This window comes from Suncus etruscus, chromosome 1 (assembly GCF_024139225.1).
Source record: "Suncus etruscus isolate mSunEtr1 chromosome 1, mSunEtr1.pri.cur, whole genome shotgun sequence".
Taxonomy (NCBI): domain Eukaryota; kingdom Metazoa; phylum Chordata; class Mammalia; order Eulipotyphla; family Soricidae; genus Suncus; species Suncus etruscus.
The window spans coordinates 195,659,901-195,804,079 of NC_064848.1; the positions used below are offsets into that span (position 1 = coordinate 195,659,901).

General features: G+C 42.3%; 1 protein-coding gene, 1 long non-coding RNA gene, 1 other non-coding gene and 1 pseudogene across 3 annotated transcripts; 1 reads left to right on the forward strand and 3 right to left on the reverse strand.

The window, feature by feature from the left end:
* Positions 1-12,630: 12,630 nt before the first annotated feature.
* Positions 12,631-13,388, reverse strand: LOC126020491 (uncharacterized). Its single transcript, XR_007499599.1, has 2 exons — positions 13,164-13,388; positions 12,631-13,101 (listed from the first exon to the last, which is right to left on the reverse strand). It is a non-coding gene; the product is annotated as an uncharacterized LOC126020491 (long non-coding RNA).
* Positions 13,389-14,370: 982 nt separating this feature from the next.
* Positions 14,371-115,760, reverse strand: SMURF2 (SMAD specific E3 ubiquitin protein ligase 2). Its single transcript, XM_049779093.1, has 19 exons — positions 115,679-115,760; positions 80,124-80,162; positions 76,330-76,438; positions 62,455-62,588; positions 61,118-61,183; positions 59,374-59,458; positions 55,112-55,195; positions 50,196-50,398; positions 44,112-44,196; positions 41,225-41,383; positions 36,424-36,619; positions 33,541-33,644; positions 27,710-27,824; positions 25,031-25,209; positions 23,439-23,576; positions 21,187-21,307; positions 17,216-17,417; positions 15,273-15,348; positions 14,371-14,984 (listed from the first exon to the last, which is right to left on the reverse strand). The coding sequence occupies exons 1-19, from the start codon at positions 115,728-115,730 to the stop codon at positions 14,885-14,887; spliced, it is 2,247 nt and encodes a 748-aa protein (XP_049635050.1). The 5' UTR covers positions 115,731-115,760; the 3' UTR covers positions 14,371-14,884.
* On the reverse strand, positions 46,164-46,283 carry LOC125995767 (uncharacterized; annotated as a pseudogene).
* LOC126027707 (U6 spliceosomal RNA) lies at positions 94,181-94,287 on the forward strand. The gene has a single exon (XR_007502314.1). It is a non-coding gene; the product is annotated as a U6 spliceosomal RNA (small nuclear RNA).
* Positions 115,761-144,179: the final 28,419 nt, after the last annotated feature.

Genomic DNA, 144,179 nt, shown 5'->3' on the forward strand with positions numbered 1-144,179 from the left:
GAAGGTACAGGTGGGAAGGAAATATCTGAATTTGACATGCTTTGACACACTAACCCAGCACAGGGACATAGAGCATTTAAGTACATGCTGGGCATGCAGCCAACCCAAGTTCCATCCCTGGCACCACAGGGACCAAGTAGCATTATATCCTTCGTTCTTGGATTGAATTGCTGGCCTGGTTGGTTAGTCAGGTATTAAAGGGCAAGGCTTCAGGACATTCTGAGCACTACTTGGGCTTCCTTAACAGGGTGGAATACATGCAACTATTTCTGGTATGCGTGAAATGTGAGAAACCCACATGGGGATAATGACTACCATGGAGAGAAAGGTTTGGTGAAGGCCAAGAGTTGTTGCGCCAGAGCAGTTCAGGATATGTGGACTGACTGACAACAGGGAACTAGGGAAGGAGTAGGAGGGAGGAGAGTGGCATGGGGAGTAATATGGAGGCGAATGTATGAATATCATCAGAGGCCCAGGGAAGAAAGGAAGCATGATGGGGTGGGAGCTTATTGTACTGGAGAAGAGCAGTTGACTGCTGGCTCTGGCAGTGGTCCAGTGCCACACAGCAGTTTCCTGGGGGAAGGATTTGCTGGATAGCCAGGTTTGGAGCATGATGGGGACAGGCATTCTCCTGCAACATACTGTAACAACGAGTAGCACAGGTGAATGGAAATATACAAGGCTAAATGTCTACGAGCCGAAACATTCTGAAAAATAATAAATCTAGATGGAAAGACTTCCACAATCTAGTCTTGAATAAAATGAACAAAGTGTACTATAAAGTGCAATGCTATTTTAGTCTCTATACATACAAGTGGGTATCTGAATGCAATATAATACAGAAAAGGTTTGGAAAAATTGATCAGAAACACAATCGGTATTACCATGAATAAGAATAGATTTAAAATTTCGGGCCCGGAGAGATAGCATAGCGGTGTTTGCCTTGCAAGCAGCCGATCCAGGACCAAAGGTGGTTGGTTCAAATCCCGGTGTCCCATATGGTCCCCCGTGCCTGCCAGGAGCTATTTCTGAGCAGACAGCCAGGAGTAACCCCTGAGCATTGCTGGGTGTGGCCCAAAAACCAAAAAAAAAAATAAATAAAAATAAAAAAATAAAATAAAATTTCATTTTATGCTTAAATGAACTGTTCAAAATGATGCTTTAGTGACTGAAGATTTATATTGGTGGGAGAGCAATTACTACCTTACATATGTGAGGCCCTGAGTTCAATTCTGTTCTCTCCAACACATAAAATGGTTTATAATCTTTCAAAAAGTCTTGTTTTATGAAGCCGAGAAGGTAGCTCAGTGGACAGGAGCACACATGCTTTGCACATGGGAATCCTGGATTCAGTCCCCAGCATATGAGGGGTTCCTCCTGGCTCCGTGCTCAGAAATCATTCCTGGCAGGCACGGAGGACCATATGGGATGCCGGGATTTGAACCACCATTGATCCTGGGTTGGCTGCTTGCGAGGCAAACGCCCTACCATAGTGCTATCTCTTCAGCCCTAATGTTTATTTCTTGTCAGCTTTTTTCCATACTAAAAAAGTAACTAGGAATAATCAAAAAAGAATGAATTTGTCATGGAGAGAATAGAACTAACTTAGCCAGGGTCAAGGAAAAATTATTTTAAAATAATTCAAAATGGGTCAGAGATAGACAAAGTTCTTGTATACAACCATCCTGGGTTTAAGGAGCAAGCCACTGGCTGTGGGACTAAAACAGAAAGAGAACCAGAGGCTGAATCGATAGCACAGCAGATAGGGTATTTGCCTTGCACATGGCCTATCCAGGTTTGAACTCCAGTATCCCATATGGTCTCCCAAGTACAGTCGGGAGTAATTTCTGAGTGCAAAGCCAGGCATAACCCTTGACCACCACTGGGTGTTGCCCCTAAACCAAAATTAAATAAAAATAAATTTGTTTTTAAAAGTAGAACCAGGGGGCTGGAACAGTGATGCAAGTGGTACTTGCACGCACTGATCTAGGATGTACCACAGTTGATCCCCTGGCGTCCCATATGGTCCCCCAAGCCAGGAGCAATTTCTGAGCGCATAGCCAGAAATAATCCCTGAGAATCATGGGTGTGGCCAAAAAAAAAAAAAAAAAACAATGGCCAGAGTGAGCACAGCAGTAGGGTGTTTGCCTTGCATGCTGCCACCCGGGATGGACCCAGGCATCCCATATGATCCCCCAAGCCTGCCAGTAGCGATTTCTGAGCACAGCCAGGAATAACCCCTGAGTAACCAGTGTGGCCTAAAAACAAAATAAAGATAGAACCATAAGTTTGGCCCCAGATGATACAGCAACTAAGGTGCTTACTTATCCTGTACATGGCTGAGTTGGCCTAAGTCCTGCTGAGGGTGGCAAAAAGCTGAGGGCTGACGGGTGGCACAATGGTCTGACCAGACTGAATCCCTGACATTCCACAAGGTTCCACAACCTTGCCAGGATTGTAATATCAAAGTGCAGAGCCAGGAGTACTAACCCCTGAGCGCCTCTAGGTGTGGTCCAAAAATCCGAAGGAAAAAAAAGATACTTATTTCTGAGAAGTAGAAACATAAATGAAGTAACTAAGCCAATGGGGGTTGGGGCATTTGTTACAAAAGTATCTAGAAAGGGATCAGTGGTGCTGGGGAAGCAAACAGTGACTGAGATGTTCCAGAGTACAAAACATTAAGCCTTTGAGGTATCTGCTGGCCCAGAGCAGACACCTCAGATGTTAATACACGTTTGAAAGCTACTTAGAACTAAAATAACATGTGAGGAGGTGGGGTAGTATTACATAATGAGGTGCTGAGCTAAATCTTTCTTGTTTTGGGACCACACCTAACGAGCTCTGTACTCAGCAATCACTCCTGGTGGTGCTCAGGGACCATAGAAGATATTAGGGATTGAACCCAGGTTGGCTGCATACAGGGCAAGCATTTTACCAGCTGTACTCTCTCCAACATAATGTGAGCTAACAAAACAAAGTAGGAAAACTGCCTATATTAATATTTAGAAATGTGGAAGGTAAATCTTAGATTTAGCTAATAGGTTTGAGAGCAGTGGCCTCTTAAAGACAAAATTGAAAGGGGCAGAAGAGGGGGAGCACATATTCTTTTTCTATGCCCTTAAGTTCACATGTCAAATAATGCACCAGGTATAAGGTATGCATTACTTGTCATGTGGGACACTGGCGTATCCTCTGAGAAACACGAATGGGATGAATTAGAGTTAAGAAACAGCCCTAGGGGTTCGCACCCTGAGTGGTGGTGTGAACCAGTAAGGCTCTGCCTTGCCCAAGCTAGCCTAGGATGGACCACGGTTTGATCCCCTGCCGTTCCATATGACCCCCCCAAGCCAAGAACGATTTCTGAGTGCATAGCCAGGAGTAACCCGGAACATCACCGGGTGTGCCCCCCACCCCAAAAAAAAGAAAAAAAGAAACAGCCCTGGGCCAGAAAGAGAGCACATTTGCCTTGCACACAGCAGATTCAGGGCAGATGGTGGTTCGAATCCTGGCATCCCATATGGTCTCCCGTGCCTGCCAGGAGTGACTTTTGAGCGCAGAGCCACGTGCTACCCAAAAAACAAACAGCCCTTAGTGAAGGCGCTATCTGTATATAGAAATTTATTTGCATTAGGAAGAGACTTCACAATGGAAAATGAAAACAGCAGAGCATACACGATTGTGTCTTAAGGGAGTATAGCACTTGTTTTCATGCTATCTACCCGAGTTCGATCCCCAGCCCCCCATATAATCCCGAGCACCACCATGAGTGATTCCTGAGGGCGGAACCAGGAGTAACTCTTGGGCAGTGGTGGGAAGGAGTATGTGGGGGGAGCTTAACTAGAGTTTATTAAAGAATCTACTAGCCAAGTCCAAATTTAGACAAGCTGGGCCCGGAGAGATAGCACAGCGGCGTTTGCCTTGCAAGCAGCCAATCCAGGACCTAAGGTGGTTGGTTCGAATCCCGGTGTCCCATATGGTCCCCCGTGCCTGCCAGGAGCTAATTCTGAGCAGACAGCCAGGAGTAACCCCTGAGCACCGCCGGGTGTGGCCCAAAAACCAAAACAAACAAATCTATTTTTTTTTTTTGGTTTTTCGGGCCACACCCATTTGATGCTCAGGGGTTACTCCTGGCTAGGTGCTCAGAAATTGCCCCTGGCTTGGGGGGACCATATGGGACACTGGGGGATCGAACAGTGGTCCTTCCTTGGCTAGTGCTTGCAAGGCAGACACCTTACCTCTAGCGCCACCTCACCAGCCCCAAAACAAATCTAGACAAGCTAAACCATGTTTAAATTGTCATTTAAAGCCATTAGAATCATCCAGTGAATCTGAATGATGTGATTTATTTATTTATTTTTTTGGTTTTTGGTTTTTGGGCCACACCCGGCGGTGCTCAGAGGTTACTCCTGGCGATCTGCTCAGAAATAGCTCCTGGCAGGCACGGGGGACCATATGGGACGCCAGGATTCGAACCAACCACCTTGGGTCCTGGGTCGGCTGCTTGTAAGGCAAACACCGCTGTGCTATCTCTCCGGCCCCAGATGTGATGTTTTAAAATACATAAAGCTCAAATTACCTGTAAAAACTTCCATCTCCCAGGTTAGAAACGTATGTCAGTGGTAGAGTACTTGCCTGTTTGAAATTTGATTTTAATTTTAATTCCTAGTGTGAGGGGGAAACTTGGGAAGACAGGAAGAGAAGGCTGGGGAGAAAACAGAAGGTTCAGAGCACATGCATGTCATATGAAGGTGTCCAAACATCCTATGACCTCAGGCATGTGACCCAGGACTTGGAAAGCACCCTCACACCATCACCAAACAAATCCAACATGGCTATCTGATAAATGGTGTTGGGAGATCTTGATAGCCACATGAACAAAAACCAACCCTGACCATAATCTTCTACCATACTCAAAAAAAGAATGGATTAAAGATTTGGATCTGTTATTAGTGGATTAAAATGGCTTAAGGATCTGATCATAAGGCATATCTTGAAAAGAAAACAAGTAGTAAGCTTTTTTTTTCCTTATGCTCAGCTTTTTGACATCAGTTATTTTTCTGGATTTAATACTAAAAGAGCAACTAAAGCAAATGGAAACAAACGAACGTATATCAAAATCTATGCACAAAGAAATGAAAGGTCATCTATGGGATAAAATACTTCCAAATGCATAATAAAATTTTGTTCTTGTTTTTTTTTTTTGTTTTTGGGTCACAGCATGCAGTGTTCGTGTTACTCCTGGCTCCATGCTCAGAAATTGCTCCTGGCAGGCTCGGGGGACCATATGGGATGCCAGGATTCGAACCAATGACCTACATGAAAGGCAAACGCCTTACCTCCATGCTATCTCTCTGGCACCGAAATGCATAATTTTAAATGAGATAATATTTTCAAAGAAATAAACAGCCAACAGATACAAGATATTCAATATCACTATTTTTTGTTTGTTTTGGTTTTTGGGTCACACCTGGCAGTGCTCAGGGGTTACTCTTGGCAGGCACAGCGGACCATATAGAATGCCGGGATTTGAACCACTATCATCAATCCTGGATCAGCTGCGTGCAAGACAAACGCCTTACCACTGAATATCACTAATTTTAAAAAATGAAAAGTAAATACCATTAATGAGAAATTACCTTGTACCTTAAGACAGCAATCATCAAAATAGCATGCAGATGAGACGAAGAGATAGCTGATAGCCTTGAATGTGGCTGACTCAGATTTGATCCCCAGCATCCCACATGGTGTCCCAAACCCCATCAAGAGTAATTCTTGAACACAGAGCCAAGAGCATCATCAGGTAGTCCCATAAAACAAAATCAATTAAAATCCAGAAAACATGGGGCCAGAGAGAGAGAGCACAGCGGTAAGGCGTTTGCCTTTAGACGAAGAAGGATGGTGGTTCGAATCCTGGTATCCCGTAAGGTTCCTCGAGCCTGCCAGGAGCGATTCCTTAGCGTAGAGTCAGGACTAACTCCTAAGCATTGCCGGGTATGACCCAAAAACAAACACGAAAATCCAGAAAACATATTGGTAAGGTTGCAAAGCAAAGCAAATCACAGTGTTCTGAAGGGACTGGATCTAGTGCAGCCATGAGGGTAGCCAGTAAAAGTAAACTATATAAGCTAGCAGTTTCACATCTGGGTATTTTTGCAAAGAGAAAAAAACAACTCACTTGATGAGATAACAATCTCACGTTTTGGGGCCGGGGCGGTGGCGCTAAAGGTAAGGTGCCTGCCTTGCCTGCGCTAGCCTTGGATGGACCGCGGTTCGATCCCCTGGTGTCCCATATGGTCCCCCAAGCCAGGAGCAACTTCTGAGCACATAGCCAGGAGTAACCCCTGAGCATTACCGGGTGTGGCCCAAAAATAAAAAAAAAAAAAAAACAATCTCACGTTTTGCCTTCAGGAAACCTTAAGGTTCAATCCCTAGCACTGCATGGCATGTGGAACAGAGCCAAAAGTAGCCCTCACACACTGATAGATGTAACCCCCCAAAAACCACAAAAACTAAATACTAAAATAATAAAATAGATTACTTCAGCACTACTTGTAAGAGCCAGTATCGCTAAGGTTCCAAAAGTGGACGGATAAGTGTATATGTGCCAGAGCAATAGCACAGTGGGTAGGGCATGTGCCTTGCTTGCATGTGGCTGACCTGGGTTCAATCCCTGGTATCCCATTTGGTCTTCATGCTTGCCAAGAGAAATTTCTGAGCGCAGAGCCAGGGGGTGACCCCTGAGTGCCACCAGGTGTGGCCCAGAAACCAAAGAAAAAAAATACCTTTGGGGGGCCGGAGTGATAGCACAGCAGTAAGGCATTTGCCTTGCTTGCAGCCAACACAGGATGGACCCCAGTTCGAATCCTGGTATCTCATATGGTCCCGAGCCTGCCAGGAGCAACTTGTGAGCAGAGCCAGGAGTAATAGCTGAGCACCACCAGGAGTGACCCCAAAGCAAAAAAAAATTTAAAAAAAAATACCTTCTGGGCATTTTCCTTTCATGATGCCAACCCAGGATGGATCTGGGTTTTATCCTCAGCATCCCTTATGGTCCCCCAAACCTGAAAGGAGCGATTTCTAAGCACAGAGCCAGAAGTAACCTGAGTGCTGCTGGGTGTGACCCAAAAACCAAAAAAGGGTGGTTATGTGTAATGGAATATTGTACATGTGATGGAATGTGGCTGGAATATTGTGCTTGATGGAATATTAGCCATAAAAAGGAAATCTTGTGATTTGGAAAACCACACACATCAGTGCTTAGGTTTCGTGGTCAGGGATCACTCCTGAAGGGCTCAGGGATCAAAACCCGGCCAATGCTCTTACCCGAATGCAAGATAAGTGGCCTGCCTGCTGTACTATCTGAGCCTTACAGGTGTTAATTCTAAGTAGAAATCAAAAAGGATTGTGGATGATCTCGCTTATATGTCAAATCTACACTAAAACACCCATAAAGAAAGGTTATAAATAGAGGATAGATGGAGGGAAGAATGGGAAAAGGGGTCAAAGACATTAAATGCCAAATACAAATTGTCACGCCTTGACATAAGGCACCTCCATTTAGGGGATTTCAGCAGGTCCACTAGATACAATCCTCAGATTTTCCTAGAGCAGATGGCTAGAATCACCCCACAGGTTCCCTCAAAAGGCCCGCTGAGAGCTCTTGCTCTACGTGGATAGTTGAGGAATTCCCAAAGAGATATTTCTGAAATTCATGTTTTGGTACTAACATCACATGTCCCTTCATTTATTTGGCTTTCATATTATTTCTCCCTTGTAAATTGACAGGCCGGAAATAGGGCCTCTATCAAATTCCCTTTCCCAGAGAAATTTCCTCACCAAATAATAAGACAAGCAAGTTCTCTTTCTGTCAGCCTATTTACATCTAAAGGCCAAGTCAAAGTAGCATCTTAAAGACAGTCTTCTCTCCTTGTCTTAGTACACAATAGCAGGATGGCTTTGCCTCAGGGGCTTTCCCTGTCATTTTGAATACCTGCTAACAAACAGGTTTGGCCAGTGTAGAATTAGGCTACTGAATTTACTAGGTATGACTCTATAATTTATCTTTTTTTAATATATATTTTTATTATAATTTATAGTTTATCTATAATTCTGTAAGTTTATCTCTTTCTATAACCAGACCTTTGGAAGTTGGCGTGAGTCCCCATACACAATATTTGGGCGGTTTTTTTTGCTATTATTTTGGTTTTTGGATCACACGCGGCAGCGCTCAGGGGTTACTCCTGGCTATACGCTCAGAAATCGCTCCAGGCAGGCTCGGGGAACCATATGGGATGCCAGGAATCAAACCACCATCCTCCTGCATACAAGGCAAATGCCTTACCTCCATGCTCTCTCTCCAGCCTCCCCATAATGCAATATTTGTATGTGGTTATCATTTATTTCATATTTCACCGCCCGTATAACCCACTCTCCCTGAAGTGGATTCATTGGAATCTCACTGGCGCTGTAGAAAGCCACCTACAGCAATAAATAAATCAGCAAGGCATATGATACTATTGATACTACTGCAGAGGCTAAAATATAGTACAGGGTAAGGTTCTGTCTTGTAGGTGGCCAACCCCACTTTGACTCCATAAATGGTCTCCTGAGCCTGCATCCCAATAAAATACAACTGCATATTTGAAAGTTGCTCAGAAGAGATCCTACAAGAGAAATTTATAGTACTTGTTTATTATATTTGTGATATGAACACAATAAATCAAATTGATATTTGTCAAACTGTTTTAGCCAGTCTGAACCTTTGGGGGGGGGGGGGTTGGATCACGCCCGGCTGTGTTCAGGGGACCATATGGGATGCCAGGATTCCAACCACTGACATTCTGAATGCAAGGCAAATGTACCTCCATGCTATCTCTCTGCCCCCAGTCTGAAACTTTTCTAGCAACCATCCAAATCAAAATACCTACTAACTAGTAGATAATCTGACTAGGAGTGCAAGAGACATTTGTTGAAAGAAAGAAAAGGTCACACTTAAGTTTTTGTTGTTTAGTTTCTGGGTCACATCCAGTGGTGCTCAGGGCTTACTCCTGGTGGGATTTTGGGACCACATCAGGTGCTAGAGATCAAATTGGGGTTAGCCATGTGCAAGGCAACTGCCCTATCTGCTGTACTATTGCTTCAGCCCCTTATCTCCAGCCCAATTATCTTTCAACAACTTTAAATCTGATTAGGTTTGGGCCAGAGTGATAGTACAGTGGGGAGGGCATTTGCCTTGCATGCTCACATTACCCTAAATTACTATCTTTTACTGGATTTGACTATTTAGCTCTCAGATCCTTTGCTTTCAGTTTTGGTCACTTAAAGATAATAAGAACTAGATACTTTTGGCAAAAGCCAGTCAGTTTACATCTTCATCACCAGGCTGATTCAGTTTCAGTCTTTCTCTCAATCCTTTCTCTCTCCCTCCAGCCTTCCAGTGTGTACAGCAAGCAGCAGCAGCTGCTCATCCTGGGCGAACCTACCACACTGGCCATCTGCTCTCATCAGCTGGCCACTTGTCTGGGAGCAGTGATAAAGTGATAAAGATGGGGGCCAGAGAACCAAGAATCTTAATCTTGCCCAAGGCAACACTTGGGGAGATCTGAAGCTCCCTCTGTCTCTATGCCCCATCTGGGGAGCTTACTAACAAGAAGGATCTGAGAACGTTATTTCTCTGCATCTTCCATCAGGTTCCTAAAAGGGCAATTGAAGGGTGCTGAGAGGACTTCCTCAGGCTCCCTGGGGTACTCTGAAAAAAAAACTGAGCCCAGGGTGTGTAGAGACTATATGTGGTCTCCCTCTTTCTTCAGCCAGTTACCATCTGACCTCTAGGTCTGTCTGGTTACTCAGTAACTACTTGGAGAGCTGGCCCCCAACTTTCCCTCTTTCCCACTATACTGCTTTCAGGCTATATTTTATAGCAGTCATCCCTGTGTGCTAAAATTGGGTCCCCACAAAATACCAGCCATTCATCAGCAAAATAAGAACCGTAACAGTGGCTGCCAGTCTCGAGACACAAATGTCAGGCTTGGCAGAATAACACCTTGTGGAGCCTTGCTGTCCTGACACTGTCCTTTCTTTTGCCTTCTGCATTAGGCAGAGGCACAATAGCCCAGGTGAGAGGCATTCTGATCTTTGTGCTACATCAATGACAGGAATAGAAGAGGGGAAGACATGGTGGGGAAGATTCTCAGGAAAGTCAACAGCACAGTTGCGGAAAGGAGGCGAAGCAGGGTCCAGCAGAACGATCCCACACCAACTTCGGACAACCCCTCAAGAACTCTGTCAGAGCTTCCTGGGAAGGCCTGGTTCCACAGGCAAGTGCCAAAGAGAGCACACCCAAGCAGGACTCATGAGGGGGGTCCTACAGGAGAGAACTTCCCCCTCAGACTAGACTTCGGTGGTCACCTCAAGATAAGGTTTACCTCAAAGTCCTGTGAAACTCAATTTCCATCTCTACCAAGCCTCTGAAGTCACTCTTCCTGCTTTGCCCTGCCTCTGTCATATTTCCCACTGCTATTCCAATGCTAATGATTAGGCTATCGGGTGTCCCTTAATGGCTAAAGAAAAGGAACTTCTGCTCCCTGAACCCAAGGATTTGGCTAACCTTCCTCTCAGGCCTAGGCAAATGCACTCCATTCCACTCACGGTATGCTTTTGTTGTCCTAGAAGCCTGTCCTGCCCTCTCTATACAAGAGCTGACATCTCTGAGAAGTCGTCCCGAGGAGACAAGTAATCCTAGAAGCAGCCTCCCAGGGACTCCTTAAAGAGTCCCTAATGTGGAGGTTTCTCAGACAGCTGGTTTAGTCTATTTTTCTTAAAAAACACCTAACCCAAGGGGTGAAGGGATCTTACTGGCAGGTGAAGGATCTTGTCCTTAGTTACAAACTACAAATTTTAATAAATGGGGCCAGAGCAATAGCATGGTGCTAGACCAGGGGTCTCAAATGCCCTCCGTACAACATTTTGTGGCCCTGCCCTAGAGGAATCTTTAATTGTTTGGGTCACACACCCCCAATGTTCAAGGCTTACTACTGACTTTGCACTCAAGGATCACCCCGACTTTGCCTCCTGCGGCCCCCAGGTAAACTGAGTTTGAGACCCCTGTGCTAGGGCATTTGCCTTGCATGTGGCTGACCCAGGACGAACCTGGGTTTGATCCCTGGTGTCCCATATGGTCCCCCAAGTCTACCAGGAGTGATTTCTGAGCGCAGAGCCAGGAGGAACCTCTGAGCGTCACTGTGGCTAGTGTAGGCATTTTTCTTTTTCTTTTCTTTCCTTCCTTCTTTCCTTCCTTTTCTCCCTTTCTTCCTAATGTAGGCATTTTTCTTTTTCTTTTCTTTTCTTCCTTCCTTCCTTTTTTGGTTTTTGGGCCACACCCAGTGACACAGATAGCCAGGAGTAATCCCTGAGTGCAGCCAAGTGTAGCCCAAAACAAACAAACAAACAAAAACAAAAACACTCCAAATGCTCATTTTCTGGCTCACCTACTGCCGACTTCACAGTCTCTCGTTCATTATCAACTCAGTATTCTTTAAAAACTTTGATGCTGCAACAGTGCAAACAGCATTCATTTATTGCTCAACTTCGGCACGGGCACATACACAGCTCATTTCTTAAAACCATTTATACAGATGTTATTGATAAAGCTCATGTAACGACAGAGTGAAATACAAAGAATATCAAAGCTAAAACACTCTGTAATAAATACAAATACAATGAAAATGATAAATTTTTTCTTTAAAAGTCAGTTGAGGGAAGGAAGAATATTACATCAAATGAACTAATTACATCTAGAAACAAAACAACTCAGCATTTGGTACAATCATCCTCCGGCCATGTTAAATATCACACAGGCTACATGTGGACGCAGGCTGCGGCTTCCAAAACTGCAGCACAGGAGCTGTTCCGTTCCACTGCAGAGATGGCCAGGACGATCTCATTTGCATCGCACAGTCAGTTCAATGCACCAGAAGTTCAAAGCAGACGTAGTATTGTAAAATAAAGTAAATTACATTGTATTTAAAAGGAAACTTGTGCTCTGGACTGTAAATAGAAGAAAAATACATGATAAAAATAAATCCACTTGGGGCAACAAACTATGTGCAAAAGAAGATGGACACTATCCACAGCACTGTTTTGACACCAAGTAAAAAGACCCTCCGAAACAAAACTCACCTCGGAACTGCAGATGGGCTCTACAAAGTAACCTCTGGTTCATATGTAAGCGTGGGTGATGGAAAGGCAAGTATAGAAACAACAAAATCATGTATGTGAATTAACACAACTAGAGGAAGAATTAGAAAAAAAATCAGATAAGAGGAACATGCGGAAATAAATATTCACATTAAATATGAAGTGCAAGTCCAAGGCTGAATGACACATGGGGAAAGGATATGTTTAGCACCTATACAGAAATAAGCAGGTAACATTGTAAAACTGAAATCTAAGCCATACTGTCTTTATAAATTATGTTGATATCGAAGACTGTTAGGGCAGTTTGTTTAAAGCTCTATTAAATATATCTTTATTATAAAGTTAAAAAGGCACTAAAAGCGATGGTATTTGCCTGCTTCCTATTGTTCATAACGTTAGTATTCATCATTTCTGTCAATTACGACTTCACTCACTTCATCACGAACTGAAAGATTATAAGAGTAGGCACAATTGTACTGCACTAGTGCTTTAATATAAGAAAGATGGACCTGCAACCAGTAAGGGTGCAACCATGAAAGCTGAAAACAGATCACCAAATACTATATAGAAACCTCTGTACAGATCAAGATGTGCTTCAGAACATCAGAAAGCCGCAGGAAAACAAACTGGGAAGAAATAGGTCAGCATAAATACATTACCACTGCACAGTTGTGATGAGACTAGCTTGCCTGTAGCAGTTAAATTTGGCTGAATGCTGCCCAAGTAGCTCTTAATATATTTTATAAGCAGCAAAATTCAAATTGCTACCCCACCCATCTTCCCCACACCCCCTGACTGCTTTGTGGATACTAATATCTAAATGGAAAACTGCAGCTGCTCTGGGTAAAGGGGCTGGGAAGTCAGAGGACCCCTGTTTTAATGCCAACAAGGCCTTTCTTCATCTCACTCTGTCCCACTCTCTTAAACCAGTATTCCTTTAAGAGAACTCCATGCTTCAGTTTTCAAACTAAAAACAAATCCATCAAATAAAAGAATAGTTATAACTTGATAACTAAGCTGCAAAATTTAAACAAAAGCTCTCTCATCAAAATGTGATATTCTATTTCATATCAGTGTTAAAACGAAATAGCACTTATTCTAATTGACTTTTAATCTCCACCCTTGAGTTCAGATTTTCTCTCCCAACCCCTCATTCCAAGATTTAGGCTGGCTTCTGGATTGTGCATCATCCCTCGAGTGTTTTTGTTTTTTTTTTTAATCCCTCAAGTCTTGAGAGTGAAATCTGTACAGTTCAAAATCAAATGTTGGGGCCGGTGTGGTGGCGCTAGAGGTAAGGTGTCTGCCTTGCCAGCGCTAGCCTAGGATGAACAGCGGTTCGATCCACCGGCATCCCATACGGTCCCCCAAGCCAGGAGCGACTTCTGAGCGCATAGCCAGGAGTAACCCCTGAGCGTCATCGGGTGTGGCCCAAAAAACAAAATAAATAAAAATAAGAAAACAAAATCAAATGTTGATCTTCACAACCAAGAGAACTGGGATTTCCTTATACTTCCAAAATTAATCTTTAATTTTTTTTAAGTTATAGAGCCAGAATCAGTTTCTTTAGTAATCCCATCCCTTGCCCCACTACCCACCCACCACCTTACTTTTTAGGTAAGCAGGGTATTCTATTTGCTACCATAATCTTTAATATGAATTTTTCCACCCTCATAACTTTGATTAAAATGTCATAAGATTCTGAAGAATAAGATGGCTTTTACTTGACAGAAACTTACACTCTACTTTTAAGGTCAGGTGCATTTGTCCTCGGAGACTTTGGTTTAAGAAACTGTTTATGTAGTACAGATAAACTAATTCAGCAAAAGAAGAAAAGTCCATCCCTTCACCATGATCTGGGTTTCTATACAAATGCAGTGTTTCTATTTAAGATAAAAAGTAAATCCAATATACCTGGTCATACTGACTTGACATAAAAAATATTGTTTTTAAAACTCCGCCTCTGAGGGCATAATAATGTAGCCATGAAGCTACTAAATTAGACTAAAGGGTTGCATTAAGAATTAAGAATGTGACAACTAAAATCATAGCACAGGAAAACTCATGCTTGAAAAATATAAAAAGAACGCACTTTAAGTTGAAATATATGCTTTTAAAATATGTTTTGCTGTACAAAATATAACTAAACATGTAAATGGCTTAAATATTTAAGGATGATTCTTTTAGTCAGTTGTTTATAAAGGTAGAATAATTCAAAATAATTTTATTTTACTTTATTTTTACAAAGAGCAAGTACAGGAGCTGTTCAAAATTATGTATTCAATCAAAAAGAAATGTGACTTGTACCGACTGCTGAAGTTGTCTTGATGTTGGAGACTTGAAATCTGCAGAGTGATCTGAATAGATTTTACCTTTTATAAAAATAGTAGTAGTCTTTAGGTGTAGAATCCTGCCTAACTCTGAAAATGTAGGAAAAGTCAGCATTCTTTAGGTTCAAGATACTAATTTAAATAGCAGCTGAATGTGACCTCATGGCAAAACATGAGGACCTCTTATTTTCCCTTGAAAAGGAATTTCAAAATTGTCTTTCCCCTCACAGTGTCCTAAACTTCTTTTTTAAAAAGGGAGGGGGAAGGGATATTTTCTGTTTTTCAGCATCCTTGAAACTGCTGAAAGGAGGCAGTCAGTCAGGGGTATAAATATAGAGTCCTGGGCAAACCCTTGAAGTCTGTCATTCCACAGCGAATCCACATGTTTCTTCAATGGCCGTTAGCAGCTTTTCATACAACTTTTCATAGCTTTCATAGGGTGGAATGTCTATTCGATTGAAGCTGTGAATAAGCAAATCAGATTTCACATAGTTTATTAAAAATTAGTCACAATTGGCCTAGCAAGGGTATTCTAATGCATCCCACTTCCTATATCACATGGAAAATTAAAGGAAAAAGGTCCCATTTCCCTCAAGATTACCACTCTGAGGAATTCTACAAACTTCTGAATAATCTTAAATCATAAAAAATTCCTTTTAAACTTTCATTTAGTAGTAGGAACAATAAATAAAAAGCCAAATCCATCAGAAACAACACGGTACCCAGTGTTGTTAATTGAAAATAACTTACCAAGTGTGGGCTTTTGGCAGGTTGTTGGTGCAGGCATCAATCTGGTGAATGGTAAAGAGCCGGGGACCTGCAGCACCTACAGAAGTAAATGTGGGTCACATCACTCAAGGTGCATGTGCATTACGCTTTGTAAGAATAAAACTGGGGGCCGGAGAGATAGCATGGAGGTAAGGCGTTTGCCTTTCATGCAGAAGGTCATTGGTTCGAATCTCGGCATCTCATATGGTCCCCCGAGCCTGCCAGGGTCGATTTCTGAGCATAGAGCCAGGAGTAACCCCTGAGCACTGCCAGGTGTGACCCCCCCCAAAAAAAAAAAAAAACAATAAAACTGGTAAAGAAACCACAGGGTTTAAAAATAAGGGGAATAGTAAATTACCTCACAAGCCACCAAAAGGCTGCAGAAAAAGAATCCAGATTTTGAAAACTGAGAGTGGCTTCGTAAAGGGTTAGATTACCTTAAGAGGCCAGCATTTCAATTCAAGGGCAAAGTTCAGGATTGAAATCCTTTATTTGGGGGTAAAATTTGAGGGGTTTTTTTTTTGGGGGGGGCACCCTTGACTGTGTGTAGGACTTAATTCTGGCTCAGCATTCAGAAATTATTGCTTGTAAATATGAGGGGCCATTTAGGGTGCTGGGGAGCGGACCCAGGAGTTGCCCCTGTGCAAGGCAAGCAATCTACCTACTCTCAACATCTCTACAGCCCTCAGAATTGAAATCTTTTGCCAACTTCTTTTTATCGTCTATAGGAAATCCAAGGCTCAAAATTATAAGATAAAATCCAAGATAAAACTATACATGCCTACAAAACCATAACCGAATTCAAATTTAGGTTTCGTGGTTTAAACTTGGCTGAAAGAGAAAGATAAACAGTCTATAAAAGAAATTTCTTTCTTTCTTTCTTTCTTTCTTTCTTTTTTTTTTTGGTTTTTGGGCCACACCCGGTAACGCTCAGGGGTTACTCCTGGCTATGTGCTCAGAAGTTGCTCCTGGCTTGGGGGACCATATGGGATACCGGGGGATCGAACCGCAGTCCGTCCAAGGCTAGCGCAGGCAAGGCAGGCACCTTACCTCTAGCGCCACCGCCCGGCCCCTATAAAAGAAATTTCAGTTAACATAAGACACATATGTGTGGACATGCAATGTTACTCCAGGTAAGTAGGTGGTGTAATAATGAGTAAAATATGTAAATGCAACTTCAAGGGACACTTTTTCCACAGGTATTATAGGCAATGCTGATGAATTATACACAGCCAATTTTGCTACGCATATCCCTAGTTATCACAAGCAGCAGCAGCTTTGAAAATGAGATGGCAAACACACTAACCGACGATGGCTTTCATAATTCATGCTGCCTCTCTCTGTTAAAAGGATCAATAATGTAGAGGGAAAAAATCCAACGGGAAAATGCTCTGCCAGACCAAAATGTGACCATGGAGGTAGAAAAGACTTTTCCTCGAAGAATGTGCAACTATTTAAAGCAAGTGATGAAAAAAATCAAACCAGAGAACACATGCTCTCTAGCACATGGTACTCAGTCCGCTAATAGAGAACCCAGCGGAAAAGGCTCTTGGAGGGGAACAACAGAAGGAAGGATAAGAAAGCATCAAGAGGGCCCGGAGAGATAGCACAGCGGCGTTTGCCTTGCAAGCAGCTGATCCAGAACCAAAGGTGGTTGGTTCGAATCCCGGTGTCCCATATGGTCCCCCGTGCCTGCCAGGAGCTATTTCTGAGCAGACAGCCAGGAGTAACCCCTGAGCACTGCCGGGTGTGGCCCAAAAACCAAAAAAAAAAAAAAAAAAAAAAAAAAAGAAAGCATCAAGATACTAAAATGTCATGGAGTGAAAAGAGAACCTGTTTAGAACACATGGTTTGTAAACTACGTTAAGACCAAAACAACTCTCCTCCCACAGTTATTAGCCACCACAGCCCTCTGGGTTTTTCACCTTGTAAAGCTTTGAAGCCCTGCAAAGGCACTCTGGAGGACCCTGTCACAAACTGAAGGAGCCGTGCTCGTCGTTCTTCATCGAAAAACTCCACAGCTTTCCAGAACCACTTGACAACGTTGCTGTCGGGCGTACAATGTTTTAACCGAGTGTTGACTTTCCAGTCATTGACGTCTATCTTTCCAAGTCCACAAATAATCAGCTGTTAAAATATTGCACAAATAATTAAACCCATGTAAGTCAAAAATTTCTCAAAACAGGGGCCAGAGAGATAGCATGGAGGTAGGGTGTTTGCCTTGCATGCAGAAGGACGGTGGTTGGAATTCCAGCATCCCATATGGTCCCCCGAGCCTGCCAGGAGCAATTTCTGAGCGTAGAGCCAGGAGGATTCCTGAGCGCTGCCAGGTGTGACCCAAAAACCAAAAAAGAAAAAAAATATCTCGAAACAAAACATGTTTGCAATTGTCTTGCCTGGTTGTTTTTCCTTTTCTTCCCCACCCCTTCCCATGTTTTTCCTATTCTAACATTACTTAAGAATACAAATTGAATTCATCTGCTATACTTTTCAAATTTTTCAGGCTCTATGCTGAGAAATTTAAACTCAGGCAGTCTAGATTCTATATTTTAAATGTTACATGGGTATTTACTATCTCCACAAATGGCAAGATCAAGTTCCAAAAGTTTTGTTTTTTTTTTTTGGTAATACCCGGCAGCGCTCAGGGGTTACTCCTGGCTCTACGCTCAGAAATTGCTCCTGGCATGCTCTGGTGACCATATGGAATGCTGGGATTCAACCACCATCCTTCTGCAGGCAAGGCAAACGCCTACCTCCATGCTATCTCTCCGGCCCCCAAAAGAAATTTTTTTCTTGCGCTTCCAAAAGTATATTTTTAATGAACAAAAATTAAACTAAAGGAGTAAACTTTTATTCATATAAGCCTTAAATATTCATCGGGTTATTTCATTTTGTTTTAGAATTTTATCAACTTTGAAATTTGTGGAAATTTAGTTCTACTGTTCTGCATGGCAGTCATCTATTTCACTGTCTCCTACAGAAAGCAACAGAATGGTCAGTTAAAGGTGACTAAATTCGGGGCTGGAGAGATAGCACGGAGGTAAGTAAGGCTTTGCAGAAGGACAGTGGTTCGAATCCCAGCATCCCATCTGGTCCCCCGAGCCTGCCAGGAGTGATTTCTGAGCGTAGAGCCAGGAGGAACCCCTGAACGCTGCCGGGTGTGACCCAAAAACAAACAAAAAAAGTGACTAAATTCAAGGAATGTGTGAATTTAATAGGTGAAACATTCTATGTGTATTTATCTTGAAAACTGCATGTAAGTATCAATAACATAAACACAGAGTTCTGTTTGGAATCTATGAACTACATCAAAGTTGATTTATAACCATTTTTACTTTAATATTCCTCCTTATGATTCAAGACTAACTTTTTTTTTGTCACACCTGGCAGCACTCAGGGGTTCCTCCTGGCTCTACGCTCAGAAATCGCTCCTGGCAGGCTCAGGGGACCATATGAGATGCCGGGAATCCAACCTCCGTCCTCTGCATGCAAGGCAAATGCCCTACCTCCATGCTATTTCTCTGGCCCAACACTAACTTTTCTATAAAATATAAATTATTCAGGAATGATTTCTGATAGTACTCAGGAACCATATGCATTGCTGGGTATCAAACCAGGGTCAGGTTAAGGAAAGCACTTAACCTCGTACTATCTCTCTAGCAGTTTTTTACAAATAACAGTCTTTGGTGGTGGTACGATTAGGGCCACACCTGGTAATGCTCAGGGATTACTCCTGGCTCTGAGCTCAAAAATTACTCCTGGCAGTGCTTGAGGAGACCATATAAGAGACCATGATGGAACCCAAATCAACCACATGCAAGACAAGAGCTGTACCTACAGTATTATTCCTATAAATCACACACAAAAAAATGGGGGGGTGGGGGGTTTGGGACCACATCCGGAAGCACTCGGGTTACCTTTGGCTCTGCACTCAGAAATCACTACTGACTGGCTACAGGGACCATCCACATGGGATGCCAGGGATCAAACCAGGGTTGGCCACATGCAAGGCAAACGCCCTACCGCTGAGCTATCACTCCGGCCCCGAACCACAAATATTTTAACAATGAAGTATGATCTATAGTTTAAACTATAACATAACCTGCAAAGTCTGTAGTTTATATAATCCTATTAACCCAGTACATTATATTCATGTTATCTTTGTAAAAGTTTAATTTCAGGGGCTGGAGAGATAGCATGGAGGCCTTGCATGCAGAAGGACGATGGTTCGACTCTCGGCATCCCATATGGTCTCCCGAGCCTACCAGGTGTGGTTTCTGAGCATAGAGCCAGGAGTGCTGTGGGGTGTGAGCCCCACCCCAAAAAAAAAGAACAACAAAAAAGTTTTAATTTCATTAGCAGTTGAAACATAAACCTTAACCCAAGGGAAAAAAAGAACAAAAGTAATACAGAGCTCTAAAGAGATTACTGAATCAGTCATACTCATTAGGATTTACCTATCTAAATAAGATTACAGAAATATCTATATATTTATAAAATGAAATTTATAACTTCTTTAGAGGAGTGATAATTTAGTGCCTAGTTCCTATTCATCGTGCAAACAGATGAAAATAAACTGCATTTCAACTCTAGTCATTGCTGCTAACTTTGCCTCTCCTTGGCTATGTTTGCTAACAGATCGGTTAACCAATTTAGTTGGAAAGAACATAGTAGTCTGTGAATAATGTTCCATGAATAAATTTTTAGTTTATTTGTAGACTTAAAATATATATACTTGCTTTTGCTTTTGGGGCCACATTTGACAGTAGTAGTAGCTAGTCCTAACTTGGTGCTCAGAAGACTATGCTATTACAGGGATCAAATCTGGCTCCCTCATGCAAAGCATGTGCTCCTTTGAGCTGTCTCCCTGGCCTCATATTGTCAAATATTTATACTATCGCTAGCCACTAATTAAATTTAAGTCCTCTGATAAAAAAAAAATATATATAATGACCCTCAGTGTTTTTCAAAGGTTAGTGGAAATTCAGCTACAGTGATTAAAGGTCTTACTTATAAAAACAGGCCTAAGGTGTTTATGAACCAGTTTTATAAGAAAACAGTGAGTAATTGTTCACTAGAATCAGTAATGAATGTTTCTAAAGAGAATAAGGATGTTTAGATACAGTTTATACAAACTATTTTAATTATTTCCTCTATGATTCCATCTAACACAAGCTTTTTTTGCAATTTGATTAAAGTAAGACTGGATTGTTATCCAGATTAATTTCAATATGGTAGAAACTAATTAGTGAAGTTTCATATAACTAAATAGCCACTTAAATAACTTAAGACATGAAATGTAAGCCATGAAATCTGTGAAAACAAAAAAAGATGATACTAAAGTTTCTACATTATGAGAGAATTCCTTTTTTGTTGTTGTTTTTGGTTTTTGGGTCACACCCGGCAATGCTCAGGGGTTACTCCTGGCTCTACACTAAGAAATCGCCCTTGGCAGGCATGGGGGACCATATGAGATGCCGGGATTTGAACCACCGTCCTTCTGCATGGAAGGCAAACACCTTACCTCCATGCTATCTCGCCAGTCCCGTCAGAGAATTATTACTTGAAGCAATTCCAAAACTTTTCAAAGAGTTTCCCATAATTACTAATTCTTACAGCACCACAAAAGAAGATTTCAATGGCATCAGAAATACAGCAAAACTAAACAAATTACTGTAGTAGAATGCCGGTCTCGAATACAGGCAGGGGATGGGAAGTGGGGAGGGGTAATGTTGCACTGGTGAAGGGGGGTGTTCTGGTTATGACTGTAACCCAAATATGATCATGTTACTTAAATAAAAAATATATTAAAAAAATAAATACAGCAAAACTAAATAACTTAAAATAAAGCTTTTCCTTGTTACACTAAGTGATAACATGACATTCAGATACTAACCTCTAACTCCTTCTCATCAAATGTCTTCAGCAGATGCTGTGGAATAACTTCATTAAATCCTTTCTGCAGAGCCAGGAACTGTGCCTCAATGCCTCGTAAAAATCTCCAGTTCACATAGAGCCTATAAACAATGGGGAGTTTGCAAATGATCAAATATATTCAGATTTGTTCACTGAATCTCTACTTTAAAAATACTGTATTTTGGGGCCCGGAGAGATAGCACAGCGGCGTTTGCCTTGCAAGCAGCCGATCCAGGACCAAAGGTGGTTGGTTCGAATCCCGGTGTCCCATATGGTCTCCCGTGCCTGCCAGGAGCTATTTCTGAGCAGACAGCCAGGAGTAACCCCTGAGCACTGCCGGGTGTGACCCAAAACCAAAAATATAAAATAAGGAGCCGGTGTGGTGGCGCTAGAGTTAAGGTGTCTGCCTTGCCAGCGCTAGCCTAGGATGGACGGCGGTTCGATCCCCTGGTGTCCCATATGGTCCCCCAAGCCAGGAGCAACTTCTGAGCGCATAGCCAGGAGTAACCTCTGAGCATCACCGGGTGTGGCCCAAAAACCAAATAAATAAATAAATAAATAAATAAATAAATAAATAAATAAAATATAAAGTGCTAGGGGCCCAAGTGATAGTAGAATAGGGCACTTGCCTTACACACAGCCAACCAGAGTTCAATCTTTGGCACCATATACCACATACTGGCACCAAATATGGACAACCCAGAAGGTCCCAGAGGTATCAGCTCAAGCCAGTCTACTAGGTAATCGCTTTCTTTTGCAGCTTAATAGGGGAGATGAGCCACTTTTCTGTCAAAAAAGATGGTCTGGTCGAGGGCTGCTAGGTTTTCTGGTGGGATGAAGGTTGAGGGACTTTGCATGCTCCCATCTTACTCATAGCTTTAATTACATATGGTTGTATAGGTTTCTAAAAATGAAGCTGCTAGTTAAAAAGCATGTGCAGTTTCATTTATTTTAATGGCTGTTATCAAGTTGTTTGGGGGGAAATAAAAGCTGGTACAGAGAAGGTGGCTTGGCTTGCATGCATCCGAAACGGGTTGGATTCCCAGTACTTCAGGCGGTCCTCAAAGCCTGTCAGAATTTGTTTCTAAATACAGAGCTAGGATTAAGCCTTGAACACTTCTAGGTATGGCGCATAAACAAAAAGCAAACAAAGAAGCCAAACTATGCCTATGATGGCCTTTCATTCAACATAACATGTGGCTGATGATCCTCATAAACTAGGAAAACTGGTAACATTTCAGATGGGTTCACTTCCTGACTCTGAAGCAGGGAGTGAGTGGGTGGATGGGGAGGGAGATGAGGATATTGGGGGACATTGTTTCATGGTAAAAAATAAAAATAAAATCTTTATGTACTCAGGACCAAAGAGATAGTACAACAGGTAGCAAGCACACTGCTTTGCACACAGATGACGTGGGTTTTATCTTTAACATCCTATATGGTCCCCTGAACACTGCCAGTAGTTATTCCTGAGTGTAGAGTTAGAAGCAATCCATGAACACTGCTAGATGTGGCCCAACCCCCTCCAAAAAAATATTTTATGTATATATGAAATCCAAACTCCTAAATTTAATTACCATAGCTTTAGTTACTATAAGTCAAATGATAAAGTATTTCTAAGTTCAAGAGTACTAAGGAATTACTCCTGGATGACTCAGGGGACCAGATAAAATGGAAGGGATTAAACCTGGGTTGGTCATGTGCAAGGTAAACACCTCAGCTGCTGTAATATCACTCCGGCACTCCCCCCCCCAAAGAAAAAGTAAAGCAATTATCTTGATTTTTCTTTTTTCTTTTCTTTTCTTTTTCTTTCTTTTTTTTTTTTGTTTTTGTTTTTGGTTTTGGTTTTGGTTTTTGGGCCACACCCGGCAGTGCTCAGGGGTTACTCCTGGCTGTCTGCTCAGAAATAGCTCCTGGCAGGCACGGGGGACCATATGGGACACCGGGATTCGAACCAACCACCTTTGGTCCTGGATCGGCTGCTTGCAAGGCAAACACCGCTGTGCTATCTCTCTGGGCCCTTATCTTGATTTTTCAATTCCACCTGCTGATACCACATGAAGGTTTGGGGTGCAATCCTTTCTCTGCCTCATTACTGACCTACAGACTTGTAGGAAATAAAATACAGTTACTTTAAAGTTATTTCATTTTACAGCAATAAATACTTATATGGTTTTGCAAACTGCAAAACATCAAAATTATTTTCAAGTTTCAGGACACAAAAGTGTTTACCTGACATATTCTTTTTTATTTTCTTCAGTAACAGGGATACTTTTGCCATTTGGTTTAAGTTCATGTTGAATAATTTCACCATATGCATTATGTTCAACACAGAAGGTATGGTCCAAAACACCAGTAATATCATTCTCACTGGAAAGGAAAAGAGGAAAAGATAGAGGAAAATTTAAATTGATGTACTGATTAGTGAGATCAAGGTACTTTTATGACAAATATCGGGTAAAATTTCCTTATATTTGTTTTTATGCTACTAACACCCCAACTGTTGGGCATAAAAGTCAAGAGTTTTAAATCTCTATAAACATAAGAACATTTTACTTCTATCTAATGAGAAAGAGCCCTGAATAAAGCAGGCCACAAGGATTCTTCAAATAAAGGTATGGCACTCAAGAAAGATGCTCCTACTTGAATCTGGGTATACCAAAATGACCAAAAACTAAGTATAACTAGTGAGAAAGCTACTTGTATATTTGACAAGATAAATATTGTCCCTGCATCTTCATCTTCTAATGATCTACAAACAAAACTGGTTCTTATACACTGCCTTTAAAAATAGTGTCTGGTCAGGGATGTGATTTTGTAGTAGAGCATATGACTTGCATGTATGAAGCACCAAAGAGTTCATAATGATGACAACTATAAAAACATGGTCTCAAAAGAACCACTTCAGTAGAAACCTGTCATTCTATTACAAATAGATCTGTATGTAGCAGTACTTCCTTTTTATTAATTTGTTTTTGAGTCACACCAGGCTTACTCCTTTTTCTAATCAAAAACCACTCCTGGTCATGCTTGGGGTGGGGGTGGGTTATCACACCCTGAGGTGCCAGGGCTCAAACTGGGATCAAGGCAAATACTACCTGTGCATTATCTCACCAGCCTCTAGATCAGGGGTCCTCAAACTTTTTAAACAGGGGGCCAGTTCACTGTCCCTCAGACCATTGGAGGGTCTGACTATAGTAAAAACAAAACTTATGAACGAATTCTTATGCACACTGCATATATCTTATCTTGCAATGAAGAAACAAAACAGATACAAATACAATATGTGGCCTGCGAGCCATAGTTTGAGGACCACTGCAGATTTTTTTCATCACTCAGATATGTAATCAATATTTTCTATTCATTTTTTAATTTAAAAAAAGTCCCTTTAGGAGTCAGATAATATAGGGAGAGTAAAGTGCTTGTCTTACATCTCACTGGCGTCAGTTTGAATCCTCCACACTGCATAAAGAGGAAAAGAAAGAGAGCACTTCCACTTTTTTTTTTCAGTTTTGTTTATTGGGTCATATCCAGTGGCACTCGGGGTTACTCCTGGCTTTGCACTCAAAAATCGTTCTTGGCAGGTTAAGGGGACCATATGGGATGCCAGAAATCAAACCCGGGTATGTTCCTGGTTATTTGCATGCTATTATTCCTGTCCAAACACTGCACTCTTAGGCACAAAACTGGGAATAATCAGTCCCTGAGTACTGCTTAGGTATGATTCAAAACAAACCCCCCCCCCAAAAAAAAACCTTAAAACATGTATGTTTTAGAAGTTCAGATTCTAATTATAATGAACAGAGAGAAAACTCAATACATACAGTATCCAAACTAAGCTGTTATGAAGATCTGGATCAACTAATTCCATGTCATCCAAAGTAATTGACTTTCCAAGCAACTGTTTGTAAAAAGGCAATGTGAAACCACCATCAATATAATGTCCATGAAATACAGCCATTCCCATTATTCGTCCAACAAAGTGGAAATATGAGAGATGTTCCTAAAATTAAAAAGAGTTTATATATTCAAGTTAGATACCATCCAGAGAATTTTTAATGAAAACTAAATATTTAAACATGAAACTTTTCTGGTGACAAGTATCAACTTATCCTCTAATTTGCAACTATTTGAATGGATTAGACAGATTATGAACAAAAAATAAGTCCAGGAATGCATTGCCAACATATACAGCTGATGCTTTCCATCTGTATCTGGTATCACAAAAAACTAAAAATCAAAAAAAGAAAAAAAAAAAAAAAAGAACCTGACAAAGCTCAAAAAGTATTAGTTTCTGTAGGTCATGCTTATAAACTGCTAGGCTACTATAAAATATTGTTCCTGAATCAATGCCTTCCTCAATTATATTTAGAAATTCCATTGAATTTAAGATTGAGTCCCAATCAGAGACCTTTCAGCAGCTACAATACACTACTTGGTAGATGTCATCTCCTCCTTAGTTTTCACCTCCTGCTGAGTCCTATCCAATTCCGGTTCTGTCATGAGAAAAAACCCTTTTAACGCTAACTTTTCTATTTTCTTGACAAGAGATGAACTTTAAGACACAGATTTAACAGCACAAGTATGATATCTAAAATGGACTATATAGTCCTTATACTATTCATCAATTGCTATGCAAAAATGAAATTACTAGTACCTAAATGGAGCCTCTGTAAAGGGCCTGAGAAATGGCTCAGGTGGTATGGTGGGTGCATGTCTAGTATGTGTGAAGCCTTACATTTAGTCTCTAGTAACGCTTGGCCCCTGAGCACCATCATATAAGCTATCCACTCCCATCACCATCTAAAAGAGTCTTGTGAAAAGTAAAATCAAATAAAAAGCCCTGGGCAATGAACCTGGCAAATGGAAAATATTTAACAAATGGATACCATTTTTTACGACAGCTGTAGTAATGTACTTCCCAAGTGGAACTGTCATCTAAAAATCTCCTCTTTATAAAAATTCCCGATAATGAATTTGATTTTTGTTTTTTGTGTTTTTTTTTTGGGGGGGGGGTTGGGGGGCCACACCCGGCGATGTTCAAGGGTTACGCCTGGCTCTGCACTCAAAAACCGCTCCTGGTAGGCTCAGGGGACCATTTAGGTCTTTAGGATGTCAGAAATCAAACCTAGGTCTGTCCTGGGTTGGCTGCATGCAAAGCAAACAAACACCCTACCACTGAGTTATCTCTCTGGCCCCCGATGTTTCGATAGATGATCTTTCATGATAATATTTCATTGGCTGGATGTTTGTACTTTAAATTTCTTATTAGAAAAGAAATGTTATGAATTCTGGTGTCCCATATGGTCCCCCGTGCCTGCCAGGAGCTATTTCTGAGCAGACAGCCAGGAGTAAACCCCTGAGCATCGCCGGGTGTGGCCCAAAAATCCAAAAAAAAAAGAAATGTTAAAGCTCAACTTTAAAAAAAAAAAATCAATGTTTCTATTTAAATAATACATGGTCACTACAAAATATTTTTAAGTTATTGATAAGAAAAAAACATAGATAAGTTAAGATTCAGAGGTAACTTCCAATAATATCATACTGTAAAACTTTAAATATTTACATAACTTAAAAAATAGTATCATACTATTTTGTAACTATGTCCACACCATCTCTTTTGAGAAGGGACTGATATTGTTACAGGGGTCATATTAGTGTAGGGAGGGTGCAGCAGAAGTATGTATCTGATGCCAGGGATCAAACCTAGGACTTCTCACAAGGTGTATGCACTACCACTGGAACCATATCCCTGTTCCACAAACACTATTCCACAATGTCATTCTGATGACTACATTGCCCTTGTATGAAAAAAGTAGAAAAAAAGCAACTAATAACAGTTCACTGAGGAGGCTAATATTTAATGTTAATACTGTTAATATTTAATATAGTTAGGTTACTATTTAATGTTCAGGGTACCATTTTAGCACAACTCTTTTCTGGGAACAAACCTTATTAGCCATGATAAAACTGAGGCTTACGTTAACGAACCTGCCCAATGTCACAAAGTAATAGGATGAGGATATGATCTTATGCCTAACTCCAAAAAGGAGGCTCATAATCATTATGTCAGTCTGCTTCAAGTTTTCAATAAATCACCCTTCTTCTAGGGGCAATATTGGTTCCAGTTGGAATTTCTAGAGGCAATTATGCAGGAAACATTCCTATGCCCAAGAATTGCACATAGCCATTTTTTGTTTGTCTGTTTCTTTGTTGTGCCATACTCAGCAAGCACAGGGTTTACTCCTGGCTCTTCTCTCAGGTCATGCTCAGAGATGCCAGGGTTAGAACTCAAGTGAATTGCATACGAGGCCAACACTACTCGAGGAACTAGAGCTCCAGCCCCAAATAGTCAAAATTATTAGCTTAAGAAAATTTACTGGAAGATTAACTGCAGAAACTAAGAGTAAGACTAGTAATACTGTATCACAAGCTATGTCAACATTTGTAGACAAAAAGCATTACAGGTCATCATTAATTGACATGATCATAACCAGTCGTACCGGATTAACTGCAGAATCGGGATTGATCTGCAACGTATAGATATCATCTCTTGAATACTGGAAGAGGCCATAGTATGGATTCAACATTTCATGTGACAAAAGATACAGCCACTCTCTGAAAAACAAGATATGAGAAAAGTAAGTTTATATTAATAGGCATACTTCTATTAAGATACAGTACACATTTTAGCAAAGTATTTTTTAGTAAAAAAAAAACATTAATTGTAGATATGTAAGAAAAATCTACCATGCTAATCTTTTTTTTTTTTTTTTTTGGTTTTTAGGTCACACCTGGCAGCACTCAGGGGTTACTACTCCTGGATTTACACTCAGAAATCACTCCTGGCAGGTTAAGTGGACCATATGGGATGCCAGAATTCGAACCACCGTCCTTCTGCATGCAGGGCAAATGCCCTACCTCCATGCTATCTCTCCGGCCCTTGCCATGCTAAATTTTTTTAAAATTATCTTTGTTGTAGTGAAGTCACTTCTTACTCAATACAATTTTTGTTTGTTTTTGGGTTACACCTGGCAGCGCTCAGGGGTTACTCCTGGCTCTGTGCTCAGAAATCATGCCTGACAGGTTTGGGGACCATCTGGGGTACCGGGGATCAAATCCGGGTCCATCCCAGGTTGGCAGCATGCAAGGCAAATGCCCTACTGCTGTGCTATCACTCCTGCCCCATCACTCAATACAATTATAACATTTCACCTAAATATCAATCCGATGGTCTGCTGGCTTTAATTACTAAGTCATGTAGTAATTTATTACAAAGGAAAGAATACAAATGTATTTCGGATGTCCATGTGGAGGGGCATAGGATATGACTCTGGGGCAGATCACTTGCTTTGCATCTGCGAGATCGTGGGTTCAATCCCTGCCACCACAAAAATGAAATTTAAATATCCATATGATTTATATGGTCTGCTATCATTATGGTAAGTTAATATGGATAAAGCACTAAATTACTTTCATTTTTGTATGAGGATGTGTTTTCTTGGGATTATGTCCATAAATTTCATTATCCATTTTAACATTCTTTTTTGTGTAAATCCTACATATCGCAACTCATTTGGTAGAGCTAATAAAGTAGGAGCGGGCCAAAGAGAACAGAGGGTACGGTGCTTAACCTGCATGCAGCTGACCTGGGTTTAATGCACAGCACCTCATATAGGCTCCCTAAGCACCACCAATAATGAACCCTGAGCAGAGCCAAGACTAAGCCCTGAACAAGGCCAGGGGAAGGCCAACCCCAAAAAATAACATATAGGACAAGCCATTTCATATTACTGTTTGGTTTCAAACGTACATCAGTTCATTTTAAAGCTTCATGACATATTACCTTAAATTACTGGACTCCTTAAGTATGAAAGAATCTGTTATTCATCTTGGTGAAAATGAAGTAAAATCATCAGTTAGGATTTATGTTCTACTCTCAATTCTTGTTATTGCTCAACTAGGAAAGGAATTTAAATGACAAGTTCTAATATTATGGAGTAAATACATTGAGAAATACAATATTTAAAATTTTAGAGCCAATCCCAGAGGTGCTCAGTCAGGGGCTTCTCCCAGCATGGATGACTTCCAGCAGTATCAAAGAACCATGAGGTGTCAAAAATAAAACCTGGCCCTCCCACCTGCAAAGCATGCATTATGAACTACCCTTATGGTCCCTGGATGATATAAATTTGACAATAAATTAAAATAGCATCAACAGGTAAAGAAAAATTTTTCCAAAATTCCATATAATAATGAACTCCTAATGAGTACCTTTTATATAATACTGGGGAAAACCATAAAGACTAGGGACCAGGGATGCAGACTCAAGAATCGTGATGGTGCTCAGGGGACTATATGGGATACCAAGGACTGAACTCAGGCCAGCTGAGCACAAGACCAAAAAAACCTATCTACTGTTCTACTGCTCCATCCCCTATTATTTAATTTTGGGGTGGAGAGGTCTTTGGGTCACACCCAGCGGCACTTGGGTTACTCCTGGCTCTGTGCTCAGAATTTACTCCTGGCAGGCTCAGGGGACCATATGGGATGCTGTGATACAAACCAAGGTCAGTCATGTATTGGCTACTTACCAGATGCCTTACCACTGTGCTATCGCTCTGGCCCCAGACCCTGCGTCTTTTAAAAATAGTTAATGCTTCACTCTTTTTTTGTGTTTGTTTTGTTTTGTTTTTGGGTCACACCCAGCAGCACTCAGGGGTTACTCCTGGCTCTACGCTCAGAAATCGCGCCTGGCAGGTTCAGGGGACCATATGGGATGCTGGGATTCGAACCACCATCTTTAGGCATGCAAGGCAAACGCCCTACCTCCACGCTATCTCTCCAGCCCCCACCCAACTTCACTCATTTTGAATCTTCTTTTAAGTCTATTCAAGAGATTTTTTTTTTTACATTTACAATTGTTTTTTAACTTATTAAGACCTAATATAAAATCAACATTACCCTTTTAGGATCAAACATCTTTTTATAAACCTATTCAGATTTTCTTTTAAATACAATTTCTTTCATTTCCTCTTATCTCACTAAATTTGTATAACTGTAGGCTTTTTCTAGCTCAAGTAAAATTTAAAATGTACTACAGAATTATTTATGTGATTACTTTTTAAATTTTACAGGTAAAAATATAGTTTTAAATTTTTATGAAATTATCATTGGTTTATAATTTTTCAGAATTTCAGTTTGGCATTATTCATCTATATGCATGTATTTATCACCTCCTAATCAAAACCTCTCTTAGATGTGGAATAAAAAGAAATATATGTAAAGAACAATCAAATGCATCATAACCAGAGATTCTGTCTACAGAACTGAGCGTATCTGGAAGGTGTCCTGAATGGGAGGGGTCCTTGGGACATTGGTGGAGGGAGGAGGTCACTCGGATGGTGGGTGTGCTTTGGAATGATATCAGTAACAATAATTAATAGTACTGTAAACCAAGACATTTCAATAAAAATACAAAAGGAAAAATATGTCCAGGGAGAGGTCAAATATGTAGCTCAGCAGCAGAGCACTTGCCTTGTATGTGTGAGGCCCTAGGTTTGATTCCTGGCATCACCAAGAAACAAAAAGGGGGATGTGCAGAGAGAGAAACTGAAGAACTGAGCATATGTGTGGTATTTGAGAGGCCTACGTTCAACTCCCAGCATGACATGATGCCCTGCACCATGACCTGAGTACAGAGCAAGAAAAATGTCATGGGCTGGAAGATGGTTTAAAAGGCTGGAGTGAGTTCAATCTTCATTCTGCTCTACAGGGTTCCTCAAGTAACACACCAAGAGTAGCTCCTGAGTACCTCTGGATGTGATCCAAAAATAATACCACCACAACCACATTCACCACAAGGATTTCACAGAAGAATGTATAAATGACCAATTTTTAAAATCTCAACTAAAGAAACTTCCATTTGCAGGTTAAAAGGCTATAGAATGAAAATAAGTCTACATAATTATTAACAGCAATTATAGGACTTAGCAGAAACAAATTTTATTTAGGATAGATTTAAGTAAAGAACAATTATGATGTGCCTTAGAAGCTTTCAATACAGAAACTAATATTTTTGCTACATTTACATAGATTTTTTTTTTTTTTTTTTGGTCTTTTGGGTCACACCTGGCAGTGCTCAGGGTTACTCCTGGCTCTATGTTCAGAAATCACTCTGGGAAGGCTCAGGGGACCATATGGGATGCCAGGATTTGAACCACCGACCTTCTGCATGAAAGGCAAATGCCTTACCTTCATGCTCTCTCCAATTTACATAGGATTTTTATGCTTGAAACAAAAATGTTTGATGTACAAATGTAACAAACTTTGTACCTCGTTAAAAACATTAAGAATGGGCCCAGAGAGTTAGCACAGCGGTGTTTGCCTTGCAAGCAGCCGATCCAGGACCTAAGGTGCCTGGTTCGAATCCCGGTGTCCCATATGGTCCCCCGTGCCTGCCAGGAGTTATTTCTGAGCAGACAGCCAGGAGTAACCCGAGCACCGCCGGGTGTGGCCCAAAAAACAAAAAAATAAAAAATAAAAAATAAGAATATTTATAGGGGCCAGAGAGATAGCATGACCTTTCATGCAGAAGGTCATCGGTTCGAATCCCGGCGTCCCATATGGTCCTCCGTGCCTGCCAGGAGCAATTTCTGAGCATGGAGCCAGAAATAACCCCTGAGCACTGCCGGGTGTGCCCCAAAAGCCACACACAAATAAAAAGAATATTTATAATTACACATATACAATATAACTCATCGAAACATTAATGGCTAAAAAGCACAGCAGGAGCTGAAAAGATAGTACCAGAGTTAAGGTACATGTCTTATAAGCAGCCAGCCCCAGTTTGATCCCTGGTACATGGTATCCCAAGCACTGCTAGGGTGGTCCTGGTGGTTCCCAGTATCACAGGACCCGAACTGCATCATCCTTGTGCCTTAACAATGAACTGTCAGTTCGTTTAGTCTATCAGAGTGGTCCCCAGATACCTGAGCACCACCTGGGAGGCTCCCAAACACAAACCAAAAAGAAAACTCAGCAATAAAAGGAAAAAGAAACGGCACTCTTGTAATATTAAATGCATGTTATTAAAGCTTCAAGAGGAAGGAAGGTAATGAAATGAGTGATGATAAAAAAATAAAATAGAACCTATAGGTCCTAACAAAAATGTATGCACACTAGGGGCTGGAGCAGTGGTGCAAAGGGTTAGGCGTCTGCCTTGCCCTAGCTAGCCTAGGACGAACCATGATTACATCCCCTGGTGTCCCATATGGTTTCCCATGCCAGGAGCGATTTCTGAGCACATAGCCATGAGTAACCCCTGAGCATCACCGAATGTGGCTGCAAACAAACAAAAACTTATGTAAGGGCCAGAGAGATAACATGGAGGTAGGGGATTTGCCTTGCATGCAGAAGGACAGTGGTTCGATCCCAGCATCCCATACAGTCCCCCGAGCCACCAGGAGCAATTTCTGAGTGTAGAGCCAGGAGTAACCCCGAGCGCTGCCGGGTGTGACCCAAAAACAAAAACAAAAACAAAAAGTATGTAAATGAAGGGCCGGAGTGATAGTACAGTGTGAAGGGAGTTTCCTTGCATGTGGCCAACCCATGTTTGACCTTCAGCATCCCATATGGTCCCCTGAGCTCACAGGGAGTTTATTCCTAAGCACAGAGCCATAACCAGGTGTGGCCCCAATATAGGAAAAAAAAAGTGTATGTGGGGAGCTGGAGCCATATCGCATTAGTAGGGTATTTTTGCCTTGCTGACCCAGGACAGACCTGGGATCAATCTCCGGCATCCCATATGGTCCCCCAAGCCAGGAGCGATTTCTAAGCACATAGCCAGGAGTAAACCCCTGAGCATCACCAGGTGTGGCCTCCCCAATAAAAAACAAAATCCAAAAAAAAGTGTAAATAAACTTACAAATAGTTGTCAGATCAAGTCTCACTAGGCTCTAGCTAACCCATTAGTTCTCCAGTATTTTTTATTTATTTACTTTTTTTGGTTTTTGGGTCACACTCGGCAGCGCTCAGAAATCACTCCTGGCAGGCTTGGGGGACCATATGGGATGCTGGGATTCAAACCGTCTTTCTGCATAAAAGGCAAACACCCTACTTCCATGCTATCTCTCCAGCCCCAGTTCTCCAGTATTCTTCAGCTAGCAGTAATATACTGTTTTCATTATGAATATATCTGTTAGGATAGCTTCTCTATTACTGCCAATAGGATATATTATACTACAAAATATGAGCACGAGAAGGATATGTTATAGAAGTGTTTTCATCTTCTAAGTATAATAGAGCTATATTATTTACTGATGAGCAAGTCTACCTGGCAACTCCTCCATAGTCAAGGCCTTCTTCTCCACGAAATTTTATCATTAATCGCTTCCACAGATCTTTTGGTCTCATCTTCATGACCTGTCGATATGATTCCTGAAAAAAAAATTTAATGAACTATTATTGCTAGATGCTTTCAGCCCGATATTAAACTCTCCCTCCCATTAAATGTACAGACATCTTTAAGATCAAATTTGTTCAATAAATCAGTGAGTGAATTCCAAATGCTTGAAATTCAGCAAAACTTCTGGAAATAGAAGATACAGTAATTCCATATATAAGTTCTATGAACTATACCAATGATTCCACTCACAATAAAAAAATTTGTGACTATTTAGCTCAACAGACTAGAACACATGCTTTGCATGCAGGCAGGCTGGAATCAATCTCTGGCACAACAGGGTGTGACCTCTGAGCAGAATTAGAGAGTAACCCCAAAGCACTGCCCGGTATAACCAAACACAAAAAGAATTTGATAAAAGCAGCAGGAATTTTTGTTGTTCTATTTTTTTTTTTTTTTTGGCTACACCTGACTATGCCCAAGGCTTGCTCCTGGCAGTGCTTGGATGTCGGGACTTGAATGTAGTTCACTACATGCAAAGTAAATACCTTACCCCATTGAACTATCTTCTCCAGCCCAAGCTGCAAGTTTTTAAAATTTGATTTACTAACCAGGTCATATGAAATAGCAGAAAATAAATGTTAAAAAACACGAAATTTGGGGCTGGCGAGGTGGCACTAGAGGTAAGGTGTCAGCCTTGCAAGCGCTAGCCAAGGAAGGACCGCGGTTCAATCCCCCTGCGTCCCATATGGTTCCCCCAAGTCAGGGGCAATTTCTGAGCGCTTAGCCAGGAGTAACCCCTGAGCATCAAACGGGTGTGGCCCAAAAAACAAAAACAAACAAACAAACAAACAAAAAAAAAACCCCACAAAATTGGATGAGAAGTGAAAGCTAGAGAATACAGGAGGTAAGGCACATGCCTTTCATGGTACAGACCTCAGTCTGGATCTCTAGCTGTGCACAAGGTCTCCCAAGTATCACAAAGAATGACCCTAAACATAGAGCCAGGTGCAAGCCCTGTGCATAGACAAGATATGATACACATAAAAAAAGTTTCAGCAGGAAGGGCACTTGCCTTACATAAGACCAACCCAGGTTTAAACCCTGACACTCTATCCCCTAGAACCAAGAGGAGTGATTTCTAAGCCCACAGCTAGAAGTAACCCCTGAGCATCATTGGGTGTGGCCCAAAAACAAAAAAAAAAAAAAACGTTTGGGAGCAGGGAAGACAGCTCCAAAGGGCTGGAGTATATTATTTGCGTGCCAGGGGTTCAGATTTAATCCCCAGCCCCACCAGCTACCCCGAACATCACCGGAGACAACCAAGCACAGAGCACCTGAATACTGCCAGGTGTCACCCCAAAATTACTCCATATATACATATATATATAGTTATGCATAACAAGTGCCCTACAGGGGGCCGGAGAGGTAGGGCATGGAGGTAGTGCGTTTGCCTTGCATGAAGAAGGATGATCGTTCAAATCCCGGCATCCCATATGATTTCCCGAGCCTGCCAGGAGCGATTTCTGAGCATAGAGCCAGGAGTAACCCCTGAGTGCGATTTCTGAGCATAGAGCCAGGAGTAACCCCTGAGTGCTGCCGGGTATAATCCAAAAACCAACAACCACAACAACAACAATAAAAACAAGTGCCCTATATACATACTTGTACTATATCTTCGGGTCCCTTATTATTTATTTTAGTGTAATTGTATTTAATATCATTTATCTTCTTATGAACAGAGTACTTTGCATATTTTCATCAAAGAACAATATCTTATTACGAGAATATATCAATACTTGTTTATCTGCTGAAAGGCTTATGAATTATTTCCAGTTTTTGTTAAAGATAAACATCTTTTTAAAGAAGATAAATAACTATAAAAGCAATCCTCATTAGATTAACTACAAGCCTGGAGAGAGAATACAACAGGGAGGGTGCTTGTCTTACATGTGGCTAACATGGGTTTGATCCCAAGTACCACATGAAGTCCCCATTACCCACCAAGAGTAATCTTTGAGCATTGCCAGATGTGGCCCTAAAACAAAAAACTGACTTGATGTTAATTTAAAATACTGACAAATCCTAACAGTTCTAAAGGAAAAAGTTTTGTCTTTGGGAAAAGTATTATCAAGTTCCTGAACAGCTTTTATCCAGGAATAGGAAAGTCTTGCCTTTGGACCTCTACAAGTAATTAAGAATCTGAAGCAGGGGGCCAGAGAGATGGCATGGAGGCGGGGTGTTTGCCTTGCATGCGGAAGAACAGTGGTTCGAATCCCCGCATCCCATATGGTCCCCCATGCCTGCCAGGAGCGCTGCCGGGTGTGACCCAAAAACAAAAAACAACAACAACAACAACAAAGAATCTGAAGTTGATATTGGGATTCTGACGTCCAATGATAAAAGTATGTGTTAGGGGGCCGGGCGGTTGGCGCTAAAGGTAAGGTGCCTGCCTTGCCTGCGCTAGCCTTGGATGGACCGCGGTTCGATCCCCTGGTGTCCCATATGGTCCCCCAAGCCAGGAGCAACTTCTGAGCACATAGCCAGGATTAACCCCTGAGCGTTACCGGGTGTGGCCCAAAAACCAAAAAAAAAAAGTATGTGTTAGGAATACTTTCAGTAAATCAAGAAAGTAACCTAGCAGTAATAACACAAAATTATCTTTTCAATTTAAGAATTTATTCCCCTTTTGGAAGAATTAGAAAAAGACGGTATATGTGTGGTAATTATGAAAAAGCATTTGCAGTGCAGAGACCAAGCTGAATCAATCAGAACATAACTGCTATCCTATTTTAAAATAAGATTTACACATACCTCAAAAATCTCTTCCCTAGAAACCTCAATCCGGCAATGGCCAGCCTGAGGTTGTTGCTGAGAAAGCTCTTGGCGCAAAATTTTAAGTTTCTGGACCAGATCTCGTTTGTACCGTGGAACTGTCAGACACTCTGTGTCCTCAGGACATAAGGATACCACTTGCTGTTGCTGTTGATCTTTCAATTGGTTCTGTCGACTAAAAGTAAATAGAAATAGAATTAAAGCATTTTAAATAAACACACTGCAACTTATATATTTATATAGCATCTTACTATGAAACGAGTCAAGCTCTAACAGCTTCAGACCTTAAAATAGTTTTAGTTTGGGGGCTTTAGAGATACAGGGGATAGGGTGTTTGCCTTGAATGAAGCTGACCCAGGTTCAATTCCTGGCATCCCATATAGTTCCCTTCAAGACTGATTCCTGAGTGCAGAGTCAGCGGTCACCCCCAAAAATAACAAGATTTGACCCTTCCCAACTCCCCAAAAATGGTTTTGGTTTGACACTTTTTCAACAAACTAGTTCCAAAGCTTATTTCTCAGAATGCATATACATTTATAGAATTGAGTTAAGTGTTTTATCCACAGGACTTAATACAGCAACTGAAAACAAATTTCTCAAATACCAATTTCATTTTCTTCTGCACATATTACCATCATCCATTATAAAATTTATGCATTCGCCAAACCTTGAGCCTGTTATCTACAGCCTCTCTAGAAGAGACTGTATGAATGGCAGATTGGCAAGGAGCCTTCTCCTCTACAGACTGTTGTCTAGACCACAAGAATGTGGGAAGTCACATATACATTCTGGCACAGAGAAACACTTTATAAACATGTCTAAAGGCTTTAAAAGGTAACATTTAAATTTTATTATTATATAAAACATGTTATTGTACCATATAGTAAATGGCAAGAAGCACATTCACATTGTTGTGTTAGTTTCTGTTGTTGATTCCCCATGTTTGGAATCCATGCAGTGCCAGGAATTGAACCCAGGCCTCTTGAAAGCAAAACATGCAATCAGCACTGAGATTATCTTTCCCCAGTCCTAAAGTGACTTCTAGCTACACATAATTTATCACAAAGCTTAAAAAAAAAAAAGGACCAAGAGCAGCAGATGTCATTCCTTTTGTTTTGCTCTGTTTGGAGAAAGTAGAGGTCACTGAGGTTAGGGGAAACTGAGGGTGGAGGCCACAGGGGTGGGGGAGTGGGGGTGGAGTTTAAGCTGTGCTTGGAAGCAACTCCTCGTTCAGTGCTTGAGGATCAGTGTTCATGTGGTACCAGGAATCAGGCCTCAAACATACAAAGTAAGTGCTCAACCAGTGAAACATATTCCTAGCCCCAGAAACAATTTCTTTGTTTTAGGGTCATATCCAGAGTTGCTCAGAAGCTACTCCTAGCTGGGTATTCAGGAATCACTGTCAGCAGTTCTAGGATAACCATGTGGTGCCAGGGATCAAAACCAGGCCTGCCGCAAAATACTCACTCCAGCCTGTTGAGCTCTCTCTCTAGCCCCTGTCATCACACTTTTCTTCAAGCACCATCAAGAGCAATCCTTTAGCACCGAGCCAGAAGCAGACCCTGAGTGCTGCTGGTATGGCCCTAACTCTTCCTCTTCTGAATAATAAATGAAAGCATGTTAACTAAAAATGTCTTTATTCCCAGGGTCAGCACAGCTAGGCTGTTTGTACAAGGGCTTCTGCCTTGTACAAAGCCACTCTGCGTTCAATCCTCGGAATCCCATATGATCCCCTGAGCCTGCCAGAAGTAATTTTTGAGCTCAGAGCCAGAAGTAACCCTGAGCGCACCTGAATGTGACTAAAACAAAACAAAATGTATCTATTAACCTTAGTAAAAATATTAAAAGCTAAGTCTAAGACTTTTTGTTTTGGCCTCATGCCCAATGAGTCTCAGGACTTATTCCTGGCTCTGTACTCAAGAATAACCTCTTGGGCCGGAGAGGTAGCACACAGCGTAAGGCTTTTGCCTTACATGCGGAAGGCCGCTGGTTCAAATCCTGACATCCCATATGGTCCCCCTAGCCTGCCGGGGGTGATTTCTGAGTGTAAAGCCAGGAATAACCCCTGAGCATTGCCGGGTGTTACCCAAAAACCAAAAACCAAAAAAAAAAAAAAAAAAAAGAAGAATGACCTCTTGGGGTACTCGAGTGACTATATGGAGTGCCAGGGATTGAACCCAGGTCAGCCACGTGCAAGACACTACCCACTAAAAAAAACTATTGTTACAGCTCTCTAAGAATTTTTAAAGAGACATATATATGAAACAGTTAAATCCAACAAACTGTTAACAAATTAAAAATCAGCTAAATACTGATTATCTAAAGCAGGGGTCCTCAAACTTTTTCAACAGGGGGGCAGTTCACTGTCCTTCAGACTGTTGGAGGGCCAGATTATAGTAAAAACAAAAATATGAACAAATTTCTATGCACACTGCATATATCTTATTTAGAAGTGGGAATAAATACAATATGTGGCCCGCAGGCCGTAGTTTGAAGACCCCTGATCTAAAGTTATAGCTTAATTTTCCACACAAAAGAGCACAACCACCTAACCCAAAGTACAGTGATAAAATAAAAAAATAATAACTTTGTCCTCTAACAAATGATCCAATCACTTTTTTTGGTTTGATTTTAGTTTGGGGCCACACCTATCTGTTATTTGGACTTTCTCCTGACCCTGTACTCAGAGATCATTCATGGTGGGTGCAGAGCTCAAACCCAGGTTTGCTGCATACAAGGCAAGAGCCTTACCCACTATACTGTCTCTCCAGCCCCATGTAATCACTTTTATATACAGTGATTCTTTGTTTGGTTGGGTTTGATTTGATTTTTGGGTCACACCCGGCGACGCTCAGGGGTTACTCCTGGCTCTATGCTCAGAAATCGCTCCTGGCAGGCTCGGAGGACCATATGGGATGCCAGGATTTGAACCAATGACCTTCTTCATGCAAGGCAAACACCTTACCTCCATGCTATCTCTCCGGCCCCTATACAGTGATTCTTAAATTCCATGCTAAATATAGAAAAATAACAGTTTGAATCGACTTCTAGAACCAGGTATCACAAATTAAACCTGGATCAACTGTGTATAGAGCAAGTGCCCTACCAGCTATATGATCTACCTTGCCCCAAGAGATTATATTATTTTAATACCCCTAAATTTTTCTGCTTGAAGAACCTGGAAATACTCTTTTAGGTTTTTTTTTTTTTTTAATAATATCTTTATTTAAGCACCAGGTTTCAGTTTAAAAAAAAACAACCTGGGTATATCTAAACAGTAGACACAAAATATTAACTAAAAATTGAGGGCCAGAGAGATAACATGGAGGTAAGGCGTTTGCCTTTCATGCAGAAGATCATTGGTTCAAATTCCGGCATCCCATACGGTCCCCCTGTGCCTGCCAGGAGCGATATCTGAACGTGGAGCCAGGAGTAACCCCTGAGCACTGGCGGGTGTGACCCAAAAACCAAAAACCAAAAAAAAAAATAACTAAAAATATATCTGACTTGGTGCTGGAGAGATAGCACAGCAGTAGGGCATTTGCCTTGCAAGCAGCCGATCCAGAATGGATAGTGGTTCGAATCCCAGTGTCCCATATGGTCCCCCGTACCTGCCAGGAGCAATTTCTGAGTTCAGAGCCAGGAGTAACCCCTGACCACCACCAAAAAAAAAAAAAAAAAAAAAAATATATATATATATATATATATATATATATATATACACACACACACACACACACCACAACACACACAACACACACACACACTGTATCTCTTAATTTTATTTTTATTTTTATTTATTTATTTTTTTGGTTTTTGGGCCACACCCGGCATTGCTCAGGGGTTACTCCTGGCTGTCTGCTCAGAAATGGCTCCTGGCAGGCATGGGGGACCATACGGGACACTGGGATTCGAACCAACCACCTTTGGTCCTGGATCAGCTGCTTGCAAGGCAAACGCCACTGTGCTATCTCTCTGGGCCCTCTCAATTTTTTTTTAAAAACATATACCTTTAAAGCTAGGAATATAACTCAGTGGTCAAACATCTTGTGTATATATATATGTTCCTGGTAGTATTCAGGGGACCATGTATTGAGGGATGGGATATCGGAATAATGTGCATAGGAAACTTCCATTAACATATTAAGGGGCCAGAGAGATAGCACAGCGGTAAGGCGTTTGCCTTAGATGCAGAAGGATGATGGTTTGAATCCCGGCATGCCATATGGTCCCCTGAGCCTGCCAGGATCGATTTCTGAGCACAGAACCAGGAGTAACCCGAATGCTGCCGGGTGTGACCCAAAAACAAAACAAAACAAAAGAATACTTTATATCACAAAACCTCAATTTTAAAAGTTTAAAAAGGGGACCGATAACACAGCAGGTAGTGAGCTTGCCCTGCATGTGCTGACCTGGGTTCGAGCTCCAGCATCCCATATGGTCCCCCAAGCACTGCTAGGAGTGACCTCTGAGTGTAGATCGAGGAATAACCCTGAGCACTTCCAGGTGTGGCAGCAAAACAAAAACAAAATCAAAGTTTAAAAATAAACTTTTGTATGTTTGATACATGCACTTTTCTCAGCATTTCAAAACAAATTCTTACTAAGCTCAAGGGGGGGGGGGGGGCATGAAAATGCAACTAAAACTTTCACAGACCTAGGTAAAATTTTGATCAATTTAATAACTAAAGAAAGCAGACATTCTATCATATTTATTACAAAAAGCATCTATTAGTCTTGTTCAGACTTGCAATTTAAATTGTACTGCTTCAAAAACTTACTTTAAAACTAAATGCAAGTTAGCAGAGAGCCGAGGATCTGTAAATTGTGTTGTTCTGTTGTTATGGTCAACGAAATAAACTCTGCCTGTTGCTGTATTACGGATCTCCCATCCAGGAGGCAATGGACCAAGCTCTTCACAATTGATGTTGCTAAGATCCCTGAAAAAACAAATAAAAAATACAAAATACCTCATTGCTGGGGCTGCTAAGCCAAGTAAGTGTAAATGACACAGAACAATTCCATGAAGTCTGAGAAAATGTATTGTTTCAGAAATCTGAGATGTTCAGTTGGAGTCTTTAATTCCCAATGGTTTAACAAACTCAGTCAAACCCAATGCGTAGATGGCTCAGAAACTTATTGCACAACTTACATTTTAGTAAACTAATTCCTAGGCTTCAATGTAATACAGATTTTAAATTTTAAAGCAATCGTAATACTTGCCAACATAGACTAAAATATTGTTTTACAAATGTCAGTGGTTAGAATTAAGTTTTCTAAAATTCCCCTTCAATTAATATTCCGTAAAATTTATCTAAGTAAATAGTCACTTCATTATTAATTTTAAGCTAGCCAACAAAGCAAAACAGAATCAATACTGAAATTATAATTCTGAAAATAATTATAGTACATTTTAAGGGATAACTGCTCTGTTTCAAATGTTGATATATGTAAAATCATACTGAATGAGAAACACCTAAGGAATATCTGAAGGCTTAGTGCTACAAGAAAAAAAGAAATAGGGGAAAAATAAACTTTTAATGAGCCAAAGACCATTGCTATTACACTGCATATTCCTAAAACACTACTAAACATAGACAAAGTTTTTTTTTAAACATAGACAAAGATTATGGGGCTGGAGAGACAGCATGGAGGTAGGGCATTTGTTTTGCATGCAGAAGGACAGTGGTTAGAATCCCGACACCCCATATGGTCCCCCGTGCCTGCCAGGAGCGATTTCTGAGCATAGTCAGGAGGAACCCAAGTGCTGCCAGGTGTGACCCCCCGCACCCCCCCCCCAAAAAAAAACATAGACAAAGATTTAAAAGATCTTAAAGAACGAAAAAAAAAGCAGCATGGTCAAAGGAAATTTAAATTATAATATAGTTACAATGATAAATCTTAATTAAATCAGGTTTCAAAGTTAAACTAATATTCCTGAAGTAACTTCTTATTAATAAGCACAAAGGTAGGCACATATACTTACTCATAACATTGTAGATATAGTTATTTGAACTTCTGCTTATAGGTATTTCAAGAGATCCTTCAGCTACGGAACAAATAAAGCTTGGAAAAGAACATGCTATTTGGAACACAAGAAGCAAGGAAATGTTCCAAGAATCCTCATCAGATTTAAATTACGAAAAAAAAGACACTGGACCAAAAAGTGAAGAAAAGTCGCAAGGAAAGCAGTGGGACCGCTGAAGAAGGGTGTTAACAGGGAACTCAACCTGAGAACAGCTGCAAGATTGAGAAAGGAAATCTGCAGTTTCAATAAGCTGAGAACTCAGACAATGAACTTACGCCAGGAAAATTTCCTGATTCTCCCTTAAATACATAAAATTGTCAATGGATAATACAGCGTGTAAGGCGCTTGTCTTGCACGAGGTCAACACAGGTTCGATCCCCAGCATTCCATACGATGGTACTGTGAACTGCTAGGAGTGATTCCTGAGAGCAGAGCCAGGAGTAACCCCTGAACATCACTGAGTATGCCCCCCCCCCCCAAAAAAAGAAACAACCAGAGCTGGCCTTGATATAGGAAAAAAGAAACCCTATTCACAGCTAGTGGTAATGTCAGTGGATCAACTTCATTGAAAATTGCTGGACCAGGAGAGATAGTACAGCGGCGTTTGCCTTGCAAGCAGCCGATCCAGGACCAAAGGTGGTTGGTTCGAATCCTTGTGTCCCATATGGTCCCCCATGCCTGCCAGGAGCTATTTCTGAGCAGACAGCCAGGAGTAACCCCTGAGCAATGCCGGGTGTGGCCCAAAAACCAAAAAAAAAAAAAAAAAAAAAAAAATCGCTAAGACTACTTCTCAAAAAACTCAAGAGTAAGGCCAGCAATCCCATTTCTAGGCACCTACCCCACAACAACCACAACACTCAATTCCAAGAAGACATCAACATGCCTATGTTCATTGCAGCACTATTCACAATGGTCAAAATCTGGGAGGAAAAAAAACCAGTATCCAAAAACAGATCACTTGATAAAGAAACTATCTGGAGAGTATCATGCTAAACGTTGTTAGTAAGGAGAAGAACATACAGAATGATCTCTTTCAGATGTGGGAAGTAGTAAAGAAGTAGTAAGGAAACAATTAAATTGAAGGGGGAAACAAAAGAAAATCACAGAAAGGGAATAATAAATAGCCAAAGGCAACAGAGCCAACAACTGATCTGAGCTTACCAGGGCAGGGAGAAGCAGGTGGAATAGAGATTCAAGATGTTGAAGGGCAGAGGGAGAGAACACACTAAAACAATGGTGGAGGGAAGCAGTAATTCTGGTAGGTGTATAGTATTGATGGTAGAGTACTGAAAGAAATCCTATCATTAACAGTACTGTAAATCAAAGTGACTACTGTTTTTCAGTTTTAAGTAAAAAAAGTTTTTAGTTTACCTAAATATTCAATTAAGAATGTTAAAAAAGGGGCCGGGCGGTGGCGCTGGAGGTAAGGTGCCTGCCTTGCTGCGCTAGCCTAGGACGGACCGCGGTTCGATCCCCCGGCATCCCATATGGTCCCCCAAGAAGCCAGGAGCAACTTCTGAGCGCATAGCCAGGAGTAACCCCTGAGCGTCACAGGGTGTGGCCCAAAAACCAAAAAAAAAAAAAAAAAAAAAAAAAAAGAATGTTAAAAAAACAAAAAAATGTTTAGAAAATGAACTTACCTAGGGACCCTTGGATCGTGCCATGTGCTCACACCAGTCTGAGTATGTAAGAAATAAACCTGACCTTGCTGTGTTGTCCTCTGTTCTATAAAATAAAGAAAAACAGTACGTATTCAAAATGCTCAAATCAAGGATAGCCAGAAACAATAAGACTCTCCAATTACTAATCAACTTTATCACTAAATAGTGCTTCACAAACAATTTGTTTTGTTTGAATATATCTTTTTCTGGAAACAATCTTACACACGTGAAGGTCACCAATCCCTATCTAAATACCATCTTTTGTAATGTGGCTTAAATATTAAACATATCTGCAATGAAAAACCGAAAGCAAAATTGTTCCAATACCAATAATTAAAACAGCCATAAAGATATAATCTTTTTTTTTTTTTTTTTTTTTTTGGTTTTTGGTTTTTGGGTCACACCCGACGGTGCTCAGAAATTACTCCTGGCTGTCTGCTCAGAAATAGCTCCTGGCAGGCACGGGGGACCATATGGGACACCGGGATTTGAACCAACCACCTTTGGTCCTGGATTGGCTGCTTGCAAGGCAAACACCGCTGTGCTATCTCTCCGGGCCCAAGATATAATCTTATATATGTCTTAAATATGGAATCCAAGGGTACAAAGATGGGGGAGGGAGAGTCAACTTTGGGCAGCTTCTAAAGTTCTGTTTCAGGAGCTTTAAGAATAGTTTACAAGCAGATAATATTTACTATTTGCCTTTTTTCTTTTTTCTTTTGTTTTTGGGGTTTTTTGGGGGGGGGCACACCCAGAGGCGCTCAAAAATCATTCCTAGAAGGCTTGGGAGATCATATGGGATGTCAGGGATTGAAGATGAGTCAACCAAGTGCAAAGCAAATGCCCTCCCTGCTGTGCTAATTGCTCCAGACTCCAACATGCCTAATTTTATTCTAAAACTTGGGCTTTCCTTTTCCCTATATATTCTCAAGATTACCTTTAAACTTTAACAGAAGCAAAAAAGATGGAATATGGGAAGGCAGAATAGGCAAAGATGGAAAGAGTCAAATCAGGAAGAGAACTAAAAGCAAATGTGCATACTGGCGGAAAAAAGAGAGAGGTGAAATTAACTCAAAGTCCTTGAGAAAGGACCAAAAAAAAAAAAAATCTGTGAAAGTTTCTTCAATGGAGTTTCATTTGGGGGTGGGAGGTCACACCCGGCAGCACTCAGGGGTTACTCCTGGCTCTAGCTCAGAAATCACTCCTGGCAGGCTCGGGGGACCATATGAGTTGCCAGGATTCGAACTACCATCTTTCTGCATGCAAGGCAAACACCCTACCTCCATGCTATTTCTCTGGCCTTCAATGGAGTTTCTTTATTTTTAAAAGTTAACTATAAAAAAAGTAAAAATTCTAATATAAAATCAAAATTTGGGTGTTCTGGTCCACACCTGTCTGGGTACTCGGGACCAACCAAGTGATACTATACTGTACTGGGCAATGAGCCCAGGCATGAAATGCAAAACATGTGCTCCAGCCCTTTCTTCTATCTCACATGACTAGTGCTGATATTTATTTGTATAAATATTGTACTAATATTTTATTTACAAAACTACAAGGCTGAAGAGAGAATGCTCAATGGACTCACTGAGCTTATTCTTATGCTCAAAAGGAGCTTATGCATGCAGGAGGCCTAGGTTCAAGTCCTAGAACCATATGGACCAGCAAGCACTTGAAGGAACCCCTGCACAGAGTAAGGAGGAACTCCTGTGTATGTGGCAAAACTAAAAATTAACTGGCACTTAAAACGTTTTAAAATTATAGGCAGAGCGATAGCACAGCAGTAGGGTGTTTGCCTTGCATGTGGCAGACCCGGAAAAACCCGGGTTTGATTCCTAGCATCCCATCCGTTTCCCCGAGCCTGCAGGGAGCGATTTCTGAGCACAGAGCCAGGAGTAATCCCTGAGCACCGCTGCCGGGTGTGGCACCAACAACAAAGAGGTTAAATTATGTGCCCAGTATTACAACTAAGATGTGGCAAAACCAGGATAGACACCCAGCTATCTCCCAAAAACATTTTTTAATAATAAACTTATTTTGCACCCGGTATTCCCAGGCAGTCTCCCATCCCAGGTACTAGCCAGGCCCGACCCTGCTGAGCTTCCAAGATCAGATGAGATCAGGCGTGTTCAGGGTGGTATGGCCATAGACTGTCTCCCAAATTGATGCTTTAATCACAATACTTTTAATTCATCTGTATGACATGGTTCAGTTAATAAATTGGTTTTAAGAATTAGGCTGGGGGCCAGCAAGGTAGCATGAAGGTAAAGTGTTTGCCTTGCATGCAGAAGGACAGTGGTTCAAAACCCAGCATCCCATATGATCCCCCAAGCCTGCCAGAAATGATTTCTGAGAGTAGAGGCAGAAGTAACCCTTGAGCGCTGTTGGGTGTGACCCCCCAAAAAAAACAAAAAACAAACAAACAAACAAAAAAAAGAATTAAAATATTTGGGGTGGGGATTCAGAAAAATATCTCAATGAGCTAGTGCACATGTTGCATGCCAGAGCTCAAATTCAAACCCTCAAATCACATGGTGTCTTGAGACCTAAGTCAGGAGTAGCTACAAAGTACTAGGTGTGGCCCAAAAATAAAGAAATAGACAAATGGGGCCAGGGTGATAGTACAGTGGGTAGGATGTTTTTTTTTGCATGTAGTCGGCTTGGAATCGATCCCCAATACCCCCACATAAGGTCCCCTGAGCACAATCAGGAGTAATTCCTGGGTACAGAGCTAGTAACAACCACTGATACTGCTGAGTGTATCTCTCCCAAAAAATAGATATATTTTTATATAAGGGCCAAAGAAATAGTACAGCAGGTAAGGTACCTGCCTTGCATGAGGCCAACATGGGTTCCATCTCTAATGCTACATATAGTTCCCTAAGCAGTACCAGGAACAATCCTTTAGCATGAAGCAAGGAGTAAACCATTAACATTGCCAGTATTGCCTCCAAATATAAAAAAATAAATTTTTTGGGGGGTGAGGGAAGAAGAAATGGGAGGTAGGACAAAAACGGAGGTGTAGGGAGGACAATTTAGGGATGGGAATCCCCCCTGATTTTATGTAAATATGTACCTATAATATTATTGTCAACAATATGTAAGCCACTATGATCAAAATAAAAATTAAAAAAAAAAAATAAATTTAGAATCCTGGGGGCTGGAGCAATAGTATATAATGGGTAGGGCGTTTGCTTTGCATGTGGCTGACCTGGATTCAATCTTCAGCATCCCATATGCTCCCCAAAGACTGCCAGGAGTAATTTCTGAGCACAGAGCCAGGAGTGACTCCAAAGCACTACTGGGTGTGGCCCAAAACATGAATGAATGAATGAATGAATGAATGTAGAATCCATTTACACAAAAATTTTCAAAATAAAGAAAAATTAAACACAAAGTACATCAGGTAATTCCCCATGTTGGTCATTAGGTGTCACCATCATTCCAGCATAATTATAAATTCAGAAGACAATGTAAGTAAACTTGATTAATGGTTAAGTGAGGAAAGAGCACCAAGTTTATAATATCTAGAAATATTTACAATTTGTGTAAAAAGAGTCAATCAGTCGGAAGCTTCAGCAGGCAAATCAGGGACGATATGGCTCCATAAGGTAGGTTTTTTGGCTAAGTAAAGGGGAAGATGCAGCCTCAGCTGTCCCCCACAGCCTTCTCTCTCCTTCCTCCCAGTCTCCAGGGTTACTCCTGGCCGCCTGCTCAGGGTCCCAGAAAGTGGGTTCCAGCGAGGAGCAGTTTAAAGGAGACCCCAGGCTTCACCGTTCCTGCAGGGGGCGGGGAGGGGACTGGTGAACTTCCTGCTTCCAGCAATTAGGAAGCAAACGCCTCTGGGGAGCTGGAAGCAACAGGCAGGCAACACAGGGATAACATGGCTCCATACGCTCTTCGCTTGGCAAAATTACAGACCAAAGTGGTGTCTCAGAAACAACACCCTCCCTCTTGACTATTTCTAAAACATAAAAGGGACAGGTGTATCTCCTTTGTATATCTCAGATGTATTCCCTTAACATCTTTAACTCTTTTTGAATATCCTCATATGGTGATAAATTGTCCACTGGTTTTGTTATTTGATTGTTTGCTTTTCCCCCTATGAGATCTGTTTTATAAGCAATACTGGTAGAAGAATATCTCTGTATAGAATGCATGTTTGAACCAAATTTCAGGGAATGTTGGACTTCATTCGTTGGCCCCCAGATGCACCAACAATATCTTGTAGCATTGTTTCTATTTTGCATAGGGGCATTAAAATGGGAAAATAATACATATGCAAACAAGTTCTTATCTAACAGAGATGGGAACACAAATTTGGTAATGCAGTTAGGCCTTATACTCTGAACATTGGCATAATGATTTGGCTTAGGCCTCAGAAGAATGGGCATCACCCTCACACACCTGAACAATGGAAACCATCTATGGAAACAACCACAATTGTCTATAACATTACCAGGATCCAAACCCCTACCAGGGAACACCTACCACTGCTCTGGCATTGACTTACTCCAAAGAGTGCTCCCAACACCCAGACGACTCAGCAAGAGCCTGCTTGCAGGGCAGATTGCCCCGAATCTAATGGTATGCTGATGCTCCACATCAGCCTGACTTCAATGAAAGAAATGCATAGAATCAGAATCTTTAAATATAGGAACCTGATACCAACAACAGCTAAAGTGTGGAAAAGTTTCACCAGGACCACGGAGAATGACTCGGGTTGGACAGACTGGTATACCTGGAGCCCAGAGTCGGTCTTATGCCAATAAACTTCAGGGGTGAGGCCTTCTTGTAATCAGGCCAAGGATTTTTTCCCCGTTTTCCCATATTTTTCTGGGCCTATGCAAACAACGGTAATTGGTACTGTCACACCTTTACTACGTTTTCTTTAACACTTACCCTTTAAGAAAAAAAAAAACAAAAAAACAATTTACTGAACTTAAAAACAAATAATTGTAGTAGAATGCCTGTCTCGAATACAGGCAGGGGATGGGAGGGGGGCACTGGGAGGGGGGAATGTTACACTGGTGAAGGGGGGGGTGTTCTTTCTTTTGTGACTGTATCCCAACTATAATCATGTTACTTAAATAAAAAATACATATTTAGGGCCCGGAGAGATAGCACAGCGGCGTTTGCCTTGCAAGCAGCCCATCCAGGACCAAAGGTGGTTGGTTCGAATCCCGGTGTCCTATATGTTCCCCCGTGCCTGCCAGGAGCTATTTCTGAGCAGACAGCTAGGAGTAACCCCTGAGCACCGCCGGGTGTGGCCCAAAAACCAAAAAAAAAACAACAAAAAAGAAAAAATACATATTTATAAAAAAAAGAAAAAGAAAATATTCAATTTAAAGAAAAAAGATTCAATCAGAAGATTTGTCATCTTCCAGATGAAATTCCACTATTCTAATAAATTATAAAGTTTTACAATAGAAGTGCACATATCATTTATAATAATAAACCAATAAGTCACACAACTAAGGAAATATATAGCAACAGAAATGCTTTTAAAATTATCTCTACATATGTATGTCTAAAAACTATTATTTCAGGTGTGATTTTAGAGCTCATCCCCAACAGTAATACCATTTTACCTTTATATAGTGCCTATTTACAAAGCTATCTCATATTGTTTAATGTTACCTTTGTAATGAGATAAAGTATTATTTATCTCATTTATTATAAAAGTAAAAATGCTAAGTGATTAGCTCAAGGACAAAGTATTGCTTGGTCTTCAACGATTTATTCAAATTATAAGGTTTTATATTTACTTTTATTTTCATAAAGAATCCAGATTCATAACTTCTTTTAGAGTTAGTTTCTTTTATTTTCTTTTTTGGTTTTTTGGTTTTGGGGCCACATCTGGCATCACTCAGGGCCAATCCTGGCTCTGTGCTCAGAAATCACTCTGGCAGACTCAGGGACAATATGAGATGCTGGAGATCAAACCCAGGTTGGTCACACACAAGGTAAACACTCCCTAGCCGCTGCGCCATTGCTCCAGCCTGAGAGTTAATTTCTTAGCAAATATAATAAATCACTATTTGCCTGTGCTCATTATCATACCATAGCCTTCTGGTAGGTCCGGAGGAGTATGTAAATGTGTCCTGCTCATGTAATTTCTGTGTCGCTGTGACCTGACTCTCCTCTCTGCCAGTCTGGGATCTGAAGACTGTCCACATGTTGCGCCATTTGTCCCACTAATTGGAGTGTTCTCATCCACCAAGCAGCTTAGAGGTCTGCCAGGACTAGAATATTCAGATGCTGGCCTATTAAAATAACAAGGAAAATGGTTAATCAACTCGAATTCAAAAGTACAATTTTCTAAACTACAGTAACAATCACTTATAAAGAAATACAAGTATAATGATTCAAGAACACTGAATGAAATATGAAGTCTCCAAACACAAGAAATTCAGCTAATAAGCAGGTGATCAATTATGCATTTAAATCATTTTGCTTAATTTAAATGATACATGAAAGTCACAGGTATTTGTAAATGAAAGTACTAACTTCCACTACTTACCTAAGCTACTGACTGCCTACCTCCTCTCAGATCTGAATTTGATACCATCCCATCATCATCTACAATGACACTCCTTAAAAGTTGCTTTCATTCAGCTTTGGTCCTAGCTGAAAACTCTTCCTTTTACCCCAAAGCCAGGCTCTTTGTTATCATTCAAATCACAGCTTAAGTTTAAATGTTGTGTCCATGTGCCTAAGTGCCTTTCTAGCCTTTGAATCTAAATTAGTCATTGTTTTTTGTTGTTATTTTGGAGCAAAACCCAGTGGTGCTATCTCTCTGGATTCTTATTTTAATGTTCTAAGAATAGTTGAGAGAACAATACTTTGTGCCTGAATGATGTTTTCAATCTACTGCAGTCATTAGTTTTTTTGTTTTTTTTGGTTTTGGTTTTTGAGTCACACCGGCAGCACTCAGGGGTTACTCCTGGCTCTTCACTCAGAAATTGCTCCTGGCAGGCTTGGGGACCATATGGGATTCTGGGGTTCAAACCACTGATCTTCTGCACGCAAAGCAAACGCCTTACCTCCATGCTATCTCTCCGGCCCCAGTCATTAGATAGTTTAAGGGGTTAAGGCATTTACCTTGCTTTGAGGCCAACTCCAGTTCAATCCCTGGCATTACATATGGTTCCCCAACTAGGAGTGACTCCTGAGTAATGACATATATGGTCCAAAAGCATCCCCACAAAAAAAGAAAAACTAAGAAGTAAATAAATGTTTAATGCTTTATAACATTTACATCAGCTTTATACATGCATAAATTAATCAATTGATTAATCAATTAATCGATTACCTGAATTAGAAGGAAATAGCATGTATTAAGACTAACAAAAGGCAGGAGCAGAGCCATAGGACAGCGAGTAGCATTGCCTTACACGCAGCTGACCCGGGTTTGATCCCTGGTATCCCATGAGGTCCTTCAAGGCTGCAGGATCATTTCTGAGCACAGATTATTAACCTCTGATCAAATCTGGATGTGGCCCCAAAACAAACAAAAAGACTGACAAAAGGTCATGTTCGTGTATGCAATAAAAATGGGTATTTTGGGGCGGAGTAATAGCACAGAGGTAGGAGTTTGCCTTGCATACAGCCAACTTGGAATGGTTCCGGGTTCAATCCCTGACATCCCATATGGTCCCCCACACCTGCCAGGAGTATTTCTGAGCGCAGAACCCTGAGCACCACTGGGTGTGGCCACCAAAAACAAAACAAAACCAAAAATTGAGTATTTTTACTTCAATAAAATCCTTGGCAGTTTATCTTAGAAATACAACTTTCGCCGGCGAGGTGGCGCTAGAGGTAAGGTGTCTGCCTTGCAAGTGCTAGCCAAAGTTCGATCCCCCGGCGTCCCATATGGTCCCCCCCCCAAGCCATGGGCAATTTCTGAGCGCTTAGCCAGGAGTAACCCCTGAGCATCAAAAGGGTGTGGCCCGAAAAACAAAAAAAAAAAAAAAAAAAAAGAAATACAACTTTCAAAAAATGAATTTAGTAACACTGACTTAAGTTTTAAATTGAGGCTATTAGTAGAAAAAAACTCTCAATGAGCTAAGCAAAATAAAACAAGTAGAGCTAATAAGAAGTAGTAGATATTCTATTCCTATGCCAGTCCTACTCAGAAAATATGGCAAAACAAAACTACAAGTGAGAAGAATAGGAAGGTAAATTAGGTGGGGGGAGGAATAGATTATTTTTTGTTTTTTGTTTTTTGTTGTTGTTGTTGGTCTTTTTGGGCCACACCTGGCAGTGCTCAAGAATTATTTCTGCCAGGCTCTGGGGACCATATGGGATGCTGGGGATTGAATCTAGGTCAGCCATGAGCAAGGCAAGCACCCCACCCATTGTACTATCATTGTTGCCCCAGTACTCTCATTTTTTCATTTTTATTATTTATTAATAATTATAATTAATAGGGGCCGGCAAGGTGGCACTAGAGGTAAGGTGTCTGCCTTGCAAGCGTTAGCCAAGGAAAGATCACGACCGCAATTCGATCCCCCGTGTCCCATATGGTCCCCCCAAGCCAGGGGCAATTTCTGAGCGCTTAGCCAGGAGTAACCTCTGAGCATCAAATGGGTGTGGCCCAAAAAACAAAACAAAAAAAATAATAAATTGATAATTAATAATTTTATTAATTGTTTATTTTGGGAAGCTTTGGGGCCACTCCTAGTGGTGCTCAGAGACTGTTCAAGGGGACATGCAGTACCAGTGATCAAATCTGTGCATATAATAGAAAGGTTGCACTTAAACTTGAGCTTTTTTTTTTTTTAATTTTTTTATTTAAACGATTTTATTACATACATGATTGTGTTTGGGTTTCAGTCATGTAAAGAACACCACCCATCACCAGTGTAACATTCCCATCACCAATGTCCCAAATCTCCCTCCTCCCATCCAACCCCCGCCTGTACTCTAGACAGGCTTTCTATTCCCTTCCTTACACCTATATTCATTACAGCACTATTTACCATAGCAAGACTCTGGAAACAGCCAAGATGCCCTTCAACAGATGAATGGCTAAAGAAACTGTGGTACATATACACAATGGAATATTATGCAGCTGTCAGGAGAGATGAAGTCATGAAATTTTCCTATACATGGATGTACGTGAATCTATTATGTTGAGTGAAATAAGTCAGAGAGAGAGAGAAAGATGCAGAATGGTCTCACTCATCTATGGGTTTTAGGAAAAATGAAAGACATTCTTGCAATAATAACTTTCAGACACAAAAGAGAAAAGAGCTGGAAGTTACAGCTCACCTCATGAAGCTCACCATAAACAGGGATGAGTTTAGTTAGAGAAATAACTATGTTTTGAACTATCCTAATAATGAGAATGTACGAGAGAAATAGAAAACTTGAGCTTTTTCTTCAGTTCTTTCTCTATTCTGTTTTGTTTTGGGGTCTTACCAGGTAAGTGTTCTACCCACTGTATTATCTCTCCAGCTCCCTCACTCTATTTTTATAAAACAGATTAGATAATAAAGTGGGTAGGTTATTTGCCATGCACACCTAATATAATTACACCTCTACATGACTGAAAGAAAGAATATCCTATAATATATGCAGGTATAGCAGGGGTCTCAAACTCAATTTACCTGGGGGCTGCAAGAGGCAAAGTCAGGGTGATCCTTGAGTGCAAAGTAAGTAGTAAGCCTTGAACATTAGGGGGTGGGACCCAAACAACTAAAACAAAACAAAACAAAAAAGGATTCCTCCAGGGCAGGGCCATAAAATGTTGTATGGAAGGCTGCAAACGGCCCACAGGCCGAGTTTGAGACCTCTGAGGTATAGTAATTAATAATTCAAATCTTAATTTAAAACAAAATTCAAGAATCTTAGAAAAAGATGAGGGGCTGAAGAGATGGCTTAGCAGTAGGGCATTTGCCTTACATGCAGGTGACCCAGGACTGAACTGGGTTTGATTCCCAGCATCCCATATGGTCCCCCGAGCCACCAGGTGCAATTTCTGAGAGCACAGCCAGGAGTAACCTAAGCACTGCCGGGTGTGGCCCAAAAGTCAAAATAAATTATAAAAAAGAAAAAGGAATAAAAAGATGACATCTTAATGTATTCACTTATTTGATAAATTTTGTTGGGTACAAATGGGCATACAGGAGCTACAAGAACAGGATAACTTGCTACAACTTATAGAAAATTAATTCTTTTTTTTTAATTGTGGTGGGGGGTGGTGATGGTGAGAAAATTCTTTTTTTTTTTTTTTTTTTTTTTTGGTTTTTGGGCCACACCCGGTAACACTCAGGGGTTACTCCTGGCTATGTGCTCAGAAGTTGCTCCTGGCTTGGGGGACCATATGGGACACCGGGGGATCGAACCGCGGTCCGTCCAAGGCTAGCGCAGAAAGGCAGGCACCTTACCTTTAGCGCCACCGCCGGGCCGAGAAAATTCTTAAAAATAAATATTGGCGGGGCCGAAGCAAGAGCACAGCAAGTAGGGTATCTGCCTTACATGTGGCCAACTGGGTTCGATCCTCAGTATCCCATAGGGTGCCAAGCTTGTCAGGAGTGATTCTGAGCACAGAGCCACCAGCAATCCCTGAGCATTGCTGGGTGTGGCCCATAAATAAACAAACAAAAGAAACAATAAAAATAAAATAAATTTAGGGCCCGGAGAGATAGCACAGCGGTGTTTGCCTTGCAAGCAGCCGATCCAGGACCAAAGGTGGTTGGTTCGAATCCCGGTGTCCCATATGGTCCCCCGTGCCTGCCAGGAGCTATTTCTGAGCAGACAGCCAGGAGTAACCCCTGAGCACTGCCGGGTGTGGCCCAAAAACCAAAAAAATAAATAAATAAAATAAAATAAAATAAATTTGGCATTTATAAGATTTATTAAGCTAAAATATATATAAACCAAGAGAAAAAATGGCAAAGCTAATAAAGAAAAAAGATGGCTTTGGTAGGCTAATGAGCAAAAATCACAGGAAGATACTTGTATTTTCTTACCGTGTTGGACGTTCCCATTGGGTAGTTCTTGTTATGTGGTTTAGATACTGGATTCTCCCAGACGCAGTTCGCCTTTCTTCCCAGCTTAAGTAAAAATAATGAGAGATAAAAGTATTAATAGAAAGCTGGAAACTGAAGGTTTTTACTGTAATAACCAAGAAAGAAGATATCTGTTGTTATAAACCAAGAATATTAAAGAATCAATACATAAAATAAAGAGAACAGAGAATAAGAATTACAAAAAAACACATTGACTTTTTTTTTGGGGGGGGGGTCACACCCGGCAGCGCTCAGGGGTTCCTCCTGGCTCCACGCTCAGGAATTGCTCCTGGCAGGCTCGGGGGACCATATGGGATTCCGGAATTCGAACCACTGACCTTCTGCTTGCAAGGCAATCGCCTTACCTCCATGCTATCTCGCCGGCCCCCACATTGACTTTAAATCAAGATTCATTTGTGTTCTGCCATTTACTATGAGTTCTGAAGTTACTTAACTTTGAAGTCTCAGTTTTATTAATTTTTGAAATGAATAGGAAAATAATAGCAATATAAAGTTTATTATTAAACACTAGCTGTATGCAAAAAGTAAGAATTCTATAGGGCTGGAGCCATAGCACAGCAGCAGGACATTTGCCCTACATGCGGCCAACACACGTCGAACTCCAGTTCGATTCCCAGTATCCCATATGGTTCCCCAGAGCTGCCAGGAGCAATTTCTGAGCACAAAGCCAGTAGTAACCCAAGTGCCACTGCCAGGTGTGACGCAAAAACCAAAAACAATAAAAAAGAATTCTACATAGGAGCCAAAGAGATATTACGGTGGGTAGTGCATTTGCCTTTACACGGCCAATCCAGGTTCAATCTCCAGCATCCCACATGATCCCCCACCCCTGACATGACTAATTTCTGAGCGCAAAGCCAGAAGTAGCCCCTAAATGCAGCCAAAAAAAAAAAAAAACCCAAAACAAACAAGCCCCAAAAAAAAAAAAAAAAAACCCAGATTCTATACAAATTATCTCATGTAATCCTTAAAATTATGGTGTACTACTGTTGTGTTAAATAAATAACGATGGGGCTGGATGGTGGATGATGCCATCCAACCCACATGGCTCTGCAACCTCCATGCAGCCGGCGAGTTCCAGGCCCAGGTGAAATTACTCACTCACACGCAGCCATCAGGAAGAATCATCTTTATTCATGCCCTTGCCACCACAGGTGTGTGGCCTATGTCAACCTTTCAAGCATTCAGCAATATTTTGCTAGCCCTGCATCTTATCTCCTGTTAGCCATCTTCCCTTTGGGCTCCATGCGGCCCAAAGATCCAAAAGCCAGGAAGCCAAGCCGGGCCAAGAGAGAAACGGCCAAAGGGCCGAATCCCCTGGCTCAGAGGTTTATCTATCCTTTTCCAGACCCCTCCCAGAAATGGGAGGTCTTGCAGGTAGTTACACCTATTATCCGGTTCCCAAAACTCCTCCCAGATATGGGTGGGTCTTGGGGTACACCACATTTCCCCCTTTTTTAAATATTTTCATGCGCCAACGAAATAAAGTGAAAATTAATATACCAGCCCTTTTCAAAAACATATCATTTGCAAAATATACTTTACACCTGTAACCTAAAATTCTATTAATGCTTTTTTACCAAGCACTATTTTGGAACTTTCATGTTCCTATATTTTTAAACTATATTGGGGGAACTTCAATGTTCCTATATATTTTCTATACACAAGTACTTTAGCATACATGCATAACATACATTTTAAAAACAGGCTAAGTACATTAAAATACACAGTAAAACATTTTGCAATTGAAAATATTAACTTTGAAAGACAACAAAACACATTTAAATCATAAAGAAAATGACTAAGACAAAGATGCAGGTGGTTAGAAATTAGATGTTAAAATGGGCTAATCTGTATTACCTCCCTTATATTTTTATTTTTTAACCACTAACTAAAACTTATCCCATCACCAACTATGAGTAAAATATTACTACCCACTAATTTTCTACACCTAAAACCATAGTTTAGATTAATTTGTCCCACGCTGATCTCACCACGTGGCTTTTGTAAACTTTTAAAGTTCAGATGTTGGTTTGTCCCACGCTGATCTTACCACGTGGCTTTCTTCCGTAGTTCCAGGCTCCGCTGCCTGGAGCGAGGATTCCAGGTTTTTCGCTTTTCCGGGCAAAGCTGAGCCCAGCCAAGCCGATCCCAGCCGAGCCGAGCCCAGCCGCTTGGAGCTTTTCGCAGCTTTTTTTTTTCTTTGGGCACACTTTGCAAGCAAGTTTTCGGCCACTTTTCTGATGCTGGAGGGGCTTCACCGCTGCCTTATTTTTCCCTCCGGGCGCACTTTGGAAGCAGCTTATGGATGTTCAGAGTTTCAAGTGATTTAAACTAAAAGTTCAGTTCGAAATTTCCAAAGTCGAAATCCAAATTCAAGCCAAAGGTCATTTTTAGAAAATCAGTCCACTTTAAATACAGTCTTTTTTCTCCTCCGTTTCCAATTTAGACTTTTAATAAGTTTTTGAAGAGGCCGAGGTTTTTGGTTTTTGTAACAAAGTTTTAGTTCTGGGCCTTGGCCAGAGGTGGTGCAAGCTTTCACCTCTCTTGTTTTAATGGCCTTTGAACCCCCAGATGGGGTGTCGGCCATTTTTAAAAATGGTTGCACGTGGCCCAGGGTTTTGGGCTCAGTGCACCCGACAAGAGCCAAAATTAAACTGAAAAGCAGAAATGTTACCATTGTTGCTGGTTTCTTGGGTCCAGGATTCAGGTCAAAGTTCGGAGCGCCAGATGTTGCATTAAATAATTAAGGATGAGGCTGGATGGTGGAGGATGCCATCCAGCCCACATGGCTCTGCCACCTCCATGCAGTCGGCGAGTCCCAGGCCCAGGTGAAATCACTCACTCACAGTCAGGCGTCAGGAAGAATCATCTTTATTCAAGCCCTAACCACCACGTGTGTGTGGCCTATCTCATAACCTTTTAAGCAATAGTTATTCTTGGCCCTGCATCTAAACTCCTTTCAGCCATCTTTCCTTTGGGCTCCATGCGGCCCCATGATCCAAAAGCCAGGGAGCCGAGCCGGGCCAAGAGAGGAACGGCCAAAGGGCAAAGAGCCAAAAGCCAGGAAGCCAAGCCGGGCCAAGAGAGAAACGGCCAAAGGGCCGAATCCCCTGGCTCAGAGGTTTATCTATCCTTTTCCAGACCCCTCCCAGAAATGGGAGGTCTTGCAGGTAGTTACACCTATTATCCGGTTCCCAAAACTCCTCCCAGATATGGGTGGGTCTTGGGGTACACCACATACTATTTATTGTCATACTTTTGTATATTTTTGTGCCACGCCTAGCAGTGCTCAGGGGTTATTCCTGGCTCTGCACTCAGAAATTACTCCTGTCAGACTCAGGAGACCATATGGAATACCGAGAATCAAACCAAGGTTGGCCGGCCACATGCAAGGTGAATAAACATCCTACCCACTGTACTATCGCTCTGGTCCAACACTCTTACACTCTTATAAACCAAAGCTTAAAAGTCAACTACAATGATTAAATTAAATACAATGATTAAACCAAAGCTAGTAAGCATGAGAATGTCAGAATCTCATGCTATGAGAATTAAATACAAATTATATAGAGTAATTAGAGCAGGATCTGACACATGCATGCAAGATAAGTATTCATTATAAATACTATTGCCAAAATTCTCCATTCCTTACCTCTATGGAGCAGTTTCTCAGATGTTCACTCATATGCACTATTTCAAATAATCTAATCAAGTTTTTAATTTTTATTTAAATATATAACATTTACAGAATTGTATTCGTCAAATTCTGTTCGTCTCCTAGTGAGAATGAGAACTCTTCATAAAAAATTTTAATTTTAACATAACTGATTTAATAAATTTAACATAACCGATTCATGTCCTATTTTATACATTTCTTATAATAAATCTCTCATACATTTTCTAAGTGCAAGAAAAAATTAAACTCTAAAACTCATATTCAGGGCCGAAGCAATAGCACAAGGGTAGGGTGTTTGCCTTGCATGCAGCCAATACTGGATGGACCCTGGTTCGATTCCCGGTATCCCATCTGGTCCCCAGAGCTTTCCAGGAGCAACTTCTGAGCACAGAGCCAGGAGTAACCCCTGAGTGCCAACCAGATGTGACCCAAGGGAGAAAAAAAAACCTAATTTTTCACATAAATTAAACACTAGTCTCTCAATATTTTAAGAATATAGAATTCTCTAATGGTCCTCACTTACCCATCTGGTAAATCATTATCAAACAAACGACTGCAGTCCACAACTTGTCCTCCTGTGCCTATTCGGTCTCTGGACTGAAGACTTACTATTAAAGAAGACATTATTGTCACGGAACTAAAAAGTAATCTTATAATTCAGAAAATAAACACATATACTTTAATGATCTGACAGCTTATCTAATTTAAAATGAACTCTCAGTGTCCTAGTAATTCTGTGCAGTTCTTCCCCTGCACTTCCCTTCACTGTAATGCTGCACAGACAAGCACAAACATGTGCTTCTACACATTTTGGTTGCAGAGCTGGCTGAAAGTTGCTGTGGTATCAGTTGTACACATGGGTGGTGTAGCAACTGAACTCATGTCCTAACTCTTGCTTTGTCACAGAATCCCTCTATTCTTCCAAGAGATATTTTTTTCCTTTTTAGAGATATTAGAATTTTAAGGTTTTCTAAACTTTATCATTTACGTGGATGGAAGTAATTCACTTTCCTCCATCTGAAATGCTTTAGAAGAAGCCACACCTAACATGAAAGAAACATTCACATTAATTTGGGGGGGGGGGTTGGTTTATGGGCCACATTTGGCATGCTCCAAGCTTATTCCTGACTTTGGTCTCAGGGATCACTGCTTAAGGAGCTCAGAGGATCCTATGATTGAACTTAGGTTAGTTGTGTGCAATGCAAACGACCTACCCACTGTCTTCGCTCATGGTCTCTCAAGCTTCCATCATGCAAATACTTACTCTAACCCACTAAGCTATATCTCTGATCCAATCCATTAATCCTTTTATTTGGGGAGCGGGGGTTGGGCCACAACTGGCTCTGTACTCACTGATCACTCCTGGTGATCTAAGGGTGACCATATTAGATGTCAGGGATCGAAGATAGATTGGTCACATGCAAGGCAAATGCACTACCCACTGTACTATTGCTCTGGCCCCAAATCCATTCATTCTTAAGAGAAGTCTCAAGAAATGTCTAATAAAGTCCTACTCTTAGTCAATTCAGTCATGAGACTATTAAGCAAGTTATCAGTTAAGGTAACAATTTCTCCTCCTTTCTAGACAATGAGAATTTGAAAATTATTTTCAGAAAAAAAATTTGATTCAAGCCCAGGGTCTCACACATGTGAAGTTCTAACTACTATATCTACATCGCTGGCCTATTTTTTAAAAAAATTTCATTACTATATATAAACTATCACTGCTCTCTAATCTATAATTTAATTCTTTTCTAAAGAAACTAATAAATTCTTGCAACACTAGATTTCTTCTTTTCATTATTTATAGTTTAGCTTTGTAGTACTTAGAGGATCAAATCCAGGAGCACATATATACAAGACATGTGTGGTTCTACTACTGAATAACATCTCTGGCCCCCTCATAATTTTGTGTTGTTAGTCTTCTTAAATCAGCTTAGATCTTGGATCCACTAATCAAAACATCTCATAAGATTCATAAGTAATTCATATGATACAATGAAGCAAGTTACTGTACTTTGATTTAAAAAGAATTTAGAGACTGGTCAATCTGAATGAAGCAAGAATTCATATCACTTTAAATTTCACACTACGGATCAGCATATAATTATCTCTCACTTGCTTTGCATACAGTTGATTTGGGTTCAATCTCTGGAATCCCATATAGTCTCCAAGCACCATCACGAGTAACCCCTGAACATCAAACCCCTGAACTTCACCAGATGTGGCCCAAAAACCAAAAGAAATGCAATACATTTCACACTTACCTACTATCTGTCCTCTAACTGTATCATTGTCATTTGGCCCAAGTTTGCACAGATCCAACCTCTGGTCTATTTCAAATTAACAACAAACAAAAAAGAAATTAAAAAATAATAATAAAAAATTTAAAAAGAAATTAAAAAGTTGACTGCAGAGAATATTAGCATCTACAGAATATTAAAATGCATTTGATATTAGTAGAAATCAGATCTACCACTTAAATAATATTGTTTTAATGATGAAATACATATTTAAATTTCTCCAACAGTTTATATAACTAGAATGTCTTCAAAAGAAGTTTTGCAACAGTAAAAGCTAAAAAAATGTAAGACACTGGTATAAACATTCCCAGCATACAGAGACAACTGTGCAGAAGAAAAAATACTTAATTCATAAGTATTCCAAAGGGAATACTACAAATAAAAATACTCTTTTTCACCTTGTTCCATTAATTATAAATATGCAAAGTCAATTTATCCACTATGGAAATCACTTCAATGTCTTGGCCCAGTTTGTTTTTCTGTTTGTCTGTTTTTTGGGCCATGCCCGGTGACACTCAGGGGTTACTACTGGCTATGCACTCAGAAATAGCCCCTGGCTTGAGGGACCATATGGGACACTGGAGGATCGAACCTCGGTCCGTCCTAGGCTAGCGCTAGCAAGGCAGATAGATGCCTTCCTGCTCTGCACCACTGCTCTGGCCCAATGTCTTGGCCCAGTTTTATCTTTTAAATGGCACATTGGTGAAAAACTGACCTATAATTAAGTAGTTAACACAGACGTCTAACATTAAAAATAATGTCTTACTTTTGGGAATAGAGTTGCAGGTATCAGCTCTGGGAATTTATTCATGAATAAGAATGATGTATGAAACTATAAAAATATTAGAAGCTATATGGCTAGAAGGAAACCTTGATGGGCTGGAGTACATGTTTCGCATGTAGGAGCCCTGGGTTCAAAGCCCAGCTTTGCCTGTTCCCCTGAGCATTGCCAGGAGTGGCAACCACCCAACCTTTTCCCATCACCTTAGCTGGTGATTTTGTATCCCAAAATGCGCAGTGGTTTTGCTTTTGTTTGTTTGGGGGCCATATCCAGTAGTGCTCAGGGGTTACTCCTGGCTCTGCACAGCAATCACTCCTGGCAAATTCGGAGATCAGATCAGTTGCCAGGGATCGAACCTGGATAGGCTACGTGCAGGCCCACCTGCTGTACTACCACCCCAACCCCTCAACTAGAAACTTTAAAAAATATTGCAAACATAGACAACCTATTTCTCTGCCCTCTCCCCCAAAAGCATGTGCATATACAATAGACGTCTATATTTTAAAGCTTTTCTACTCACAACCAGTATCTTTGAGGCGGTTGATGGCATTGGAAAGAAGACGAACACAACCAAGAAATCCAGCACCTTGTTTTTTATGGATCTTCTTGTGATTCCATATACTGATCGTAACTGAATCAGATTTTCCAATATACCTAAAATATAAAATCACTACATAAGTAACTAGCTTAGCAACTACAAGTAGTCAATAAATTTTTCTTTTGTTTTTGTCATCAGTGTTTTGAGAATGTAGTTAAGACATAAAATGGGTTTTGAGTTCAATCAACTCACAGGAATGAATTTAAATTTTGTATCACAAGTAAAATCTAAAACATTTTAAATTAGCCTTTATCTGCCACTGAAGCTGAGTAACATTTTGTATTCGTTTTTAAAAACTGTTTTAGTAAATTATGCTGCATAACACTAGAATTTATGATAATGATTTCTTTCTGAGAACAAAATCTTCAAGAACTTTGATCACATTCTGTTTCGGTGACATGTGACCTACTAGCTCAAAGTACTCAGCTTATTTTCCATGGGCACTGTCAAGGCTGACTGACCAAAAATCTGACATACCTGTTATGTTTTATAATGCTGTAGAACAAAAGGTGTAACGCTTTTCCCCTGCTTCTTTCCTGTATGCAGGCCTTGAGCGAGCAGGACTCTTGCAGATTTCACTTCACTGCCTGCAGACAAGCAGAGCAGGGGAAAGCGTTACTATACTTTTCTGTACATATACCTGCAAGTATGCTCTGTTGTGGCCAATTGTTAACATGGTGTCAATCCATGCAAAAATATAGTAAAATAACTATATCAGGAGAGCCCTAATTGTATTTCAATGACTCTTAAGAGGTCAAATTTTTGGTCCAACAACCTTGACCTTACAGTGTCCTTTGGTAAGAGGTCAATATCAGAAAAATTCACCTGCTATATCAAGTCAGAACTCAATCTTTTGTTTCTGTTTTGGAGCCCCACACATACACACCCTGCAATACTCAGGGGCTATTCCTGGCTGTGCTCAGGAATGACCCCTGGTGGTGCTCAGGGGACCACCTAGTGGTACTAGGGGTTTGAACTGGTGCAATGTGACACCAAGTTAGTACCTGAAACCCTGTATCTCTAGAGCTCCAGCCAGAATTCAAACTATAAATGAGAACATGGAAGGCAACTTAAGCCCCTGGATCCAGCTATACTTAAAATAAGCCTACTTTCAATTATGTAAGCTAAAGCATATTATCTATCCAAAAATTAAGCAAATTTTCAGTGCTTTTTTTTTTTTAATGTCCAAAACCTGCTAAATCAATTGACTCACTTTAATCTGACCTTCAACCCAATCTGAGGTAGAGCTCAATTTAAACTGGTTAGTAGTTAGAATCAGTGAGGCAGCTTCAGGCCAGTTGCCACATGGGGGTGGTTCAGTTCTTTGAACTGTGGTTCATTTACAGATAATCAAGGTACACACCCCTGGCTGTGCTCGAAGCTTACTCCTGGCTATATGCTCAAGAATTAGTCCTGGCAGTGTTCTGGAGACCATAGGTGGTGCCAGGGATTGAACCACAGAAAAGCAAGCACCTTACCCACTTTACTTGTATTGTCAGCCCCAGTACATTGACTATGAATGCTCTAATAATGATAACTCTTGTCATTAAAGGCTACAGAATATCAACAGAAACTAACCACCTGGCGGTTTATTAATGCCAAAATGTGGTAAGGCTATTTATTATCTCAAAGTGTTCAAAAGATGTCATCTAACTAAAGTCAGTTCTGATTTTCTCCATGTTGGCTTCATCTTCAGACCTGTCTTACACAAGTAGTGACAATAACATCTGACAGCTCTTGACTAACATTTTACCAGCTCAGCATCTCCATATAGTTCTACCTTGAACCTGAGGCTAATTTTCATTGGTTTAGTCAGTCACATACCCAGTCTTGTCTAGCAACACATGCTTACTCCTCAGTCAGGGAGGAGAGGTCAGTCCTGCTCACAGAACCTGAACAAAGAATTTGGAAATGTCCCCAGACTGGAATATTTTACTAGAAGACGAATGGAAGTGGCAAGATAACAGTTTTCCACATACTGTGCTGGCCCCCTTTCTATGGATCTAAAGTTGACACCTCTTCTTACCTTCAATGTCACTGAATTAACTGTTCTGAAACTATTAATTTAATAAATCTTCTTGCAATACTTTCTTTTCCATTTGAAAATGAAAAGTTTTAATATGAAAATTAATTAAATGAGCTGCAATGTTTCTGTTGCTCAACAAATGAAAAGATCTAGACTAAAATATTACTCTTGATTATAACTGATTTTCAAATATACCTAATGTGTTAATGTAATGCCATAGTTTAAGGGTTAGAATTGAGTATCAATGAGTTAGATAAATTTTTGCATGTACTCTTCCACCATATCCCCAACCCCACAGAAAACCATTTATATATATTAATTTCCCAATTAATATACTTGATTTTAGATATGCTAAAATACAGATTCTGTCCAATTCTCAGCTCTGGTTTAAGCATCCTGTTGAGAAGCTGAACATCAAGGCCAAGAGAGACCTTAAAAATCTACATTCAAAGTAACAGAGCTTCTTCTTGTCTATGTCACTGAATAACATACTATACGTGAGTGACTAATATTGGTAGTTGAGCCATACGCAAGTGTTCAAGGATCACTCCTGATGGGGCATCACCATATGTGCTGACCAGGATCAGATCTGGATCCGCTATGTGCAAGGACACTCCTAGTGCCTCCCAACAGACTTTAAATTCACGGTAGCCAGAGCAATAGCATAGCACTAGGGCATTTGCCTTGCATGCGGCCAACCCCGGACGACCTCTGATTCAATTCCCGGCATCCCATATGGTCCCCCGTGCCTGCCAGGAGCTATTTCTGAGCACAGAGCCAGGAGTAACCCGAGTGCCACTGGGTGTGACCCAAAAACCGAATAAATAAATAAAAATAAATTCAAAGTATATTTCTCTTGTATAAAGTCTCTTAGCATTATGGCTCTTTCCTATACCAGCCTATCCCCACAAATACAGAGAACAAAACATAAGGAGCTTTGTCAGCTAGTATAAACTCTGGCTTTTACTCCAAGATGGGGTCCTGGGTTCAGTGAAGTGCCTGCATTATAAGCATTAGACCACAAATTCAAACCTTGGCACCACCCTACATGCATCAAGCATGACCCAACAAACAGCACTGCTGTTTGGATCAATAGTATCATTACACAGCATGCAATTTGTGATCTTTAGCATACTATAAAAATGTGTGACCCTCCCCACCCGCACTGATAAACATGCATGTAAGCACGAAATCAAGCATTTATTGATTCCACTCCTCACCACCTTCAGAAACCACAAGAGGGACTAGGAAAAGGAATAAGGAAGGAAGGAAGGAAGGAAGGAAGGAAGGAAGGAAGGAAGGAAGGAAGGAAGGAAGGAAGGAAGGAAGGAAGGAAGGAAGGAAGGAAGGAAGGAAGGAAGGAAGGAAGGAAGGAAGGAAGGAAGGAAGGAAGGAAGGAAGGAAGGAAGGAAGGAAGGAAGGAAGGAAGGAAAAGAAATGGAAGATTTGGAGGACAGAAGTAACAAGATTTAAAAAACATTTTAACAAGATCACTATACATGTTAAGATTAGCAAAAGGCTAGATAAAGAATCTAAGACAAAGGTCAATAAGCCACAATTTGTGAGTAAAATTCAGTGGTGCAGGGGGGTTAATGAGATAAACATTAAGTATTAAAATATTTAGACTACTTATATTGCTACTTTTCTTTGATTTTGTTTGTTTTTAGACCACTTTGGGGGGTGGAGGGTGCACAAAGGTTACTCCTGGCACGCTCAGGGAACCATATATTGGATGCCAGCAATAAAACCCAGGTTGGCTGCGTGCAAGGTAAATGCCCTACCTGCTGTGCATCTATCACTCCAGCTCCAATATTACTACTTCTCTAACAAAGTCATCATTTTCTATTTGCTAGAACATTGCAGTAAAAGAGAGTCTGTCACCCTTGCTTTTTAATAAATTCCATTCTATACTATTAATCTTATCTTAGGATTTCTATAGCCTTTTCCTTTTATTTTTTAAATGTGCCGGGTTCAAAGCCAGCTCTCCTGAATAAAAGGTGTGTCCTTTGCTGTTACTAAGCCATATCCCCACTACCCGATCACTATTTCTTTTAGAAAAATATTTAAACATCTTTGGGGTGCATGCCTAGTGGAGCTCAGAAATCAAAACTGGGGCTTCAGCATGTAAAAATACAAAACATATGCTCTCTCTCCAATCTCTCAAACTTATTAACAGACTTTCATGGAACTTAATTCCTGCACCAGATAATCCCACATACAGCTCTGAAAGCCCCAAAGTACTGTAGAGTGGCCCAAGTAAACCCCTATACCACAGGACCTGACGAATAGCACATCCTTAGATACTTGCACTGGCTGAGAATCCAAAACAAGGGCCTCCTGGCCTCCTAAACTTCACCTGAATGAACATCCCCCTCCCTCCCACATCCCATTGGAAGAAAAAAAAAAAAAAAAAACCTGAGCCAGGCAGATAATTAAAGTGACAAAATTACATGCCTAACATTATATGAGGTCATGAGTTCAAACCCCAGCACCACATGGCCCCCATAGTAACGAGTAGTGACCATAATCACAATAAAATTCCTGAACAGCACTGGGATTGGCTCCCCTGTGCCCCACACCATCTATACACACACACACACACACACACACACACACACACACACACACACACACACACACAGAAGCATACATGGTGCACATTAAAACACAAAATAAACAGCTTCCAAGTATTGCCAAATTTGACCCAAAAACCTAAAGCTCCCTTTTGTCCATTCCACAGATACACCCCAAAAATCACATACAAGCCTAGCTATACAACAGATTACATAATTTTTAATTTCTAAAAGTCAAATCAAATCAAAGCTAAAGCACCTATTTTTTGTTTGTTTTTGTGCCACACCCAGTGACGCTCAGGGGTTACTCCGGGCTATGCGCTCAGAGATCAGGCAGGCTCAGGGAACCATATGGGATGGCAGGAATCTAACCTGGGTCCATCCATGTATGGCCTCATTCAAGGCATATGCCCTACAACTGTGCCATCGCTCAGGCCCCTCTAATTTTCTGTGATGTTTCTGCACTGCACCTCTTTCCATTCAAGGTGAACAGGAGACAGTGCCACAAAAGAACATGAGCTCAATCTTCAACACAACCAAACTAGCATTGGCTGCTTCCAGGCTTCTTGATGTAGGTTATTTTTACAAATGAGAGATGATATCTCATTGTTTTGGCTTGCATTTCTCTAATGATAAGTGACTGTAAACTCATTTCCATATGCCTGTTGGCCATCTGTGTGTCTTAGGAAATATATCTATTCAGTTTCTCATCCCAATTTTTGATGGAATTACTTTTTTATTGAGTTTAATGAGTGTTTTATATATTCCAAATGCTAGCACTCTGTCAGGTATATGATGCACAAAATTTCCTCTAATTCAGTAAGGTGTTTTTATATTTTAGTCATCACTTTTTTCCACTGAGCTAAATCTTTACAGTGACATTCTATTTTATTTTGAGCTCAATATGGAAGTCAAATCATTGAAGACAGCTCTATACAAGATTATGTAGTTATTGTAGAGTTTTCCTCTATGTATTTTATGAATTTGGGTCTAATTTGGCTTTTAATCCATTTTGAATTAAATTCTGTGTATTGTCTAAAGGCCCAACTTATTCTCTTGCCATTGTTAGTCAGTTTTCCCAAAATTATCTAGGCCTAGACTGTTCCACTTTTTCTTTTTCTTTTTTCTTTTTTTTTTTTTTTTGGTGTTTGGGTCACACCTGGTAGTGCCCAGGGGTTAACCCTGGCTCAATGCTCAGAAATCACTCCTGACAGGCAGGCTCGGGGGACCATATGGGATGCCGGGATTTGAACCACCAACCTTTCTCATGCAAGGTAAACACCTTACCTCCATGCTATCTCTCCGGCCCCTAAACTGTTCCACTTAATGATCCTAGCTCCACTGTCACAAATTAACTGTCATACTTCTCACCCTTTCCCACTGATGTGAAAACATGTCCAGTACCATACTGCTTTCTTTAGAATATAGTTTGAAGGGTAGAAACTGCAATGCCCTCCCCCAATTTTTTCAACTGGGTTAGCTATTCCTGAAGTTTTATGGTTCCATATAAATTTTATTAGTCCTTTATTAGCCACTTAAGTTTTATGTCTATTTAGAATGCTATTGGAACTTTGATGGAGATAGCATTGAACCTGCTTTTGGTAGGAAGGTCATTTTTAGTTCCTCTAAGAAGCTATAAACATAAAGTACTTTTTCATTTCCTTCTGTCCTCTCCTAATGTCCTCTTCTATTTATTTGAATAAGTGAATGTCCAATGTAGAAGTCTTTCACGCTTTAAAATGGATTTCTAGGTAACTGATATTTTGGAGCACATCTGTAACTTTTTGAGGAGTTTTGACTATATCCGGTAGTGTTCAGGGGTTACTCCTAGCTCGACATTCAGGGGTTACTCCTGGAAGATTCGGGGGATCATATGGGTTGCCAGGGATCAAACCTGGGTCGGTTCCAGGTTGGCCGCGTGCAAGGCAATGCCCTACCACTGTGCTATCACTCTAGCCCGCACTGTAACTTTTTTGTTTTGTTTTGTTCTTTGGGTCATACCTGGCAGCACTCAGGGGTTACTCCTGGCTCTATGCTCAGAAATCGCTCCTGGAGATAGCACAGCGTTTGCCTTGCAAGCAGCCGATCCAGGACCTAAGGTGGTTGGTTAGAATCCCGGTGTCCCATATGGTCCCCCGTGCCTGCCAGGAGCTATTTCTAGCAGACAGCCAGGAGTAACCCCTGAGCACCGCCGGGTGTGACCCAAAAACAAAAACAGAAAAAAAACAAAAAAACAAAAAAAAAGAAATCGCTCCTGGCAGGCTCAGGGGACTACCGTTCTTCTGCACACAAGACAAACGCTCTACTTCCATGCTATCTCTCCGGTCCTGACACACTATAACTGTTTAAAAAAATATTTCTTTCTCTTGTAACTTATTGTTTGCATATAGAAATGCAAGAAAAAATTGTGTGCTTATTTTGTAGACTGCTTTTTTACTGTATTTACCATTTCTACAAAGTGGCATCTTTAGAGTTTTCTATATATATTACTATACTACCAGCAACCTGCAAGTGACTGACAACTTCTTACAATTTGAATCCTTTTTTATTTCTTGCCTAACTGTTGTGGCTAGAACTTTCAATAACAGGTTGAGAAATAGTGGTAACAATGGACATCTTTGCTCTGTGTCCTAACTTAGAGAGATTTGAAGTGAGCTACAGGTTTGTTGTCTCCAGTGTTTTTTGTTTCTTTGTTGTTTTCTGAACTATCCCCAGTGATGCTCAAGAATTACTTCTGGCAGTGACAAGAGGCTATATGGGATGTCAGTAATCGAACCCATATCAGCCACATGCAAGGCAAACACCCTACTTGCCATCACTTGACACCACTGAGTTGTTTTATTTTATTTTTAATCACAAATGGGTAGTGACTCTCGTTTAAAGTTTTATCTGCACTCTGTGGGATATAAAGAAGATTTATCTGCGGGATAAGAAAGTATGGGGAAAAATAAAAAAAATAAAAGACAGTATGGGGGCCAAAGAGATAGCACAGCAATGGGGCGTTTGCCTAGCACACAGCTGACCTAGAGCAGACCTGGGTCCTGGCATCCCAGGTGGTCCCCAAGCCTCCCAGGAGCGATTTTTGAGCGCAGAGCCAGGAGTAACCCTTGTGTGCCACCAGGTGTGGCCCAAAAAAAAAAAAACAAAAACAAACAAACAAACAAAAAAAAAACTAAAACTAAATAAAAAAGAAAGGAAAAGAAAAAAAGGACAGTATGGTAATAATGCCCAGAGACTATAGAGACGGAAGGCAGGAAGACTAGTCCATGATACAAAACTTGCAACAAAGAGTAAGGGATTACAGTTGGGACAGAAAAGGGACCACTATGACATTGACAGTTGGAAATAATCACACTGGCAAAGAATTAGGTACTGAAAGGAGGTAAAGTAGTGTGCATGTTACCCATTCAGTAGTAAGATTTGCATACCACAATGACTAAAAGTGAGAGAAAGTAGGGGTGGAGAGAGAGAGATGGGAGGGAGAAAGACTGCCATGGGGAGGCATGGAAGGGAAACTGGGAATTAGTAGAGTCAGAAAATGTACACTGATTAAGGAATGAATATTGAAACATTGTATGACTGAAACAATCATAATTGTGTATTTCAAGATGATTAAATTTAAAATATCATTTTAAAGATGTTTTATCTGCATCTAGGCACATATTTTATCTGTCCTTTAGTTGATGTGCTATATCAGATTATCTTATTTGTATAGATGAATACACTCATGCCCTTGTTTTAAATTTGAGGTGATACCTGGCTGTGCTCAGTCTTTGACCTGCTAGGCTCAGAGATAACTCCTGGCAGGACTCAGGGGACCATAATGTTGGGATCAAACTCAGATCAGTCACATGTAAGCTAAACGTCCTATCAGCTATACTCTCTCCAATCGCTTTCTATTCTTGAGATAAATCCCACTGGATTCCAATGACCTATGATCCTTTTTACATATTGTTGAATCCAGTTCACTGAAATTTTTAAGGAAATTTGCTTCTATGTTCAGGAATATTGGTCTGTAATTTTCTTTTTTGGTACTATTTCAATCTATTTTGATAGTATAGTTGCCCTCATAACACGATTAGGAAGGTTCATGTTTCTTTGATTTTCATGAAAGACTGTGGATGGTAATGGGCTTTTATTTTATGGTTCTGTGGAACTCACCAGTAAATCCTTCTGGATGTGATTATTTATTTTAGGGAAGATTTTTAAAATTATTTTTTAATTCCCTTACTAGTAATAGATTTATTCAAGTTTTCGATTTCCTCCTGATTCAGTCTTTTTTTTTTTTTTTTTTTTTTTTTTTTTTTTTTTTTTTTTTGGTTTTTGGGTCACACCCGGCAGTGCTCAGGGGTTACTCCTGGCTGTCTGCTCAGAAATAGCTCCTGGCAGGCACGGGGGACCATATGGGACACCGGGATTCGAACCAACCACCTTAGGTCCTGGATAGGCTGCTTGCAAGGCAAACGCCGCTGTGCTATCTCTCCGGGCCCCTGATTCAGTCTTTGAGACTGTATGATTCCAAATTTTCACTCATTTCTTCTAGGGACATAAAGTGATTCACCAATCCTTTATTTTGCTCAATGCTGGGAATTGGATCTAAAGTCTCTCACATCAAAGTTGAAGTGCTCTACCACTGAGTTACAGACTGGGACTTCACTAATCTCTAATGAATTTATTTATTTTAAATTCTCCCCTTCTTCCTAATATAATTTTCAGACTTTTTTCTTTGTTAATCTGGCTAAGGATTTGTCAATTTTATTCTTTAAAAATATAAAAATAAAGGGCTGGCTGGGGTCAGAGTGATAGATAGCACAGCAGATAGGATATTTGTATTGCACTCAGCTGATCCAGGTTTGATCCCCTGAGCCTACCAGGAGTAATTTTTTTTTTTTGGTTTTTGGTTTTTGGGTCACACCCAGCAGTGCTCAGGGGTTACTCCTGGCTCTATGCTCAGAAATCGCCCCTGGCAGGCTAGGGAGACCATATGGGATGCCAGGATTGAACCACCATCCTTCTGCACGCAAGGTAAACGCCTTACCTTCAAGCTACTTCTCCAGTCCCTAGTTATCAACTCTTTATATAATGATCTATTTGCCTCTTTTTAGTTTTGGGGGGGGTTTGTTTTTTGGTTTTTTTTTGTTTGGTTTTTGGGCCACACCCAGTGGTGCTGGGGGGGTGACACCTCACTCAGAAATTGCTCCTGGCAGTCTCGGAGGATCATGTGGGATGCTGGGGACCAAACCTGGTTCTGTCCTAGGTTGGCTTCATGCAGTACAAATGCCATACCGCTGTGCTATCGCTCCAGGCTCCAACCTGTTTGTTTTTGTTGTTGCACCTGGCAGTGCTCAGGGGTTACTCCTGACTGTGCACTCAGAAATAACTCCTTAGGGGAAACACCTGGGATTCTAGGGCTGAAAACCTGGTCAGCCACGTACAAGGCAAATGCGCTACCGGTTGTGCTATCGCACCTGCTCCAATTATTTTGGTTTTGCTTTGAGGGTGCCATATTAAATTCTATACTTGTTTCCCCTATTAAATTAGATTTAAAAAAAATTTTTTTTTTTTTTTTTTGGTTTTTGGGCCACACCTGGTGACGCTCAGGGGTCGCTCCTGGCTTAGGGGACCATATGGGACGCCGGGGGATCGAACCGCGGTCTGTCCTAGGCTAGCGCTGGCAAAGCAGACACCTTACCTCTACCGCCACCACGCCGGCCCCTAAATATTTTATTTTAAACTTAACTTTAAATTTTATTTTAGGCTAGACTTTTTTGTTTGTTTTGTTTTATGGACCATGGGTGGTGTTCAGGAGTTACTCCTGGCTCTGTGCGCAGAAATTATTCCTGGTAGGCTCGGGGAACCATATAGGATACCTGGGATTGAACCTGGGTAGGCCAGGAGATAAGACATCTGTTCATATGGTTCAGAAGGTCAATTTTGTTTCCTTGGGTTTTCTGGGCCAAACCCAGTGTTGCTCAATAATTATTTATGGGTGATAACTCCTTGTGGTGCTGAAGGGACAATATGGGGTGGCTGGGTCAAGCCCAAACCAGCCATATGCAAGGAAGTACCCTACCTGCTATACAATCTCACCACCAAAAAGCATTTGATGGGATATCTTAGTATTTTTAGAGAAAGACAAGTGAAACGTTAGATATTTGGTATGATATGTCAGCTATACTATATTTATAGCAAAAATTAATTTTAAGTATGATGAGAATAACCTGCAAACTCCCAGTGGAAAACATGATGAACTAAATGACTATATTCCACTATCAAAACAAAATTTGCACTGTCCAAAATTGTATATACAGTCACATGGAACTAAGATATGGCTAGTTCAAATTGAGTTAGTGTTAAGAGCAAAATAAACCTCTAATTTCAAACAACTAGCCTTAGAAAAATTATGTTGTTATTTAATACTGATTACATGTTGAACTATTTTAAATATATTTTATAATTAAGAATAACTTCCAAATTTCTTTTTAGTATTTTAATCAAGTACAAAATAAATTAACAGAGATGAGTTGCCACTCATCTATTGAGAAACAGTACTAATCTAGTCCTGGAAGAAAATGAAGCAATGAATCCAAAGTTTCAAGGGGAAGTGGTCTCTTACCAGAAGTCTGTTAGAACTATCAATTAAGACGAAATTTTTTTTTTCTGTGGTTTGTGGGTCACACCCGGCAGTTCTCAGGGGTTTTTCCTGGCTCTGTGCTCAGAAATTGCTCCTGGCATACACGGGGGACCATATGGGACGCCTGGATTCGAACTGATGACCTTCTGCATGAAAGGTAAATGCCTTACTTCCATGCTATCTCTCCGGCCCCACGAAATATATTTTTAAAAAGATTTCAAAGTAGTTTTTTCCATCTTCATACAAAATAACTTAACTGAAAATGGTCCAAATAGAGGCCATAGCTATAACACAGCAGGTAAGGCAGTTGCCTTGCAAGCAGCCAACAGTTCAATCCCCGGCATCCATAAGGTCTCCAAGTCAGCCAGGAGTTATTTTTTAATACAGAGGCAGGAGAAATCCCTGAGTGCCACTGAGTATGGCTCAAAAACAAAAGGAAAAAGGGGATCGAGCTTTAATAGAGAATGAGAGAGATTACTTGTAAAAGATAATCAAGCTATGCATAATATCCCTTCACTAATAATATTGCAAATCATAGTGGGTGAGAGAAAGAGAGAGAGAGAGAGAGAGAGAGAGAGAGAGAGAGAGAGAGAGAGAGAGAGAGAGAGAGAATGTTTTAATGTGTTTTTTAAAAAAAAATAATCAAGGAAGATTATCCCAGTTCCTGGAAAGAGGAAATGCCCAAAGAAATGGAGTCATTGATCCCTGGTGCTCTGAGCTCTACCAGGATTAGCCTTTACCTCCAACACCATCAGTCTTAGCCCCAAAATGTATAAATAAGTAAACAATGAGTAGAGGAGATAGCTCAGAGCACCACAGGAGGACCAGGTTAATCACCAACATGATGTGCTCCCTGAACATAGAACAGGAAGAGCCCTTGACCACTCCCAACTATAGGCCATGTTTTTTAATTTTTAATTGGCAAGAAGGTGGGAGAAACAGTTAATTTAAGAATGGCATTGGTGGGCCCGGAGAGATAGCATGGAGATAAGGCATTTGCCTTGCATCCCAAAGGACGGTGGTTCAAATCCTGGCATCCCATATGGTCCCCTGTGCCTGCCAGGGGCGATTTCTGAGCGTAGAGCCAGGAGGAATCCCTGAGTGCTGCCAGGTGTGACCCAAAAACAAAAAACAAAAAACAAAAAAAAAAGAAAAGAATGGCATTGGTGCTGGGAACACAATGTCTATGTCTAAAACACGAATTATGTCTATAACCCAAATATGAATAACTCTGTAAATCATGGAGCTTTAATTTAAAAAATGAAAAGAATGCAAATCAGTAATAAAAATAGGGCAGAAGGCCTGGGATGTAGCTCAATGGTAGAACACTTATCTTAATCCCTAGAGCCATCCCCCACCAAAAAAAAAAGTAGAGAACTGCATTTTCCTATTAAAGTCTATACAGTAGGGACCAAACTGATAGTACAATATGATAGTACAGAGTGGGTATTTGATTGCCTTGCATACAGCCAACACAGTCATGGTTCCAAGCTTGCCATGAATGTTCCTGAGTGAAGTGAGGAACCAATCAGTACCACTGGATGTGGTTTCAGGCATCTTAACATTGGGATGGAACTTCTAACTTTAAAACAATTTTTAGGGGCTGGAGCGGTCGCGCAAGCAGTAAGGTGTCTGTCTTGCTCACGCTAGCCTAGGATGGACCGCAATTCGATCCCCCATCATCCCGTATGGTCCACCAAGCCAGGAGCAATTTCTGAGTGCATAGCCAGGAGTAACCCCTAAGAGTCACTAGGTGTGGCCCAAAAACAAAAACAAACTATTTTTAAAATTTTATAGGTGGGGCTGGAGCGATAGCACAGCAGTAAGGTGTTTGCCTTGCATGCAGCCAACACAGGATGGACCGTGGTTCAAATCCCAGCATCCCATATGGTACCCCAAGCCTGCCAAGAGCAACTTCTGAGGGCAGAGCCAGGAGTAACTCCTGAACGCTGCCACTGGGTGTAACCCAAAAACAAAACAAAACAAAAATTTGCCACAACCAGCAGTGCTCAAGAGAGGAGGAAATACCTATCAGTACTGATAAAAGGTGAGTGCTTGAACTCTGCACTTTCAGGTGTCCCCGAGCTACACCCACCAAGGGTGGTGATGAGGACAAATAATGCTGAGGGCTTTGCTCATACTAGCTAGGCATGTGATCCACCCAGCAGTCTGGAACCTGGAATCCTTCCATTAACCTTTTGAAATCTGGAACCCTCATTACCCTTTTGTAAAAAGGGTACCGTACATAAACTACTATGATTAAACTAAAATTTAAAAGTGAAGAGAATGTCTATGACTATGCTCCAATTTTTATTTCTGGATTTATAATCCTGTGCATATTTAGTCTTCATTTGGGCTAGCTATAGTTACCTCAACTTCAAAAACTAGCTATCAAGGTAAGCCCAAAACACTGTCCCATACATAGTTCCATATACCTGCTTCATATACTTTGAAAATCAAATAATACAACAGACCATACTTGGTTCATTTCCCATAATTCTTTTAAAAGACTATCAAATTATACTGATTTGATGTTTCATTTTACATTAATTATTTCAACCTACAGGTCATAATGCTGATTCCACTTTGGATCAAGTGTATTCTTCACAGTATCTGTAGAATGGCATTGCCCAGATCCATCAACAACCACCTTAGCAAATGGATCAGGAAGTCCTGTTAAAAAAATAGGAAGATTTTTATTTCAATAAGAGAATATACTGACATAGAAGAGTTAGAAGATTACATAAACATTGCCATTTACTACAAAGTAAGTGATTATTCCATTCTGTATTAAAAAGTTTTAACAATTTAATCAGTGTTTAAAAAATAAAATAAAATAAATAAAATAAAATAAAAAACTTTTAACAATTTGGAGCCAGTCAGACAGTTCAGGCATTATTAGGCCATCTGATCCACATGGCCCATACCACATGGTCTGCTGAGCTTTGATGGATACTGTAGTCCTAGAGGGATCTACTTTCCTGACCCAAAGACAGCTGAGCTTTGATGGATACTGTAGTCCTAGATGGATCTACTTTCCTGACCCAAAGACAGTTGGGGATAGCCCTGGTGGATCCCAGCACAGAAAAATCTGAGCAACACTAAATCCCTGTACCCTTGAATTAAACTGCTGGCTCAGATGGCCAAGAACCACCACAGGCCTCCTGAGCACAATTTGGAATCCCCTCCCCCAAGAAAAAGATGGTTAACTGGGGAAACAAGAACATTATACATTAAAACACACAAACACAAGCACATACACACACAAGCCCACCAAAAAAAAATCATTTGTATTAACTACAAAGAAAATATAATGCCATGTAAGACATTCTAAATGTTTTACATTTATTGAATTTCTTATTCTTCATAATAATCCTATGAAGTAATCTCTATTTTACTAAGAAAAAGGCACAAAGGGATTAACAAAATCAAGCTCAGACAATATTAGTGGCAAATCCAGGATCGAAAAATTCGATTCTAAATCTAGACACATGCAGTTAAATTCATGCTCCTGGCAGCTCTGCTGTATGGATACCTCTCCTTTATTATCTATTTTAAGAGCCACAGAGATAGTACAGTACATAAGGTGGTTGCCTTGGATGCCGAGCCAAGTTTGATCCTCAGCACTCCACGTGGTCCTTTGAGCCCCACCATGAGTGGGGAGAGCCAGGAGTAAACCCTGAGCAACACTAGATGTGCCCACTACCCCTCTCCCCCAAAAGTCATTACAATCAAGTTCACAATGAGAACAAGGTCAGTTTTCCAAATTGTTTTATCCCTGAAGCAAACTCACAACTTCAAAGAATTTTACTGCCTTCAATTTTTTTCCACCTACCTCCTTAGGGACCAAAAAAAAAAAGCTCATGTAAGCAATAAAAATCAGCTCTTGGAAGTTTACAAGAAATGGAAGATTTCTTAGAAAAACTGAGTCTGGAATATTTGGATATTATTACAAAGGACTCTAGAGGAAAGAAAAGAATTTGGGAAGGAAGGATGGGAGACGAAAACTGCCGATTTTATGTTTAAAATCACAGCAGATGTCTTCAAGGGTATGGAAACAGCTGCCAGAAGTCTACATTCATTACTTTCCTCCTCCCTTGTTTCTTTGTTATCTGCCTATCCAATTCTATTTGCCATTTTGTATCCCACTATTATCTAATTGTCAGTTAAACAGCACATAGCCAATTCTGCTGGCTGGTAACTATCTAATTTAAAAATCTACTTAATAATGCCAGAGAGATAATATGGTGAATAGGGCATCTGCCTTGGAAGGCCAACCAGGTTCAATCTCTGACATCCAATATGGTTCCCTGAGCCCACCAGAAGTGATTCCTGAGTGCAGAGATAAGAATAACCTCTGAGTACCACCAGGTGTGACCCAAACCCCCTTTCTCCCAGTCCGTCCGTCCCCCCAAAAAAATCTAGTAGATAGGAACAGGAGAGAAAGCTCAGCAGGCTAGAGAGAATACAAGCTTGGCACCTAGTAAGCCTGTGTCTTTTTCCAACATGGCTGCCCTCAAAGCATTCCCAGGAGCAAGCCCTAAGCACCACGCCTGGAGTAGGCACTAAAGTATTGACTGGTGAATGTGGCCTAAAACAGAAACTTAACAATTTGTTTTTTTAAACCAGTGATACCACTTTTTTTTTTTTTTTTTTTGGTTTTTGGGCCACACCCGGTGACGCTCAGGGGTTACTTCTGGCTATGCGCTCAGAAGTCCCTCCTGGCTTGGGGGACCATCTGGGACGCCGGGGGATCGAACCGCGGTCCGTCCAAGGCTAGCGCAGGCAAGGCAGGCACCTTACCTTTAGCGCCACCGCCCGGCCCCGACTTTTTATTAATATCTTTATTTAAGCACCATGAATACAAACATGTTTGTAGTTAGGTTTCAGTTATATCAGAAACAACAATTTAATAGGAAGACCAGGGAGCTAGTTAATGGGTGATGGACACCTGAGTTTAGTTCCTAGCACTGCCTGCCCTGCTGAAACACCAGGCATGGAACTGGGGGTTCCTGAGCACTGTTTGGGAGACCCACAAAAAAAAAAACTTACTAGTCTTCTCTCTCTCTCTCTCTCTCTCTCTCTCTCTCTCTCTCTCTCTCTCTCTCTCCTCTCTCTCTCTCTCTCTCCTCTCTCTCTCTCTCTCTCTCTCCTCTCTCTCTCTCTCTCTCTCTCTCTCTCTCTCTCTCTCTCTCTCTCTCTCTCTCTCTCTCTCTCTCTCTCTTTTTTTTTTTTTGTGGTTTTTGGGTCACACCCGGCAGTGCTCAGGGGTTATTCCTGGCTCCAGGCTCAGAAATTGCTCCTGGCAGGCACGAGGGACCATATGGGGCGCCGGGATTCGAACCGATGACCTCCTGCATGAAAGGCAAATGCCTTACCTCCATGCTATCTCTCCGGCCCATCTCTTTTTTTTGTTTGTTTGTTTGTTTGAGAGCCATACCCAGCAATGCTTAGGAGTTACTTCTGGCTCCGTATTCAGGAATTTCTCCTGATAGTGCTTGAGAAATCATATAGGACCACGGATAGAATCCAGGTCAGCCATGTACAAGGCAAACAAGCACCTTACTCGTACTATCACTTCAGCCCTACAGATTTTAAAATACACAAGAAGGCTATTTCCCAATCCTCACAAGATCTAATTCGAAATAAAAACACCCCCCAAAAAAAATTCCAAACAGATGGCAAATACAGGAAATACTATAAATACAGGAAACAAATGTCTACTTTGAAGTCTGAGGTTTTGAGCATCTACTATCAAATGTGGCAGTGTTTCATTCCTACACTCTGGGAATGTCAAGCAAGTTAAAAGCAGAAAAGCAGGTTTCCTACCGTCCAAGAATAACTGACTAGATGAGTAAACTTTCTTTAAAAATATAAGAAAAGTGTTTAAAAATGAATCTTTTAAAAAATCTAGTAGTATATATACCTTCAGTATACATGACATGCATCTACATTCAGACATGCACGCAAATACACATACATTTCAAATAAACTGTGGAAGGAGTAAATTAAAAAAGAGGGGGCTAAAACCAAGAAGTATAAAAATCACTTCAAAAAAATGTGCTGTCAGAGCCAAAGAGAGAGTTCAAAAGGCTGAGTACATGTTTTGCTGTGGGAGGCTCAGTTTGATCCTCTGAGCACCACTAGCAAGAGCCACCCTCACACAGAATCAAGAGTAGTCCCCAAACAGGAGTACCCCACCCCACAAAAAGAAATGCCATACCAAAAATGTCTAAATCACAATGTTCATGCAACATTAAATGTATTTCTGAAAAAACATTCTTAAACCAGGTAATGCTAAAAAGTCTTCCCAAAAAAATCTATACACAATATACAACATAAAAAAAAATTTACTTACGGAAAAAATCCTTTTTCACCAAGTTTTTTGCACAGAGTACTGTAAAAGAAACCAAAACAAAATACATTAAAACATTTAAGTGACATTATAAAACCACATTATCAAAAGTTTTAAAAACAGCGAATTTTAAAACACCGGTGAATAATAATGGAACAAGGTATATAACATGATAATAATTTTATTAAGAACTAACAAACAGGGGCCGGGCAGTGGCGCTGGAGGTAAGGTGCCTGCCTTGCCTGCGCTAGCCTAGGACGGACCGCGGTTCGATCCCCCGGCGTCCCATATGGTCCCCCAAGAAGCCAGGAGCAACTTCTGAGCGCATAGCCAGGAGTAACCCCTGAGCGTCACAGGGTGTGGCCCAAAAACCAAAAAAAAAAAAAAAAAAAAAAGAACTAACAAACAGGGCCAGAGAGATAGCTGGAGGTAAGGTGTTTGCCTTGCATGCTGAAGGACGGTGGTTCGAATCCCAGCATCCCATATGGTCCCCCGAGCTTGCCAGGAGCAATTTCAGAGCAAAGAGCCAGGAGTAGCCCCTGAGCGCTCTACTGGGTGTGATTCCCCCACAGAAAAAAAAAAAAAAAAAAAGAACTAACAACATCTAAACCAGAAGCTGACAACTTTAGCAATTATCACCAGTAATAACTAAGGGAAAGGTGTTTAGAAGCCTGGTATTAGGATTAAGTTACTATCTCCAGGGGCCAGAGAGATAGCACAGTGGTAGGGCATTTGCCTTGCATGCAGCTGACCAGGGACGGACCTGGATTCGATTCCCTGGCATCCCATCTGGTCCCCCAAGCCTGCCAGGAGCGATTTCTGAGTGCAGAGCCAGGAGTAACCCCTGAGTGCCACCAGGAGTGGCAAAAACAAAACAAAACAAAAGTTACTATCCCCAATTAAATATCTAGTCTTAAAGTAGCAAGGCAGCAGTGGGAAAACAATTCAAGAAGCCGTCAGATAGTACAATGGGTAAGACACTTGCTAACAGATGATCTAAGTTCGATCACCAGCAACACATATATGATCCCTGAGCTCAGGGCCAGGAATAAGACCAGAACACTGCCCCAAAGCACTCTCCTAATAAAAACACAGTTCGGGGAAGGGGAAGAATATATATTTATAAAAACACACACACAAGGGGCTGGAGAGATAGCATGGAGGTAAGGCGTTTGCCTTGCATGCAGAAGGATAATCCCAGCATCCCATATGGTCCCCTGAACCTGCCAGGATTAATTTCTGAGAGTAGAGCCAGGAGTAACCCCTGAGCGCTGCCGGGTGTGACCCAAAAACCAAAACACACACACACACACACACACACACACACACACACACACACACACATACACGTTGTTATATCCACCAGGGGTCTCAAACTCAATTTACCTGGGGGCCACAGGAGGCAAAGTCGGGGTGATCTTTGAGTGCAAAGTCAGTAGTAAGCCTTGAACATTGGGGGGTGTGACCCAAACAACTAAAACAAAACAAAACAAAACAAAGATTCCTCTAGGGTAGGGCCACAAAATGTTGTACGGAGGGCCGCAAACGGCCCGCGCGAGAGTTTGAGACCCCTGGCTTAAGAATAAAATAAGGGCCCGGAGAGATAGCACAGCGGCATTTGCCTTGCAAGCAGCCGATCCAGGACCTAAGGTGGTTGGTTCGAATCCCGGTGTCCCATATGGTCCCCCGTGCCTGAGCAGACAGCCAGGAGTAACCCCTGAGCACCGCCGGGTGTGGCCCAAAAACAAAAAACAAAAAAAAAGAATATAATAAGATGTCATAAAGATAAATGAAAGCTTTAACATAATAAAATTGTTTTGTTTTGTTATTGTTTTTGTGTGTGTGTGTGTGTGTGTGTGTGAGAGAGTGTTTTTTTTTTTTTTTTTTTTTTTGAGTCACACCTGGCAGCGATCAGAGGTTAGTACTCCTGGCTCTCAGCTCAGAAATCGCTCCTGGCAGGCTTGGGGGACCACATGGGATGCCAGAATTTGAACCACCGTCCTTCTGCATGCAAGGCAAATGCCTTACCTTCATGCTATCTCTCCGGCCCATAAAATTGTTCTTAAAGAACATTCTGTTAATTCCCATTTAAACTATAAGCTCTATAACAAAGAGAACTACTTTCTTTTTTTTTTTTTTTTTTTTTTTGGTTTTTGGGTCACACCCGGCGTTGCTCAGGGGTTACTCCTGGCTGTCTGCTCAGAAATAGCTCCTGGCAGGCACAGGGGACCATATGGGACACCGGGATTCGAACCAACCACCTTTGGTCCTGGATCGGCTGCTTGCAAGGCAAACGCCCCGCTGTGCTATCTCTCCGGGCCCCGAGAACTACTTTCTAAATCATGAACTTAATAAACAGAATCTGGCCTATTTTCCAGATGAGTAAATTTTCTTTTACTTTTTACTATACTATATACGTCTTACTTTTTTACTTTTTACTAAATACTGTATAGTATTTCCGAGATAGAACTGGCCTATTTTCCAACTTTTACTCTATTTGGGAAATACAAAAATAAATAAGCATAAGCTTAATATTTTCATTCAAAGCAGAGCAATAATACAGCAGATAGGGAATTTGCCTTGCATGTGGCCAGCCCAGGTTTGATCCCTAGCACTCCATATAGTCCCCCAAGCCTGCCTGGTTTGAGTCCCGAAGTGTAGAGCAAGGATTAAGCCCTGAGAACCATCAGTTTTGGCCTAAAAACAAAACAAAAATTAGTTCAAATAAAAAAATTTTAGGGGCCGGAGAAATAGCACAGTGGTACGGCATTTGCCTTGCATGAGGCAGATTCAGGATCCCATATGGTCCCCGTGCCTGCCAGGAGTGATTTCTGAGCGCAGAGCCAGAAGTAACCCCTGAGCATCGTAGGGTGTGACCCAAAAACCAAAAAAAAAATAAAATAAAATAAACCAGTTCTTTTAAAGGCAGATGTAATAAGTAAATGGGTTGATTTAACTTAAGTTGATCTACTACTTGGAGTCCTGTACTTAGGCCCCGTCTAAGTATCAGGAGTTATGATACAGAAATGAATAATAGAAGGCTATAGTCTTAAATACAACCAATTTGTGTGCATATACACACCGAACAAGCACCACAACTTGGCATGCAAGCACCACAGTCACATGTGAGTACATCCCTCCATCATCACAACATCAACAATAAAGGACAAGAGTACACAGAATGAAAATAATTTCCACAAAAGAACTTTCCTAAACTTTTGCTATTACTTAAACTGAATACTCTGGATTAATACATATACAACACACTATATCTCAATTCTTAGATTCAAGTAATAATCTTTAGTACCAATGAGCAAATCGTAATTTTTTTCACACCACCTTTCAATTGGGTAAGTATTCTGATTTCACTTTCTACTTCAAAGAAACAAAATGAGAATGGCGGGGCCGGCGAGGTGGCGCTAGAGGTAAGGTATCTGCCTTGCAAGCGCTAGCCAAGGAAGGACCGCGGTTCAATCCCCCGGCGTCCCATATGGTCCCCCCAAGCCAGGGGCGATTTCTGAGTGCTTAGCCAGGAGTAACCTCTGAGCATCAAACGAGTGTGGCCCGAAAAACCAAAAAAAAAAAAAAGAGAGAGAATGTCTCCAACTTTTCACCAAACCTCCGAACCTACAGTTTCCACAGCCATTTTCTTTTCATTTTCATATCCTTCCATCTGTGTTGTTTCATACCAATCCACAGCCTTTTTCTTTTTTTAGGGGGAGTGGGACCACACTTGGGGATGCATGCCCAGGTGTTACTCCTATCTCTGTGCTCAGAAATTACTCCTAGTGCGACTCAGGACACATATGGGAAATTGAGGTGGCCATGTACAAGGCAAACACCTGACCCACAATCCAACAACACACCACACTCAGGTCCCCAGAGTTAGCACTTATATTTAACCAGGTTTCAGCTGCCCTTTCTCCCTATCTTCTTTTTTAACAAAACTTCTACACTGTGTGACAGCATCTACTTCTTTCCCTCCCACTAATTCACAATCTACTACCATTCGACTTTCATTCTCTCACCACCATTACAATGCTTTAATTCTTAATTAGTAAATCCATCCAAGTAAACGCTTCCATTTTTTCCATGCCTGATTCTTCAGGGACTCTTAATCCTACTGACTACTACCTCTTTCAGGAATTCCTATTCTCATTCTTATACCACATTCACCGAGTTTTCTAAGTTTTCTTTCCCAGGTATTTTTGCAGAGGTCCTGGCACGAGAGTTGAGGTTTTACAGGGTTTCCCACAGATCTTCTTTTAGTCTATGACCTGAGAATTACAAGTACCCATCTTTGTAAACTTTGGAGTTTTATGTAACCTATAATGTATACATTATATTTCACCCTGGGGTAAAAGCACTTACTTTTCTGGGAAGAAAGTTCAAAGTTTAATAGATTAAGCTACTTTTTCATATGTTTCTCACTGTTTTTTACCATTTCATTCATGCATATAAGCTTAACCCAAAGCTCTCTCAACATTGAGGTCTGTCTACAGCTATTAGTTTGCCTGTACAAACCTGCCTCTCCAGTTTACTTTGTTTCAATAATATTACTTTTCATTCTACTGCCTCAGAAATTTCCACTGCAATCTCACTCCTCCTCCTCCTCCTTACTTCCTGGCAATAAACAACTCTAATAAATTCTGCCTTTAAAATATCCTTCTTTGGGGCCCAAGTGATAGCACAGTTAGTATGGCACACTTGCCCTTGCACGCAGCTAAACTGGGTTCAATGGGGAGAGGGGGAGAGGGGGAGAGGGGAAGAGAGAGAGAGAGAGAGAGAGAGAGAGAGAGAGAGAGAGAGAGAGAGAGAGAGAGAGAATAAAATATCCCTCCTTGATTCATTTTTCTTATACAAGTATGACTGCTGCTCAGCAGCTGCATCCACACCCCACAATCACCACCAAGCCAAGCCAATGACCCAACCTCATTGCTGATCTCTGCAGAGATAACTAATGGACAAAAGCTTCAGGTATGCTGGGTTTTGAGCTGAGAAGTCTAGTTTTCTTAGAGTGGAAAACACACACACACACACACACACACACACACACACACACACACACACACACACCTCATTTCCAGAAGAGACAATCAATATCTACAATCTACAGCTGCCACCATGTCAACTCATCGACCTAGCTCAAAGCCTCCAAATTTTTCTTTTTCTTTTCTTTTCTTTTTTTTTTTTTTTGGGGGGGGGGAGTTTGGGTCACACCCGGCAGCACTCAGGGGTTACTCCTGGTTCTATGCTCAGAAATCGCTCCTGGCAGTCTCAGGGGACCATATGGGATGCTGGGATTCGAACCAACGACCTGCATGCAAGGCAAATGCCTTACCTCCATGCTATCTCTCTGGCCCCTCCAAATTTTTCAATAGTGACACCCCAGTAGGATCACACCAAATGAGATATCAAAGTAGGGTAGGAGCCACCTAAGGTCAACAAACAACCAGTAACACTGAATGCTCAACTAGCAAAAAACAGCTTAATAAACCTTCAGACAATACCTTAATGACCCCACTATCAGATATTAAAATTCAAACACTTTTTTTTTTTTTACTAAGTTGGTCTTTTGTTTGTTTTGTTTTTTTGGGGTTTTTCTGGGTCACACCCGGCAGTGCTCAGGGGTTACTCCTGGCTCCTGGCAGGCACAGGGGACCATATGGGATGCCGGTATTTGAACTAATGACCTTCTGCATGAAAGGCAAACACATTACTGTCATGCTATCTCTCTGGCCCTAAGTTGTTTTTTTTAACCAATAATTTCACTACCATTTAGTTATAATAGCAATATAAGTAAATTTTTCCTGTCAAGGGAACAGGTTTCAGGGTGGAAAGAATGGTGCAGAGAATATTACACTGATGGCGGAATTGGTACTGGAACATATAATGCCAACAACTATATTATAAGCAATTTTATAAAGCATGGTTTTTAAAGTAAGTTAAAATTTTTAATAAATTTTAAACAATCACCATCAACCACCAGATTATACAACCACCTAAACCAGGGGTCTCAAACTCAATTTACCTGGGGGTCGCAGGAGGCAAAGTCGGGGTGATCCTTGAGTGCAAAGTCAGTAGTAAGCCTTGAACATTGGGGGGGTGTGACCCAAAAAACTAAAACAAAACAAAACAGATTCCTCTAGGGCAGGGCCACAAAATGTTGTATGGAGGGCTGCAAACGGCCCGTGGGCTGCGTTTGAAACCCCTGACCTAAACAATCCACTAACTCAAATTGTTCCCACACTTTGTCCCCACTCTGTACTCAGTGATCTTTCTGAAATACAAAATTAAGTTCCTTTATCCATGTATCCTCCTCCTAATAACATTCTCAAACATACTTTGATTTTTTGGTATGGTTTTGGCTTTGAGGTCATAATTAAGGGCGCTCCGGAGAAACTCCTGGCTTGGTGTTGGTGTTCAGGGGTCTCTCCCATCTGTGTACAGAGGAAACATGAAGTACTGGAAACTGAACCCAAGCTCCAGCATGTAAGCCATGTCCTCACTCTGTTGAGACATCTCTCTAGCCTTCCCAAACACACTTAACACATTAGTTAAATATCCTCAGGGCCTTTCACTGAACTGATTCAGGTCCAATCAGCTAAGAATCCCAAGAAGGGCCTCCTGAATACCATTTTAGAGATCAACCCCTCCCAAAATTTTTTATTTTAGATTTAAAATATAAAAATTAAAGTATCACTAATGGGACATTAAATTTTAAAGAATAACAGAAAATTAAAAAGAAGTATTTCAAAATCAGGTTCGAGATTTATAAAGAGAAGCAATTTTAATGCTTCAAAGATTAGAATACCAAGATCAAAAAGAAAATAAAGCTAATTAAAATAAAGATCAGGGGTCTGAAGATAGCTCAGTGGTTCAGCATCCACCTTGACAGCATGAGGTTTCAAATTAGATCAGCAGCACTACCCCAACGCCAAAGTATAATCCCAGGCACTGTGTCCAATCTAACAACAAATCAAAACTAAGTGTATAAAAGCACCACAATTAGTGTTCAACTCCTCCAGTCCTCACAAAACAACAACAGGAAGAAAAGAGGGAATTTATATTTTGGGGGGGGAGGAATCATACTTAGCAGTGCTCAGGAATTATTCCTGGCAGCGCTCAGGGGACCGTATGAAATGCTGGAGATTGAACCCAGGTCAGCTGCATGCTACGTAAGTATCCTATCCACTGTACTATTCTACCAGTCTGGGGGGGGGGAAAATTTTTTAAGAGAAGAAACAGCTCCATACTAAAAGAAGGATCAAGATTGGTCAAATGCCGGGCCGGAGAGATAGCACAGCTGTGTTTGCCTTGCAAGCAGCCGATCTAGGACCTAAGGTGGTTGATTCGAATCCCAGTGTCCCATATGGTCCCCGATGCCTGCCAGGAGCTATTTCTGAGCAGACAGCCAGGAGTAACCCCTGAGCACCGCTGGGTATGGCCAAAAAAAAAGATTGGTCAAATTCCCTGCCTAGAGGGCTAGAAGTACAAGCTTTTCATCAGAAAAAGATAGGTTCAATCCTTGGCACAAACACCTCTTTTTCTTTTCCATTTCTAGAACCACTGGATATTATCCCAAAAGAAACCCAAAGATTGCTCAAATTGCCACTTTTATTGTTGGATCTCAGTAGCTTCAGCCACCTTTTTGCCTCAATTACTTAAAATTTTATTATTATTAAAAGATTGTCAAATATGATTTGAGAGTTTGAGTAATTATTTAATTGCACAAAGTAAAAGAATTAACTTCATGAGGCCTTTAATGCATTGTTGGTATTTTGTTTGTTTTTTTCCACAGCAGGAGATTACTAGGGATTACTCCTGATCAACCCTAAGATCCGTGCTAAAGTAGGCGGGGTAGAACAACAGCTAAGAAGTGCATCCTTTCTCCCAAAGAGTTATTATGATTTCAATATCAGTTTGGTATGCTTCCTACTAAAGCAATAATAAAAAAGGTACAAGGCTGGAGTGTGGGTAGGGTATTTGCCTTGTACATGGCCAACCCAAGCTGTGCATCCTATGTGGACCCCCTAGCTTGCCAGGAGTAACTAACTACTCAGGACTGCCAGGTGTGGTCCCAAAACAAAAAACCTGCCAGGAGCGATTTCTGAGTTTAGAGCCAGGAGTAACCCCTGAGCGATGCTGGGTGTGACCCAAAAAAAAAAAAAAAAAAAAAAAAACAACAAGAACAACATTCTGGTTTCAATACTAAGTAACGCTACCTGCAAATATGGCAGCACACTAGCACAGTACCATTATTCCAGTATGCACTAGGGACCATGCCTCAAATATCGTCTAGGTGGTCACTAGATTAGTTTTACTAGACTACTTTGGTCATGTTATTACTTTTCTCAAATTCCTTCAAATGTTTTCTCATTTGCATGTCTACACTCACCAAACCTCGTCTTTTCTGGCTATTTACCTCTTCTGCAATAAACAATTTGAAAATGGTAGAGGAGGGAATAAAAATAGATGAAGGTCAGTCAAGTTGATCTACAAGTAACCTCTCTCATGCAGCTGCAGATGCAATCATCTAAGATGCTTAATGAAGAGGGAGCACTTCCCACATCAAGTAAACCTTTTATTTCTTCACATACTCCTTTTATTAACATTTGCTGAGCAACTACTTTATTCTAGGTGCTATGCCAGATTCTGAAGATTAAGAATAAACAGTCCTTAGTCCTCACTTTGCACTCAGCTATAATTCAAATGTGATTGCATAATAATAGTTATTCCATTGTCTTTGTTGTTGTTTTCCCAAGGAGCATTTTTAAATTTTCTAAAAATCTCTTAGTTCTATTTGAGACAGTGATTGGAGAAAAGCATTTGTAGGGTACATAAATATTATTATTTCATTTGTCAACAATTTCATTTTGTTTAGAAAAGAGTTATCTATATGCAACACACCATAAAACAATGCCAGAGTAAATCCCAGCTGTAGAAATAAAATACTTGTTGTTCTTACTGAGTGGTGCTCATAATGAATGGCTGTCTATGCTTATCTGAATAAAACTTCCAACTGCTCTGTTTCTTCTTGCCAAAAATTCCCCTTCCTCCTCCAGATTGGAGTTGCATTTCAATGACATTGCTAATCTGGAATGAGGTAGCTTGAAATTAAAAAAAAAAAAATCCAGACACCCTGTCTTCTTTTGCCCAGCTAAGAGAATTTATAGTATTGTTCCTACAATTTAGGAGTCATGTAGAAGGGCCAGAGAGATATAGTACAGTGGGTAAGGAATTTGCCTTGCATGCGGCTGACCTGGGCACGATTCCCAGCATCGCATGATCCTGAGTTCCACCAGGAGTGATACCTGGGCACAGAGCCAGGAGTAAACTCTAAGCACTGTCGATATACCCCACCAAAGAAAGCTGTATAGACTACTTTCTAGCAGAGTAAATTTCTTCATGGTTTCTTTAAACTTACATTATTATTGTAAAATATAACTGAAATTCTTGATCACATTCCTATACAAATCCCAGCAAGAAGGCCTGCTTTAAGATACATAATATTAATAATAATGCACTCTTCCTATTGTTGGCCTGAGACAATAACTCAGACTTTTTCTGCCCCAAGAAATAGCCTCGACCTTAACCTCTAGAGGTGAAATAAAAATCTGAATTTTAGGGGCCGGGCGGTGGCGCTAAAGGTAAGGTGCCTGCCTTACCTGCGCTACCCTAGGACGGACCACGGTTCGATCCCCCGGCGTCCCATATGGTCCCCCAAGCCAGGAGCGACTTCTGAGCGCATAGCCAGGAGTAACCCCTGAGCGTCACCGGGTGTGGCCCAAAAACCAAAAAAAAAAAAGAAAAATCTGAATTCTAGGGCCAGAGAGATAGCATGGAGATAGGGCATTTGCCTTGCATCCAGAAGGAAAGTGGTTCGAATCCCGGCATCCCATATGGTCCCCTGAGCCTGCCAGGAGCGATTTCTGAGCGTAGAGCCAGGAGGAACCCCTGAATGCTGCCAGGTGTGACACCCCCCAAAAAAATCTAAATTCTAGGGACCAGAGTGATAGGACAGTGGGTAGGACATTTGCCTTGCACGTGACTGATCTGGATTTAATCCCTGGCATCCCATATAGGTCCTGAGCCTACCAGAAGTAATTTCCAAGCACAAAAGCAGAGGCAGGAGTAACCCCCCCTGAGCACTACTGGGTGTGGCCCAAAAACAAAACAAAAAATCTAAGTTCTAAAGAAAACGTGTATACAATCTATGAACATCAATGTTTTAATTTCTGTTAACTGAAACAGCAACAGTACACAAAAATTCACATTTGAGTTATATGAACTGAAAATGCTGCAAAGAGGGCCAGAGCAATAGCCCAGCAGGTAGGTATTTGCCTTGGACACAACCAAACCTGATTCGATCCCCGGCACCATCAGGAGTAATTCCTGGGCACAAAGCCAGAGAAGCCCCTGAACATCACTGGGTCTGGCAAAATAATAATATAATAACAACCTCATAAAATTAATTCACCAGTTGCAAGCATCTTAAAAAAGAAACAAATCTTATCACAAGTTTAACAAAGCCTGCTTTAGCTCAGACTGAGATTAATAACTATGATAGATTGGAAGGCTTAAAAATCAGTGGTTGAAGCCAGTTCGTGAGTGCCCGACTGCCAGTCTGCAGGTGTAAACAAGATTGAAAACCGGGCCGGCTAGGTGACGATAAAGGTAAGATGTCTGCCTTGCAAGCACTAGCCAAGGAAGGACCGCGGTTCGATCCCCCAGCATCCCATATGGTTCCCCCAAGCCAGGGGCAATTTCTGAGCGCTTTCTGAGCAATTTCAGGAGTAACCCCTGAGCATCAAATGGATGTGGCCAGAAACAAAACAAAACAAAACAAAAAAAGATTGAAAACCATGGACTTGCCGCCGGGTGTGGCCCAAAAAAACAAAACGGAAAAAAAAAGAAAAAAGAAAACCATGGACTTAAACATTTATTTCTCTGGGCTGGAGAGATAGCATGGAGGTAAGGTGTTTGCCTTGCATGCAGAAGGACGGCAGGACGGCGGTTCAAATCCCAGCATCCCATATGGTCCCCTAAGCCTGCAAAGAGCGATCTCTTGAGCATAGACCCAGGAGGAACCCCTGAGCACTGCCGGGTGTGACCCAAAAACCAAAACAAAACAAAACAAAAAAACAGAAACAAGAAAAAAACATTTATTTCTCATAATTCTAAAGGTTGAAAAGCCCAAGATCAAAATTCCTACAGATTTTCTGTCTGATTTGTAGAGTGCAAATCTTGTCTTGTTTTTTATCCTTATATGGTCATATCTCTTGAGGCTCTTCTTATAGTCATATAATAATTTCAATCATAATGGCACCAATCTCATCCCAAAGATCCCACCTACAAAATAACAGTATTATGTTAAGAAACAGGGCTCCCACCTATAAAATGGAGTGTGCAAAAGGGAGACAAACATCTAGTTAATAGCAGCAATTCATGTACCAGGTTTAGCTTTCAATAAACATAGGTGAGTGAATCTTAATCTCTTGTTTTGTTTTGGGGTTATACATGTCTGCGCTCAGGAATTAGTTCTGGCTCAGTGCTCAGGGATCACTCATGGTGGAGAGCTCAAGGGACCACATAGGGTACTGGAGATCCAACCAGGATTTGAGAAGCATCTTACTCACTGTACTATTTCACTGGCTACCTGCTTTGCCTTTTCCTTTTTGGCTACCCACAGGCCCCTAAGGCTACTCTCAACTCTGTGCTCAGAGGAATCCTCCGTGCCTAGAATCAAACCTGTCTCTCTATCATACTCTCCAGACTATGGAGCTCTCTCCCTGGCCCCAAATCTCAATCTGTAGGCCCTCTCTTACACCAATGCCTATTATATAATACAAATATGAATACATCATCAGCACTTCAAGTTATATTTATTCAAAATTAAATCAATTTGCCTCCCCAGTAACCCTAAAACTCTTCTTCCTCTAACAACCCAACACCACATGTTTTCAATCATCCAAAAAGCAAGTTTCCTCCCTTTTTTGTAGACATGGTGAAGGGAGGCTGGGCTGTCCACAGCTATGCTAAGGGCAGACTCCAAGCTCTATAATGACTGACTCTGGACTCTGTGCTCAGGAATCACTCCTGACAGTTGTTTTTCAAATCTTATATGATGCCAGGGATTGAAATGGAGTTGGCCACATACAAGGCGAACACTATATATACCTAACTACCTCTGGGGCCCAACAAATACCTTTCTTATCTCTCTCTCTCCATAATGTATACACATCTCTCTGCTCATTTCCATTTCACATGTTCACACTTATAAATATATCTAAAGACTTTAGTAAATGCAAGAAAGGCTTCCAGAGTAACTGCCTAAACCACCAAACATGAGACCTGTGTTCATATATCCTTAGAAAACTAAACTACATCTGTGAATTGCCACACATCCAACCATTCACCTACTAAATGAAGTTAGGTATTTTCATTCCATGTTCAGTCCTGCTGCTATTCCATTATATAGCTTCCTTATTCAAAAACTATAAATGATCTCAGCCTTCTGACTCATTCACACTAAGCTAATAATTCAATCTTCGCATCTTCCAAGTAAACATAGGATCTTTTTGCCATTGCTTTATTCATAATATACCTCCCACCTCAAGTACTCTTATTCTAACCACTGACCTTCAATTTTTTATCCAGTTATCAAAATTCAACTCCCTGCAAGGGCTTCTCTGATTCTCCTCCTTTTCCAAAATCTAATCATGATCACTCCCAATGAACTTCAAACATTTTGAAACTAAATGGTTTTATGTGACCTTTCTCATTTTTTTAATTAATTAATTTATTTATTTGTGTATTTGGTTTTTGGGCCACACCTGGCAGCACTCAGGGGTTATTCCTGGCTATCTGCTCAGAAATAGCTCCTGGCAAGCACAGGGGACCATATGGGACGCCAGGATTCAAACCAACAACCTTAGGTCCTGGGTCAGCTGCTTTCAAGGCAAACGCCGCTGTGCTATCTCTCCGGCCCCTTATTTTATTTTTTTTGAAGGGGGGTTTTGAGCCACAACCTCAGGACAGCTCAGGGATTATTCCTGGATCTGGTTCTGCAATGAGAAATTACACGCGGAAGTAATCAGGTAACCATATGGGATGCTAAAAATCAATCCAGTTTAACCATATGCAATAAAAGTGCCCTACTTATTGTATTATTGTCCTGATCCTTCATTTTGCTTGCATTATTTATGTGCTACTTTTTCCATGTTCCATTAAGCTATGATTTTTTTCTGGGTCGGGATATATACCCAGCAGTGTTACTAAACTATAAATTTCTTTTTCTGTTATTTGTCTTTTGGGGGGGCCACACCCATTTGATGCTCAGGGGTTACTCTTGGCTAAGGGCTCAGAAATTGCCCCCGGGGCCCGGAGAGATAGCATCGGTGTTTGCCTTGCAAGCAGCCAATCCAGGAGCAAAGGTGGTTGGTTCGAATCCCGGTGTCCCACATGGTCCCCCGTGCCTGCCAGGAGCTATTTCTGAGCAGACAGCCAGGAGTAATCCCTGAGCACCGCCAGGTGTGGCCCAAAAACCAAAAAAAAAAAAAAAAGAAATTGCCCCCGGCTTGGGGGGACCATATGGGATACCGGGAGATCAAACCGCGGTCCTTCCTTGGCTAGCGCTTGCAAGGCAGACACCTTACCTCTAGCGCCACCTTGCCGGCCCCGTTTTGTTTTTGGGTGACACGCAGCAGCGCTCAGAGATTAATCTGGCTCTGTGCTCAGAAACTGCTCCTGGGGCTGGTGCGATAGCGCAGCTGTAGGGCATTTGCCTTGCACGCAGCTGACCCAGGAAGGACCTGGGTTCAATCCCTAATGTTCCATATGGTCCCCCAAGTCAAAAGCGATTTCTGAGCACACAGCATCATTGGGTGTGCCCCTCCAAAAAAAAGAAAAGAAATCGTTCCTGGCAGGCACGGGTGACCATATGGGATGCCGGAATTCAAACCACCATCGTTCCAGAATCAGCTGTGTGGAAGGCAAACACCCTACCACTGTACTATCTCTCCAGCCCCTATAAAATTTCTTTTAGAAAGAGTTCTAGGGTGCTCACTTCGGCAGCACATATACTAAAATAGGAACGATACAGTGAAGATTAGCATGGTCCCTGCGCAAAGATGACACACAAATTCGTGAAGCGTTCCATAAAAAAAAAAAAAAAAAAAGAGTTCTAGGGGCCAGAGCAATGGTACAGCAGGTAAGGCATTTGCCTTGCATGCTGCTGAACAGGGTTTGATCCTCAGCGTCCCATGTGATCCTCAGCATCCCATATGATCCCCTGAACCTGCCAGAATGATTCTTGAGCACAGAGCTGGGAGAAAGCCTGAGAGCCAATTGGGTGTGGTCCTAAAAAAAAAAAAAAAAAAGAATCGTGACATAATTATCTTACTACAGCCCATCATATAGTACTGTAAACATAGTATACACTTAAAACTCAAAGAAATTCTCTACTGGAGCAACTCCTGCACACCACTGGGTGTGGCCCCAAGACCAAAAAAAAAAAAAAAAAAAAACCATGGTACATCTACACAATGGAATAGTATGATGCCATTAGTATAATAAATTCATGAAATTTGCTCATACATGGATAATATCATGCTGGGTGAAATTAATCAGATGGAGAGGGACAGACAAAATGATCACATTCAACTCCAGGACTTTTTTTTTTTTTTGACTTTGAAAGATGCAATATAGGGCCCGGAGAGATAGCACAGCGGCATTTGCCTTGCAAGCAGCCGATCCAGGACTCAAGGTGGTTGGTTCGAATCCCGGTGCCTGCCAGGAGCTATTTCTGAGCAGACAGCGAGGAGTAACCCCTGAGCATCGCCGGGTGTGGCCCAAAAACCAAAAAAAAAAAAAAGACGAAATGTAATAGTTTATTTAACGTAACACTCATTCTTATTGGCATAATGAATGTAGACTAAAGAATAAACTAGGGAGGGGAAAAAAAAAAGAATAAACTAGTAGAGGGCCCAGAGGGATTTTTTTTTTAAGAAAGGCAGAGAGATTCTCTCTCTCCCCTCTTCTTTCCTCTCTTTCCTCTCTTTTCTCTCTCTCCTCTCTCTCTCTCTCTCTCTCTCTCTCTCTCTCTCTCTCTCTCTCTCCTCTCTCTCTCTCTCTCTCTCTCTCTCTCTCTCTCTCTCTCTCTCCTCTCTCTCTCTCTCTCTCTCTCTCTCTCTCTCTCTCTCTCTCTCTCTCTCTCTCTCTCTCGGATATTTTTAAAAAAGATATAATATGGTAAAACAATACCTAAAGACAACAGAAACAAAGGCCAGAGGCCTGGTCCATAATAGGCCACTAAAGGGGTAGAGGGGAGAGACTAGTGCTATTAGAACAGAGAAAAAAACCTCTGACAATGACAGTTGGAAATAATCACTCTGAACAAGAACTGGATGCTCCTGAAAGGAGGTAAAGTGATATGCATAATGCCCTTTCAGTAACAGCACTGCAAATCATAGTGTCAAAGGAAAAAAGGAAAAAGAGTGGCTGCCATAGGAGGCAGGTTAGAAGAAATAGGAGAGACACAGAGGATATTGGTGGAGGAAATTTACACTGGTGATGGGAAGGGTGTTGGAACACTGTATGACTGACACTCAATCATGAACAATTCTCTAACTGCGTATCACACAATTATTCAATTCAAAAATATTTCAGTTACAATGTAAGGCCAGAGCTTAGCACATAGTGGATAAGGAGTTGGTCAACCGAGTTCACTCTCCAGCACCGTAAACAGTAGCCTGAGCCCACGAGAAGTGATCCCAGAGTTCAGAAGTAAGCCCCAAAAAATTTAATTTTACAACAATAGCTACTCCATTTTTCCTTGCCCAACCATTATTCCCAGTCTACAAAATCTGTACTAGACCAAGTTTGCTGTTAGGCTGTAAAACTACTTCATTCGGGGCCAGAGAGATAGCATATAGGTAAGGCGTTTGCCTTTCATGCAGAAGGTCATCGGTTCGAATCCCGGCATCCCATATGGTCCCCCGTGCCTGCCAGGAACAATTTCTGAGCATGGAGCCAGGAGTAACCCCTGAGCACTGACGGCTGTGATCCCCCAAAAAAAAAAAAAACACAAGAAAAAAAAAAAGGGCCGGCGAGGTGGCACTAGAGGTAAGGTGTCTGCCTTGCTGCAAGCGCTAGCCAAGGAAGGACCACGGTTCGATCCCCCAGCATCCCATATAGTCCCCCCAAACCAGGAGCAATTTCTGAGCGCTTAGCCAGGAGTAACCCCTGAGCATCAAACAGGTGTGGCCTGAAAAACCAAAAAAAAAAAAAAAAAACGAATCACAAAAAACCTGTTTCTTCAAGGCTCAGTTTTGGCCCAAAAACCAATTACATACATACATACATAAAAGCATCACCCCCAATACACTGTTATCAAAGAAGCATGAAAATAAATCTTTATCCATCACCTATACACTTTCCATAGTAAACTCTATAAAAGAGAACTGACTATAACTTGCTTAAAATTCTTTAGTCTTGTCAAAACACCTTTGAACACATGGAACTTTTTTTTGGGTTTTTTTGGGCCACAGCCCGGGACACTCAGGGGCTGTTACTCCTGGCTCTGCGTTCAGAAATGGCTCCTGGCTTGGGACTATATGAGACACTGGGGATAGAATCTAGGTCCATCCTGGGTCAACCGCGTACAAGGCAAATGCCCTACCACTGCACTATCGCTCTGGCCCCTGAACGCCAGCAACTTTTATCTACGAACACCATCTTTTCCAACCTAATATTTCACTATATATTCATAAATATCCTTTGGCCAATATACTCCTTCAATACAAAATGCTTTCTAATCTCCATTTTATATACCTGGTTTAATCCTTAAAAATCTGAGCACAACAGGGGCTAGAGAAATAGTACAGCAGGTAGGGGCACTTGCCTTGCACACGACCAACCTATATTCAATCCCAGAATCCCATATGGTCCCCCAAGCCTCGCCCAGAGTGACCCCGGGTACAGAGACAGAAGCCCTGAGTACAGTGTGTCTCCCCACCAGCCCCACAAAAAAAAAAAAAAAAAGAAATCAAACACAATCATTTCCCAAAGGAAAGTAATCCTTAACACCTCTTCAGACTTCATTAGTCAAGTTAGGTCTTCCGGGGCCAGAAAGATAGCACAACAGTAGGGCATTGGATTTGCATGTGACCAACTCTGATTCGATCCCCAGTATCCCATATGCCTCCCCCCGCCCACCCCCATGCCCACCAGGAGTGATTCCTGAGCCAAGAGCCAGGAGTAAACCCCTGGGCACCGCTGGATGTGGCCCAAAAACAAACAAAACAAACAAACAAAATAAAGTTAGGTCTTCCTTTCTTAGTATTTTCAGGATTCTACATTTATCTATCTCTATTGTTGCTTTATAAAAATATACTTGCAATATCATACTTAAACTACCTTAAAAAATGGGGACAAAGAGGTAGCATGGAGTCAGGGTATTTGCCTTGCATGCAGAAGGGGGGAGGGAGGGAGGGAGGAGGGAGGGGGAGGAGGGGGATAGAGAGAGAGAGAGAGAGAGAGAGAGAGAGAGAGAGAGAGAGAGAGAGAGAGAGAGAGAGAGAGAGAGAGAGAGAGAGAGAGAGAGAGAGAGAGAGAGAGAGAGAGAGAGAGAGAGAGAATGAATGCTGGGGCCGGAGAGATAACATGGAGATAGTGTGTTTGCCTTGGATGCAGAAGGACGGTGGTTCGAATCCCGGCATCCCATATGGTCCCCCGAGCCTGCCAGGAGCAATTTCTGAGTGTAGAACCAGGATTAACTCCTGAGTGCTGCCGGGTGTGACCCAAAAACCAAAACAAAGATAAAAAGAGAGAATGCCAGGGCTGGAGAGATAGCACCGAGGTGGACGTTTGCCGTGCACACAGTTCAAATGCCGGCATCCCATATGGTCCCCTGTGCCTGCCAGGAGCGATTTCTGAGCACAAAGCCAGGAGTATCCCCTGTGACCCAAAAACAAGAAAACAAAAAGAGAAAATGCCCTCTTTTTTTTTTTTTTTTGGTTTTTGGGCCACACCTGGCGGCGCTCAGGGGTCATTTCTGGCTCTGTGCTCAGAAATCACTCCTGGCAGGCAAGGGGAACCATACGGGATGCCGGATTCGAACCATCGTCCTCTGCTTCCAAGGCAAACACCTTACCGATGTGCTATCTCTCCAGCCCCGAGAATACCCTCTTAATAATACTTCTATCACAATGTCTGACACTGTGATATCAAGTATTCAATAAGTATTTCTGAATATATTCTGAGCATGTTACGTTCCGGTCTCTTTCTTTTATTGACAGTTTTACTAAAATTAATTGATTTTTTTTTTTTCCTTTAAGGGCCTTCTAGAGGTGCTCAAAAAAACCCAAGATTATCTTGATGCTACTCAAGCCATGATACAGTTCTGTCAGTTCAGGGTTCAGAACTGGGAGAAGGAAAGGGGACAGCCCACCAGGGCTATACCCAGCAGTCGTGCAGTAGGAGGCACATAAAGCCAGGGGTCAGACTCGGGATCTCATAGATGCAAGACATGTCCTCTATCCCTTTAAGCTCTTTTCTACTCCTATAATTAACGGGGTTTTTTTTGTTTGTTTTAGTTTTTGGTTTTTGGTTTTTTGGTTTTTGGGTCACACCCGGTGGCGCTCAGGGGTTACTCCTGGCTATCTGCTCAGAAATAGCTCCTGGCAGGCACGGGGGACCATATGGGACACCAGGATTCGAACCAACCACCTTAGGTCCTGGATCGACTGCCTGCAAGGCAAACACCACTGTGCTATCTCTCCAGGCCCTAATTAACGGTTTTTTGATTGTTGGTTAGTCTGTTTTGTTTTTGTTTTTTTTTTTTTTGGTTTTTGGGTCACACCAGGCAGTGCTCAGGGGTTATTCCTGGCTCCAGGCTCAGAAATTGCTCCTGGCAGGCACGGGGGACCATAAGGGACGCCGGGATTCGAACCGATGACCTCCTGCATGAAAGGCAAACGCTTTACCTCCATGCTATCTCTCCGGCCCCAGTCTGTTTTGTTTTCTGGGGTCACACCAGAGGCGCTCATGGGTTACACCTGACTCTGTGCTCAAAAATCACTCCTGGCAGGCTAGGGGGATCATATGGGATGCCAGGCTTCAAACACTGCCTGTCCTGGATCAGCTGCTTGCAAAGCAAATGCTCTACCACTGTGCTATCTCTTAAGCCCAATTAACATATTACAGAGTAAATTTTAAGTATATGATGTACATAAATAATACATATATACAGCAAAATGATTTTCACATTAAGACTACCTAGGGCCGGGCCCGAAGAGATAGCATAGCGGCGTTTGCCTTGCAAGCAGCCGATCCACGACCTAAGGTGGTTGGTTCGAATCCCGGTGTCCCATATGGGTCCCCCGTGCCTGCCAGGAGCTATTTCTGAGCGGACAGCCAGGAGTAACCCCTGAGCACCGCCGGGTGTGACCCAAAAACCAAAAAAAAAAAAAAAAAAGACTACCTAGGGCCAAAGCAATAGTACAGCAGGTAAGGTGCTTGCCTTGTACACAGCCAACCTAGATTGTATCCCTAGCACCCAATATGGTCCCCAAAACCCAACCAGGAATGATTCTTGAACAAAGAGTCAGAAACAATCTCTGAGCACTGCCAGGTATGACCCAAAACAAACAGAAACTGTAAGGAACTGGTTAGGGTCACACCAGGCTGTACTCAGGGCTCCAGAACCATATGGGGTGATGGGAACTGAACCTGGCTAAGAATTATTAGGAGTGGTCTGCAAACCCTCCTGAATATCACTTGGGAGTCATCCACCCAAAAAGTTAGGTCAACAAATTGTGGGCTGTGGGAAGCAAGAATTTGGTGAATAATAAATGTGAATTTTTCCAGATAAATATGAGGTTTCATCTAAAAGACTTAAGCTACATAATAATCCATAATTGACTTTATTACCTCTACAGAGTCTTTCCCCTGCATCAACTTCTCCTATGTCAAAATAAAGTAGGTAATAAATATACTTACCAGTCCACTGAGCAGTGAACTCAGTTTTGCATAACAATCCTTCCAAATATGTAGTTATCTATTATGTCCTAAATTAATCCCTGGCCTCTCTTCAACCAAAATGAGTGAGCCATTTATTGCAGAAGCATCAAGACTGCCAAACAAAGCAAAAATTATTACATTTACTGTCTTTTGAACTAAAAATCACTACACACACATTACCACTAAGTAGAACAGACCTTTTAAATTACATAGCTCATTCATCTCTTTTTAAACCCTTTGTTTAATAAGTCTGAGCAATCTTAAGTACACAAACATGAACAAGACAGAATTGCAGGCTACAAAGAAGTTCACAGATATGAGGGGAAAAAGCAATTTTTTTAATTTTCATTTGTTTGGGGGCCACACCCAGCATGCACAGGGCTTACTCCTCGCTCTGCACTCAGAGATTCCTCCTAGTGGGGCTCAGGGGAACTGTATAGGATGCTAGGGATGAACCCATAATAGCTGCATGTAACCTGCTTATTTTTTGCGGGGGGGGTTGAGTTTTTGGGTCACACCCAGCAGTGTTCAGGGGTTATTCCTGGCTCTACGCTCAGAAATTGCTCCTGGCAGCTCGGGGACCATATGGGATACCAGGATTCGAACCATCGTCCTTCTGCATGCAAGGCAAATGCCCTACCTCAATGCTATCTCTCCAGCCTGTATCCTGCTTTTCTATCCCTCCAGCCCTAAAAAAATATATTTATTTTAGTTTTTGTTTGTTTTTGGGCCACACCAGTGACGCTCAGGGGTTACTCCTGGCTATGTGCTCAGAAATTGCTCCTGGTTTGGGGGACCATATGGGATGCCAGGGATTGAACTGAGATCCTTCCTAGGCTAGCATGCGCAAGGCAGACACCTTACCACTTGTGCACTGCTCCGGCACCAGCAAAAAATTATTATATAGCCAATGAATTACATAAAGAATCAAGGAATTTTAAATCAATATAATGAATGATAAAATGAAGTATGCTAAAGTGCTGTAGGAAAATAAATATAAGATAATAAATAAGAAAATAAATATAAGCTAGTACCAAGCATTCTCTATTTGCTCCTTCAAAGCCATTCTCCAACCCTATACTTACTGGCTAGGATATGAATTACATAAACTTGATTCCTTTGACCTCTTGCATAAGAAGCAAAAACAATAAGGGTTTCCCTGCAATCCCATAACTACTCTATCCTTTGCCCAAGCTGGTCAACTAAAAGATGGTACTTCTTTCATAGAGTTGCTATTCTCCTGCACTATTCTATACTGATGTCCATCATGACATTTTCTACCTGTCTCCTAATAAGACACTAAAATAAGAACTCACTCAGCTGATGGAAATATGAGAAGACTTCTCAGAGAAACAATGCCCCAGCTCTGTCTTATTAAGCAAGAAAACTAGGTAGGTATCAGATTAAGAAAACATTGTAAAAAAAAACTTGGAGAGGGACCAGGAACATAATGCAACGGTAGAGGGCATGCCTCGCAAGTATGAGTGAGGTCCTGGATTTCATTCCTAGTACCCCACCCCTTTCCAAAAAAAAAATACTAATAATTTAGAAATACAGAAGAATGTGAAAACAATTCAAAGAAGGTAGAATATAGTATGATGGAAACACAAAACTGAGAAACAATGCTAAAAACTCACACCATAAACAGTTTAAACCTCATTTCTAAAAATGTAAATGAGTGTGACATTCCACAGCCACTATGTAAGCAACAAGAGCAGCTTCACCACAAAAAGATCAAAAGATCTTCAACTCAAAAGATCAAAGAACAAGAGTACATAATAAACGTTAAATGACAATATAGAACCAATGTTTTGGTGGTTATTTTGGTTTTTTTTTGTTTTGTTTTGTTTTTTGGTTTCTGGGTCACACCCAGCTGCGCTCAGGGGTTACTCCTGGCTCTATGCTCAGAAATCGCTCCTGGCAGGCTCAGGGGACCATATGGGACACCAGGATTCGAACCAACCACCTTTGGTCCTGGATCGGCTGCTTGCAAGGCAAACGCCGCTGTGCTATCTCTCCGGGCCCAGAACCAATGTTTTTAACAAACTTAGGGAAATTGCTCTGTAAAAATAAAGAGAAAAATAGTAAGAAAAAAATTTTCATGGTTTGGGAGCAATAGCACAGTGAATATGAAGCTTGCCTTGCACACAGACAACCCAGGTTCAATCACTGGCAATCCACCTGGTCCACAGAGCACTACCAGGAGTGATACTTGAGTGCAGAGTCAGTAGTAGCCCCTGTACATCTCCGAGTTTAGCTCAAAACCCCCAAAAATGTTTTTTCCCACAATCAAAATGTTTCTCAAAAAAGATACAAGCCAAGCTGCTAAAACTCATGGTACATTGTTTTCAGGGTGAAAATTGGGGGGTACCCTCTGTAGGGGGACAGATCAAGTCCCAGCCCTGATGATGCCCATGCAGCTGCACCAACACGCCACAGCTGCCACATGCAAACCACCCAACTTCATTGATTCATGTCTAATATGTCTTTCACTAAAGAGAAACCAAGCAATAAAATTTCAGGTACATAGGGGTTTTCTGAGAACGCTGGGATATTCTGGGAATGGGGATGGGCAACCATTCACCACACTAAGTCCCTAGTAGGGATACTGACAGAAGCCCCAGCAGTCACAATCACATCCCAGACTCCATATAAGCAACAGTCCAGCTTCATAGCTTCAAAATAAAGCTTGGAAGAAATGGAAACCAAAGCCAAGGTCAGTTCTGTAGATCTTGGAGCTCCTGGAGTGTGCTGTTATGACACCTCCAAATTCCACACCAAATTAGATGGCGAAGTAACATACAAGTCAACTAAGCTCAATAAACAAAAACAATAACACAACAGGTTTAGGATTAGGGCTAGAGCACAATGGGCAGGGCATTTGCCTTGAGCGCAGTCGATCCAGGTTTGCGTTCCAGCATCCCATATTATTCCCCGAGTTACCTGAGCCTGCTAAGAGTAATTTCCGAGTTCAGCCCCAGGAGTAAATTCTGAGCGCCAGTGGGTGTGGCCCAAAAAAGAAGAAAAACAAAAAGAAGAGGATCTCTTAGAATTTGATTGTTTATAACTGGAATGAATCAGGGCTCAATATAAATGCTAGTCCTTCATATTTTTATAAATATTAGTGTTAACATTCACATTCTTGATGAGTGAAAAACTATAGCAATGTCATCAAACTATTTTAACTTAAAATCACAATAATCAACCATGACTGGGGAAGAGCCCAGTCCCATCGGCACTAGGGGGAATCAATCATGTGGTAAGCTGAAAGAAGTCAGGCATCCAATATGTGAAATATGTGTACACTTTCAACCCTGTTAGCCACTGTCTCCCTCGCCTTGCTAATGACTGATGGCTTGTTGGGGTGTGTGTGTGTGTGTGTGTGTGTGTGTGTGTGTGTGTGTGTCTGTCTGTCTGTCTGTCTGTCTGTCTGCCTATCTCCATGCCTGCTAATGACTGATGGCTTGTTGGGGGTGTGTGTGTGTGTGTGTGTGTGTGTGTGTGTGTGTGTGTGTGTGTGTGTGTGTGTGTGTGTGTGTGTGTGTGTGTGTGTGTGTGTGTGTCTGTCTGCCTATCTCCATGCCTGCTTGCCAACAGCCAACTATACCAGTGATCCAAACTAGGTAGGCCACATGCAAGGCAAGCGCCTTACCCATTGTACTAGCTCCCTGGCCCCACCATGTTTCCAATATTCAAAAAGAAAATGCCTGGGGTTGGAACAGTAGGTAAGAGGCTTGCTTTACATGTGGCCAAATTGGGTCAGAACCAGACACTATACATGAACCCTCAAGTCCCAAAACAAAAAAACATCTAACCTTCTTGGAAACCCTTCATCTTTTACAAAACACCTAATGTTCAGTTTTTTTCTTTTTCTTTTTTTTTCTTTTCTTTTTTTTTTTTTTTTTTTTTTTTGAGTCACACCTGGCAGCACTCAGGGACTACTCTTGGCTCTATGTTCAGAAATAGCCCTCAGCACGCTTGGGGGACCATATGGGATGCCGGGATTCGAACCACCGACCTTCTGCATGTGAGGTAAACACCTTAGCGCTGTGTCATCTCTCCGGCCCAGTTTTTTATTTTTCTTAAATTTTGAGGGCCGGGCGGTGGCGCTGGAGGTAAGGTGCCTGCCTTACCTGCGCTAGCCTAGGAGACGGACCGCGGTTCGATCCCCGGCGTCCCATATGGTCCCCCAAGCCAGGAGCGACTTCTGAGCGCATAGCCAGGAGTAACCCCTGAGCGTTACTGGGTGTGGCCCAAAAACCAAAAAAAAAAAAAAAAAAAAAAAATTTTGTATTTGCTTGCTTGTTTTTGTTTTTGTTTTTGGCCCACATCCATGACACCCCATAGTCATTTGAGCTCTGCCACAAGGGATTCCTAAGCACACTGCCAGGAGTAAGCCCTGTGCACTACAGTGTCTCGTCCAATAACCCCCCCAACCCCGCCAAAATAATAATGAGAAAATAGATCTGCGGTCAAGAAAAGTTGTGTACAATAAAATTCAGGGCTAACATAATTACCAAATTTACTGTATAGATACAACAAACTACTAAAAAATATTAAAATATACAAATATGTGATAACCTGTGACAAAAATAAGCAGGAAGAAAAATGATCCGATGCTGTTATGTGCCCCTATGCAGTTACAGAAGTTATTCCTCTCAGTTTTGAATAAGAAACCCTAGTTGAGAAGTCAGATCTGAAGTCATTTAGTCCTCCCTAAACTGACCCCTGAAACTCTGAATTACCAATCAATCATGTTCTTCACCTTAATTATGAAATTTTCCTTTTCACCTTGAGTAAAAAGAACAGTTCAGTTCTCTCTCTTCAAAGGACAGTGAAACTGTAGTAAAGGGTTGCTGATTTCCAAAGGGTAAAGACAGTGAAGTAGCACCTCAAATACAAAATGAGTGACAGAAATGCAGGTAGGACACTTGATCTATCTTGCACACAGCTGATCCAGATTCAATCTCCAACACCCCATATGGTCCCAGAGCCCCTGTCAGGAGTGAGCCCTGAGCACAAAGCCAAAAGAAAGCCCTGAGCATAACCATGTGTAGCAAGCCCCCCACCAAAAAAAAGGGGGGGTATTGTTTTAATTTTATTACACATTATCTCAGTATCTTAATATAAATGGGGCAGAAAGGTTCTACTACTGCTAGAATCAAAAACCTTTTTTTTTTTTTTTTTTGATTTTTGGGCCACACCCGGTAATGCTCAGGGGTTACTCCTGGCTATGTGCTCAGAAGTTGCTCCTGGCTTGGGGGACCATATGGGACACCGGGGGATCGAACCGCGGTCCGTCCAAGGCTAGCGAAGACAAGGCAGGCACCTTACCTTTAGCGCCACCGCCCGGCCCCTTGAATCAAAAACCTTTTTAAGTGGCGGTGGCGCTAGAGGTAAGGTGCCTGCCTTGCCTGTCCTAGCCTTGGACGGACCACGGTTCGATCCCCTGGCGTCCCATATGATCCCCCAAGCCAGGAGCAACTTCTGAGTGCATAGCCAGGAGTAACCCCTGAGAGTCACCGGGTGTGGCCCAAAAACAAAAACAAAAAAAAACTTTTAAGTGTATTCTTTCTTTTTTTTTTTTTTTTTTTTTTGGTTTTTGGACCATACCCGGTGACGCTCAGGGGTTACTCCTGGCTATGCGCTCAGAAATCGCTCCTGGCTTAGGGGACCATATAGGATTTTAGATAACTACGGGCTAGTGCGGGCAAGGCAGATGCCTTACCTCTTGCGCCACCACTCTGGCCCATGTGTATTCTTTCTCATTAGTGTTGATTTATAATGTTATATATGAAACAATGTTGTAATACCCAGCGTCACCGGATATGGCCCAAAAAGCAAAAATAAATAAGTAAAACAAAATAAAATATTAAATATATGTACAAAAGATAAATGGCAATAGTTAACAATCAATTGATCACTATACTCCAAAAGTGTAAAGACATCTATAAGTCATATTACTTAAATCAATGCCTGTATTATTCACTATTAAATGTATCTCTGTGTCTTTAAAATATAGCATATATTTAAATGCTATATTTAAAATATAGCATAAAATATAGCATGCTCATGACTAGCTTATTTAGAACATAATCTTTGTTTTTAATTGATAAAAAATAAATGAGATACAAATAATAGTACAGCAGATAGGGTGGTTACCTTGCACCTGGCCAACCCAGGTGGCAAGGTTCGACCACTGGCACCTCATTTGGCCATAGGGACAGAAGCTAGTACAGAGGTTCAGATGCATCCCTAGAATACCTAAGCATAGTCATAACCACTCAATCCCCAGTACCACATACCCTCCTGAGTGCATCACTGTGTGTGGACCTGGTGGCCCCCAAACACTATAGGAGTTTGCCCTGTGCACCACCGGGTGTGGCCCAAAAACAAACAAAAAAAACATAAAAATCAGAAACCATAAAGAAAACTTAATAACAGTATTCAAAATTCAAAACTCTCTTTGATACAATATTTGAAGTCACAGAGAAGAAAAAACCTGCAAAACTATCATTTTTATAAAGGATTTTAATATTCAAGAACAAAGAGTTCTCATATTTCAGTACTTTTTTAAATACAAATGAAAGATCTAAACAGATATTTACCAAATATTCATAAAAAGCAAATAGCCTATGAAAGATGCTTAACACTGTAGGACGACTGGAGATGAAAATTAAAAGGACAATGAAAGATATAAATAAAACAACGTATAATCAAGACTGACGATAGAAGTGCTTAAGTATTTAGCAAAGATTGCGAGCAACTGGACTCATATTGTTAATAAAAATGAAAATCAGTACAACTTAAAAAAAAGTTTAAGAAAATGTTATGTTAAACATTTATTACTGGGGTCAAAGTGATAGTACAGTGGGTAGAGGTTTGCCATGCACGCGGCAACTAGGATTCAGTTCCAAGCATCCAATATGGTCCTCTGAACCTGCCAGGAAGGATTTCTGAACAGAGCCAGAGGTAACTCCTGAGCAACCCCCCCCCCAAAAAAAAAAAACCACTTATTTACATATGACATGGTTCAACAATCCTAATAATTTATCCAAGAAAAAAAATTTTAAGTTCTCAAAAATCATGAACTCAAAATATTCACAGCAGCTTTATTCATAGTGGGAAAAAAAACTGAAAATGTCTGTGAAAATTGTGAATGGATAAGCAAAACCGGGTTTACATGTACAATGCAATTGGGACAAACTAATAAACTAACTCACAAAACTATGATTCTATTCTATAAAATCATAGAAAAGACAAAACTGTAGTGACAGAAAGCATACAACTGCCAAAAACTGAGGAGAAGGAAAAGGACCATGATGAGCATGAAAATACTTTGGAAGAAATGACCTTTGTTCAGATCATCTATGTAGTAATTCATACCTAAAATGAATCATTCAATTTTTAAAACTTAAATTTGGAGCACAGTGCAAGCATTTGCCTTGCACGCAGTCAACCCGGGTTCAATTCCTGGCAACCCATATGGCCCCGAGACTGCCAAAAGTAACCCCGAACGTCACTGGGTGTGGCCACCCCAAAGAAAAATAACCTAAAGTTTTATGCTTGCTGTCAATATCTAGTACCAAACTAATCCTATCTGGGTCAGAGAGGTAGCACAGCAGGTAAGGCTGCTTTGCATAAGACTGACCTAAAGCTCAAACCCCAGCACTACATATGGCCCCTACGCACAACCAAGAATGATCCCAGATGGGAACAGCTGGGTATGACCCAAAAAAATAAAAAAAGGCAATAGGCTGGAGAGGAGCTAGACGCTAGAGCAATAGCAAAGCAGGTAGGGCATTTGCCATGAACACAGCGACAGGGACCAACCTAGGTTTAATCCCCAGCATCCCATATGGTTCCTCAAGCCTGCCAGTTCATTTCTGAGTGCAGAGCTAGGAGAAACCCCTGAGAACCACCAGGTATGTCCCCCCCCAAAAAAAAAAAAAAGAGGCCAGGGGTTGGGAAAAAAAGAAAAGAAAAAAAAAAAAAGAGGCCGGAGAGGTAACACAGCGAGTAGGACATTTGTCCTGCATGTGGCCCACCCAAATTCAAATCCTGGCATCCCAGTTGGTCTCCCAAATGCACTAGCACGAGGAGTGATTTCTGAGTCCAGAGTCAGGAGTAACTCCTGAGGACTGCCAGGTATGGGCCAGAAACAAACCTAAAAAAAGGCACATCAATTATCAGTAATAAAATTTGAAAATATATAAGTTAAAAGAAGAAAAAATATAAATAATGACTGCTATAAACTCTTCTTTTTTGGAATAGGCTGTTGCTGAAGGATCACTTCCCAATGATGCTCCAGGGACCACGGCAATGTCATAGATAAAACCCACATGCAAAGCATGCACTCCAGTCCTTTGAGTCATCTCCCTGGCCTCCAAGATAGTTTCTAAACAAATATAACTTTTTTTTTTGGTTTTGGGCCACACCCAGTGACACTCAGGGGTTACTCCTGGCTATGTGCTCAGAAATCGCGCCTGGCTTGGTGGACCATAAGGGATGCCGGGGTGAAGCCTCACACCGGGGGATCGAACCACGGTCCATCCTAGGCTAGCGCTCGCAAGGCAGACGTTTTACGGCCTGCTTCACCGCTCCAGCCCCATAACATTTAAATCATTCAAAAGTTCCCACTGCCTTAAGAAAATTAAAAATAGGGACCAATGAGATAGCACAGGAGGGAGTGTGTTTGCCTTGCACACAACTGATGGAGGTCCATTCCATAGCATCCCATATATGGTCCCTAGAGCTTGCCAGGAGTGATTCCTAAGAGCAGAGCCAGGAGTAACCCCTGAGCACTGAAGGGTGTGGCTCCCAACCCCCCCAAAAAAAGGAAAATAAAAAATGAAACCTAGGGGCCAATAAGGTACAAGAATTAAGGTACTTGTATTGCATGGGACATCCTGTGGTTTGCTCCCAGCTCCACATATGGTCCCTAAGCACAGCTTAGAGTCACTCCTGAGCATAGAACCAGGAGTGCTACTGAGCACTTCCAGTGTAGTCAAACCCTCTCCGCTCCCCTTGCGATATCGACTGTTTTAGCAAAATATTATAAGCTCCTAAATGAGTTCATGTGTCTGCATGTAGCCTCATTGCTTGACACTCACACCAGTGGAATTATCATAAAGAAAATATACTGAACTATTAGGAACTACTCAGTTCCCACTATTCATTCAATAAAATTACAAATGTTTAAACCATGTTGAAATAAGGATCCTGCCTTCACAAAGCTTACAGCATAGGGTGACAACAAATGTCTTTTATTAACTTAAGTCTGATACTTCAAGAAAGCCTTAGTCAGAGAAAACAGGTCAATTCAGGTCAAGAAAAGTTCTTGGGCAAGGGTGATTCCTGAGTTGAGTCCTAAGGAATGAGCAAGGATAATTCCAAATAAATGTACTTAATTTTTCCAATTCTTTAGAATTTTAACAGAATTTATAAATAATTTGGATTCTGACATACATTAACATACATTCTTTGCCAAGACTCAATTTCTTCCATTAGAATTGCCATACAGTTAAATTATTACCAAGTATTACCACCATAAGCTTAATACATTGGCACACAGCATTCAAAGCACATCATATAGAAACACACAATAATGCTAATTAGAATGGTGTATTTCCAAGGGTCCAACATTCTTAGAACAGAAAATGTAACAATAAAACAAAACAAATATAAGGTCAAACAATTACCAACCAGCAACAATCCTCTCTATATACTAGGATGATATCCCCATACTACGCATTGCATTAGTATATTCAAAATGGTAATGAACAAGTGAAATGTTCAGTATTATTTATTGTATTTTTTGCTCTATAAGACGCATATGATCATAAGATGCACATAGTATTTAGATGCTCTCCCCCCTGCACTCAGGCTTCAGCTCCAGGTGGCATTCACTCCATAAGATGCTTTTTTGGGATGGAAGGAGTGCATCTAATACAGTATTTGCGCGTACAGTGAGTGGCAAGGTGCTTGCCTCCCATGTGCCCAATTCTTGATTTGATCCCTGACACCACGAATAGTTGCTGAACCCTATCAGGAGTGTTCCCTGGGTCTGGAGAAATAGATACTAGTACAGCCAGTAAGGCCTTATGTGCCCAACTCAGGATTGACTTCGACATCCCATCTGAGCCTCCAAACACTTTCAGGTGTAATTCTTTTTTTTTTTTTTTTTTTTTTTTTTGGGGGGGGGGTCACACCCGGCAGCACTCAGTGGTTACTCCTGGTGCTACACTCAGAAATAGCTCCTGGCAGGCTCGGGGGACCATATGGGATACCGGGATTCGAACCACCGTCCTTTTGCATGTAAGGCAAACGCCCTACCTCCATGCTATTTCTCCGGCCCCTCAGGTGTAATTCTTGAGTGCAGAATTGAGTGCAGAGGAATGACCCCTGAGCATTGCCATGTGATCCAAAAACTTTAAATAAAAAAGGAGTGTTCCCTGAGCGCAGGCAAGAGTAAGCACTAAGCACTGCCGGATGTGGCCCAAAAACAAAACTAAAATTAAGCCTGAATCAGGCCGAGAGATAGCACAGATAGGGCATTTGCCTTGCATGCAAACAATCCAGGACTGATGGCAGTTCGAATCCCGGTATCCCATATGGTCCCCCGTGCCTACCAGGAGCGATTTCTGAGCACAGAGCCAGAAGTAACCCCTGAGCGCTGCCAGGTGTGACCCAAAATCCAAAATATTCATAAGCATATATGTACCTTTTACATTTAATAAATATATATATTAACAAGTACATGTGTATAAATGTTACACTTTATTAAGTTTTCTAGAAATATTAGTTGAAGTTGAAAGCTTTCACCACAGAGCTCAATATAATGATCAAATGTTAATGTGTCAGGGCAAGAGAGAATAATACATAGGGTAGGAACTTCCTGCACATGCAGATCAGGGTTCAATCACTAGAACCCATATAGTCAGCCCCCAAAGTACCTATAGGAGTGACTCCTGAAGGAAGAGGGCAAGAGTCAGCCCTAAGCACTGCCAGGTGTGGCCCAAAATCAAAACAAGAAGTATTAGTGTGTCATAAAAAAAAAAAAAAAAAAAAATGGGGCCGGGCGGTGGTGCAAAGAGGTAAGGTGCCTGCCTTGCCTGCGCTAGCCTTGGGCGGACCGCGGTTCGATCCCCCGGCGTCCCATATGGTCCCCCAAGCCAGGAGCGACTTCTGAGCGCATAGCCAGGAGTAACCCCTGAGCGTTACCGGGTGTGGCCCAAAAACCAAAAAAAAAAAAAAAAATAAGAAGAAGCAACACCAGAGAGACAGTGCACAGGTAAGACACTTGGCCTTGCACACAGCCAACATACATTTGATCCTGGCCACCACATAAGGCCCGCCATATAAGGATCACCAGGAGTGATCCTTAGCACAGAGTCTAGTGAAAGCCCTGAGGACCACTGGTTAATGGTTAATGGCTCAAATCAGATTTTAATCACCACAGCCTGAGGAATCTTAAAGTTAGAATTAGTCCTATACTCTTTTAGTCCGATATTGATTTGGTTCGGGGGTTTTTTTGTTTATTTGTTTTTGGGTCACACCCGGCTGTACCCAGGGGTTTACTCCTGGCTCTACGCTCAAAATTGGTCCTGGCAGGCTCTGGGGACCATATGGGATGCCGGGATTCGAATCGGGATCCATCCTGGGTTGGCCGTGTGCAAGGCAAACGCCTTACCACTGTGCTATCGCTCTGGCCCCTTATACTGGTTTTCTGCCTTTGTTTCCTCTTATTGTTTGGGGGGGGGGGGACGACGACAACTGGCAGTCTTCCTGGCTCTATGCCCAAGGGATCTCTCCTTGCTGGATTGGGTGACCATATGGTGTACCTGTAATTGAATCCAGGTCAGCCACATGTAAGGCAAGCAAACACCTTACCACTACTGCTCCAGTCCCATAGTCCTATATTCTTGGCGTCAACAAATACCAAGTGGTTTACTAATTTATGATGGTCTTAGAAATAATATGTGGCAAAGTCAAATTTCTTACTGTGGGCAGAAAACTCACAGCTCAAATGATAGAGGCTAGAGGAGAGGAAAAGGGAGAAAAGGGAAGAGGGAGGGGAAATCAAGACTATATCACCACATAAGAATTGCTTACACCTTTTAGTAAAAGGGCAGCTCTACATTAAGGATGTCATTGAGTAATAGTTCATAAAATACCCTGGACTCAAAAGCACTCTATAAATTTAAAATACCAGTACGATACTAACTTAAAGAACAATAAATTGAAAGCATCTTACAGTTCAAGTATATTGTAAAACAAACAAATTCACTGTGGGATCTGACTTTTTTTTTTCTTTTCGTAATTTTTCCTCTTTTATGGAACCCGGATCTAAATGTACTGTTAAACACTTAGTCTAAAGGTATGCCAAACATTTCTTGAGGTCTTAACAAAGAATCAACTTTTTTTTTAAAACAAAATGAAGCCTAGGTTAAATATTTTATTTGGCCTTCTCAAGATGGACCAAAAAGTTGGGCACCCAGCTCCAGACCAATTCCTGGACGCACATCCACAAGCCCTGGTATTTATCCAGTCAGTCAAAACAATCTTTTCCATCTAACCCTATAATGTTTTGTCCTAAAAAGCTGCTAATTGAATCAGCTCTTGCGATTCTATTTGTTTAAAAATCTATACCATCTAATTCATAAATGAAAAATTTTTTTAAAAATGTAAGTTAACTTTCTGGGCAAACAGAAGAGATTCCACCACTGTACTGAAAAGGAAAGGGGCATATTCTTAATATCTGAACTAGTTTTCTCTAAAATATGAGACAAATTCCAGTAGTTAGAAGAAATCAACAGTATTTTAAATGTTATTACAATTAAGGTGGCAGAGTATATTTAAATTCCTTTCCAAAACCTAAAAATATTTCTCTATAAATTCGGGTCGTGTCACCCTCCAAAATTAAGTGAAATTATTCCAACTTTATTCATGAATTTTTATGATTATACCGTAAGGATATTAAGTATTTTAAAGATCTATTAAGTCATTTAAAACCTCAAACTTCATTTTATTTGCGGAAAAAAAAAATCAAAATCCTACTTGCTCTTCAAACCGATATCTTGCCAGCCTGCTGCCTGCCTGCCTGCCTGCCTGCCTATGTGAATCTTTGCTTACTTGCTTTTTCCACTCCAGAGAAGTCCATGTTCTCTCTTGAACACATATGTCTTCTCTTTCTCTCTCCTTCACAAGTTTATTTCTCAAGAAAAACTATCTTGTTTCACACACATACACGCACAAACATCAAAATCCCTAATTCCACACTGATGTTCTCATTATGTACATAGAGCCTAGAAGGAAGTAAATGGTCCAGAGCCTTTCTTTCCTGATGCTTTTTGCACACCTGGAACCACAGGTTCTTTCCATGATCGCCGACACTGATAGACTGCAAATAGAAACAACAGTAGCTGAACTGGAAAGCAACAAAAGATTCCCTCATAAAGGTTTCCATTGATTCGTGAGAAAACAAGGAAACTGGAAGTGGAAGACACGAAGAAAGGCATCCACCAATCCAGGTTTTCAATTAAGGATCGCGCAGTTAATGATTCTTTACAGTTCTCCCTGGGGAAAGGAAAGCTGTCATAGAAAGTAAGGTTGGTTTGTATTTGTTTCTTTTTTAATTGCAGCCAGCAAGAACTAGGCTAAAACTTCTCAAATACCAAATTCACGGTAAGTTTTTTACCTTGAACTTTCAGCACGTGAATCGGGATGTGACACAAGCATTCAATTACAAAATTAGTCAATATAAATCTCAGTCTGGTGTAGGCAAACGTAATTACAGTTTATTCTTAGACGAATCCTGCACACATAAGGAGCCTCGAAGAAAAAAAAAATACACCTTTCTCACCCCACATCCCAAATGCCAAACAAACAACGCGTAAGTTAAATAACGAACTCCATTGCAACTCTAACAGCATACACCGAGTTTCAATTACACGTCTGAGGCCCCAAATATTTTTTCCCTTAAAGTGGGGGGGAAAGAGAGACACAACATACGACTACGTAAGAAAAGCTGAAAAAGGGACTCTATAAGCCAAATGAACCTATAAGGTTCAAGACTTCTTGCAGTTGGAATCCTGGACGCCTTTGCAGGAGACGGGAGGGTGCCCCGGATCGTGCAACCACCCCCTGATCTACACCCTTTAGGAAAAAAAGGGGGGGAAGAAGAAGGGTGGAGGTGTGGGAGAACAGAAAGACAGTTTGGAGAAACTTGGCTGCAGAGTTTGCAGAGACCTAAAATGCATTCATTCCCTTATGCCTCCCACCACCACTCCCTAAAAAAATAATCAAAAAAAAAAAAAAAAAAAAACCAACAATAACAGTTTGCAAACCGAGTCTAGACTTAAGAAGGGCGCCCCAAGAATTGCTGAGGCCTACAATCACACGCTTCCAAAACAATCGTGTTCAATGAGCCACGGAGCTGCATGGGACGGGGGTGGGGGGTCCAGGGAGGGGGGGTCCCACCCCGAGATGTGGGAGAAAGCCTGAGCTCATCTCAGGTGTGCGGCCACCGGGCGGGGTGGGTGGCTGTGGGGTGCAGTGAAATGGGGTTACGATGGGGGGGGGGGAACAAAACAAATGAATCCGGCTGCACACCCGCCCTCGGTCCCGCACCCCATCTTTAAGGGGTATTCATTTACAGCAGCCTCAGCTGCTCCCCAAAAGCCCGAACCACCACCCCACACTACCTTCGGAACCCCACCAGGTGCGGCTGGGGGGGCTAACCCACTAAGACCCCACTGAAACCTGCCTGGAATAGCAAATCGGGGTGGGCCTCCAAAAACCCTGCGATTATTTAAAATAGAAAAAAATCTTTAGGGCCCGGAGAGATAGCACAGCGGCGTTTGCCTTGCAAGCAGCCGATCCAGGACCAAAGGTGGTTGGTTCGAATCCCGGTGTCCCATATGGTCCCCCGTGCCTGCCAGGAGCTATTTCTGAGCAGACAGCCAGGAGTAACCCCTGAGCATCGCCGGGTGTGGCCCAAAAACCAAAAAAAAAAAAAAAAAAAAAAAAAAAAAAAAAAAAATCTTTAAAAAGACCCTCTCAAAATATATATATATATATATATTGAGAGGGTCTTTTAATATATATATATATTTAATATATATATATATATATATATATATATATATATATTCTCCATCCACAAAACCATCCTGGGATGGGGGAATATGTTTTTGCTTTTGTGTTGTTGCCTGTTTTCGTCTTGATCCTTAAAAAGATGTGGGGTGCTGTTATATCTGTGTCGTGGTGTCGCTTTCCTAAAAATCCTCAATAATCTGCGAAGATCGGTGCTGCTGCGTTGCTTTTCTACCAATCCTACAATGTGCGAAGCAGACTGTCTACCTACTAGTTTGCAAAGCAGACAGACTGTCCTTCGCAAGCAGGGCCGGCCCAACTAGGCCCGCGCACGTCCCGGGCAGCCCCGAGGCAGCCTCCCGCGCGTGCACCCCGACTTTTCCCCCCACTGGGGAGCGCTCCCCCAAGGCGGCCGGGGCGGGGGCCCCCTCAGCCCTCACCTGTCAGGCGCAGCTTGACGGGCCCGTTCCTGCGGCCTCCGGGGTTCGACATGTCCCCGGCGGGCGCGGGCCGGGGCCGGGGCCGGGATCGGGGCCGGGCGAGCGAGCGTGCGGGCGGGCGAGGGCGGGCGGGGCGACTGCGCGGCGCGGGCGGCGGCTCGGCCGAGTCAGCGGCGGCGCGGCAGCGGCCGGGGCAGGGGCAGGGGCCGGGGCTGGGGCTGGGGCCGGGGCCGGGGCTGGAGCCCGAGCAGCCGGCGCCACGGGCGCGGCGGCGGCCCGAGGGTCCCGGATGTGCCGAGCGGCGTCGCCATGAGCCGGGCCGCCCCCGCCCGCTTCCGCCCCGCGCCCGCCCTCAGCCCCGCCGGGCCCACAACAAAGCCAACGCGCCGCCGCCGCCGCTCCACGGGAAGGGAAGGGACGGCGCGGCGCGGCGCGGCGCGGAGACTCGGGCTCGGCCGCTTCCTCCTCCGCCCTCCTCGCGCCCGAGGGAACCGGCCGGGTCCTGCCTGGGGCTGAGGCTGAGGCTAAGGCTGAGGCTGAGGCCGCCGCCGCCGCCGCCGCTCGTCGGCTCCGGCGGAGGGCGGGGGCGGGGCCGGGGCCGGCGTGAGGGGCGTGGTCTCGTTGGTGGGCGGGGTTTGGGCGGAGGGAAGGGCGGGGCGGGGCCGGCGCGCGCTGGGAGTCCCCCGGCGCAGGCGTGCGCAGCCCCAAGCTGGACCCACCCCGCCCGGGCGCTCGCTCGCCGAAGCTTCACCTCTGGGAAGGAGGTGCGCGCTGTAGCTAGCCTTCCACCCCTGCCTGGGTTATTGGCCCGGTCTCCGGCAGGCCCGGGAATAGAGAGAGCGTTCACTTTAGGGAGCTGACTGCCTGGAGGGGCTAGCCACGGTGGGCACGCACTCCGTAGGCAGAGGCAAAGCGAGGATGGATGGGAGCTAACACAAACACACACACACATTGTGGACCTGGACACACACACACACACACACATATTCTGGACTTAGACACACACACACACACACACAATCTGGGCCTGGACACACACACACCACAATCTTGGCCTGCACACACACACACACATATTCTGGGACTGGACATACACAAACGCATTCTGGGCCTGGACACATACACACACACACACACACACACACACACAAAATCTGGGCCTGGACACACACAATCTGAGCCTGGACACACACACATATTGTGGGCCTGAACACACACACACACACACACACACACACATATTCTGGACTTAGACACACACACAATCTGGGCCTGGACACACACACACCACAATCTGGGCCTGCACACACACACACATATTCTGGGACTGGACATACACAAATGCATTCTGGGCCTGGACACATACATACACACACACACACACACACACACACACACACACACACATTCCTTTCCCTTGCCTCTGGAGCGAAGGCAGAGTACTATTCCCAGACGGAGGGTTCTAGCAAATCCCCAGGGATGTTTTGCTCCTGTATCACACTTGCCCAAACCTCCCTCTAGGACTCACCTGGAGCATGAGATCAGGTTACCTGCCAGTGCTGGCCTTTTTCCAGGTGGAGGGCAAAGCGAGGAGGAGGATAATAATGTCTTCAAGGATTATTAACAAGATCAACCTTGACTAGCAATATAAGAAAAGCTTTAAGTGTACTGCTGTATTTCTTTATCACAGGAGGAAAAAAAAAGAATATAAAATAAAAGTATGTACCTTCCCCTTTGACCCTGGACTTGCACTCTTAGGAATTCATTCTTTACAAATAATGGAGAAAGATGGCCTTTGCCAGAATGGGGGTGATCAAACATCCTAAAGGTGAATTTGTATAAAATTCACCTCATGAGTGAATGCTCCTATTACATTTTACACGACAAGATCTTAAGATATGGAAGAGTTTATCAAAAAGCAAAAGAATAATATTGTGCATGAGAAGTATTTAGTACAATGGAAATTAAGGATAACAGCAGGAGGAGTGTTGTTGGGTTTATTTTTTGGTTTTGGGTTTTGTTTTTTTTTTTTTGTATGTGTGATAGTTTTGCTAAGGCTGCATTTCTTCCGTTTTAAATGCTTAACAAACAAATATATTTTAATTCTAATTCAGTGTTAGTCATTACTTTTTTAATTCACCAGTTATGTCATTTTATCCTCCAGATGAAATTGCCTCCAAGAGTATCTCAGAAGTCTAGATACAGCCCTACAATTAAAGTGATGCAAAAATTATATAAAGTTCCGCCCTACATTTGATCCCCAGCCACACTCACCATAAAAATTATAAAATGTTATAAAAGTCTGTTTAGAAATTCAATGGTAAGTGCTAAGACTTCAATCAACAAATACAAAGTGCTACTATGTGCAAAACAGTAAACTATATCTTTTATATAAGTGCTTTTCTGTACCACAGAAAATCTAAAGATACACCAATTAATTTGAACTTATGAACTACTGTCATAATTTAAGACACTAGGTGTAAATGATGATAAAACAGCAAAAGTTTCTTTTTTTTAATTTTTTTTATTTTTAATTATGAGAACAAGGATGCAAAGAAAGATGACAAGGTAAAGTTATAGTGGAAGGACAATCACCCATAACATAATTCTCAGAAGTCCCCTTGCTGATATCTTAACTTTGAAATTTCAGCCAAAGAACATTAAGATAAATAAGACAGAATCCATGTACAATTACTTTGTCCCTCAAGTCCCCAGATTGTAACACATTAGCAAAAGTTTCTAACCTGACACATTTCTTTTTTTTTTTTTTTTTTTTTTTTTTTTTGGTTTTTGGTTTTTGGGCCACACCCGGTGACGCTCAGGGGTTACTCCTGGCTATGGCTCAGAAGTCGTTCCTGGCTTGGGGGACCATATGGGACGCCGGGGGATCGAACCGCAGTCCGTCCTAGGCTAGCACAGGCAAGGCAGGCACCTTACCTCCAGCGCCACCGCCCGGCCCCATAACCTGACACATTTCATATATTCTTTGTTCTCAAATAACTTCCTAACAGAATAACTTCATTTGTAGTTTTGTGTTACATTTCGAAAGTTAGGATTTCAAAACTGTGATGGGGGAACTGGAGACATTGTCCTGTCCTTAAGTTAAACAGTGACTCAAATATATAAGCGACAAGACAGAAAAATGTATACTTGCATCATATGCAGTGAAGGACTCAGTTCAGGCTTGCCTATGTGTATTAAGTTTAAGTACCATTGTTTAGGCCAGGAATGTAGCTAGGTAGAGTACATGCCTTGCGCATCTGAGGCCTAGGTTCAAACCCCACCACCACACCATCACCATACATCAGCAATCAGTCAATCTCGTTGTTTATAACAAAAGATTCAGGGGGCGGAGAGATAGCATGGAAGTAGGGTGTTGGCCTTGCATGCAGAAGGATGGTGGTTCGAATCCTGGCATCCCATATGGTCCCCCGAGCCTGCCAGGAGCGATTCCTGAGTGGAGAGCCAGGAGTAATCCCTGAGTGCTGCCAGGTGTGACAAAAAAGGACAAGAAACAAAAAAAAAAAAAAAAAAAAGATTCAGGAGTCAAAAAGATAGTACAGCAGGCTCTCATCTTACACATGCCAGGTTATGACTCTATTCCCCAGCACCCCGATAGCACCCAAAGTTGACCAGGAGCAATCCATGAGCAGAGTCAAGAGTACACCATGAGAGGGGCCAGAGAAATAGCACAGCGATAGGGCATTTGTCTTACAAGTAGCCAATCCAGAACATCGAATCCCAGCATCCCATATGGTCCCCGAAGCCTGCCAGGAGCAATTCTGAGTACAGAGCCAGGAGTAACCCCTGAGCCCCTCCAGTTGTGACCCCCACTAAAAATAAGAGTACACCATACCATCAAGTATGACACCAAAAAAAATTAAATAACTTAGGGACTGGACTGATAGCACAGCAAGTTAGTACTTGCCTTGCATGTGGCTGCCCCATGTTCGATCACTGGCAAACCATATGGTTTCTGGAACCCACCAGGAGTGATCCCTGAGCACAGAGTCAGGAGTGACCCCTGAGCATGATCAGGTGTGACTCAAAAAAACAAAAAAAATTTAATTAATAAATGAAATAAATGATTTAGATAAGTATAATACTTCAAACCTGAGCGTCCAAGAGCAGATTACTGGTTGAATTAGCCATGGTTTATATATACACAATGAAATACTACTCAGCTATATGAAAAGATGAGGGGCTGAAGAAATAATATAGCAGGTAAGATGCTTTTCTTATATGAAGCTGACCAGGGTTCCATCCCTAGCACCACACAGGGTCCCCAACCACCACAAGAAGTGACCCTGGAATACAGAGCCAATCTCTGAGCAAATCTGGGTGTAGCGAAAAATAAAAGAGGAAATCATGCAATTTGCTGCTACATAGATGAATCTGGAAGGTATCATGATAAGGAAAGTTAGAAGATGAGGACAGATACGGATTGATCTGTCTTTGTTGTGGGAAATACAAAAACATAGTAAAGGAATATAGCAAATGGCGAAAGGCAACAGAACCTAAGAACTGTTCTCTAGAACCTGTGGGGGAGAGGGAATAAAAGAGGTCAGTAGATTGAGGAAGAGGGACATTTTCATGGAGGGTGTGATGTTAAAGCATTGTATGCATGCCACCCCATTAAAACTTTTAATGTTTTGTTTTGGGGGGGCCACACAGGCAATTCCCAAGGGTAACTCCTGGCTCTGCACTCAGGAATTACTCCTGAAGGGTTCAGGGACCATATGGGATGCCAGAGATCAAACCCAGATCAGCCACATACAGGGCAAACATCCTACCCATTGTACTCTCTCCAGCCTCCAATTTTTAATTTTTGTTTGTTTTTTTGAGGGGATGGGCCACGCCCTGTGGTGCTCAGGGGTTACTCTGACTCTGTGCTCAGAAATCGCTCCACGGAGAGATAGCACAGTGGTGTTTGCCTTGCAAACAGCCGATCCAGGACCTAAAGTGGTTGGTTCGAATCCTGATGTCCCATATGGTCCCCCGTGCCTGCCAGGAGCTATTTCTGAGCAGACAGCCAGGAGTAACCCCTGAGCACCGCAGGGTGTGACCCAAAAAAAAAAAAGAGGGGCCCGGAGAGATAGCACAGCGGCGTTTGCCTTGCAAGCAGCCGATCCAGGACCAAAGGTGGTTGGTTTGAATCCCGTTGTCCCATATGGTCCCCCGTGCCTGCCAGGAGCTATTTCTGAGCAGACAGCCAAGAGTAACCCCTGAGCACTGCAGGGTGTGGCCCAAAACAAAACAAAACAAAACAAAAAGAAAAGAAAAAAGAAAAGAAAAGAAATCACTCCTGGCAGGCTTAGGGGATGATATGGGATGTCAGGAATCGAAACCAGGGCCTTCCTGGGTTGACCATATGCAAGGCAAACAGCGTAGCACTGTGCTATCACTCTGTCCCCCTAATTTTTAATTTTTAATAATAATACTTTAGGACTGGAGCAGTAGTACAGTGGATAGGGCACTTACCTTGTAGGCAGTTGACCCTGGCACCTCAAAGGGTCCCTAACGTACTTCCAGGAGTGATCACTGAATGGAGAACCAGGAGTAAGTTCTGAGCCTATCCAAGTTCTGAGGTCTATCCAAAATAAAATAAAACAATTAATACTTCAGGAGTACCCACAAAAAAAAATATAGTAGAAGTAGATTAAGTTCCTGCATTAGATACATAATTTTGCTTCTTCCTGGCAACATTCACACATTTCAGATACATTTTCAAGAAAGGGGGGAAGAATACTAATTCATAAGAAATTCACCTTTGTCTTTCTCCCTAAAATTGAAAACACCTTCCAATATAAATTATACCCGTGCACATCTTTAGTGGGTATGGGAATTGTAGAACATCTTTTCAAAGCCTTTTTATTCCCCGATGATTTCTAATTTTCTCTCTGGAGAATTGTACACCTTTTACAGAATCATCATTTCACAAATCTGTCTCAAGCCTACTAACGCCACGTAGTTATGTACCAATGAAATAAGTTTTTTCCATAAATGCCACTTAGTAGAACCATCTAGTGAAAATGCTATAATAAATCATAATTCTATATCATTTTGAACAAGGTTTAAACTTCTCCATTAATGAATTTATTAATCACTTAAAGTCATACTCTTGATGGTGGAATCCTAGAGCACAGATGAAAAGCTATACACAAATTTGTGACAGTTTAAAAAGCTTTTGTTTAAAACATCTTGCTGTTTTCCAAGGTTAAAGTTAAATTTAATGTGACTTTGCAAGAAAATGCTTACCATCTGTAGTCGATATTTCTCTCCTGCTCTAGCCATTAATATATTTTTTACATAGAAGAGTTGTCTCCAGTAATAAAAAATCTGTCTCAGGTAAGGTTATGTTAATGGTAGTACTCCTATGAAACTATTTTTTTTAGTATAACTTTCTAATTTAATACAGTTTATAGAGCAAGGGAAAAAAGCAAACATCAGGCACTCTGCAGTTAATATCACTGCTTAAAATTCGACTTTCTCTAATGTTGAAAAGATCAGGGATTTTATTAAATTTCACATTTTATTCTGGCTTCCTCCAAATCAGCCTATAGTCAACAAAGCAGGTAAGCATGGCTCCTATATAAACGCCTACTCTGGTCTAATCCAACCCTCCTTCCCCATCTCTACCTATTTGCTCTCTACCTCTGACAGTTCTGAGTTCTAAAATGAGGTCTATGGAAAATCCTCCTGACCTCTTGGCATTAAGATGAGGTTGCTGGGCTGGAGAGATAGCACAGCAGTAGGACATTTGCCTTGCATGCAGCTGATTCAGAACAGACAGTGGTTCAAATCCCCGCATCCCATATGGTCTCCTGAGCCTGCCAGGGGCGATTTCTGAGCTCAGAGCCAGGATTAACACCTGAGGGCCACTGGGTGTGACACCCCTCCCCCCCAAAATGATGAGGTTGCATCCCTGTGACCCCTTCCTTGAGCCCATCCATGCAGATGCGGTCCCTAGAGATGAACGTGTAGTACACTCTCCAACTCTGGACTCCCCATGCACTGCCCACAGCCAGGGCTCTCATCTCCTCATTCTCTGCCTCAAGCCTGACAGGGCAGCAGCAGTCCCTACACCATGAGAAAGAACCTGCATTTACCTATGGCTCGAACACAGTGTCTGGACTCCAGCCCCAAAGATATTGATTCAATCAGTTGGAATGAGGCCTGTGAATTTGGGGTATTTTTAGTGTTGTTGTTGTTTTTTTTTTTTTTTTTTTTTTTAGGGGGTTTGGACGGTGGAAAGATTACATTCTTCCCAGCTTGGTGGTGGCTGCTAGCTCAGATGGCGACTGTGTTGTGTTGGTGGAGATCAAACTAGACTCGGCTGAATATGAAGCAAGAACTTTTATCTCCTCAATCATGTCTCTGGTTCATGTATTTGTATGATAATGGTTCCAGGAAGAGAAATATAAGACTGGAGTAACCCCTGAGCACTACCAGGTGTGCCCCCCCTCCCCCCAAAAAAAACATCATAAGAGCCACTACCTAAATAAACCACGGTGTCTAAAAAAAAAAAAGGTGGGGGAGAAAAGCAGAAGAAAAATGTCTGCCACAGAGGCAGGCAGGAGGGCAGGTCAGGAGAAAAACTAGGTGATGAGAAATGTTCACTAGTGAAGGAAGGAGTGGGTTAGACATTATGTGACTGAAACTCAATCATGAACAACTTTGTAACACGTATCTCATAGTGATTCAATTAAAGGATTTACTTAAAAAGGGGGGGTGGAGCAATAGCACAGCTGTAGGGCATTAGGGCATTTGCCTTGCATGCTGCTGACCAGGGACAGACCCTGGTTTGATCCCCTGGTTTTTTTGGTTTGGGGGCCACACCCAGCGATGCTCTGGGGTTACTCCTGGCTGTCTGCTCAGAAATAGCTCCTGGCAGGCACGGGGGACCATATGGGACACCGGGATTCGAACCAACCACCTTTGGTCCTGGATCAGCTGCTTGCAAGGCAAACGCCGCTGTGCTATCTCTCTGGGCCCGCCAAGAGCAATTTCTAAGTGCAGAGCCAGGAGTAACCCCTAAATACCGCTGGATGTGCCCCCCCAAAAAAGAGAGAGAGAAAGAGAGAGGGGCTGGAGCAGTGGCGCAAGCGGTAAGGTGTCTGCCTTGTCTGTGCTAGCCTAGGATGGACTGCAGTTTGATCTCACTGTGTCCCATATGGTCCCCCAGGTCAGGAGCAATTTCTGAGCGCATAGCCAGGAGTAACCCCTGAGCATCACTGGGTGTAGTCCAAAAATGAGAGAGAGAGAGAGAGAGAGAGAGAGAGAGAGAGAGAGAGAGAGAGAGAGAGAGAGAGAGAGAGAGAGGACTTTGTAGATCACAATGATTTCAATAAAATAAAATTTAAGGGCCAGAGTACAATGGTAGTGATAGCACAGCATTTGCCTTGCACGCGGATGACCCAGGACAGACCTAGGTTCGAATCCCAGCATCCCATATGATCCCTCAAGCCTGCCAGGAGCGATTTCTGAGTACAGAGCCATGAGTAACTCCTAAGTGCCATCAGGTGTGGCCCAGAAACCAAAAATGATAATTAATAATAAAATAAAATAAATTTTTTTTTGGTCTTTGGGTCACACCCAGATTCCTGGCTCCAGGCTCAGAAATTGCTCCTGGCAGGAACGGGGAACCATCTGGGACGCTGGGATTCAAACCAATGACCTCCTGCATGAAAGGCAAACGCCTTACCTCCGTACTATCTCTCCGGCCCCAAAATAAAAAAATTTTTTTTTTTTTTTTGGTTTTTGGGCCACACCCAGCGGTGCTCAGGGGTTACTCCTGGCTGTCTGCTCAGAAGTAGCTCCTGGCAGGCACGGGGGACCATATGGGACACCGGGATTCGAACCAACCACCTTTGGTCCTAGATCGGCTACTTGCAAGGCAAACGCCACTGTGCTATCTCTCCGGGCCCAAAAAATAAAATATTTTAAAAAAAAGAGAGAGATAAGGAGAGAGCTATCACCTAACACCATGAATGGCCAGTAGCCTAAGTTGTGCTAGATAGACTTGGCTTCACTAAGTCACAGTTGGATGGCTGACTATTAGACTATTATTATTGTTTCTCCTTTGGAACATGAACTGGGGGGTACTGGGGAGCTAAGTTGAGCTGTGCTACAGTCAACATCTGATGGAATCACTGTAAATCTTAGTCAATAAATTTAAAAAGATGTGAATCCATAGAAAAAAGACTAGCAAAGCTGACAGAGCAGTGGAGTAAAGTGGCTTCAGAACCCTAAAGAGATAGAGGAAGTGACTGTCTGAGATATTTCCTGCTCAAACTCCTGGCCCAGATCTCGTCCTCTTCATGTCCAAGAATAACCACTCCACCCCCTTACTGCAGAAAGTTTAAGGGCCCCTTCCCCCACCCCCCTACTCCCGTTCTTCACCCTCACTTTGTCTCCCCTTTAAATACCTTTTTCTTTTCAGGTCTTTTCTTTTTTTTTTTTTTTTTTCTGGGGGGATGTCACACCCGGCGGTGCTCAGGGGTTACTCCTGGCTGTCTGCTCAGAAATAGCTCCTGGCAGGCACGGGGGACCATATGGGACACCGGGATTCAAACCAACCACCTTTGGTCCTGGATCGGCTGCTTGCAAGGCAAACGCCGCTGTGCTATCTCTCTGGGCCCCTTTTCAGGTCTTTTCTAAGCTTTTTCTCCAAAGGCCCTGCCTTGCTCCTGCCTTCTTTCTTCCCAGAGCTGAATCTGCCCTAGAGCTTGGGTGTGGAGGAGTGGAAGAGACAGTACAGTGGGGAAAGTCTTTGCCTTGTACAGGGCTGCAGGGCCAGGGACCTTGATTCAAATCCCCAATGCTACAGATGGTCCCCTTAGGCACTGTCATCGGGCAGTCCTAAGCACAGAGCTACAAATTAGTCTCTATGTCCTTCTGGATGGACCCCCTCAAAAACATAAAATCATCATGCTCAATTCCTAGCAACCTGGACAACTCATCTAGAATCCAGAGCAGACAAAAACATATAACTGTTATTTCTTGAAATATGTCATGTTCTTGAAATACAAAATAGGACAAGTGTAAAATGTGTAATGAATCTAAAGAGTTAGAATAGGAAAGAAGGGGCCAGAGCAATAGCACAGCAGATAGGACAATTGCCTTGCATGTGGTTGACCCCCAACATTGCATATGGTCCTCTGAGCCTGCTAGGAGTGATTTTTGAGAGTAAAGCTGGGAGTAACCCCTGTGCACTGCTAAGTATGGCAAATAAATAAATAAATAATAAAAAGGAGCCAGAGAGATAGCACAGCGGTAAGGCATTTGTCATGCATGTAGTTGACCCAGGACGGACCTGGTTTGATTCCCAGCATCCCATATGGTCCCCTGAACCTGCCAGGAGCAATTTCTGAGCACAGAGCCAAGAGTAACCCTTAAGCGCTGGAGTATGGCCCCCCCCAAAAAAAAAAGAAAAGAAAAGAAAAAAGAAAAAAAAGGAAAGAATTTGGGGGGGCCGAGAGATGGCATGGAGATAAGGCGTTTGCCTTGCATGCAGAAGGACGGTGGTTCAAATCCCAGCATTCATATGGTCCCCCAAGCCTGACAGGGGTGATTTCTTTTTTTTTTTTTTTTTTTTTTTTTTTTTTTTTTTTTTTTGGTTTTTGGGCCACACCCGTTTGACGCTCAGGGGTTACTCCTGGCTATGCGCTCAGAAATCGCCCCTGGCTTGGGGGGACCATATGGGACGCCGGGGGATCGAACCGCGGTCCTTCCTTGGCTAGCGCTTGCAAGGCAGTCACCTTACCTCCAGCGCCACCTACCCGGCCCCGACAGGGGTGATTTCTGATGTAGAGCCAGGTGTAACCTCTGAGCGCTTTTGGGTGTGACCCCCCAAAAAAAACAAGCAAACAAAAAATTTTGTTTGTATAGTGCTGGGGCTCAAACCCAGGGCCTCCCCTATTCAAGACAAGTCTTGACCACTGAGCAATATCATCAGCAAGAAGGCAAGTTATAACTTGGGACACACTGAACTCTCTCTCACCATGGCATGGGCTGGAGAGATAGCATGGAGGTAGAGCATTTGCCTTGCATGCAGAAGGATGGCCGTTTGAATCCCGGCATCTCATGTGATCCCCTGAGCCTGCCAGGAGTGATTTCTGAGCATAGAGCCAGGAGTAACCCCTGAGAATGCTGCCAGGTGTGACCCAAAAACAAAACAAAACAAACTAACAAAAAAAACAAAGAGAAGCACCATGGCAAACTGTGTGTGACTCCCCATGTATCAGAATCACCACAACCATGGAAAGAGAGAAAGAGAGGAAAAAACAAAATATTAATTTTGTTGGGGTTTTTTTGGGTTTTTTTTTTTTTTTTTTTGGTTTTTGGGCCACACCCGGTGGTACTCAGGGGTTACTCCTGGCTGTCTGCTCAGAAATAGCTCCTGGCAGGCACGGGGGACCATATGGGACACCGGGATTCGAACCAACCACCTTTGGTCCTGGATGGGCTGCTTGCAAGGCAAACGCCGCTGTGCTATCACTCCGGGCCCACAAAATATTAATTTTAAAGGCCAAAATTGTATTTTAATATGTTAAAACGAAAATATATAGAAGCCAGAGAGATTATACAGAGGGTAGGATGTTTATCTTGCACCCAATCAACCTGGGTTTGATTCCTGGTACCCAATAAGGTCCCCTGAACACCTCCAGGAGTGATCCCTGTGTACAGAGGCAGGAGTGATCCCTGAGCACCTCTGGATGTGGCCCCAAAACGAAACAAAACAAAAATATGTAATATGTAGAACATATTGGGTTAACATAACTACAATATTAAAGCTAATTTTCAAGAATCTTTTCCCCTTAAAAATATTTTTTATGTGGGCCCGGAGAGATAGCACAGCGGCGTTTGCCTTGCAAGCAGCCCATCCAGGACCAAAGGTGGTTGGTTCGAATCCTGGTGTCCCACATGGTCCCCCGTGCCTGCCAGGAGCTATTTCTGAGCAGACAGCCAGGAGTAACCCCTGAGCATCGCTGGTGTGGCCCCCCAAAAAAGAATTTTTTTATGAGCATATTCAGCAGTGTTGGAGCTACTCCTGATTGACTCAGTGCTCTGTATTCACTCCTAGAAGACCGTGGGACCCTGCAGGCCAATGGTTAGACTTGGGGCACCCTCGTGAAAAAGCAGGCACTCTGGGACTTGTGTATGCTTCTGTGGACTACAAGAGATTATTTAGGGGTCACTCCTATTCCAACTATGCCTCTACCTCTGGGTTTGCCACCAGCCAGATCCCTCACCAGCAGGCTCTGTGCTCTACCCAGGACCACAGTGTTTTTGTGTCACACTTTAGACCTAATCTTACTCAACTAGCAAACCAACTTCTACAACCAAAACAGCAACAATTCGGTCTCACGTGAGCAGAAAGATCTAGAAGCCTTAACTCTCTTCCCACCTATCTAACTTGAATTTCAACTGATTCTGGATGCCTTATTCCTGTTTTAGGTTGTGTTATTCTGTTTAAATTTGAACTATGGTCTATATGGAGCAGTGTTCAGGAGCATCTACCACCTCTGTACTTGGGGGTTACTCCCAACATAGGAAGGGGATCCCTATGTAATGGTGGAGCTGAAACCTGCTCTTCCTGCATGTAAGGCACAGACTCTAGAAGTGAACTAGATGACTTCCAATTGCAGATTGTATGATGTCCTTCCAAAAGATAGAGTTAAGTCCTAAAGTCTGCCCAAGTCTCATACTGCTAAATGTGATCCTATTTGGAAATCTAGTATTTGCAGATGGAGTCAAGTTAAGCTGAAGTCATATGAGTCGGTCCTAACTCGGTGTAACTGAGGTATCCTTATAAGAAGAAAATGTCCTGTGAGAACGGACACACAGTGAAGAAAGAGGCAGGGTTTGGAGCAATGAAGCTGAAAAAGGAATGTCAAAGATTGTTGGTCACCCTGAAAAGCCAGGAGAAGACAAGGAAGATTTCTAGGCAGAGTATCTAGCAGAACCTCACCCAACACCTTGATCTGGGACTTCTGAGCCTCAGAAGAATGAGATCAGAATTTCTGTTGTTTCTCAATTTGTGATAGTTTGTCATGCCCCCCCCCAAAAAAAACAAATATAACCTCTCAGTCCCCTCCAAAACAAATTATAGTTATACACTAATTATATTATAAACAGACACTTTGCATACCCACTTTTCATTGTGTACTTCATTTATAATTCTGTGCTGTCACTGGTTTACAATGTTGAAAGCAAGCATTTATTTAAGAGGGCAAAGGAGGCAGGCCCCCTGGCAGGGGTGAAATGAAGTATTTATTTACGGGGAAGAGAAAATAGCTAAGACATCTTACAAATGCAGAAAATTGGGGGTTTCTGGGGGGCACACCCAACTCTGTTTTTTTTAATCAGTGAAAAGCCTGTCAATGTAGATCATTTGTATACACCCATTTTTTGAATGTCTTAAGTATACAGAGTGGCCAGCTATTATATGGTGAATTCTGAGTTTGAAAAAGAATGCAATTTGAAGAGATTGCATATTTTCCAAAGCCAATTTGGTGATTTAAGCATGGAAGTATTACAATGAAATGTTTGAAAAGTTATCTGTACATGGTTTGCTGTAAACTGATAGCATGAAGCAACACATCTTTTCAGGATGATGTAGTCGCAGCCCCCGGGGAAAGGGGGAGGGCATATCACTCCCCTGCAACTACTTTGGACAACTGAGTAACATGAGTGAGCTCAAAAAAGAAGGTCATGTCCAATCATCCTCAAAATAAAAACTGTAGTAGCTACAGCACGATTCTCTAAGGACAGAATGGGAGGAGATGTGGAAATACTTGTAGGATGGAGTCTTCATGGGTAATGCACAGACCATGGGCCAGAATGAGATCAACATGGCTTGGAAGCCAACGGGTCAGTGTCAACCATCGCCTAAAAGCCTTCAATGACGGCTCACTGCCTTTAAAATCCAATCCAAACAGTTTTAGTGACATGAAGGAATGTTGGTGGGGGAAAAGAAATAACTTTTTAAAAAGCAGAGGACAAAAATATGTGTGAGGAATGATCCCAAGTTCAATTTCTAAATCAATAGGAATCCATTGAAAATGATGCTAAAAGTATACATACTAAGGGTTGTGCCTGTTTCTTATGGCATTCAACCAAGAGAAAGAGATAAAAAGTTGACAAGTCAGGTAAACAAATATATAAAATAGAAAGGGTGAAAAGGTCCTATGTGCAGCTCCCTCGAGTCCATTTTCAAGGTGCAAGTCAATCACAGCGATACACCAACATTTTACTAAAATGTAAATTCTGTGATTTGCCTCTCGTCAACTTCATCTAGACTGGAAGGACAGGTCTTATGGCAATAGTCAGGGGACCAGATCAGACATATGCAAAGCAAGTGCCCTACCTACTATATTATCCAGCCATTCCTAAAGCCATCATGTAATTTGAGTCTGATTTTCAGGCATTTGCCCACAGAGTCCTCAGAGATCCAGTGAAGGGGAATCTCTGGGGGCAGGTGCTACAATCAGCTAATAATGTGAGTCCTTATGTGATGTTCCAGTGAATTCTCATTAAGGCCAATAAACTTCCTCAGAAGGGCTGGGTAGGCCCAAGAGTCTTTGCTTCAACTATTCAACTCTGGTGCTGTCATTCAGAAGCAGCAGTAGATGAATGGACATGGCCATGAACCAGCAAAACTTTGTAAGTCTGGAGTGATAGTACAGTAGATAGGGCATATGCCTTGCACACAGCTAACCTGGGTTCGATCCCCGGCATAGCATATGGTTCTCTCCCAGCCCTGCCAGAAATGATTCCTGAATGCAGAATCAGGAATAATCCCCGAGTACTACCAGAAAAAAAAAATACCCCAAAGCAAAAACCAAACAATCAAAAATAAACTTTGGGGGCCAGAATGATAGCAGAGCCAGAATGATAGTAGGGCCTTTGCTTTGCATGCAGCTGACCCAGGACAAACCTGAGTTCGATCCCAGGTGTCCCATATGGTCCCCCAAGCCAGGAGCAATTTTTGAGCACATAGCCAGGAGTAACCCCTGAGTGTTACTGGGTGTGGCCCAAAAATAAAACAAACAAAAAAAAACTTCACTTATAAAATCAGACCCAGATGATGATACCAAGGGGTAGGACACTAATTTAATATAGTTATGGGGCTGGAGAGATAGTATGGCAGAAAAGGTGCTTTGCCTTACATATGTCTGAGTTTAATCCCAGCCTCCCATATGGTCCCCTGAGCCTGCCAGAAGTGATCCCTGAATGAAGAACCAGGAGTAAGCCCTGAACATCACCAGTTGTGACCCTCCAAAAAGAGAATGCACAGTGTAAGGAAAACAATGTTGATAGCCAGAGATATAGTATATAATAGATAGGACATTTGCCGTACACATGGCCAACCTGGGTTCAATCCCCAGCATCCCATATGGTTCTTCTGAGCCCAAAGGGAATGATTCCTGAGTGCAGAGCCAGGAATAACCCCTGAGCACTACTGCACATGGCCCAAAAAAACAAAATAGAAAAAAATTTTTAAAAAGCAATTTCATGCTTATTAGGACCTGGAACGAGGCAACTCAAGAGAGCATCTGAAAACTCAATAGCAAAACCATGGCCTGGAAAAATCACACAATGGCTTCTAAAACCTGCCTTGTGAGTACATGGTCACAGATTCAAACTCCTGGTGACTCACGTGTTCTATGTGTGATCCTGTTGGAGTGCAGCACTTGTGCTATTCGTTTTCCCTAACATTTCCAGCAATTTCTGGCCAGACCAGTCAGGTGCATGTAAACAGCATATAGGATAGTGTATCCTCCCTCAAGTACCATAGCCAGAAGTGTGGCCCTGCTGAACATGTGTGTGAGAACCACAATCACCTCTGGAGAGTACCACAACCCTAACTTGAGCACCTCAAATCTTTTGAGTGCTTGCCCTAATAAGCACCACAACCAAAGGAGCTCCACAAAGCAAACCTCAGTGAGTACCAACCATGCACCCAGGAGGGCAAGCACTGCAGCCTGCTGTCTGGCCTCCTGCAAGCAATACAGCTCAAAATGTATGAACACCACAGTCAGGCCTGAGTGCAAGCCCTAGCCATCACCAGAAGAATATCAACAATTAAGGGGGGAGGGAATTTAAAAAATAAAGACATGGGCCAGAGAGATAGCACAGCAGTAGGGTGTTTGCCTTGCATGCAGCTGATCTAGGACTGATGGTGGTTCAAATCCTGGCATCCCATATGGTCCCCCGTGCCTGCCAGGAGAAATTTCTGAGTGCAGAGCCAGGAGTAACCCCTGAGCATCGCCGGTTGTGACCCAAAAACCAAAACCAAACAAACAAACAAATAAACAAAGAAAAAGATATGGCTGGAGAGTTAGTGCAGTGGGTAAGGTGCTTGCCTGGCAAACAGCCAACCCAGGTTTCCCCAGAATCCCATATGGTTCCCATATGGACACCATCAGGAGTGATTTCTGAGTTCAGTGCAGAGCCAGGAGTAACCCCTGAGCATTGCTAGATGTGACTCCAAAAAAAGGGGGGGGTGCGGAGCCATGGCACAGAGTGGTAAGGCGTCTGTTTGCCTTGCTGGTGCTAACCTAGGATGGACCAAGGTTCGATCCCCCAGCATCCCATAAGGTCCCCAAGTCAGGAGCAATTTCTGAGCACATAGCCAGGAGTAACCCCTGAGCATCACCGGGTGTGGCCAAAAAAAGGGGGAAATTTTAAATTTAAATTACAAGAGCCAGAGCAATAGCACAGCAATAAGGTGTTAGCCTTGCACTCAGCTGAAGCTGACCTAAGTTCAATTCCTGGCATCCCATATGGTCTCCCCAAACCTACCAGGAGTGATTTCTGAACACAGAGCCAGGAGTAATCCCTGAGCACAGCCAGGTGTGGTCCAAAAAAAAAAAAAAGGCAAGAAAAGAAAGATAAAGAAAGAAAGAAAGAAAGAAAGAAAGAAAGAAAGAAAGAAAGAAAGAAAGAAAGAAGAAAGAAAGAAAGAAAGAAAGAAAGAAAAGAAAGAAAGAAAGAAAGAAGAGAAGAAAGAAAGAAAGAAAGAAAGAGAAGAAAGAAAGAAAGAAAGAAGGAAAGAAAGAAAGAAAGAGAGAGAGAGAGAAAGAAAGAGAGAGAGAAAGAAAGAAAGAAAGAAGAAAGAAAGAAAGAAAGAAAGAAAGAAGAAAGAAAGAAAGAAAGAAAGAAAAAGAAAGAAAGAAGAAAGAAAGAAAGAAAGAAAAAAGGAAAGAAAAGAAGAAAGAAAGAAAGAAAGAAAGAAGAAAGAAAGAAAGAGAGAGAGAAAGAAGAAAGAAAGAAAGAAAGAAAGAAAGAAAAGAAGAAAGAAAGAAAGAAAGAAAGAAGAAAGAGAAAAAGAAAGAAAGAGAGAAAGAAAGAAAGAAAGAAAGAAAGAAAAAAATATAACAATCTTCATAGTGGCTTACTTAGGTCACCTTCAGAGGGTTTCAGGGGGTATCTCCAACATCTGCATTTATAATTTATAACATTTTATAATTTTACCTAGAAAATATAAAACGTGGTCTAATCCACCTTATATATATAGATATGTTTTTATTATTTATTGGCAGTCTCAGTATAAAACTATTTCTAAGCATTTAAAACATCTGGAATTCAATTTTAAAGAAAGGCAGTGAGTACAGTAAAGTGATTGTATTTTCATCTCATGAAATTGACCCATTCAGAAATAGACCATCTGGGCTGGAACAATAGTACAGTAGTTAGGGCGCTTGCTTTACATGCAGCAAACCCAGATTCAATCCCTGGCATTCCACACAGTCCCCCAAGCACCATCAGGAGTAATTCCTTAGTGCAGAACCAGGAATAAATAACTCTGGAGCGGGCCCGGAAAGATAGCACAGCGGCGTTTGCCTTGCAAGCAGCTGATCCAGGACCAAAGGTGGTTGGTTCGAATCCCGGTGTCCCATATGGTCCCCCGTGCCTGCCAGGAGCTATTTCTGAGCAGACAGCCAGGAGTAACCCCTGAGCACCGCCGGGTGTGGCCCAAAAACCAAAAAATAAAAAAATAAAAAAAATAACTCTGGAGCATACCTGGGTATAATCTAAAAGCAAAAACAAACAAAAGCAATCAGACACTGACAGTCACTTTTTGTTTGTTGTATTGTGTTTTTGCTTTAGGGCCACACTTAGGATGCTCAGAGGTTACTCATGGCTCTGCACTTAGGGCTTACACTTAATGACATTCCAGGGACCATCTGGGTTACTCAGGGAATTAAACCCGGATCCACATGCAAGTCAAACACTTTACCCACTCTACTATTGCTCTGGCCCCCCTAAAATTGGCCATTTGGGGGTATGAACTTACACAGCATGAAACTTGGCCTATAGTATTTCTGAAAGTGGAATCTGGCTCATGTGAATTCTTATAACAAAGGAAGGATTGCCAAAACCAGCAACTTTCTCTAAATACAGGTGAAATAATATTCTTACCAAGTAAACCTTCACAATGTGAAAACATACAGAGTAAGTTTACTAAACAGTCTCTGAAATAGTTTTCCATTGGAACTAGAGCCATGAAAAGCGGTTGGATCAGTGAAGACTACAGAGTGAATTCCTCTCCTGCGCATTCACGAAGAGGTCAGGAGAGAACTGAATACAGAGTGAATTCCTCTCCTGTGCATTCACGAAGAGGTCAGGAGAGAACTGAATAAACTGAGGTGAAGTCGGCCTAATCCCTGACAGTAACAAAAAATGAAAAGTTTCTGGGCCCGGAGTGATAGCACAGCAGTAGGGTGTTTGCCTTGCAAGCTGCCAACCCAGTACAGACCCAGATTCTATCCCCAGCATCCCATTTAGTCCCCGAGCCTGCCAGGAACAATTTCTGAACATGGAGCCAGGAGTAACCCCAGAGCACTGCAAGGGGTGGCCCAAAAACCAAAAATGAAAATTTTCTACTGGCTCTTTTTTTTTTAGTTTTTGGATCACATCGGGCATCGCTCAGGTGTTACTCTTAGCTCTGTGCTCAGAAATCGCTCCTACCAGGCACAGGGGACCATATGGGATGCTGGGATTCAAACCACCATCCGTCCTGGATCAGCTGTGTGCAAGGCAAACATCTTACTGCTGTGCTATCTTTCTGGTCCCTCTTTTATTTTTTAAAGAGTCAAGATTTTTCATGAGAAAATATACAGAGAAAATATTCTAAAATATTCATCAATATATAAAATATATGGAAGACAAAAATCTATTTACTATAGTTCATTATTGTTGAACAGTATTCAATGTTACTATATTTTCTAGCTGAAAGTGGTCATTTCTGAAGGAATGGGTAAAGTGGGGGAAGAAAGGAAGGAAGGAAGGAAGGAAGGAAGGAAGGAAGGAAGGAAGGAAGGAAGGAAGGAAGGAAGGAAGGAAGGAAGGAAGGAAGGAAGGGAGGGAGGGAGGGAGGGAGGGAGGGAGGGAAGGAAAGAGGGAAGGAGGGAAGGAGGGAAGGAGGGAAGGAAAGAAGGGGGAAGGAAGGAGGGAAGGAGGGAGGGAGGAAGGAAGGAAGGAAGGAAGGGAAGGAAGGAGGAGGGAGGGAGGGAGGGAAGGAGGGAAGGAGGAAGGAAGGAAGGAGGGAGGGAGGGAGGGAAGTAGGGAAGGAGGGAAGGAAAGAAGGGGGAAGGAAGGAAGGAGGGAAGGAGGGAGGGAGAAAGGGAGGAAGGAAGGAAGGAAGGAAGGAAGGAAGGAAGGAAGGAAGGAAGGAAGGAAGGAAGGAAGGAAGGAGGAGGGAGGGAGGGAGGGAAGGAGGGAAGGAGGAAGGAAGGAAGGAGGGAGGGAAGGAGGGAAGGGAAGGAAGGAAGGATGGAAGGAGGGAAGGAAGGATTGACTCCAATCACAGAACCAAGAGTAACCCCCAGTATCCAGGTATAGTCCAATCCTCTCCCCAAAATGCCACATAGAGTACTATGCTATTACAATGCCATGTATCTTTATAATAAAGTTAAATATAAAAATGATCCAGAGATATAGCTTAGCTCAGAAGTAAAAGCCTCAGAAGTAAAGCTGCCTTTCCTATGAGAAGTTCTAGGTTTAAATTCTGGCAACACAAACAAACAAACAGATAAACAAATAATTCAGAGCTGTGAAGTAGACATTATCGAGTAGTGCATATTAAAAGGAAGGTTAAAAATACATGACCTAATCAAATAAAACATAGGCAGAACTCGCCATGCTATGGGCCCCAGAGGAGTCTTCAACAAGATGACCTCACTGGCAAAGAAAATAAAAGCAGAAATAAGTGAGACTATCAAACTAAAAGGCTTCTACATAGTCTAAGATGGTCAAATTAAAGAAACCCTACCAAATGGGAGAAAACATTTACATAATGTAATAATCCCAGATGTAAAAGCATTCACAAAACTAAATAACAAAAAATAAACAGGTTTGCTCTTTAAACATATGTTTTCCCTTTAATCCCATGGTCTTGCTTACTTGTCTCTAAAAAAATTGTATGACTTCCCTTTCTCTCCCCTCATATTTTCTTTTTTTTTTTTTTTTTTTTTTTTTTTGGTTTTTGGGTCACACCAGGCAGTGCTCAGGGGTTATTCCTGGCTCCAGGCTCAGAAATTGCTCCTGGCAGGCACGGGGGACCATATGGGACGCCGGGATTCGAACCGATGACCTCCTGCATGAAAGGCAAACACTTTACCTCCATGCTATCTCTCCGGCCCCGCCCCTCATATTTTCTAAGTAAATTCAATAAAAGCTAGCTTGCTTTGGAGCTAGAGCAATAGCACAGTGGGTAGGGTGTTTGCCTTGCATTTGGTCAATCCGGGTTCAATCCCTGGCATCCCCCAAACCTGCCAAGAGCAATTTCTGAACACAGAGCCAGGAGTAACCCCTGAGCGCCGCCAGGTGTGGCCCAAAAAACAAACACATAATAAAAGAAGTGTCTGTCAATAACTGGTCCCCTCAAATGATAAAAGTGTGATATGTATATACTACAGACCCCTCCTTTTTTGTTTTTGGGTCACACTCAGCAGCGCTCAGGGGGTATTCCTGGCTCTGTGCACAGAAATTGCTCCTGGGGCCCGGAGAGATAGCACAGTGGCGTTTGCCTTGCAAGCAGCAGATCCAGGACCAAAGGTGGTTGGTTCGAATCCCGATGTCCATATAGTCCCCCGTGCCTGCCAGGAGCTATTTCTTTTTTTTTTTTTTTTTTTTTTTTTTTGGTTTTTGGGCCACACCCGGTAACGCTCAGGGGTTACTCCTGGCTATGTGCTCAGAAGTTGCTCCTGGCTTGGGGGACCATATGGGACACCAGGGGATCGAACCGCGGTCCGTCCAAGGCTAGCACAGGCAAGGCAGGCGCACCTTACCTTTAGCGCCACCGCCCACCCCGCCAGGAGCTATTTCTGAGCAGACAGCCAGGAGTAACCCCTGAGCAACGCCGGGTGTGGCCAAAAAAAAAATTGCTCTTGGCAGCCCCGGGGGATCATATGGGATGCTGGGATTTGAACCACTGTCAGTCCTGGATCGGCTGGGTGCAAGACAAACGCCCTACTGCTGTCTATCTCTCTAGGACCATTTTCTAAAAAAAATTCAGACTGGGGCCGGAGTGGTAGCGCTAGAGGTGAGGCATCTGCCTTGCAAGTGCTAGCCTAGGACAGACCACCATTTGACCCCCCAGTGTCCCATATGGTTCCCCCAAGCCATGAGCGATTTCTGAGTGCATAGCCAGGAGTGTGGCCCCAAAAAACAAACCAAAAAAAAAAAAATTCAGACAGCTTTATTTTGTCCTTCTTGGTGGTGGGATCCCTATCTCAACACTGTCCCTTCCTATTGAGATTCTGAGAAGAGATAGTACTGGAGGCAAACCACTTGCCTTACATACAGCTAAGCCCAATTTTTAATCCCTAGCACCTCATGTGGTCCCCCAAGCACCACCACGAGTGATCCCCTAAACACTCTGGTATGGTTCCCAAAATGAGTCCTCTCTGAGAAAGAAACGGTTCTCTGTCAGTTTCAGTCAAGCAAGTTGAAACTTTGGGCCAGAGATATAGGCGTTAAGGGACTTGCCTTGAGCACAGCTGACCCTGGTTTAATCTTAAACACCACATCTGATCCCCTAAGCATTGTCAGCAGTGAACTCTAGGTGCAGACCCTGATGGTATGGCAGGGGAAAAAAAGGGGGAAATAAGATTGTCATATGTTGGGCCCGGAGAGATAGCACAGTGGCGTTTGCCTTGCAAGCAGCCGATCCAGGACCAAAGGTGGTTGGTTCGAATCCCGATGTCCCATATGGTTTCCCGTGCCTGCCAGGAGCTATTTCTGAGCAGACAGTCAGGAGTAACCCCTGAGCACCGCCGGGTGTGACCCAAAAACCAAAAAAAAAAAAAAAAAGATTGTCATATGTAGATACAGATAACCATGAAGGATCCAAGAGATAACTCAAGTCGCAGAGCACATGTGTAGCATGAGGCCCCGAATTCAATCTCTATCATCGCCTCAACCCCCTGGGCACTGCTAGACTGAGCATCCAGGGAGGGGACTCATACCCAATTATATGGCATTGCAGGGGAGGTCTCTGTAAGAAAAAAAAAATATTGGAGGGGCCGGAGAGATAGCATGGAGGTAAGGCATTTGCCTTTCATGCAGGAGGTCATCGGTTCGAATCCCGGCGTCCCATATGGTCCCCCGTGCCTGCCAGGAGCAATTTCTGAGCCTGGAGCCAGGAATAACCCCTGAGCACTGCCGGGTGTGCCCCAAAAACCACACAAACACAAAAAAAAAATATTGGGTAAGAGAGGTTCAAAGAGACCGTGCAACAGGCCTTGCACTCAGCCAACCTGGCCTCATTCCCAGGCATCCTGGGACATCACACACAAGTTTGGCTGTGGTGCCCACACATTTGGACAGGACAGGGTATGTCCTAGGTGGCATGACCAGTGGCAGCCCATATATTTGATGTGTTACTTGCCAGAGGCAACATCATAGATCTGATCACAGTGCTTTTCCATAATCAGTCACAATAACATACTTTTATTTTAGTGGGGGAGAGAATGTGGTCATATGTTTGTCAGTGAAAAGGGACATTGACATATGATGCCAATAAAAAGGGAAGGACAGAAACTGCAGGCAGACCAAGCATATGACCACATTCCTTAATCTTGGTTTTGAACTCAGAGATCACTCCTGGTAGGCTTGAGAGACCATATGTGATACTGAGGATTGAACCTGGGCCAACAATGTGCAAAGCAAGTGCCCTACCCACTGTACTATCTCTCCAGTCCCTCAATCTCATACTTTCATTTTTGTTTTGGGGCCACACCCAGAGGTGCTCAGGAGTTACTCCTGACTCTGCACTCAGGAATTACTCCTGGTAGTGCTCAGGGAACCAAATAGGATGCTGAAGATCAAACGTGGATTGACTACATGCATGCAAGGCAAATGTCCTACCTACTGTACCCCTTAATCTCATACTTTTACCATATATTTACCAATGTCCCTAGTTGTGTTGTTTGCACACTTCACTTCTTTCTTTTTTGTTTTTGTTTTTGTTTTTGTTTTTGGGCCACACCCGGTGATGCTCAGGGGGTACTCCTGGCTATGCGCTCAGAAATTGCTCCTGGATTGGGGGACCATATGGAATGCCTGCGCCACCGCTTCGGCCCCACACTTCACTTCTTGTTGTGCTGCTCCTTACAGGAGGTACATTCCTCGGTAAAGTGCTCCCAGGGATTAATTACACACTCTGACAGTGCTAAGGGCCTCCAAATAGCAGTGCTACTTAAATCAGGGTTGGCATATGTGGGCAGAACTGGGGATCAAACTCATGGCCTTATGTTTGCAAGGCAGGCACTTTTTGCCACTGCTCCATTCTCTGAGCTCTCTGAGCAACTCGAATCATTTGGTAACAGAGATAAACAATGGGATTCTGGTTAAAGTGACTTCTTGTAAATCCCCGATTGGGCTACCATACAAAATTTAAAGCCATGATTCTAAAGACTTTTGCCAAATTCGAAGGGAATGTTTCTGATGTCAATGAAAAGGGAAGGACAGAAACTACATGCAGACCAAGCATATGACCACATTCCAAAAACATGCATAGCAAAAAATCACATGAGCAATACACCAGAAGGACAATAGTGGTTTTGTTGGACTATGAGGCGAGAAATTTCCTCCCCCCACCCTCCCCCCATCCCCTGAATTTTCTGTAAAATAGAGGTCTCCACATACTTTTCAAACATTCCCTTTAGTAATCAGAGCAGCTGGGTCCTATGGGCTTTCCACTTCTGCCTCGAGAGAATTTGCAGGAATGATAGTATAGACATACCAAAAAAAGAAGAAAATAAAAAAAAAAAAGGATTCTAAGTCAACAGGGGGGAAAAAAGAAACATCTTTCAGGCACAAAGATCTCATGGTTGAAAAATTCCAACACATTCTTGGGAGAGGGCAAGCTGGTGGAGAAGTGGTAACAGACACCACAGAGCCGTGAAGGAAGCGACCAGAAGGCGCTGGGTGGGGTGATGATTCAAGGCGACATGTCACTTGTGGACAGGGCTCCAGACTCCCCTCCCGGGACGCGGCTGGGCTGACTCACTGTGTGCCCTGGAGCCAACATGCTCAGAAGTGCTCTTGCCTCTTTCTCCCAGCTGAACAAGGAACACTGTGTTTAACATCTCCAGCTTCCACTGGGGCTGCAGGGAGGTTAATTACTGCTGGAGAAGGTATGTGAGCTGATGGGACAAAAGACCCAGCAGAGAGGAGGAGGCTTAGGACCAGCTGAGTAACCCTTGGAATGCCTTGACCCTCTGGGGTGTATGGTCTGCTGTGTGACTCGGTGTGGGGCAGGTACAGCCTGGATGGTGCCAACGTTCACTTGGTTGTAATGACAGGACAAGGAGGACCAACTGCAAAGACATGGATGGGTGTGAGACTCCTAGCCAGGTCCTCAGCTCAAGTTCATCCTTGGATAGCAACTTGAAGAGTTTGCCATCTAGGACCCAAGAGATAGCACAGTGGATAGGGTGTTTGCCTTGCATGCGGCTGACCCACGTTTAATCCCCGGCATCCCATATGGTCCCCTGAGCCTGCCAGGAGTGCAGGTGTGATTCCTGAGTGCAGAGCTGAGCATCACTGGGTGAGGCAAAAAAATAAAATAAAATAAAATAAAAAAAGAGTTTCTGATCTGGGGCCCAAAAGATGGTACAGTGGGTAGAATTCTTACCTTGCAAAAGACCAACCAAGTTTTCATCCTTAATGTATGGTTTCATCCTTGATATGGTCCCCTGAGCACTGCCAGGAGTGATTTCTGGGTGCAGAGCCAGTGTAGCCCCCATAACAAAAACAAACATATAAAAGCCATGGTTACTGATATGGCCTCCTTGATTGGCTGCCTGTTTCTCATTGACCAGAAGTCATTGCACCTTCTGCCTAGGGCATCTAGGGCCCCTCATTATGGTACCGTATTCCTGTTAACCAGGACAAGTCACATCTCCACTCAGAGAGAACACTGTGGTCCTAAAATTGCTGTTCAGAATGGTCTACCCTAGCTATACAAATATACAGGGGTGGGGCCAGAGATATAGAACAATAGGTAGGGCACTTGCCTTGCACCCAATCAACTCAGGTTCAATGCCCTGCATCCCATGTGGTCCCCCAAAAATACCAGGAGTGAGCTCCATTGAGTATGGTGTACCTTCCACAGGGCTCCACATCTTCATAAGCAGCAATTCTTCAAGTGACTTGGCTTAACTTCCTGGTCTCCTTGTATTTTCTCACACCCCTATATCCAGTCATTCAACAGAGTCTGAGAGCGCTGCTACCGAATATTCCAAAAGCAGTGCTCACCATGCCCTCTGCCCCTCCCAAGCCACCATTAGCACCACGTAGTCAGCTTCATTCCCTTGACTACTGGTCTTCCTCCAACTCGATTCCATGACTTTTATGCGGCCCCCATTGCAGCTTCCCAAGAAATTCCTCAAAAACATGAAAACAGGGGCCAGAGTGACAAAACAACCAGGAGCACATTTGCCTTGCACGTGACTGACCCAGATTAGATCTCCAGCACCCCATATTAACCCCAAGCCTTCCAGGAATAATTTCTGAGTGCAAATTCAGGAGTAATCCCTGGGCATCACTGAATGTGGGCCTAAAACACACTAACTAACGTAACCAAAACATGAAAACAAGGACCAGAAACATAAAACAGAGGGTAAGGTGCTTGCCTTGCTTGTGGCCAACCCAGGTTTGGTCTCTGACACTACCTATGGTTTTCTCTGCTCTACTAGGAGTGATCCCTGAGCACAGAGCTAGGAGTAAGAAAACAAACAAACAAATAAACATGAATTGAACCCTGTCATTTCTCCATTAAGTCTCAGTGACTTTCCCTACCTCAGAGAAAATGGAAGTCAATCCTACCTAGCACTCACCATTGCAGCAAGACAAGCCTCCTTCTCACCCTCTGTTTTGAATACCTCGGACCTTCCCACACTAGCATTTCTTCTATCTCTCAGTCCCAGTGCTTCCTGCCCCCAGGCCTTTGCACCTGCTGCTCCCTTCACCTATCAAACACCTGTCTACCCCACTTCCAACTCCTTTTCTGGCCTCCTTGGAGTCTTTGCTCCCACTTCCCTTCCCCACAGCCATGACTTCTCAGACACCTTGTCAAAGGTTTCCTGACTCCTTCCCTCCTCAACATTTCATATTGACCTTCCCTGCTTTATTTTCTTTCTCTGCGGAGCATTGAGACTATCTTATGGGCCATCATTCTAAAAATGTTTTATCTCATTTGTCAGCTCTTCCTCCCAGTGGAACATAATTGCTTGGAGGACATTGGCGGGGTGCTGTGTTTACCAGCACAGTCCAGCTTCTAGAACAGAGCTGACACACAGCAGGTGCCCCTAGACATGGTTATTGACCAAGGGGGGGGGGGTTATGGGGGTGGCTCCTGGCCCTCAACCCTGTCCTGATGGCCTCTATCTGAGAAGCTAGTGACAAGCAGGCGGAGGTCTGAGCACCTCCTGTGGCTGGGAGTCACCAATGGAAATATGTTCTCCCTTCCTGGCGTGCTGGGACCTGGGAAAAGTCAGAGCTGCTGATCCATATCTCTCCCTGGGAAGGAAGATGGGATTAGGTACTAGAAATTAGAGGAAGGACGTCTCCGCCCGTCTGGTCCCCATAGCACAGGCTGCTACGATCTGCCTGGCAAAGTGCCTGCTCCCAGAAACAGGATGTGTCCGGAGAGGAAGTGACAGCAGACATGGGAGGTGGGGGTGTGTGTGTGGGGGGGGGAAAGGGCCTGCCTGCGCCTGAGACACAACACTTGAGGCGAGTCATTCTGGAGCCTTCCAAGGATCCGTTCCTAAGGGATGAGTAAAATCCGCTCCCTGGTCCCGAGGTGACTCACTCTGTGTCTTGGGGAATTTGCAGCCGGTCCCTAACACAGGACAAACAGGTGTTTCCTCCTGGGTGGTGCCCAGCTGGGGTGACTGGATGGATGCTGAGGGGCTGAGGAGGCTCCTGACCAACCCAGAGCCATCGCCAGGGGGGTGGATGATGGCTTGTGAGGTCCTTCTGCTCTTGTGCCAGCATCTTCCTGGGGAGACTGTGGATGAGGTAGTGACTGGTCAGCTGGCTACAGGCCTGGAAAGAGAGAGAGAGAAAAAGAGAGAGAGAGAGAGAGAGAGAGAGAGAGAGAGAGAGAGAGAGAGAGAGAGAAGATGCTCCTGTGACCAAAAGGCCTGGTGGGAGGAAAGAGCCTGTGGTTTTCCAAAACTTCTTTTGATGTAAGGCCAGAGGTCAGAGACTCATAAGATCTCAGGCAGGACCCATCATATAAGGGCAGGGTCCAGCCTCTCCCTAGTGGGGCTTCTCTCAGGAAACCCACCTTCTGTGCCTTCCTAGGAAGCAAGATGGACCTGGTTAAGCCTCTTAGAGGGAATTTTCCAGCTTATCCAAGGAGGCCCAGCCTCCTGACCTCAGACTCTGGGTCCCCATCTCCTTTGGTGAAGAAAACGCTTCTCCACGTGCTCCATGGTTGCTCGGCCTCAATGGGCTCTCCAGTGTCCGCTCCACATCTTGCATAGAGGGCACGGATGTCATTCTGGTCTAGGAAACACTGCACAAAAGAAACGACACTGCCAGGGGCTGGAGTGATAGCACAGCAGGTAGGATGTTTGCCTTGCATACAGCCGATCCAGGTTTGATCCCCAGCATCCCAGGTCCCCCAAACAAGATCCCCCTGAGCCTACCAAGGAAGATTTCTGAGTGTAGAGCCAGGAGTAGCTGCTGGGTATGGCTCCAAAACCAAAAAGAAAGAAAGAAAGAAAAAGAGAAAGAAAAAGAAAAGAAAGAAAGAAAGAAAGAAAGAAAAGAAAGAAAGAAAGAGAAAGAAAGAAAGAAAGAAAGAAAGAAAGAAAGAAAGAAAAGAAAGAAGAAAAGAAAGAGAGAGAGAGAGAGAGAGAGAGAGAGAGAGAGAGAAGAAAGAAAGAAAGAAAGAAAGAAGAAAAGAAAGAAAGAAAGAAAGAAAGAAAAGAAAGAAAGAAAGAAGAAAGAAAGAAGAAAAGAAGAAAGAAAG

Excerpts from the sequence above, each read along its gene's own strand:
- SMURF2 (XM_049779093.1), bottom strand. The coding sequence starts at position 115,730 with ATGTCGAACCCCGGAGGCCGCAGGAACGGGCCCGTCAAGCTGCGCCTG. Across the intron at positions 62,589-76,329 it reads TGGAATCAGCATTATGACCT|GTATATTGGAAAATCTGATT; the intron begins GTAGGTTGAAAT and ends TTTATATTTTAG. Across the intron at positions 50,399-55,111 it reads CAATGGGAACGTCCAACACG|GCCAGCATCTGAATATTCTA; the intron begins GTAAGAAAATAC and ends TTATTTTAATAG.